The sequence below is a fragment of the Pleuronectes platessa genome, chromosome 17 (assembly GCF_947347685.1).
Source record: "Pleuronectes platessa chromosome 17, fPlePla1.1, whole genome shotgun sequence".
NCBI lineage: Eukaryota > Metazoa > Chordata > Actinopteri > Pleuronectiformes > Pleuronectidae > Pleuronectes > Pleuronectes platessa.
Window position 1 is genome coordinate 18806929 of NC_070642.1, and position 140617 is coordinate 18947545.

General features: G+C 43.4%; 11 protein-coding genes across 13 annotated transcripts; 7 read left to right on the plus strand and 4 right to left on the minus strand.

The window, feature by feature from the left end:
- The first annotated feature begins 17200 nt into the window (after positions 1–17200).
- LOC128460578 (protein eva-1 homolog A) lies at positions 17201–43955 on the plus strand. The gene is made up of 4 exons (XM_053445821.1): positions 17201–17204; positions 37768–37902; positions 40170–40397; positions 41814–43955. Exons 3-4 carry the CDS (start codon positions 40316–40318, stop codon positions 42191–42193), a joined length of 462 nt encoding a protein of 153 aa, XP_053301796.1. The 5' UTR covers positions 17201–17204; positions 37768–37902; positions 40170–40315; the 3' UTR covers positions 42194–43955.
- A 689-nt stretch (positions 43956–44644) lies between these two features.
- On the plus strand, positions 44645–48351 carry LOC128459842 (EF-hand domain-containing protein 1). The gene is made up of 10 exons (XM_053444769.1): positions 44645–44710; positions 45172–45393; positions 45471–45758; positions 45839–45988; positions 46161–46347; positions 46576–46802; positions 46907–47047; positions 47580–47793; positions 48004–48156; positions 48278–48351. Exons 1-10 carry the CDS (start codon positions 44645–44647, stop codon positions 48349–48351), a joined length of 1722 nt encoding a protein of 573 aa, XP_053300744.1.
- A 717-nt stretch (positions 48352–49068) lies between these two features.
- On the plus strand, positions 49069–52197 carry LOC128460383 (EF-hand domain-containing protein 1). Its single transcript, XM_053445557.1, has 9 exons — positions 49069–49134; positions 49601–49822; positions 49900–50187; positions 50274–50423; positions 50592–50778; positions 50875–51101; positions 51189–51329; positions 51666–51879; positions 52064–52197. The coding sequence occupies exons 1-9, from the start codon at positions 49069–49071 to the stop codon at positions 52195–52197; spliced, it is 1629 nt and encodes a 542-aa protein (XP_053301532.1).
- A 449-nt stretch (positions 52198–52646) lies between these two features.
- On the minus strand, positions 52647–59859 carry tram2 (translocation associated membrane protein 2). Of its 2 annotated transcripts, none has more exons than XM_053444962.1 (11): positions 59625–59859; positions 57339–57402; positions 57029–57138; positions 56480–56596; positions 56329–56387; positions 55806–55890; positions 55567–55637; positions 55332–55436; positions 54742–54885; positions 54060–54217; positions 52647–53359 (listed from the first exon to the last, which is right to left on the minus strand). In XM_053444962.1, the coding sequence occupies exons 1-11, from the start codon at positions 59742–59744 to the stop codon at positions 53283–53285; spliced, it is 1110 nt and encodes a 369-aa protein (XP_053300937.1). In that variant the 5' UTR covers positions 59745–59859; the 3' UTR covers positions 52647–53282. The 2 variants fall into 2 exon arrangements, with proteins under 2 accessions (XP_053300937.1, XP_053300938.1); XM_053444963.1 differs by lacking the exon at positions 59625–59859 and adding an exon at positions 59492–59580.
- A 959-nt stretch (positions 59860–60818) lies between these two features.
- rars2 (arginyl-tRNA synthetase 2, mitochondrial) lies at positions 60819–68109 on the plus strand. The gene is made up of 20 exons (XM_053444961.1): positions 60819–60987; positions 61140–61213; positions 61741–61843; positions 62238–62321; positions 62409–62509; positions 62606–62661; positions 63021–63104; positions 63412–63488; positions 63569–63727; positions 63844–63950; positions 64127–64222; positions 64450–64510; positions 65280–65356; positions 66096–66220; positions 66454–66521; positions 66603–66712; positions 66983–67078; positions 67176–67250; positions 67548–67611; positions 67908–68109. Exons 1-20 carry the CDS (start codon positions 60952–60954, stop codon positions 67992–67994), a joined length of 1740 nt encoding a protein of 579 aa, XP_053300936.1. The 5' UTR covers positions 60819–60951; the 3' UTR covers positions 67995–68109.
- Positions 68110–68354: 245 nt separating this feature from the next.
- slc35a1 (solute carrier family 35 member A1) lies at positions 68355–71898 on the minus strand. Its single transcript, XM_053444964.1, has 8 exons — positions 71702–71898; positions 71269–71449; positions 70468–70627; positions 70186–70338; positions 69999–70065; positions 69652–69828; positions 69427–69561; positions 68355–69199 (listed from the first exon to the last, which is right to left on the minus strand). The coding sequence occupies exons 1-8, from the start codon at positions 71709–71711 to the stop codon at positions 69072–69074; spliced, it is 1011 nt and encodes a 336-aa protein (XP_053300939.1). The 5' UTR covers positions 71712–71898; the 3' UTR covers positions 68355–69071.
- A 3265-nt stretch (positions 71899–75163) lies between these two features.
- LOC128460373 (phospholipase B1, membrane-associated) lies at positions 75164–86915 on the plus strand. The gene is made up of 42 exons (XM_053445547.1): positions 75164–75215; positions 75831–75884; positions 76136–76196; positions 76289–76323; positions 76418–76484; positions 76563–76614; positions 76918–76998; positions 77116–77175; positions 77272–77321; positions 77617–77686; positions 77834–77942; positions 78551–78627; positions 78772–78843; positions 78958–79032; positions 79130–79190; positions 79394–79452; positions 80035–80102; positions 80188–80231; positions 80396–80504; positions 80685–80736; positions 80909–80989; positions 81067–81132; positions 81217–81317; positions 81640–81721; positions 81832–81936; positions 82065–82160; positions 82431–82502; positions 82674–82751; positions 83370–83430; positions 83751–83809; positions 84207–84274; positions 84358–84401; positions 84804–84906; positions 85008–85059; positions 85152–85232; positions 85329–85394; positions 85489–85583; positions 85861–85942; positions 86036–86140; positions 86229–86324; positions 86422–86496; positions 86670–86915. Exons 1-42 carry the CDS (start codon positions 75164–75166, stop codon positions 86913–86915), a joined length of 3222 nt encoding a protein of 1073 aa, XP_053301522.1.
- A 9555-nt stretch (positions 86916–96470) lies between these two features.
- LOC128459944 (serine/threonine-protein phosphatase PP1-beta catalytic subunit) lies at positions 96471–102364 on the plus strand. The gene is made up of 8 exons (XM_053444910.1): positions 96471–96543; positions 97781–97912; positions 98039–98269; positions 98424–98528; positions 98696–98767; positions 99136–99287; positions 100387–100521; positions 100625–102364. The coding sequence occupies exons 1-8, from the start codon at positions 96492–96494 to the stop codon at positions 100727–100729; spliced, it is 984 nt and encodes a 327-aa protein (XP_053300885.1). The 5' UTR covers positions 96471–96491; the 3' UTR covers positions 100730–102364.
- Positions 101590–105535, minus strand: bpnt1 (bisphosphate nucleotidase 1). Its single transcript, XM_053444911.1, has 9 exons — positions 105447–105535; positions 104563–104681; positions 104363–104467; positions 104155–104262; positions 103930–103978; positions 103188–103279; positions 102914–103111; positions 102686–102791; positions 101590–102595 (listed from the first exon to the last, which is right to left on the minus strand). Exons 2-9 carry the CDS (start codon positions 104677–104679, stop codon positions 102444–102446), a joined length of 927 nt encoding a protein of 308 aa, XP_053300886.1. The 5' UTR covers positions 104680–104681; positions 105447–105535; the 3' UTR covers positions 101590–102443.
- A 696-nt stretch (positions 105536–106231) lies between these two features.
- saysd1 (SAYSVFN motif domain containing 1) lies at positions 106232–108000 on the minus strand. The gene is made up of 2 exons (XM_053444941.1): positions 107542–108000; positions 106232–106989 (listed from the first exon to the last, which is right to left on the minus strand). The coding sequence occupies exons 1-2, from the start codon at positions 107773–107775 to the stop codon at positions 106666–106668; spliced, it is 558 nt and encodes a 185-aa protein (XP_053300916.1). The 5' UTR covers positions 107776–108000; the 3' UTR covers positions 106232–106665.
- On the plus strand, positions 107997–109597 carry grcc10 (gene rich cluster, C10 gene). Of its 2 annotated transcripts, none has more exons than XM_053445740.1 (4): positions 107997–108090; positions 108654–108707; positions 108820–108996; positions 109090–109597. In XM_053445740.1, exons 2-4 carry the CDS (start codon positions 108656–108658, stop codon positions 109227–109229), a joined length of 369 nt encoding a protein of 122 aa, XP_053301715.1. In that variant the 5' UTR covers positions 107997–108090; positions 108654–108655; the 3' UTR covers positions 109230–109597. The 2 variants fall into 2 exon arrangements, with proteins under 2 accessions (XP_053301715.1, XP_053301716.1); XM_053445741.1 differs by lacking the exon at positions 107997–108090 and adding an exon at positions 108101–108298.
- Positions 109598–140617: the final 31020 nt, after the last annotated feature.

A 140617-nucleotide genomic window follows, 5' to 3' on the forward strand; every position in this document is an offset into this window, starting at 1 on the left:
TGAGCATTCCTGTTCCACTCCCCACATGGTTTGAAGAAGCGGCTGCTGTGTGTGTTTTTATTTGCCGGCCAGTCGAGCTGCTCTGGCTGTCACAGGTCACTGTGGCTGGTTGTGTGTGAGGAATGTGGCTGCGTGGCTCTACATGTCCACTGAGCAGCTCCATCTCTGTTACTACCTGTCTACACTGACTTGAACCAGGCCGCGGTGCTCAGTGCTTATTCAAACCTGCTCTACAGATGTTTGATAGAATACAAATGATTCCTTTATCTAGTAAATACAAATGTTAAAATGTCGATCTTTACTGAATGGTTTTTCAAGCAAGAAAGGGATTCTTTTATCCATAAATAAAAGACTTGTATTATTCTATTTTCTATGTTTTAACGATTCGTGTCCTCTCTGTTCCATCTCCAGACGAGTATAAGAGCAAGGTGGTGTGTGAGGAGGAGAGGATGAGGCTGAGCTGCAAGCGGGGCATGCAGATCGCCATTTACTCCGCCATGTTTGGCCGAACGCAGCAGGGCACCCTGGAGTGTCCCCTTCATCACCGGAGGGCGCCGTCAGTAGGTGAGGCCCGTTCTTACTCCCACGCTGCAGCTCACGAGACGGGTGAGGAGCCGAGGAAGCTGCATTTCTGTCAACAGACCCAGTTTTCTGAAATTTAAAGAGGACATATTATGAAAATTCAACTTTTGTAGTGCTTCTACACGTTCATTTGGGTATCTGGCATGTCTACCGTCCCAAAAACTCTGGAAAAAAACTACTCCCGCGATTTGTTGTGGTTCCTCTATGTCAGAAACGATACGCTAGAGTGCGTCGAATAGGAGTACGACCAAAATAAACGTCATAGTCACACCATGCCCATGTAGGGAGGCTCACTACATGGCCTTGGACGAGTGAGCTAACACTAACCGGGCTCCACCGGCCCGGTTAGCTTGCGAGCTCCATAGGGGCTCCCCCAGGCTAGCGTTAGCTTGCCTGGGGGAGCCTAATAACTTTTTGTCCATGTTCACATATATATATATGAAAGGTTTTATCTAACTCAACAAAAGCCATTGAGCCTGTGACGCTACAATGATTTATTGTTCAAGGCTTAAAAAAATCAATCATTACATTTACTTTATTTCTATTTGATGCTAATTTCCTTCATAGCATTGGCCGTGGGTCAGTCTGAGGTCGGGAGAGGATTGAGATTTCTTTCATGAAGACACAAGCTGGGAATGTAAATCAGCTCTGCTCGGGTTTGCATGATGTTTACTTGAGTGTGCTTGTCCTGCTAATGCTGCTCTACATGTAAATGAATTGACAGAGTGGAACCTGAGGTCAATCCGGGCTTTGATTTGTTCTTGTCTGAGTGAAACACGCCGGGTGTCGTGCAGCCGATGGGGAAAAGATTTTACTGATGAGTTTTTTACAAGTCGGGGCTCGAACACCTTTGAACTCAGATCTGCAAACAGTGCCAGGATCTGAACTCCAGCGGAATCTCTCCTTCATAAATTATCTTTGATTTGATTTGAGAAGCTCTGTGGATTTTTATCATTTCCTCTCCTGCTTCTTTGCTTTCGCAGGCTCTAGAGCAAACACGGGTCTGCCACACCCACACTTCACCTTATAGCTATTCACACACATGCAACACTTCCTACCAGGATAACTGATTAAGAACTTCCACAAAAGAAATGTCTCCATCATGTTTCCGAGACGTATGCAACCAGCACTCAAGCCCAGGTCAAAACTCGCCACACACACACACACACACACACACACACACACACACACACACACACACACACACACACACACACACACACACACACAGATACATTCGTCAGGGGAATTGTGGTGGAATGTAGATCAGATGTCTCTGTCATCCAAAGCGCAGAGTTTGGCCCGTAGAAAAGGGACAGTATTGAGTTCCCTCCAAGTGTGTGTGTGTGTGTGTGTGTGTGTGTGTGTGTGTGTGTGTGTGTGTGTGTGTGTGTGTGTGTGTGTGTGTGTGTGTGTGTGTGTGTGTGTGTGTGTGTGTGTGTGTGTGTGTGTGTGTGTGTGTGTGTGTGAGTGAGATATCCAGACGTATTCTTTCTCTTGTTTAGGAGAATGTTAATCACTCTGAGCTTGGATACATGACAAGACTTATAATAGGTAGCTACTGTAGTGTGTGTGTGTTTGGGGGGGGGGGGGGGGGGGGGCTCGCCTCTTTGCAGGGAAGCTTTGTTTTGTTAATGTGTAGAAGGAACTGTACACTGAGGTTTGTAAATAAGTAGCCAGAGCAGGTGCAAGCTAACTGAGTGTGAGAGTGTAAACCACCAACCTTGTCAGGACCAGCAGGCCTCATTATGACCACAGCCCAGTCCTAATGGGGCAAATTGTCCCCTCTGAGCTCCAGGTTCGAGTTAGGGGTAAGACATGATTTTAGTTAAGGTTGAGGTTGTTTAAGGTAAGGGATAAGAATATCTGTGTGTGTGTGTGTGTGTGTGTGTGTGTGTGTGTGTGTTCTGTACGAGCAGCCTCAGCCAGTCGTGTGCAGGTGGACCAGGAATGTGCGACAGGTTGGTGTAGCTGACCTGATATCTGGTTTCAGACTCCGGATTAAATACAGGAGCTGAGTTCCCTCCTCATTCATGTAAAACTGACTCCACTGTGACGGATGTATAAAGAGCAGATTAGAGCTGAGGAGTCGTGGTGTTTACCTCAACTGCAGACTCAGACATACACAAACGCCTTGTTGTTCCTGTCCAACCCTCCTGCAGCAGGCTTTTCTATCTGTCCATCACACACACACACACACACACGTGCACACACACACACACACATGCACACACACTGCAACCACCCACTAACACCTCCTCGGGCTGTTGGGCTCTAGCGGTGCCCTGGTGGGATTTCCCCTGTCAGCTCCGTCTTTGATGTGGCTCCCATGTCACCGGGAGCAGGAAGTGAGGGTGTCTTGAGTGACAGCTCAGACACACACCATTAATTATTTTTAAATGTTTCCATCACCCCCCCCCCCCCACACGTTTTCTTCTCCTTTACCTCGCACGTGTGTGTGTGTTTTTGATTCTGTGCGTCTGAATAATCGCGTTCCGTTTAGAACCCATTTTGATTTGAGGTCTCTTTAAATGCGTGTTTGAATGGGCCCAGGTTCTAGTGATCTCCTGAGCTGCACCACCCTGAGGTGTGAGATCGACGCCTGGACTCCCACAGCTGCGTGCACCTGTCCAGGTGAACTCTGGGTGCAGAGAGAGATTGCAGTGTGCGGCGGCAGCAGCTGGGATTTGCTGGTACACTGTTTACCCCACAGAGAATCACCTCACATGTTCTGTTTCATCCAAAGACCAAGATTGTAGTGTAACAATGGCCACCTGCCAAACAGTGATTATTTTCTTTAAGTGAACCGTAGAGAGCCACATGGGCGACTTCGGCTTAGGCGGTAAAGCGGGTCGTCCCCTAACCAGAGAGTTTTTGGTTTGATCCTCAGATGCTCCAGTCAAGATACTGAAACCCAAATTGCCCCTGAAGGCATTGTGCTGACAATAAAGGGTAAATGAATGTTCCCCTGTGCATTTGAGCTTGGACAACTTCAGCCACAGAATGTGCAGCAAATGGGAATGCATAATCTTGATCCATTATGAGCAACCAGTAAAACCAGTGGAAGGAATAAACAGCCCAGTGGTTAGCTGACTACCTGGTGAGCAAAAGCCCCAAAGGCAAACAAAATGAAATGTCCCATTACCCTGATTAAAATATGTAATTTCTCTGGTTTTAACAATGTAGGAAACTTTTTCTCTATTTCATCACTGTGACTCTAATGTAAGGGCATAAGTCAACAAAGTATTTAACACAGGTCTTTTCACTTTTAGACATTTAATTGAACAATGGTTCCATATGCTTCTCTTCATCTGGAGGAAGTCTAACTTAAGTAGTCTTGTGAATGAAGATCTCCAGAGAGCAGGTACCTGCTTCCTTGCTGAATCCAGCAGCCCTGGAAAAGTGCAACACACAAAAACAAGTGCACACACACACACACACACACACACAGGCATGTGCGCACTGAAGTCAGGACCTTTGATGTCGTCTGCTCCTTGGTCGTGGGGTGGGGTGGGAGTGGTGGAGTCGGACAGGTCTTGGCGGCGATAGAGAGTCCTCAAAGCAAAGGGGCCTGTTCAGCCCTCCTCTCTCATCTGCCCCATTACCATCACACACACACCTCTTGACATCTAAATAGCCCCCCATGCTTGGCATGCCGGGTCCCAGACTGCTTCTCTTCTTTTTTTTTCTTGAGCTTTCACTTTTGAGCATGTGCTTGGGACGAGGTCCACAGGAAGATGTCTCCTAACTATGAGCTCGACCTGGTCGGATGATCACAGTGGTTTTTAAAAAGCTGGGCATGCACAGCTGCAGGTCCAATTTAACACTTGGCTGTCGGAAGCCCGTTCCAGTTGTTAGGGTTGGAGCTGCTCTACTGTAACTCTATCTGCGCTGCTCCTCGGCTGTGATGCACACGGAGCAGGCAAATAGCAGGATGTCAGCGTGGTCTCTGACTTATGGTCATCGGTGTTCAAAGCTCGTTTGAAGGAGGTTATCTGAATCACTGCACGGTAGATGGTAACTTGTCTGAAACATTTCTGCCAGGTACCATGAACTTCACACTGCATTCCATGATGCAAGTTTAACTCAAGCTCTTGTTGATTGTAAATCAGACGTGTTGCTCTCATATCTAAAGTAAAACATATCAGCTGGTAACACATGAGCAGGGTCGACTGTTTTTGTGCAAAGTGCTTCTGACTCTCGGAATAACCTGCTCTCAACTTACATATGCAGCTGAGGGAAACTCTCGTGCATGCTCATGTGCTTGTGTGCACGCATGTTTCTGTGCAGGGGAGTTCTGCAGAACACTTCAACACTTGATACATACTTGAATTATTGAATCCTCTGTGCTGATCCTGCTGAAAAGACCATTTACAGTAAATGTGAGTATCAAATTCTTTAATGGCTTCCACATAAAAGCCCCTGCCGTGTGCAGGTCCTTGAACCCCCCCTTCACAAGTCACTTTTTTATATCATACAAAGACTTTCAATCCCACAACAATGACTTAAGCCTCCCTATCAAATTATATGTGTGGCAGGTGAGTCAGAGGAGAAGATGAGATGAGGAGATGAGTGCTTGTGAAAAGTTCGTCCGCCCATTGTCCTGGAAATTCCAGGAAAGGTGTGCATGCGTGGGTGGAAAACCAGGAGGATTGTTATGGAGAATTTCCTTGGAAAGGTTGCTGTGGATACACTGTATGTACCTCTCTGTGTGTGTGTGTTTGTGTGGGGGGGACACAAGCACTGCCCTATAAAGTTGTGCAAGGCAGTCTTTAAGTCCATCAACAGCAACCACAACACAAAACTGGGGTTAGATTTGGGGTGGGGGGGTGTTCACTCGTGTTCACTCGTGTTCTCTCGTTCTCTCCTCGGTGTATATTTTTTCTAGTTGTGTTAAGATGATTCTGCAGGGGGGGGGGGGGGGGGGGGGGACCTGCACGTTGACTGTAAAGACACAATCTGAACGGATGATTGATGATGAGTTGTTGAGCCGTGTCGAGGTGCTGCTGGTACGGGCCAGCATATCAACACACTGACAATACCACTAGGGGGTGGGTGATCAAACTATGAGTCATTTAAGGGATATGTACCTGCAAAAAAGTGTTGTGGTTCTCTGTGTTTGACCCCTATGTCGCATGTCTGCCGGAGGAAACTCCTCCCTTCCCTCGCTCGTTGCTTGACTTCACTGTGGACCTCCTCTCATGCCCCACAGGCCTGTCCTTGTTGGGCGTGTGGCGGGTCGGAGGGTTTGGTGCACGGGCTTGGAGCTGGTCGAGGGTAAAGGTTAGAGGTAACGGGGGTTGTTCATGACTATTCCCCTCGCTCTGTGTGTGTCTGTGTGTGTGTGAGAAAGGCTCTATGCTTGCCTGTCTGTGTTAAAGCCGTTAATGAGAGCCAGAGAAGGTCAGATCCTGAGGAATGCTCCTTTAAACTACAAAAATATGCCCTGTGTGCGTGTGGGTGTGTGTGTGGTTAGAAAGCCAGTGGACAAAGAATAAATGTGTAAGTGTGTGTGTGTGTGTGTGTGTGTCTCCATCCTCTTGTCTCTAGACGTCTCTATCTGTCTCCAGACCCACCCGTCCCACTCTGGGGCCCCCTGCTCAAGTAATCACCCACAGCCAGTAATCAAAGCAGCAGCTAATGGGAGCCTGTCTGTCAGTGGGGAGGAACGTTCTCTGTGTGGCACAGCGGCTCGACCGAGCGCTCAGGGAAGGAGAGAGAGAAAGAGGGAGAACAGATTAAAGCAGATCGGGGAGACGAGGAGGCCACTGGGCTGCAGAGACAAATATAGATACAGGATTCTTTATATATCTGCACAAGTTTCACCTGTTACCCTCTCTTAATCAAATTTAATCAAATGTTGCATGTACTTCTACAGCAGCAAGTGATGAATCAATATTGATTTCTATTTATCTAGATTTTAAAGATACACCCACATATTTCTCCTTTGCCTCTGATAAATTAGAATAATTACAAATTAGAGTATTGTCCCCATAGACATAATTATTTATAGACAGTTTAATCCCCAAAAAAAGAAGTTATAATATATTGACAGAATGATGAATTGTCTTTGACCCTTTCCTGAGATCACTGACCTTTTGCTGCAGATGATGTTAGCAGCTCAGTCACTTAACCTCTGAGGTGTCCGTCTCCCCGGTGCCGCCGTCTTCCACCGCACCTCATTGTGGTCAGGAATTCCAGTCTGTCGTCTCCAGCTGGGACACGTCCGGTTGCCCCTTTGAACATCACCCAAATGATTGATTGATTGATTCGAGTTCACATTTTTCTGATAGAGGAACCCACGAGCTGTGACCCGGACCTGCTGTTTCTCTCTCCGAGGCAGGATCACACAGTTCTGGACCATTCAAAGAATTTCCATTGTTGACACCATCCACGACCACTTGATAACCGTCTTTCACTTCCTGGCTGCGACATTTGCCCTTTGACCCCGGCCATAATTTGTTGCGGCCCGTTGACGTGTGAGCTGGGCCTGTTCTCTCTTACCTTTTCTCTCTTGATCTCTCGTTGGGGGGGCCCACCGGGGCAGACGGTGCGAGACCCCAGTGTCCACTTTCAAAGGCTCATGTCCTTGTGTTGTTTTTAGGAGTTAGATGGAACCACACAGGGGCCTGGGAGGAAGTCATGTGGAACCCAGAGCCATTCACTTTCCCACAAAAAACCCAGGGGGAGGTGCGTCCAACTTAGTTAGTGCTTCTCACACCTCCATCTGTAGCGTCACTTAAGTTCATGATGTGTAACAGGCAGTAGAATACTGAGGCCACTGGGATCATCTTTTTGAGGGGAATTCAAAGCTTTCAGATCTAGTTTTCATAATGCTTGATAAAGTATTTAATATTACTGTTCTTTAGTCTTCATTCACATATTGAATTTGCAGTTTATTGGCTGGAACCTGTAATATGTGGCACTGGTGAAGGTTCCGACAACTATATTCAATATAAGTACAACAAGCATGATTATTCTTCATCTCAATTATTAGCCGATGAGTTAAGGTATATTTCAGGTGTAATCATGCAGCCCAGCAATTGCCTGAATAAAGATGTAATGTTTTCTCTTAGCTTGTCTTTTTTTGTCTTTAAGAAAGACCTGAACTGATTGTTAGAAATTCTATAAAAATTTTACAAGCAAAAATGCCACATAATGCTGGAAATTAGTTTTTTTTCGTTCTCTTATCTGGTGGAAAATTCAATATCTTTAGGCTTAATTTGTTTCATAAAACAAGCATTTTTACAAATGTGTAAAACCACACTCTCCTTTAACTCCTCTTAATTTATAATTTCGAGATCATCAATAAATCTTGACACCAAATCTGTAGGCCACTTTAAAGGGGTGTTTTATTTAAGTGTGGACTCATTAAAACCACATTTAAAAGCAGGTTGGCATATGATCCTCTTGTCGGAGTTAGGAAGTCAGAGCGGAAAAGGGAAAGAAAAGAGCCTCATCTTTCCTTCCTCAAAGATCTGGAGGAGCAGTCGGGTGCTTAGTGATGATGTATGAGCCCCATCCATTACTCTGTCTGGTCCCCATACACAAACACTCACACGCACACCCACACACACTTCCACAAACACACACACACACACACACGCTGTATCAGATATCTCTTTAGACAATGTGAGGCCCCGGTGAGGTTCCTCTGTGAGGGTCTGTTGTGGAGGCTCCACCGTGGGAGCTGGGAAAACCTTTGTGTGTGAGAGATGGTCCTTTACTGTATGCAGGTATGTGTGTGTTTGTGTGAGTATGTGTGTGTGTGTGTGTGGGTCCATCTCAGTTGTAGCTGTCAGAGACTCATGTATTGTTATTGTGCCTGAAGTGCTGCTTGTCCATCAAACACTTAACAGGGAGCAAGAGAATCACATGTAATAAGAACGCTCAGAATATCTTGATTAATGTTCACAAATGATTTTAATTAATTGATAAGTTACTGTTAACAGACTAATTGATTTATAAACTAATAAGGTACATTTTCCCTTTAATTGGTACCAATTAACACTTCTCTACAAACTACCCATAGGAAATTAGCTGCAGTGACGTGACCAGAACAGATATTTTAAGAAGAAGCGTGAATATAAAGTGATTTAGTCCGAACTGACCTCGTCCTTCTCCGTCTCCCCGTCAGACTGCCAGTCGTCTGTGGCTCTGCAGGTCCTCACCGCTCGCTGTCAGGGCAAGAAGAGCTGCCTGGTCCGAGCCTCCACCAGAGACTTTGGAGATCCCTGTTACTCCGGCACCAGGAAGTACCTCAGCGTCATCTACACCTGTGGTGAGTCCCCAACGCACCTCTTACTGAGGGCTTCTTTCTCTCTCCCACCAGGGGGCGGTGTTCACTCACTGATCAACTTGATCTCAGTGTTCTGTGTATGATGTTTTTAACTCAGTGTCAAGCTCATTTAAGACTATTTCAACTTTTACTATGAACTCGAATGCAGTCACCTCCAGTGGAAATGGCAAGAGGCAATTTTCATCCAGCGACACGACTTCACCATCATGTTTGAGACTCTGAAAGGTTTCTGAAGGAATGCAGTGTTTGTTTACTGACTCTGGAACAGTTTCTTTCAGGAGGGAGCAAACGGAAGCCAAGTTCAAAGCTTAAAAACTTGTTTTCCAGCCTCAGAACATAGTTAGAAAAAGTCTGGCATTACATCCATCTTCTGTTTTGGCTTTATGTCTGTGCAGATGAGGGAGAATGATTATCTTCCTTTTTATCTGTTTCCCACCCCTGGGATAATCCTGGACTGTCAAGGCTGTAATTCATTAACCTCAAGCTTGGAGACACACACACACACACACACACACACACACACACACACACACACACACACACACACAAGCACACACACACACACCTCCAGCACCAGGAACTGATCTCTCAGCACCGTGGCCTGAAGCGTCTCAAACCCACCAGAATCTGTGGCAAAACAATCCCAGATCCGCACCAGGAGGAATGTTGTGTTTGGCACTTAAGTGTCCAGGTTTCTAGGAAACGGGGTTTTATATATTTGCGAGTTTTCTACACTGGGTCTAAAAATTATTGTTATCTTTCTGGAAGGACTGTGAATTCCTCCTCGGCGGTGTCGGTGTGATTCCCCATTTTCTGCCCACAGCTCCTTTCAGAGCTCGTGGTGGAAACTGGTTCTTATCACAGTCAATTGATTCTACGTCTTTTGCGTGTGATGGTTTGAATCCGTCCATCGTCTATCTCTGACCGTTCGGCTCTGTTTATGGAGTCTCTTTCTGACCTCCACTTATCTGCCGCTGACAACACCACGTACTCTGCTAACAGCTCGGCTGCTGGGGGGGGGGGGGGGCCAAAGGGTTTTGTGAGGAAGGGGCAGCGGCGAGAAAAAGGGAAGGATGTGGAACGGTGTAAACGTTTAACAGATAGAGGCGAGGGGCGTGTGTGTGTCTGTGTGTGCGAGTGTGTGTGCCCTCTCAGGGGGAGTTGGTGGGTTTTCTGTGCTGTGGTCAGAGTTGGGGGGGGGGGGTGGGGGGGTGGATGTGAGTAAATCAGTCTCGTTGCTGTAGACATGAAGTCACTGGTTTGCTCCAGGCTCTAGCAAAGTGGTAATTTTGGGGGATCCTCTTTCATTGGTGGTTGAGTGTGTGTAGAATTGACCCCATTTGTGTCGGAATAGAGAGCCGAGGATGTCTGTCTGCACATGATTGGTAGCGTTGGCGTGCATATCTGTGTGTGTGTGCGTGTGTGTGAGAAAGAGAGTGTGTGTCTGTGTGTGTGTGTGTGTATGTGTGGCGGTGGTCTGAACAATGTTTTGTTTCAGCTATAAATAGTGGCGTCTACTTACTCAAAGTGATTGATGCCACAAAAACCTAAAAACCGGAGCTGACGTTTTGATGGATAGTGAATAAGTAAATGAATAAGTACAAATTAATTCATGAACAAACCCCTGATCCACAAAAAAGGCTCTTTGTTCTGATAATCTGAGGAAGTCTGTGGAGTGTTTAAAGAAATACTGACTTTGTTTCTTTTGAAAAGATCATGAACTGAACTCCCTGCCTCCCTGTGTGTGTGTTTGTGTGTGTGTTTGTGTGTTCAGCTCGTTGCACAGAGGTGTTAACCCACTTAAAATCGTTCTTTTCCTGTGATGACCTAAGTGCTGTTTCAGTGGCTCCTGCAGCCTGCCAAGTAAAGAATAATTAGGAAACTGTTTTATAAGTCTATATATCTGCATGAATAAGGGTCGAGTGGGTGTTTATAAGTTGGCGTTTGGGTGCACACACACACACACACACACACATGCAGGCAGGAGTGCGCACATATCGGCCCCCGGCTTGCCCCGTGATTTATAAAGCCATCAACCCGCAGAGCTCCGGCTTCTTCCTCAAACAGCCTCCGGGGTGGACGCGATTCTCAGCCATAACACAGAAGCAAATGGTCTGAAACCTGCCATCAGTCTCCCAGCAGATCACACACACACACACACACACACACACACACACACACACACACACACACACACACTGCACAGCCACCACTGTCTCGCTTCATTTAAACCCACTCCCCCCCCCCCCCCAGGAGGAAGTCCCCATGGTTTGTTTATTTGTCAGAAAAAGCAGGAGCGACTTCAGGAGTCCCGCTGCAGATTGACCGCAGCTCTAAATATTTGACGTTTCATTATTTGAAGAAGATTAAGGTATAAAATAAACTTGTAGCACTGTCCTCTGTCCTGCAGATGATTCGTAGCCTAAACATGGAAATATCGACGCCCCGGTGCGACGGCTGGACGTTGATGGATGAGCCGCTCGGGGGCACGTTCTTCAGAAAGCAGGGTTCCAATGTGGCGGCTTTGAAGTTTCTTTTCTTGCAATGTTTTGTTTTGTCCGAGTTTGACCTCCTGTCTTCTGAAGCTGGGACGGAAAACTCTGCCTCCATGCAACACGTTTACATCTTTACGTTCTGATGCTGTATGCATATCTCTTTTTATTTTGTGTTTCTATAAAAGTTGCAGGAAGGGTTTTCATTAATTCAGCTACCAGACGTCTGAGGCCTGTCCTGCAGCCTCTTAACATCATTTTTCTATTTGTCAACATCCTTCCTCTGTCCGGTGAGCAAAGAGGAACAGCCCGAGGGCATCCTGCTCCCGCATGTGTGTGTGTCTTTGTACCTGGAAGGACGGAGATAAACATGATTTATGGACATCCATGATGAAAAGATCATATCCAGGAAGAAGAAGGAACTTTCCGTCCCTTTCTCCTTCTCGTATCAGTCCCACATTCAGGCCTCCTTTCCCAGCTCTAACCTCCCCCCCACTCCTGAGAGGTATTGAAGCTCAATGTGGAGACCTCCATCTTCTAAATGTTGCTCCACGTCTTCACTGCTATGTAATGTATCAGCCTGAACGAGCCACACAGCCTCTTTTGAACCTCGCACACCAGACTCTCTCTTGGGGGGATAAAAGGTCATGGAAAACCTAATGAGCAGGTCTAATTGCTGCAGAGGAAATGGATTAATTGTGGCACTTAGGTGGTTAACGTGGGATCCAGGGCAGGTGAGGGAGGGGGCGTGATGGAATTGGCAACTCAAGCATTTCCAACCCTGGGCTTGAAACCTCAAAATGGAAACAAGATCCCCAAAAAAACCTAATGAGACCATTTTTAATATGAGTTTTCATACATGTCTGCAGAACTCTGTTTTGTACCGGAAGCATATAGTGACTGATTTTCCACTAGTTGGACCGTTATTAAAATTAAATGGGGAAACTTGTAGTTTCCTCGTTTCCCAGTATGTCACACAATTAGATTTTGAGTTTCAAATGTTATTCCTGACCTCTGGAGTGAGAATTGAATTAACTTAGAAATGTTTCAAGCAGATTTTACTCTGGTCGGAGTTTCAGCTCATTTTTGTCTAAATTTGATTTTCTTTTTACGTTTTCTCTAATTGCTGTTTCCAACATCTATTTCCTCTCAGTTGGGCAAATAAAATGTGGGGCTGTGCGGGTAGAAGCTGCCGGTCTGGTTCATTTTGGTCAAGGCTTCCCTGCAGGGATTAAACTGTGGGATCTGGCAGAGGTGTGGTCACCGCTCTGTGCTCCTGGTGTTTTTAATGGACACCATCCGAGCAGTGGAGACTGTGGCTGCCTGCTCGCTGCTCAGGGGGGGTGATTTAGATGTAACAGGGGAAAATAGAGGAAGATAAAGATGTAATTCAGAAGCTTGAGGGTTCGAGATGTCCCAATTGGTTCTGCAGACGTACGCAAGGACACACACATGCACAAATGTATTTATGCACTAAAGATGCTTGAGGTGCACATGTGACCGCTGCGAGCCGCGCAGTCCTCCGGCTCCCCAGCGCACAATCATGTCATGTCAGCAGAGGAGACTGTGGGGAAGATGTTTACTTTGGCCTGGTTGTGTGGAGCTGCAGTCCAGCCAGGCCGGCAGGGAGGCGGGCGGGCGGCTGCTGCTGCTGCCGGGCTCCATGATTCTCCCACTGAAGCTCATCCTATAGCTGCAGAAAAAACACACACTCACTCTGCATTTAATGATGCAAACTTGGTCCCAGTGGCTTGTAAACACAGGCAACACATGTCTGTTTCCAGTGCAGTAATTTCCCACTGCCAGACATCATAATGAACACCTAGCTACTCGCGCTAGCTCCCTAAGAACCTTCTCAAGACTAATTAAACTTATGAACCTGAATATGAGCATCTCCTTTAACAAACTTACATATATGAGGCACTGCCAGATCGGGTTTGGGTGTTTTTTTTCACCAGGCCAGTATCAAACATAAGAAAATGACCCAACTTCGAATTCTTCAGCGGTTATGTCGGAGTGTTGGCTCTTGTTGCATCATTATACAGTACGTGGCTGCGACCCCGCCAATTAAGTATTTTTACTGGGGTAAAGCAAACCAAGAACCTGGCAGAAGGTGTGTTTTAGAACCGAGCCTTTGAGTTGTATACGCAGGAGGGAATGAAACGGCCCCTCGGACCGCTCCCTCGCCTCGTAACACAGGCCTGACTCGGCAGAAACCCTGGAATAACAGCCGCAGCTGGCACACTCAGGACCACTGCTGTGAGGAAACACTCTGCACGTGACCTCCACCGGCCCGAGAGTGTCGGGGTGCTGCATTAACAGTGGTTGTGGTTGGTTTCGGTCAATGCCCATAGAAGGTGCTGAGTGTGGTGGGTATAACATCATCTCTGCAACTCATTATTGGACAAACGTGTTCCTGTCCTTTGGGGCTGAAAGTTGGTGAAACCCACTGAGGGCGTGTTCTCTGGAGGACGGGATGGAGTTTTTGGCGGTAACACCAGAGGTTGTGGGTTTGTGCTTTGCCATCATGTTCAGCCGGTTGCAGCTGATATCGGCCCCTGCATCCTCGTGCATTTGCCGACAAGCTTGGTTCACGCAGGCGAATAAGATCCGGTGAAATCACGTCCTCATTGGACTGGTTCATCTCCCTCGGACACGTCCACGCTCAGTTTTACGTGCTGTGGTCACACATCACAAATCCCTGTTTAATACCCAGTCGATGTGATCACTGGCCCTCGGGGGGGGAAAAGTCTGTAAGGCCTTTAATCAGATTAAAATAAATCTTGAACAAAGTGGATTTGGAAAAAAACAAGGTGTTACATTCCCTTTTAAGTTCTCACAGCTCCTCCGACTTTCCCCCTCGGCCTCTCTCCCCTCACATGTTTCACTCACCTTCTCCGTCTGTCCGATCCAATCTCTCTCTCTCTCACGTTGCACATATCTGCTGCTTTTAATTCTGTCTTATACACGGGAGCCACATGTTCACATGGTGTTGGAATAATCATAACAATGAGGTCCTGGACCAGATGTTTTGACTTGTCTGTTTACAGATTAGTGAGTAAACAGGATGGGGAAGCATGATGAGAGGCCTGCACTGATAAACCCAGGTGACTGGATAAAGCCTGATAGGATCAGTGATTAACTCAATTTGAATGAGCATCATCACCGGCTGCCAACAGCTGAAGATAAGCAGAGATAATCTGATGCGTAGAATCCAGAGGGCGATGGAGGAAGTAGCCTTTGCGGTACTCAGCTGAGTGTGTTATTCTCAACAATACCTTATCTCCGTTGTGTTGACAGTCTCATGATATCGTGGAAAATCCATCGACCTTTCCTCCTGTCTGACTTGATACTGACCCCCCAGTCCTATAAGTGGCCTGTGTGTCATGTTATCAAGGCCATAGGTCTCAGCACTTATTATTTACACTGGTGTGTGTCTGTGGGGGGGGGCTGCCTGCCAGTCTGATGATCATTTTGGGCTCTGCCACTCCACTGCCGCTGCTCAAAGCCACTTGCGTCCCCGTGTCCAGTCCAGCCCCCCCCCGACATAGGAAGCACTTTCCAGAGCGGAGGAATGTTCTGCGTTTGGCTTTGGGCTGTTTGTCTGCTTCACAAACGTCGGATAATGGGAGCATGAAGTGAGGCCAACACAAACGCACATGTAAACACGACTAACAAACCTCCTTTAAAACAAGCACAAATGCACAAATGCACAAACACACAAACATCTCCCCTCTTTTTCTGCTTGGCCCGTTCCCCCCCAAATGAGCGACTGCGTCATTGTTGGGCTGGAAACTGCAAAATAAGCAAAACTCTGGACGAGAAGTCGCTTTGCCAACTTCGCCGGCTACACACTCGTAAACTGCGTACACTACTGTGTGTTTGTGTGTCGCGCTGTGTGCACGGCGGAAAGACAAGCTCTCCACTCTTAATTTTTGCGATCCATCGTTTTCATCATTTGTGTGCCGAGCGTGTTGAATGAATCATGATGGGGGGGGGGGGGGGGGCGGAGGGGTTGGTTGGTACTAATGCTTTCCAGTCTGTGGCTGGTTTCATTTTTCCCTCCTGCGGTGGACTCGGAAGGAGAGAGAGAGGGAGAGGGAAAAGGAGAGCGCAGAATTAGTGTGTGGGTGTGTGTGTGGGTGTGTGTGGGTGTGTATGTGTGGGACAGTTGAGGGGGGGGGGGAGTCAAAGGGAGAAATTCCCAAGGCGTCTTAAACTGGAATTTGTACTTCTGCAAAGACGAATTTCAATGTCTCCTCAGATCCATAGCTCTACGCTGAGAGGAGACTTGTGGGTAATTGTTGGTCCAGTAACACACAAGGACACAGTTTCTTTCTTCAGGACTTTATTTACAAACGCACAAACCAAAAAGCATCTTCCACAGACACAACATCAAATCAGAGACTTTGTTTTACGAGGCATGAACGTCTGTCCATGAAATTCCTGACGTGAGGACAAAGTTGGGATGAATACAAACATTTACCGATCTTACTTCAAAACGGACAGAGATAAAAATTGAACAGAAAAGTTATGTGCTAGGATTGACTCAGTGTGGGGGGGGAGTCTGCCTCGGCCAGTTGGGGTGAGAGAGAGGAGAGAAATGAGGGAGAGGGGTGAGGAGAAGAGGAGTGAGAAGAGCGACAAAGATTTAAGCCGTTTGTTTTCACTCATGGTGACAATCAATTCATATTTTTTCTATGACCTAATCACAACTGGAACTTAATTGTGACCTTGACGCTCGACTTGGGTGAGGGAAAACTACGGGGGTGGGGGGGGAGACCTCCCAGAGAGTCAGATGTGAGGGACTCCTCTCCTAGTGTGAAGCAGAGCACATCAACACAACAACAATATTTACAACATCTCATAGACTTGGTTCATACGCAGGCTGGAGCAGCACATTAACTTCTCTCTCTCTCTGTGTGTGTTAGTGTGTGTGTGTGTGTGTGTGTGTGTGTGTTTGTGTGTGTGTGTGTGTGAGTCTTACTCACTCATGCACAGCCTCCTCCTCCTCCTCCTCCTCCTGCCTGCTCCTTCCCTCCCTCTCCACCTCTCTGACTGCTCACTCACACAGCACTGAGCTGTGGAGGTGGACACTACATGTACCACTTCTCTCTCTCTCTCTCTCTACACACACACTCCCTCCCTCCCTCCCTTACCCTCTCTCTCTCTCTCTCTCCCTCTCTCTCTCTGTGTGTGTGTGTTCTCTCTCTCTCCTGCTGTCACATTCCAGTTGTCTAAAGCCAGGTTTAACTTTCTCTCTCTCCCCGAGCGCAGGAAGGAAGGAAGGGAAAAACTAAAAAAGAGAAGGAGGCATTAGACGAGCCCTCAGTCGTTGTAGTCTCTCCGGATGAGAAGAAGAAAAGAGGAGGAAACTCTCTCTCTCTTCATACTCCATCTGGCTTTTAAACAAAAAGTGGGAGTTACCATAACGGAGCATACCTTCTTAAAGGGGGTATCTGTTTTGTTTTTCTTGCTCTCTCCCTCCTCGCTTTTTCCTTTTTTGGGCCGTGCTCTCTCTCTCTCTCTCTCTCTCTCTCTCTCTCTCTCTCTCTCTCTCTCTCTCTCTCTCTCTCTCTCTCTCTCTCTCTCTCTCTCTCACTGCGGACTATTCACGTGAGCGCTTGTTTTTACGGCAAAGCTGGTCCTAACTCTCCTGGCGGGACGGAGAAGAGGAGGAGGCGGTGGTGGTGGTGGTGGTGGTGGTGGGAGTGTTTGACAAGGCAGACAGCCTCACACACACACACACACACAAACACACTACAGACACGCTCTCCAGAGAAAGTTACTACCCCGGACCCTGGAGGATTTTTCCATTCGGCAATGTGTGTGTAAGTGTCACCTTGTTTTTTTTTTGCCTGCGCTTTTAATTGTGTGGATATTTGAGTTTGTGCTGCGGCTGTGAGAGTTTCTGTGTCATCTGAGGACCCCCCCCCCCCCCCCCTACCAGTTTCAATCCCTCACCTTCTGCGTTGCCCATCGGAATGTTCTTGCTATCTTTGCATTGAGGATGTTAGAGAACATGTGAGCGTTAGAAAACTGTTTGAGTTTGAGTCTGTGCGCGGTGGAATTCCTGTGAAACGCAAGGAAACAAGTGTTCAGGAGCTGGGACGGGGGGTGGGGGGGGTGGGGGGGGTTTGCCAGGTTGACTGACTGGATTAGACTCCTGACGGGGAACTGACGGCTTCACGTGTGGACAGATGAGATCACTCGGACGCAGCCGGCGGTGAAGTGCACGACTGAAGCGATGCCTGTCAACGCTGGCGCCTTTAAAAACCAACAGTTATAGACTCTTCTTGTGTGTGTGTGGGATGGAGGTTGTGTTTTCAACTCTGTCACTTAGTTTACTGGTTTGTTTATTGGTTGTTGAGCAAGATTACACAAAAACAACTGGACGGATTTCCCTCCAGACTTTGTGGAAGGATGGGTCAGGGGAGGAATCTTCTAAAATTTTAGATCCAGGTATTTTATATCTCAGATTTCCCAAAGAATCATGGCTCTAGATGAAATTTGATTGCATTTAAAGGGAATGCCGGGCCTGGGCAGAGGAATGTGTTCTACTACCAGTCGAACAGCTCATTCACACACACACCAAACACTGCACGTGTGTACTAGTGTTTATTAAAGAAACTTGGCTTTGAACACACACTCACTTCCAGCGTCACACCCAAACACACGTCACCCCTCGTAAAGCAGGACCTAAAGACCCAGTGAGCCGCTCAGACCAGACAATGGCGCAGTCAGTTCCCCCGGCTCCGAGAAATGACAGAATGCTTTTCGATGGCTTCCAAATGCTGTGTGTGTGTGTGTCGTTGTGTGTGTGTGTTTTCCTGTCTGTGGCGAACGTGTGTTTATGCACGCCTGTTTGTGAGACTGTAAATGTGGGAGCTTGTTTTTGAGCATCCACACCTCTCTCTCTCTCTCTCTTCTCTCTCTCTCTCTCTCTCTCTCTCTCTCTCTCTCTCTCTCTCTCTCTCTCTCTCTAATTGACGCGTGTAGCCGCTCCCCCCAATGCAGCGCCAGTTTGCAGCGCCGGGCCCGGTCCCTCCCAAACCACAAGGGACTCTTTGTTTGTAATTTATGAATTAGTGTGTGGTTTTGGTTACGAGAAGAGAGGACGGGCCCGGGTCTGACAGCGGCGCAGGAATGAGCCCGGACGCTAACTCGCTCTCGCTTGTGTTATTCCAGAGCAGCAATGTGGATGTGGAGGTGGACGCAGGGATGGAGTAGAAGTGATTAGTGTGTGAGTTGAATGAACGTTACACAAACGCACACACAGATGTGACATCATGTTTGACAATGCTGTGATAATCTGTGTAAATCTGTGTCCGGCCGTCAGATAAGAGTCGACTGCTCAGTTGTAAAAACAGTTGTCGTGCTCTTTTATCTTCACATCTTCCCCATAGCTCTACACACAGACACACACACACACACACACACACACACACACACACACACACACACACATTAAATGCTTGTATTTACTTTGTCTAGTCAGAGTGGAACCTGGCACAGTGCAGAGCTTTGGCCTGGTTCTCTCACAGACAAGCAAAAAGACCTCTTTCCTTTCCAAGCCCCTCTTCTTTTCTCCTCTTCTCTTGATTTGATTTGTATCCTTCTCTCTCTCTCTCTTCTCTCAGCATGCATTCCTAAAAGTTTCAGCTCTCGTAGAGTAGAAGAGACTTCCTTCCTTTGTACATGTCTCTTACCTTCTTCCTTCCTTCCTTCCTTCCTTACCTACTTACTTTCTTAGTTTCTTATTTCCTTCCTTCCTTGTATACTTCCTTTCTTCCTTACTTAATCCCGACTCAATTCTTACTTCCTTGCTTCTTTCCTTTCTTGCCCACTTGCTTTCTTCATTACTTTCCTACTTCCTTATCGTGCGGTCACACCAAACGCGAAGCAAATTTTTCACGTTGAATTACTTGTGTGATTCTTTCCTCTCAGGCCACTTCTGTGAAATGGACTGAAGTTTGCAGGAGCAGTGTTTTATTGCTCCTCTGATGCCGGTGTTATTGTCCGGGCCGGTCCTGGATGGAGGGGATTGGAGGAAGGCTCAATCTGTGGGGAGTTATTTATCTCCCTGTGAGAGTGTGGGGATAAGTCCCCTGGATCCTGGTAGATCTGAAAAGGTCATCGAGGTGGGAGAGGGTGAAAAGAGGGGTGACGGTTCACAGGCAATGGAGGGGTGGGGGGGGGGGGTTCAAAGAAGTTAACACCTGAGGAAGCAAAACACCCAAATACATTATATATTATGTTGCATTAACCAGTTAAACATTTGTCCTAAAACATCTCAGTCAGTCTTGTTTGAAAAGGAAACCAGTGAAGCTCGGTGATACCACCCCTAGATTGGTATTTGCGGTGTGTAATCCAGAAAAGTTGTGTGTCCAGTTCCTGCTCATGTCCGGGAGTTGCGTCTCGAATGGCTTTATTCAGCCAGGGTTCCTGCCCTTTAACAAACCATGCTCACCCAGGAAAATACATTTTCTCTCGGGTCAAGGTGAAGGACGCTGACATCTGAGAGAGATCCAGTGTGTGAGTGTGTGTGCGTGTGTGTGTGTGTGTGTGTGTCCCCCTGGATGTGTTGCCCTCAGAAGAACCTGCACATATAGTCCAGTTAATTAAAGCAGAACATTGCACCATGCAGGAAAAGACCATGCAGTGTTGAGGTGCATTCCAACTGTGTGTGTTCATGTCAGTGTTTTTTGCCAAAGGTGTGTATGTTTGCTCACTGGCGTGTCAACTGGGTTAACTGGTATCTGCCAGTGAATGTGATCTTAACCTGCTCGTGGAAAAACGATGCTGCTTCACATTTGTTTCTGTAAGAAAATGAGTCACTGTCGGGTGAAAAGTTTCTTTAACAACTGGGTCAGACATGTTTACAACTACTTGACATTTTCTGGAAAATTGTCATCCCTCATCTCTAGACTCTTGAATCTTGTTGTCTTTCTACGTTCACATCTTCGTCTTCTACATGTATGGCTCCTTTTTTTTCATCCTGAGAAAAGTTCTGGAAAAAGCCCAGAGCAACTGACTGTGTTCTCACATACAGCCCCTTTCAGGAAAAGGACCAGAGTTCAGTGCGTGTCCGAAAGCAGCTCTAGAGAGATACAACTCAACATAATGATTTTTCCCTTCGTTAAACATCTTATTATTTACTTTCCTGTGTTTCTGTTCAACCCAGTGCATGTAACCGTGGCACTGGGGGCTAAGAAGTAATGTCACGGCGTGGAAGCTGTAACGCTGTGGTTCTCCTCACTGGGACTTGCACGGGGAAGCATGTGCGGTGTTTTTACAGGCCTCTCTTTACCTTCCCCTCGGCTCACCCTGCCTCACCCCCATTAAACTCAATTTGTTCTGAGAGGCGAGGATCGCGACGAGCCCGGGAACATGTGCCGCGTGGCCAGAGAGGGCAGAGAGACTGGATTTAGTGGCATGGCGGGAAAAAAATAGAACTGTTGACTGAGAGAGAAAGAGACATTTATATCCTTGTGTGACGTTAATCATGAAAATATGGTTTGATTTTGAATATATGAAGTGTTTCTGTAAGGCTCTGCCAAACGTTTTACGGTCGAACTGAAATGAGAAAGGAAAAAGAGAGAGAGAAACACACACAGGCTCTTTTTAGTGAGACAAAGTTTTTGTGTTTTGGCTCCATCGCCTCCCCATTAGAAGTCTGGAGACTTTTAAAAAGCCCAAACACTCCTCAACAATCCACCGAGACTTCCAATAAAGGTCGGAGTGTTTTGCTGCAGGATTACAGGGTGAGAATTTAATGAAGACTCAGGGTCAGATGAGGAGACTGTGTGAGGAGGTTCCCATCTAAACATTGAACCCACTTCAACCAGGTTCCAGTAAACATGTGTTTCTGGTTGCGTTGCCTCAGTAGTTTTTATATCGCTGCTTTATTTCAAGTTTTTATAAATTAGCAGACGTGCTTAATGATGTCTGTGTGTTTTACAGCCCGGGGTTTTTGAGTGAAGCATTAAATGAGGTTTTCAGATGTCGGCCAGTTGAAGGGAGAACATCTGCTGTGAAGTGATGTACGTTAATATGTAATAAGGTGCTAAGCTTTTATAGGACTGGTTTGTATCCCACCGCTCATTTGAATATTTATATACAACAAACAGCTACTGATGTTGGAAACAGAGGTTTGCTGATACAGGAGGTTGGCTTATATACTATATTTGGTGTAGATTAGGTAAAAATAAACTAGTAGAGGAATTTGACGCCGGCCTAAATAATCGATTACACTTGGAGTCTATTAGAGGAAACTTTCAGTCACTGTCTGGACATCACATCATCGGACGCGGTCTCTGTGTTCGAGCTTCACCACGATAAAGATCTAAGATTCAGGAAAAAATACTGCACACAGAGCTCAAGTGAACACGTGATGGATCGCAGCCCTCGAGCAGCCGGGGTCGGTCCACTCATCAATGTGTCCTCTGTGGAGCGCGGCCTTACTCAAGACAATATTGATCCCTGATTGCTGTTCCCGGGGTCAAAGGTTATCTGGCCCCTCAGCAGCTGATGGGGCAGTGCTGCGTGCAAAGCAGAGGTCAGGGGATCGTTTCGTGGAGGAAGTAAACTTCACAGGTCACCTGTTGAACGGGCCTCACGGACTCCAGTGTCCTTTTAATGAGGAATGAGGGAAGTCACGAAGAAATAGGTTTTATGAGATTGGAACCTGTTACTGCATCTGTTCAGGAAGGTTTTCTCGCACATAAATCCCCATGACACATTCTAGCTAATACCTATACTGCCTACATTAAGTCAAACTAACCAGCTGACAAATTTAAAAGTTGATAGCCAATGCATTTCAGTAAATGTCATCTAACACTGAGAGACAGCAAGTATGTGTATTCTCCAAAACGTTGAACTGTTCCTTTAATTTGCTTTATCATGACCCAGGTTACATATTCAATTGCACACACACTCTGTACTGTAAATGCACCTCTTACATTTGTTGTGTGAATGTTAAACACAGCACTTGATAACATTATTATGCCCTGAAGGCTTAAAATACCTTCAGGTCCTCTGGGACGTGTGTGTGTCCTGAGCAGCCTGCAGGCTCCCAGCCCAGTGCAGCAGAGCCACGCTGGGCTGTTATTTAAAACTCCATCACTCTGATGTCGAGCCAGAGCCCGCTGATCTGCCCCTCCGAGCACCGCCACGGCCTGGCTCGTCCTTTTCCTTCCAACGGAGGATGAAGAGATGATGGAAGGAGGGATGTAGGGAGAGAGAAAAAGAGGGAGGGAGGCATTTTCTCTGGCCTTCTTTGGCATGCCTTTTTCTGCCTCTTTTCCCAGCAGGCCATCTGTTTCCTGTCTGAAACTTGACACCAGTGCCCGATTGGGTTGAGGTGTGTGTGGGTATGCTCGTGTGTGTGTGTGCTCACTCTTGTAGGGTTCTTGATTAGCTGCCATACTAATAAATGTAGTCATTTATATTGGTACAAATTGGCCCACATGCTCTCATGTGATACGAGTGGGATATAGAAGACACGCTTCACACGGAGTGCGTGGGAGCCGATGTGGGTGTCATTGATTCACACTGAGCCCTCTTAGTGGCTGATGTGTTGCGATATAGCTTAATTTATATTTTCCTTTGTCTCAAAAACACTGTTACACACTTTTTCTCTTTGTTTTGTGCTTAAATGAAAAAATACTGAAGAAATTTGCACTTAATGCGGAGAAGCGAGTACATATTTGAAATCTTGAATTTGTAGACCAGATTTACAGAATGGTTACAGTGGCCATTTTCATTTAATTCCCGTGCAGGCTTGAGGGGGCAGGCTCTGTTTTGATCTTGGCTTTTCTCCACTAATAAAAGCACACTGCGGAGCTGGCTGGATGAACCTGGATAATCCCCATTCTCTTCTTTCATTTGCTTTTTATGGCAATTAAAGAAGCAGAGATCAACATTCAGCTTTAGGGTCAATTCAGGAACAGCTTAACGGGTAAATTGGCATCTTGGACGGCTCAGATTAAACACATTAAAAAGGCATCAAGAAATGTCCCTCACCCAGAAGTAGCCACTGTCCTCCGCCTCCAACACTTCTTCACTCTCTTCTTTACCCCCCTCTCAAACCCTTGCGTCGATGGGGATTTTCCAGCCCCAGGCCCACACCGAAAATCTGGACGTTTCTCTCTGCCAGCATGTTTGTTTTTAATCGACGTGCATTATGACGTCCGTCAGCGAAAGCAAAGCCAGACCTCCGAGTTGTGTTTGTTTAGCGAGGCCACAGTGGATCCAGGCCTCCGTGGGTCTGCTCATAGCCGCGGCCAAACCAGACATATTTTGGGATGCTGTCTTTATGCAATCCAAGACTTTGGAAGCTTTGCTGACGGAAGCAAACATTCATGGGGGACTCTGTTGTCATCGGAGCCAGATTCACATTAGTTGGCCACTTTGAATCACAGTGAAGAACCTCCGACGTGCAGTGAGGTAATGTTTTAATAACACATCACAAGTAAGTTGCCGTTTTGCTCTGTAAAAACACATAAAGGAGTTTGCCATGGCCAATAAAAATCTGTCAGTGTATAAAAGTCACTCTCTTGAGTATAGAAGAATAGAGTCTACATAACTTATACCAATTGTCCTGTCAGAACAAAGGTTGCAGCAACGACATATGATATGTGACTTTCTGCACAATGAAAGACTATTTAATGAGTTTTTAAAGACCCGCAGCCACATGCTCTTTGTTCTTTATCACGAGATTTCTTCTCTTTCATTTGCCAAATAAAATTCCTGCCAGTGTTGATATGATAGTTGCCCTATAAAGGGCAGAAATGATGAATTCATGGGTGGTCCCCTACCTCCTACAACCACATTCATTCTGGCATCTCTTATCTTTGGCATGTCCTTGACCCTGCCTGAGCCACATCACAGGGAACACTGGTGTGTATAAAGTTTTACTGCAGCATCGTAACAGAATCATGGACCTAAATAAAGCACGATTTCTCTTAGAGTTAATTCTAACAGCCGATATTAAAAGGAATGGTTTGACACTTTTGGGAAAATGTACTTTCTCTCTTTCTCGCCTTGAGTCGGTTGAGGGTTCCCTAACCTCAGAAAGTCTCTTCTAGTCTGTCATGTGTAGGACCAAATCCATGGACTGCATCTTTTGAAGGGCTTGATCTATGAAAACCACAACTTTGTCTACCACGAACTGAAATGAGAGTCTGGGGAGGATTACCATTGCATTGCTACCGACTTCCAGCGGCTGCATTTACTGCAGCTTAGCCACCTGCATAGCTAGCTTGTTAGCTTCATCACTGGCGTGCAGTGCATCATGGCCCAAGACGGATCCACCCATTGGATCCTTTGTTGGTCGGCCACATTTGAAGGAGCATTTGAAATTGGTTGGCCTCCTCATATGGACGCCATCGGTCTCAGAATGCAGCTTACAAGGATGCAGGCCCTGTTGGTGGTTGACTGTAGCAATACCAAGCTAATCCTAACATTCTGCAAAAATAGCAAAGCTTAGGTGTTTAAATTGTCAGACTGCTATTTCCTTATCTTTCTCCTATCCAGCGTTTATTTGTATTTGTTATGTTATATACGACTGTCGACATAAGGAATATGAATTATTTGGGCTGTTTGGTTTCAACTGATTTTTTTCTGCGCCCCCCCCCCCCCCCCCTCCCTCACAGAAAACACATAATTTACTCCACTCGCCCTCTTTTCTACATCTTTTCATCCCCCCCTCATATACTTCCTGTCTTCTTCTGTCTCAGGCCAGAATATATGTGCTAGAAAGGTGTTCTGCGTAATGTGTGTGACTCTAAATATCAACTGTTGATCTATGCGCCAGTGTGCGCTTCTGTGAGTCTGTCTTTTGTCAGACCTGCACAAAACCCCCTGTAGCAACGGAGACTGAGAAAAGACACAAGCCCCTGCAGATCACATTGCATTTTCTAACTCTATAAGCCTCAGTCAGCCTCACGTCAGAGGATTTATTCAGTTGATACCAAGAAGATTTACGGCACAGCCGGAAAGAGAGTACTGCCGGCTGGGCTGGGGACTGAGAAGACAAAGATCTTCTCCACTGTGACAAGAAGTTGATTCCTGTTGTGTAGAAGTGGCTGATTGGTGAAGTCTTTACAACTTCTTCTCCATTTAGGAGAAAGTCAAGTTCACATCTTTTCAAAATAAAAGCTCTGTAATTTGAGCCAGACATTTTGCCCCTCAGTTTGACCTAGTTGTCGACTGCTGCTGCTGTTTATCCAAGGACATGGAAGAAGACATGTTCAACTTGATCCAAAGACTGAAGACACACTTTTGAAAGTATTGCGTGTCCAAATCACAACAAATCTGACACTGCACTTCCCTGGGCCATTAACAAGTTTATAATATGAACGGCTTGGGAGATATCCGTTCCCCATACAGACGGACAGAAATTCAGATATCCATCCTCTGAACGCACATCAATCTGTCACACAGAAGTTACTAAGGTTTCAGGGGCCTTTCAAAACTTCCGTTTCCTTTTCCTCTTGAACCAAATAGCTCTCCTGAACTTGACAGCCAGACGTCTCTCCACCCGGGGAGAGGAGTGAACACTCTCTTGTTGGTTTTAGTCACGCTTTTTTCACTTAGCTTGAATTTTCATTTGCGTGAAAAGAAAGCAAACCAAGGGGAAAAGGCATAAAGTTTATATAATCATCGACTGTTTGAGAACAAAGGAGGTAATGTGTATTAAAGCACTATTCCCCCCCCCACGAGTGTTAACAGGATGCAAAGGCCTCGGTAGTCACACAAAAAACAGGGCTCCCACAAACCAAGGAACCCTAGAATTTGCTAAAGAAACTACATCAATCAGGTGTAAACTATACGTAAATCCTCAATGGAGCTATTTCAGTATTTGAGACGGGGTTTTATTTTATCCCTGCTCAGCTACAGGACGTGTAACTGTGGCTCAGGGACTTGCGAGGTGGTTTACGAAGTTGTAACTCTGTTAGCTCGGTTTCATTATCTAATCGCAGCCGTAATGTTAGACGGCAGGATCCCTCGTGTCCCCCGGGCACTTCAGCCGCTGCAGCAGGTGTTTGTTTTAAAGAGCGTTGTAACAGTGTCTCTGGCCGAGTCTGCGTCTATCACTCGTCTCGCTGCCGGTCTCTCGCGCTCTTCACCCCCGAGGACGTGCATCTGCCTCCGCTGTAGCTCAAGCTGTTTTAAGACCGCAGCTGAGAGTTGACGGGCAGAAGAAGAAGACGACAGGACGCAGCCTGGATGTAACAGGAAATACAGACAAACCAGACGGCCAGCTGTGCCCAGAGAACCCCAGTAAAGAACAATGTATGTATTCAGTGCTTCTTGTTTGAGGAGAAACCCAAGAAGAGAAATGAAAGGAAATGTTTAAAGTTCTCCTCTCATCTGTCCTCCCTTCCTCTTCTCTCTTGATGACAAACAGCTGCTCAGTGGAGCTGTGATAGCAGCCGCCACAAGTCTATTCTCGGAGCTGGCTCTAATAATAGCCCTGTAGTAGAGTCTTATCAAACGTCGGCTCAGGTGGGACAGGTTCAGCTCAACGTGGAGCTGGGTATCACACTTTTTTTGGTACCAACCAAATTGTGTCCATAGCAGCAATATCAGAATTCCTGCACAGATTCATGCTCCTCTGCACTTATTTGATGATATGATAGTTAACCCCCGCCAAGAAGGTTATGTTTTCACCCCTGTCTGCTTGTTTGTAAGCAAGCTTACGCAAATACTACTTGACGGATTACTACAAAACATAGTGGAAGGATGTGGTAGAGGTTCGGGAAGAAACAGTTTAATTTAGCCGATGGAGAATTTTTTTACTTTCTTTAACATTTCAACATTTCACTGGTCGGGACATTTTCAATGAATCCTCAGGAAATAATTCACGGTTCTTGATTTTTTTACAATCTGACATATTCAAGGGATTGATATCTGGGAGTGTATTTTAATGGGTGCAGTTTGACATCATTAATTTGGACTATAGGTCATTGGCCGGAGGAATGCCTGCTTTTTTTCATCAATGGACTTTACCAAAGAGAGAATAACCCTGGTGATTCAAAAACTAAATTAGGTACCGGCACTGTCAGCCGTACCAAAACATTTCAACCAATAATCCGGCCTAAGTGTCACGTTGTTGAAGCAGACTAAACAAAAGGCGGACGGTAATATGCATGTGTGTATACCTGTGGTGATAAGACTCTGAATCAGGTTTGACCCCAGACCTCACCATCATTATCTCTGTCCAGGTCTGACCACTAATGTGACCCAGCAGCCGGTCAACACAGAAACAAATACCCCTCCCTCTCTTGTACTGTTATGAACACGCCGACTCCCTTGGTTTGTTGATGCCTGAGTTATCACGGGGGCTCTATCTGTGAAGGTATTACTTAGTCGGAATACTACCACTTGTGACCCACTATCACTTAGGGCTCGTCTAATTGCCTGACAATGACAGGGTGGGGGAAGCATCCATGACATATGATATATGATGCAGGGCAGGTGACAACGTTTCACCAAAATTAAAAAGAAGGAACCTTGGAGTTTGATGGCCTGCATCAAATCATAGAGCACGTAATGACACATGGTGCGTTGTTTTGTTATGGTTTTGTCCTCCGTCATATAGAACAATGGCTTGTACTCAAATCTGGCTATTTCTGGTGTTTACTGAAAAGCCGGTGCGATACGGAGGGAGTCCCACCGCACTGCACGTGACTCTGAAATCAAACACTAGCAGCATCTGTCCCTGTGACAATGTGGTCACACTCTCAGCCTCTGCTCACAATAGTGTTTACTGTTTACTTTGTGTAGTTGGATAAAGCATAAAGAAACACTGTAGATTTAAGTTACACTGAAAAAAAGAAAATTGTTGGACTAACTTAATAAAGAAGATACTAAGTTTGTTTTAATTAAGATAACAAGTTATATTCACACAATTGATAACTTTTATTGTAGTTTTTTAGTAAATGACAGTTTTAAATTGGTCAGACACTGAACTCAATGAACCCAGCCCCCGTGGGTCGCTCTCTGTATCTGTCCAGACTGTGTAGGCGTAACAAGTCCTTGTATAGACGTCAGTTGTACAGCGTGCAATCTTCACATCCACCTGGACGTAATGGAGAAGTACAGGGACTTATTAAATCCATCAGGGGAAGTGCCTGTGTGCTATAATGCCAAAGCCATACTATCTTTGTCCCGGCTCCTTTCAATTAGCTTCTTTAATGCAGTTTGCCGTATGAAAGAGACCCATTCAGCGAGTTAGCTGCCGACCCCGATGATCGTCCAAGGTAATATCTGTCGTAGGACGGAGCAAAGCCTCTTGTAGTCTTTTCTGTATCATCGTCCAAAGCTATTGAATTATTGTTTTAATGCCCTGAGAACACTGCACTGCTCTAAATCCTTCCTGCGCCCATGACTTCATGTGGAGTCTGCCGGCCATCAGGGGGCGATCAAGGCGTTTTGGCTTCATTTTTGTGGAGCCGTCAAGTTCTCCAATCTTGCAGTCTGGTTTCTATTAAATACTTAATCGCATGCTTCATAAAAGTCAGGAGCATTTAGATTTTTACAGAACTGTTTATTGAGTGTATTATCTGAACTAATGAGGCCTTGTACATGTAGAAAACAGCTGCACAGACACAAACTGTTGTGTGAACATGACGTAACTCGACAAATACACTGTTGTGGCATCAGTCTTATGGATGTTATGCAAGTTAATGTATGAAGACTTGGTGGTGGTGCTATGGACCCATCAGGCCTAATGACATTGTCTGTACAGTTCTCTTTGTAGAGAGACTTTCACCTTCATTTCTCAGGTCCCAGTAGATTTAAATGTTACCCCGTGTTCATTTTATTAACAGTCTGTGTGTGACCAGTTGTTGACTTTAGCTAAAGATAGCACCATTGTTTAGATCAGCCCCGACACACGCTGGAACATCCTTGTTGAATGCCGCTGTCGCTTTAATCCTGTCCTGATTGTGTCTAGACCAGTTCTGCCACCATCTGCTCTCTCTCTCTCTCTCTCTCTCTCTCTCTCTCTCTCTGTTCCACATCAGTGGCAGCGAATGACAAATCTCAATCTTGACTGTTTTCATAAGATACTGTCATTCGACGACCTCAGCAGCAGCTCTGACCCAATCAAAACTCCACATCCCGTTACCTCATAACTCTGATATGAAGGAGTGAGCTTAGGGCGGGCGGCGCCTTTTGATGATTCAGCGCCGGTCACATCCTTGTTGACCCAGCAGAGCATCAGATAATGATGAGGCTGTGCTGACTGCGACAGACGACCCGCCTCTCCCACGTTCCGCCAATAAAGACGTGGAAATACAAACAGTGGAGGTTTCAGAGGGCAGCGTGCAGCCAGGCAGAAGAGGAACAGAGGTCCGACTAGATAACAAAGATCCAGTACAGTTAGGACGGCTTGTACTGTGTAGGTTGTAGAAGGGATTTATCACTTGGCTGATTTTTGGACAATACTGACATAAGGGGACATATTGATTAATTGTATAGTTCCTCATGAGAGTGGGTCTTCCAGGAACCAGAGGGCCGATGGTTTGATTCCAGTCTCCCCCGTTGCATTTGCTGAAGTGCACTTTACAAATGTGTGTGTGAGTGGCTAGAAGGCAAAACTGTCCTGTAAAGTGCTGTTCAGTGGTTATCAAGAATAGAAAGTAGATATATAAACACAGACCATTTACCAACGAGCTGCTGGTTATGGATCAGTGTACCAACTATAAACTACTATATGCCTTTTGTAAATTGCATTTGACATCTTTTGTGTGCTTTTTTTTGTCATTTCTAAATCCAGTTTTGTGTTTTCTTTATTGAAATAAACTCGGAAACATTCCTCTTAAATTATGAGCCCGGATGACATTTGGCCAGTTGTGAGTAAATGCTGACAAATAAATCAAAACCCAGAAGAATCTGACAAATTAGATTGTAGATTGAACTTGTAGATAAACTCAAAGGGGCTTGTTACTCATTACTTTGAACTTATTCTGTGCAACGGACAACTGCAGACTTCAGCCGCCGCCCGACTTCAGTGTCACAAACGAGTAAATAAATCACTCATCGTGTCTGAGTGGAGTCCACGAGCCGGTGTGAGGATTTTCTCCACATCAATGAAAAGTCATTTTAATCTTTGAGCACCTGGTAAATGTCTGAGAAACAGTTGATGTTTCATTTTCCCGCTGCCAGAACACTGTCACTGACTAAGGGTTCGATTCCAAGGCCTGTTCCGGCTCCAGTTAGTGAAAACATGTCGCTCGTGTTTTATTGCTCCAATGCTTGTTTCATGGAAGCAGTAATAATAGATACAACTTTACAGTCGTCCAGAAAACTGAAGCAGACTTTTAAGAGTACCCCAAAGGTTGCTGTACCTAGTAACTAATTACTTTTAAAGGTAGTAATTGGCAAAATGACTGTGAGCCTAAAGTTGCCCACTTGTAAAATGGAAAATGTGGCCCAAATAGCCCAAATAGCCCAAAACACTTAATGCTGCCCTTTTAGACAGTTTCACCAATTTCCCAGGGAATAATTCATGGTTCTTGATGAAAATATTTAGGCGACAGATGTCTTGAATTAATTTAAGGGGACCACTGGCCCACAGCACCTCCTCTTTGCGCATATTTACAAACTGGGAGGTGGATATTACCAGAAACTGAAGACATTATTTCCTGTACGTGTGTCTTTGCAGGGTCTGAGAGTCGGGACTGACTGACTGATCTCCTCACCGATTGTTATGACCCCACACTGTCAACAGTGCATCTATTTCTGCCTCCATGTTAATGACACCAACTGGTTGTCCGTGCACATGTGGTGGCGCATGAGGAGTGTTTAAATAGCCAAAACAGCTGGGATTTTGGAGTATAACTGATGGCTGTGGTGAAGTGAGAGTGATTACGTTCAGAGCCCATGCTGTGGCATCTGTGTGTGTATGTATGTGTGTGTGTGTGTGTTTCAGACTGCAGAGGGATGTGTGCTGCTATCCATTAAAGTAAATGGGGAAAATAATTCTGTGTTTTGCAGCAGAATGTAGGGCAGGGGGCTCAGTGAGGCAGGATGGGGGGGGGGGTTGAGCTTTTCCACTCTCTCCATCCTGGAATGCTCCCCCAACCATCAGTACCCCGAGTCTGGGTGCTTTTAGACGCCGTCACCATCGAGCTATGCTATAGTTTGCACGGACATCAAACGGCAAACTCGTATTTAAAATATCACAGCGTGTGTGGAGAACAATGAGCAAACAGACGTCATAACAAGAAGCTGCTGCCAACGACAGAATCAACGCTGACTGGATAGAAAACGAGACCAGTGAGCGACTGGGCCAACAGACAGAGCCTGGATCTCCAGGATTTGAGGCTTTGGTTCTAATAACGGTTTCCTGGGCAGTGGGCTGCTTCTCATTTGCACGGTTACAAGCAGTCGCTGCAGAGAGAATTCCAGTTTGGCCCCAGTTTTTCCACCCAGTGGCCTTAGATCAGCTCCAGTGGAGTTTTCAGAGGGGGGGGGGGGATTAGAAGCATTTGCTGAGGGACGATTTGATGGCAGTTGTTCAGGAGGGGAGCACGCCGGCCAACTAGGAACGTTCCCAGCTGAGATTCATTGTTGGTAGAAAAAGGAAACTTAGTTTTCATGTTCTCTATTATTTGATTTCTTCAGTTTCCTTTTGAATTTCCTCCGTGACAATGCATTCCATATGCTTTCTGCTCTCACTGAACAGAATAGGCAAACCCAAGACGCCATATTTACACAGCTTCACGGTGGAATCCTTGCCTTCTCTCTGTCTTGTGCTTTACTGAATGTAAATTAAACATCTGTCTCGAAGGTCGGAATTAAGTTTAAATCTGGTGGCATGCTGTGGGAGATTGTCGACAATCATGTAAATTAGATGTAGTTCATAGTTAATGGGCTAAAACTTTTAAAACCACCAATGTGATGCTTTCAGGTCACCACATTCCCAGTGCATGTTGTAATTCTTGTAGTAGACACACACACACACACACACACACAGACACACACACACACACACACACACACTCATAACGTAATGGGGGGAACTGGATTGCCCACGCTGACACAGAAATGCAGCAGGAGCCCAGAGAAGTCCTCGGCTCTGACCAGCGGTCCCCTGATAGAGTTACCAGACCCGGACCTGGAGTGTACACAGAACAAGAAGGAGTGTGTTAACCATGTCCTCTGACACACATGCTCTACATCATTCAAGGACACACACATTCAGCTCTCGCATACACACAATGGTGGAGGAAGGACTGAAACATTTTACTCAAGTAAAAGTACAATAAATAGCTAAAATATACTTGAGTATAAGTACCACATTAACTTTTCTACTCAAGTGAAAGGGAGTAAATGCTAGCTTTAAAAATACTTTAAATTATTAAAAGAAAAAGTACTTCTGTCTGTCCATATGTTGTTTAATACAATTATAACACTCACTGTCCTATATCTCATTTCAATATGACACATATTCACATCATTAGATTGTCGTTCTCATGGCACAAAATGTGTTGTCTGCATGTTGAAGAAATGCATTCCCTTGCATGTAAAGCTGTCCAACTTGCACAAACACAGACACACAAACACACACACACAAACACACTCAAGCCCAATCAGCTGCTGTCAGCTGGATACTGTCAGAGGGTTCAGATGGGGGCTGGACAATAGGAATACAGGAGGAGGAGGAGGAGGAGGAGGAGGAGGAATGCAATCTCAACACCTTCATCTCGCAAGTTGTTCTGCAGGAATGTCATTAGCTTGTTGAAAAATGACTGTGTGTACGTGTATCTGAGTGTGGGTCTGTGAGTGTGCGTCTGTGTGTGTGTGGGTGGATGTGCTGATGTCTGCATGCCTGTGTGTGTGTGTGTGTGTGGGAGAAAAAAAGCTTAAAGACGAGGAAATAAAAACGCATCTATAAGCGTGTCCCTGAACACTGAGTCACTACCTCTTGTGTGTGTGTGTGGTTGTCGGGTGAATGTTTGGCTCCAGAGAGAAATTTAATGTTGTAGATTAAGTAGAAACTGTGAGTTGATTGAAACCAGACACTGAGACTTTTGCTCTGACATTTCACACACATGCACACATCTACCAGCTCTTTGTTTCAATGCCCCTTTTTGTTTTTATATATTCTTTTCAGGATTTCAGGGTGTTTTCCTTTACATAACTTTTTTAAAGGTTCTTGCTAGTTTTCTGATTTGGAACCAATATCTCCATATCTTCATGTAGCTGCACATTAATTCCTGCTCCTGTCAGAAGTATCTGTTGTGCATATTTAACAGTTTAAAGTGCTCACAATTTGTCATTTTGCTGCACCCCCATGGCGTATAATTTAGAGTCACCACATTAAAGCTGCTTTCAGACATTCACTGAACATTTCCCCCAAACTTTCTGGATTGGCAAATGGTCGAGTCGGTTGTTCCGGAAATTTTACCAGAACTTTTCCTGCCACCCTCCTGGTTAAATATCTGGAAAATGTCCAGATATTGTGAGAATGCAGCAGAAAACTATCTGCAAAATGCAGAGTATGCGGGTGGGTGTCTCAGTGTCGTTTATAGAAAAATATCAAAGGAATTCAAATATCTCGGGATGAAGAAGAGGAGCCGAGGACACGAAGAAGATGCAGACGAGATTCAAGGACTTTTCACGATCTGGAGTTCGTGTCTGGAAGCGGCTCAAGACCGAGCTGCTCAGAAAGATCCCACTGTAGATGAAACCTCAGAGCGAGCGAGCATTACAAGAGTTCCCCAAAACAATACCCAGAACATTTAGTTCCCAGCAGCGCCCCGTGTACACACATAAATGCTAAAATATGTTCAAATTATTGGCCCTGGGTCTGATCTCATCTCAGATTTAGCGTGGTTTAATATTTCATTATATCCCCTCTGGCTTACGGGGCTTTGTCACAACAGTGTTCTTGCCTGGCTCAGCACATGTACACACACACAGGCATGCACACACACCCGGGCCCACGGAGCCCAGTGAAAACAAAGCCGGGCTCTGCCAGTGTCAACACGGGGCACATTGTTATGGGCACTAGTTTTCCCGCCTCAAAATCGACGCCCCCCCCCCCCCGGTGAACGCAAGCCGCCGAGCGGGACCACGCTCGTTCGATTCCCGCGCAGTGGAGTTAAATTAGGAATCGCCGGGACTCGTTTGCTCCACATTTATGTGACCGTGTCATTATAATGCAGACGGTGGAGTGTGATTTATGTGCTGGGTTTCTCTCCCTCGCACTCCTCTGTCTCCCTTTTACTGGTTCTCGTTTTATTGCCTGGCTCCTCATGTGTGGTTTGTGGCCATTTGCTTCAACTTTGTGACAATTATTTTTAGACGGGGGGGGGGGGGGGCAGCAGTGGATCTACTGTTCTGCACAGACTCGTGCTAGCAAAGTAGGAAAACACCAGAAATGGCTGTTTTTGTTGGAGCAGGCAATGCATCCACTTTTGTGTCTCGATCTGTAGCTGGGTAGAAATGTCTATATGTGAGTGTGTTAGTGTGTGTGTTAGTGTGTGTGTGTGTGTCGCATCACGGTGCCTCTCAGCTGTGACCTTGGGCCACATGTGTAGTCAATTAGGGCCAATCAGAAGGCTGTAATCAGGGCGTGGCATGGGGATAGTGGCAGCGTGGCAGTGTGGGGGGGGGGTTTTAAGACCTAAGATCAGTGCGTCAGACTGAAGAGGAAGCCCGGGGGGGGGGGGGGGGGGAGCTGGCCGAATCAAATTACTCCATTCCGCTGCCTGGTTCACCTTCACTCACATGAGTTTATTTAGTTTGTGCCAACCAGACGTGGATCAAATTAAGTCTCAATTTTCTTTTAACCCTGGTTGTGCGACAGATTGGTGCGGTTGGCCACATGAGATGATGTAATTACACAGCGGTGTTTTAAGTGTACCTCTCTCTCTCAATGCAGAAAGGTGGAGACGTCAAAGCAGATTGAAATAAAGACCAGAAATCATTCACTTCTGCTATTAGGTTACATCCACTGTGTTTTCAAACTAAAAAACGATCTCTGTCCACGGGGGAGTTTTGGCAAGTCTCCTCTTCCATGTGTGTTGCATGTTCTGTATCCCATAATAAGTACCAGAGTTTGTTCGCCTGCCTCTGCCCGGCTCGTTCCTGCAAGTTAATCAACCCCCCCAGTCCAGAGTGGCACTGGAGGCAGCTGCAGTTGTTCTTCTAAATCCCGACATCAGATAGCGAAGAATTTAAATCTCTTCCATACAACCCTAGTTGGCAAAATCACAATAAAATCCAACATGTTGTACTTTAGGGCCAAATCCTTCTCTAATCGTCTGGTGTGCACTTGTCAAATCTTCAAAACCCCAACGGGAAGTTTCAGCGGTGAAGCGTCTCGCTGAGATTTGAGTTTTCAAAGTTTTTATCGGCTGGAGAAATATGTATTGAGTTGTGAGTGTGTGTTTAAGTGAATATATAAAACTTTCCTGCACCTGCTGCTGTCTAATCTAATATTCAAAGTTTAACCAGTCACTTAACATTCAGCTCTCAGTTGAATAGGTAGCGGAAATCATTTCTGCATGAGCTCCAAGTTTACTTCTGTGTCAGAATATCACAAGAAAAGTATATTGCAAAGTTTAACGGAGCGTGTGGGTGTGTAATAAACATAATTTCTTCATCTTCAAGTACGTGCGTCCAATAGGAAGCTGCCACATCACGTTCCCTCATGCAACCCCAGCCGGTGACGAGGTGCACGTCATGAAAGTGCGATATCCTAGGAATATGTTTCCTGTCAATCTCTGAGTCTTCTCGTTATTGCTCATAATTGGAAAACCCTTGTAATGTGTCCCAGGACAAAAGTATTATCCAGTGAACGGGAGCTTTGTCAGCTCTGCTCTGCCTCTTCCTGCACTTTGATTGGTTCCTGGAGCTCTGCCAAAGTCCGTCTCTGGAAATTTGATCCGCGTGTTTAAACAAATGGTCCTTTTTTCCTTTTCTTCTCTTTTTTTTTTTTTCTAAACCTCAAATCACAAGTCACAATCTGACTATTAGTGCGTGTGATGTCACCAGAAACCGACAGCAGATATTTGTTTGTCTGGAGCAAATGAAAACACCGGAGCAGGCAGACAGACAGCTGGACAGAGAGTCATCTGCTGGGCTGTAAATCACCTCCGATCCAACAGGGCAGACAAACACGGTGACCGGAGCGTGGCCCGGCCTCCCAAACCACATGTGAGCGGGCAGGAATGTAATAGCCCACTGCATTGTGGGTTTCGTGTCTGGGGGGAAAGAGCGCCGACTCCCTGACTCACAGGACACCGTGAGGTTGGGGGATGAGGTGGGTGGGTGGGGGGCTGGCTGGTGGGGGGGCAGCTTAGCTTTCGGGAATCAAGAGTGCAAGGTCAGGGGGAGTGTGTGAATCACAGCCGCGATGCTGATCCGCAACCGTTTCCTTCATAGCTCCTTACTCCTCTGTCATCATGTCCTCTAAGTAGTTTGACTTTCATCTTTACAGCCCTCCAGGGAGGAGGAGAAGCTGCTGAGCATCAATTACAATAGAGAGACTTATTAAAAAATATTGAAATTGTATTAAAAATTCAATTTATTTGACGTAATGCATGTGAGATGTTGACTGTCACATTACTTTAAATGAAAGTTAGCAGACTGATTGTGTTTGGCTCCATCAACCGACATTTAATCTTCAAAAATAATGATTATCAGCCAAACGTTTGGGTAATTTTTTCCAGGGGGAAATCCACGGGTTCCGAAATGTGAACATGTGCTTGTGTCTGTTTGTGTTCAGATTAAAAAAGCATTTTGAATCATTTTAATCACGTCAACTTAAGTTATTTTTCATTTTCTTCAAACGCTGAGAAAGTAAACGGCAGATTAAACAATAATGACATTTGTTTATAGTTGCTGCCGTTTTCAATAATTCAGCCCGGGACGGTTTATTTTGCACACAGACACATTTTTGGCTGAGTTGCATATACATGAGATATACGACCAATAGTGTTTTAGTTATTTAAAGAAGTTACACTCGTCATATTAACTGTGTTGTTTTCAGATGTTGCTGTTTTGAGTGGCTCTGATAAATCTGCTGTTCACTACCTGCTGGGGACAGATTTATAGACTCGTGGGTGAAGTTAAAGAGCCGTTTAATTGCTCTTTGAGTTGGCGGAGACCAAAACCAGAGCAAAAAGACAGTGAATATTGGACTTATGTGTTTTTAGGTGGCCACTAACACAGCTTCAAACAGATACTAACATAGAACTGTGTGTGTGGTAAATGCATCAATAAGCAACTGCTGGCAAATGTGGTTTCACTTCAGAAGAGTTTTGATGTGTCAAACTGTCTCATTTATATATTTATAATTCTCTTTTCTGTTCTTTGATTCCATCTTTCCCAACCTCCCCTCCCTCGTTCCATCTATTTCTCTCTTTTTAGTCCCAAAGAAGTTGCTCCAGGAGCAGAGCCCCAGACCACCGGTGTTCTCCCCTCCCCCAGGTGCCCATGACCCCAACATAGTGGGAGACGGTCCTCCGGAGGAGAACTCGGTCAAAAGCCCTGACGCTGTCCCAGGTGAGCAAAACGACAAACACACAAGCTTTCTTTCACTCTCTCTCTCTCTCTCTCTCACACACACACACACACACACACACACACGCTCAATGCCTCCCATGGAGAGCAGTTAACACTAAACAGTCACGAGGCCTCCCAGGCATCAAGAGGAACAGTGGGGTCAGGTCTCAAGCTCGGGCATAAATGTACGTGTATTTAATGTCACACGAGTTTAACTGTTTCCATGTGTATCCGAGCAGAGCCGCCGCTCTGTGCTATTTATGATCGTAGATCTTAAAAATATACGTCTCTCTCTCCGAGACCCAGTGATTGCACTTACATGCGACCACAGTCTAAATCAGCCTGTTATAATGTCAAGCTCCCAGAGAGAGAACGAGGGAGAAGACAGAGCGAGAACAATGGAATGAAAGAATGAAAAGTGGGGAGATGCCAGCAAGGGAGGAAAAGTTAAACAAAGCTTCATTCATGAGGGATGGTGGCCGGCGTCCAGCACACTAATTACTCTGCTCAGCTACCGGCGCTGCACTGATTAGGAGGATAGACGGATGAATGAGGAGTTACGACAGGAGATGACACATGAGTGAATGATCCCTGCGCTGGTTTCGAACACTTCACTTCAGCTCATCTGGAAAAACCTGTTTCCACGTCCGATGGGACGATGGGGGATGAATCATATGAAGGTGAAACCCAACGCACGTCTCTATCCTCTCATTTGATTTGTCTCATTCTTTGTTTATTTTCAAACAAGAGACACAGAGACACAGATTCATTCTTTACCAAATATAAAACTTTATAAATCTGAACAACGCTCAGCAGGACAAGATCGTTTCGTAGAATCTGACCCGCCTGTTAGAAAGGTTATAGAGATTCTGACTTTTTATTGACTCCATCTTTGGAGCTCACTGCTTATTACTGCTGTGTTTCTGCAGCCGTGTTTCCCAGAGATCCTTTGGCTGCAGGTTTTCTTTCAGTCAAGTCCTGTTTTTGGAGCCATGATGCCAACTAGTATACCCAGCTCCTCTAACGTCTATAAAGCACCTCTTTATAGTATTTTTTATTGTTACCATGAGGCTTAATTACTGCAATTTTATATTTAAGTGAGTATTTTTGGTCGTTAAAAATGATTTCACCTCGTGTCAAAGGTATTTAACAGGACGATCAGCTGCTGTATTTCCATTGTTTTGTGTTTTCTAGCCCTGTGAGAGTTTTCTGCTGACCGATTGATTGGCCGCCTCTACGCGTGTTACAAAGAGGGATTGTGGTTGAATGTTGCTCGATGTGCGCGGCACAGCAGTGGGTCCAGGTGGAAACATTTACAGTGAGCCAGTCCAAACTGCATTTATCAGATAGAGAGGGCCTGACACACCTCGGAGACTCTGCAATTAGAGCTCATCGGTGTGTGTGTGACGGTTCACTGAAGCATGCTCACCTACACGGTCAAAAGAAAGATCAAGTATGGAAATATGACTATATACACACACACACCGATCCTGAATATTACTCTTTATTTTGGCATCTTAGCTTCAGGGTTGTTTTTTTGCTCATTCAGGGAGCTTGAGTTACTCTGTCCAAACCTAAACAACCCTGTCAGGTTAACTAGGAGCGATTATACTCAGAAATATGGCCATTTTTTTTAGATTTAATTAAATCATTCTGTTCCTTTTGGCCTCCTCTCTCATCTCAGCTCCTCAAGTCTTTAATAAACAACACAGCCCGGCACGTAAACACTGACAGAAGTCATGCTGCGGTGCAAATCCGGCAGAGGAAGCAGTTGTTCCCGTCTATAAATAGATCGTTTTCTGAGATTTATTTTGAAATGTTGCCCGAGTGCATGTTTTTCCCATGTGGTTCTGTGTTCCTTAATGACCTGAGTCAGAATGAGTTTAACAGAAGCGGATGTTGTGTTATCTTCTGAATCACACAACCCTCAGTGGACGTGTGTGTGTGTGTGTGTGGGTCGCTATGTGTGATCCATCTTTCTACAGAAGCCTTAAATTAAAAAACCCACAGTGGATGAGTCACTGGTGCGCACGTTGAAGTCACAATACCTCGGAGGCAACGCACACTCACTTTACCATAAATGAGCAAAGCAGCACCGTCACAATCTGACTGTGTGTAGTTGAAAACACACTTGTTGGTGTGTCATTGCACATGGGACCAGACTATGATCTCAGAGTGTATCCGCAAATAAAACCTTTCAAAAACATCTTCTATTGCAAACATTTACAAAATCTAACTTCAGTTTCCTGCTCCGTTGGCTTTTACAGATAAGAAGAAGGTCAGGGAGACGGACCCCAACGAGGAGAAGGCTCAAGACGCAGAGAGAGGAGGAGGAGGAGGAGGAAGAGGAAGAGGAAGAGGAGGAGGAGGAGGAGGAGGAGGAGGAGAGGAAAGTGTGCTGAGGCCCAGAGACATGAATCCCATCATCAACTCCACCTCCAGTGCCAACATGGCCCTCATCAGCAACGCACTGGCAGCCTACAACTATGTATCAGGTGAGGAAATCAAAATCAAAGTGTTGTGTGTCACACGTGACGTGGACAGGGACGGGTATCGAACCTCTGACCCTCGGAGGAACTTCTGCTGCAAGGATCTAATGTAACAACATCATTATTGTCATCATTGATACCTTCTCGGCCAATGAAATCAGAGAGGTTCTTGTGTGTGGTGCGTTTTTATGTGTTGGGTGAATGTGGGTCAGAGGAACGCAGATGTTGAGAGACGATAACAACCACGGCCACACACACACACACACACACACGTACACACACACACACACACACCATCAACACACACCATCACTCACCTGCTTCAGCCAGCTGGTAAAGCAAGGCTGAGCATTTTGGAACATTTTGGGGTGTTTGGATATTTTCCTGATTTATTACCTCCCACTCAAATTAAAAGTTTATAAGTACTGAGCTCCATAGTACTTTCAGCTGAATGATTGCATGTATATTCACTGTAATGTATTCCACTGTAGCTGGAAAGGATTTTTTTTACATTTGCAAGCTGCCATAACATTTTATGATCTACTTTTATTTGCAGCCTATGTTAGGGTGAGGAATATTCGACCAGTGTAAATCTTTTACAGAATGAACTTAGACTTTTTAAGAAGATCACAGTATATGGGGGGGGATACCAGTGTGAAGTAGAGCACAGGGGAAACTACCAGAAGTCAAAACTCAGGGATCCTGCAGGAAGGACAGAAGTGCAATAGACGAATATAAATGCAGAGGTTTTCTCACTGTTTAAAGTATTTATACACAAGTAGTATGACAGAGATGAAGGGAGAAGTATTGACACTTCTAATGATAGTGGTATTGCCAGTAGACGTAGTATATGTGCGTATAGGTTTATTGTATATCTAAGTAGTCTAGTTGCTGCCACCACGGTCCATGATCACGATCAATGTGACCTGGAGCAGGAAGCTGCTTGAGGTCATTCATGAGAAATACCCTAAGATGAGTGATGCTCTGGAGGGAGAGTCAGCAGCAGCTTCACAGTATCTCACCTAAATCTGTGATTGATGCAATGTGGGTCATTTTGCTTCTCAACCGCAATGAAAGACAGATTTGTGTTGTGGAGAAGAGGAGAAGCAGCTCAGTCTTACTCACTATGTGTTTTTGAGGAGGAGTACAGAATGTACCACGCTTAACGGGATCTGTGAGACATAACCAAACCAGAACACCGAGCCAGGGAAGTGAGTCACAGGAGCTCCGAGCCTGCAGCCAGCGCTCATCACAGCGAGTGAGACATCAAGTGAAGTATTTCAGCTGAACGGGTCAGAGGAAAATAAGAAGGAGACCCTAAATCGTTCAGAGAGATCCAATAACATGTTTGATGTTCTCTGTGAGAGCTCCACTACTTGTTGAATTTCCTTCGCTCATGTCCCTGCTCTCTTTCCCCTTCAGACCACCCAGAGAGGGCAGCGCTCTTCTTCGTCTGCGGCGTGTGTCTGGGCCTCTTCCTCACGCTCTTCGCGCTGGTGGTCCAGATCTCCTGTCGCACCGACTGCAAGCCCCGCAAGCAGCCCGCCGCCAAGAAGCGGCCCCGTCCCGCCGACACCTCGTCCGACTCCAGCGACTCGGACTCGGACTGGGAGACCACCTCGGACCTGTCGGCGCGGAGACACCGGCGGTTCGAGCGCACGCTCAACATGAACGTGTTCACGTCGGCGGAGGAGCTGGAGAGGGCGCAGCGGCTCGAGGAGAGGGAGCGCATCATCCGGGAGATCTGGATGAACGGGCAGCCGGACATCCCCGGGACACGGAGCCTCAACCGGTATTACTGAGGCTCTTCATAGGAAGATCACATGACTTGAACGCACTTGGCTCGGAGGCGAGGCCCCCGGACGAGGGCCACACAACTGTGGACTCGCTCGTAAGAAACAGTGGAAGTTACTGCAGACCTGGAAAGAAAGTCCTCCCTCTCCACCGGTTGGCATATTCCTCTGGGTGTCATAAGCTATACCCCATTTAGAAAGAGAATAAGCTCTCTGCATGGTCAGCTCAGCTCTCGGCCTCTTCTCTCCGATGAAAGAGAGGGTGAAAGGCTACGCTGCCTCGCCCGTGACCTCCGCAGGCCTTTTTGAAGTGTGGGGGGGGGGATTTATGGGGTCGGATGCCTTCACACTGGCCCACAGAGACTACATGCTGACTGAAGGACCGGGGCCTCAGATGGGTCTGTTCTATACGGACCGTGGAGCAGCTGCAGGAGACACTTGGGGCTTCACGCTCAGAAGAACCCTCCAGTATTTAAGTGTGGACTTTAACGGAGGAGGCGGGGCTAAGCTGAACGCAGCTTGTAAGACAATCTCTCCACAGTGGGAAACAAACAAAAACCATGCTGCCTTTTGAACTTCAAAAAACCAAAAGATTAATTTTTTTGGGAGGGTGGGGTAGGGGACTTCATCTCAACCCTTATGAAATATATTTTATGATATTTAATAGTTTATTGATGTTGTGTATTGTTTTGTCCTCAAGTATGGTTTGTTACGAGCTATTTTTTTATACCTGGCGAAGGTTGTCCGGCACCTCAGGGATGCAATCCTCGTGTTTCTGTGTTTCTTTGAGTGACGTCTGCGCTTCCTAAGAAGTGGATCGGCCCGTTTCAGCAGCTGTGTCAGCATTTAAACACAAAAAAATTAAAATTAAAGATGTCATATAAAGAGCCTCCAAGAGGATGATTCAGCGATTTTAACCTTATTTTTGATACCCGATGTTTAAATATACACTGCAGTGCCTTCGCTATACTTTTCAAGAGTGCAGCTCCTGTTATCACTCGGAAACTGGTCAAATGATTTTTATAGATTGGAAAGAAAAACACCAAATTTTATCTGGTCGTACATGTATTCCCGTCTAACTGCCGCTGGAGTGGAGCACGTGTAAAAAGCTGAATGTCTCAAATGTCAAAAGTTGCACTTGTCGTCTCATCAGATGTAAAAAATGTCGTAAATATGCCAATTGTTGTTCAAGTGGATTTGTTTGGAAACTGTCTTTTCTCACAGATTATAGTGAATGTCAGATGTTGGCCTTCTTCTTCTTCTTCTTCTTCTTCTTCTTCTTCTTCTTCTTCTTCTTCTTCTTCTTCTTCTTCTTCCTCTTCTTCTTCCTCTTCTTCTTCCTCTTCTCAAAGCTACCTGTGCTGCACAGATGCTCGTGGTGATCGCCTGCTCACGGCCGTCTGAAGAAGGAACGAGCGCTGCAGCATCTGCTCCTCGTAAATCACGTCGCCAGTTATATCGTCACAATATAAGCTATTGTCAATCCAGCTCTGTGTTGTTTTGTGCTGCCCTGGATTCAAGCATAGGAAAAGTAAAAAAATATATAGTTTTCAGTTAAGAAAAAGGAAGCTTGGTTGGAGTTTTAACTGAGAGCACACGGGGACATATTGGGGTCATCCATGTTAAAGACTGCCACTCATCGTAGGTTATCTTTTAATAAAGACAGCTCTTGTGTTGTGACTTTGAATGGGATTCAAATTTGCCAATAGCTGGTGAAGTGAGACCAAAATATGACTCCTGTGCTTGGAATAAACTGCTCAAAAAATAACTCCTCCACTCTTTGTCACATTTCTTTTGTTTATCTATATTTTGCATCTTATAATAACGATTTTATTCACGCAACTATAGAGAGTTATACAAACAGTGCAAAGAGCTGATCATGAGCTTTGATACTTGCATTATGACCTGTGTGCTATGATTCATTGGCGTTGCTCGCCCCCTGGTGGGACTTTCAAGGCATTACGGGTTGTGTAAATTGTACAGCTTAAAAATCACCAAACTATTTATTTACACGACCTCTAAAGAACAGTTTAAATTAATTTCAGTGATTCTAGCAGTTACAGCCGAAACTGAATATATAACATATACAAATTTAAATCATGTATAGGTGAAGAGGATGTGTAGACCGTAATAAATTTGTATAAATTCATCAGGGTTAATTTATTTACTCTTTACTTCTTTGTTGTATCCTTTCTTCAATTGATTTTGTCTCATTACATCTCAATTGTGTTTTTGAGCTTTTAAATTTTTTATTATTTTTGGTTTAATGTTGTTTTTTTTTTTACTGTTGTCCCGTATCCACGGAGACCATACACGTAGCACGGTGGAGCTGTCGTGCACCAGCTGCAGCGGTGGTTGTTGAGTTGTTGTGTTGTTGTTATAGCTACACATTCTATAGTGTATCCTCTTCTACAGCTGAAGAACTAGTTCTATAACGCGGGTAAGGTTTTGTTTGGAGCGATGTCTTGGAACTGGAACAGCCACGGATTACCGTTCTTACCTGGAAACACTTTCCGGGATGTAACGGTACGTGCGGTTGTTACGCGAATGACTTTAAAGGGGAACGAGTTAGCTTTATTTATAGCGTATATAATTTAACTTAACGCAAAGGTTGAAGGTTCAGTTAACGTTATATAATTTAGCTTATGTTCGTCCTGCATTCCTCCACTTTGAGATCATTTTGTATTTTAGACGTCTAATAACAGAGGGAAATTAATGACGTGGATTAAAATCTTCTAAATCAAATCTCAGTTGAGGTGTCGTCAAGTAGAGATGATTCAGAAATAATTCATCCCAATTATTTATCTTGTATTTTTCTGTCCACTCCCTGGTTGTGTGTCACACAGGTATTCAAGTATTTGTACGTATTTTAACAATAGGATCACATACAATGTTAATCTGACTTCAATTTAATGGGATTCCTGACTTTATACTGATCAGATTGAAAAGATCTAAAGCATGTTCTTGTCAACGATCTTTCCGTGCAGAAGTCGGCCTTCCATCGATCCCAGACTCTCAACTACAAGAACGGCTTCCCTCTGCCCCGTCGCCCCACTGTGGGCATCGGACAGGATCCTCTTCTGTCCGAGCAGCTGATGCAGCAGGAGGTCAACCAGCTGACCTTTGAGATACCGGACGTGAGGTTCGAATCCCTTTACAAGATCCCACCAAAAGACTTTGTACCAGCTCACGTGGCCTTAGACAAGAAGGTGAGGTACAGGTTTGAAGACTAAGAATAGTGTTGGATGGTTTTAGTTTGTCTGTTCACCAACCTTTGGTCTTGTAGGTTCTGCGCTTCTCTGCATACTTTCAGGAGGACGTCCTGTTTTCTCCTAACGAGGTGTACCGCGTGCGCCCTGTGATGATCTACTACTACCTCGAGGATGACAGCATGCTCATCTATGAGCCCACAGTGGAGAACTCTGGGTTAGCGCAGGGCAAACGGCTGAAACGACAGCATGTGCCCAAGAATGAACGTGGAGACCATTACCAGTATAAAGACCTCAACCTTGGCATAGACCTGGATGTGTACGGGGTCAATTACCACATCACCGACTGTGATGAGTTTACAACGGTACAACCTGTTAATGTTTCTGTATATTTAATATGTACCTGTCAGTTTTTGATAATAATAATCTTGGGCACTGCAAACAGGAGTTCATGGAAAGTGAGGGCATTGTGTTGAACGACCCTCAGCCGATGCCAGTTGACCCTTACAGCAAAAGTCGTGAAATCCCTGAGCCTGCCCACACCACACCCACCGAGACCGACCCCTACCACCAGTTTCTCACTTTGGACGGCAAGGTAAAGTAAATTCCCTCTGCTCCGAACTCCCTGAGTGACTATTACAAACTGAAACCTCGGCCAGCTAACAACACAGAAGCTCTAGTACAGCAACGTCTATTCAAACGCCTCAGAAAACCTGAGCTGCAATGAACCAGGTCTAGTTTCAGTCTCTTAACTTCTCTCTGCTCAGGTGCTGTGTTTCTTCGCCCTGTGGGATGACGCTGACTCACTGTATAAAGAAACCAGGACCGTTACCATCCACTACTTCCTCGCGGACGACACAGTGGAGATCAGAGAGGTCCACGAACCCAACAGCGGTCGTGATCCCTTCCCGGTCGTGATGCGCCGACAGAGGCTGCCCAAAAATCTCAAACCACGTAAGATGTAAATTCATGAGACAGGAAAATGCCATTTCTGCTCAAGTTGAGGCTAAACTGAACTGCTGGCTTGAATTTGTATGATCAATCAGTGGCATTGGAATGAAGTTGTAACAATAAAGTCATTTTAAAAGAAAACAAATAGTGTAATAACGACAAATAATGATGATCTGCTGTCATTTTCATTATTTAGTCACTGCATAATTGTTCTTGTCTTATTTCCTTCAGGGCCCTTCCCCAGCTGTGTGCTGGAGGTCTCAAAGCATGAGGTGGACGAGTACTTCTCACCCACAGACTTCCAGCTGGGTCACACAGTGAAGCTGCGGGGCCGTCCCTTCATGCTGTACGACTGCGATGACTTCACCAAAGAGTATTTCCAGACCAACCACCCTGACATGGAGATGAAACCCATAGAAGTACCAAAGAAGGTTGATGTGCATCACAACAGGAAGAGGGTGAGAAATGAACAAATCTGTCTTCATCTTTTCTTTCACAAAACTGAAGACCATGTAATCTGACTTGTGTTGTGGTAACTATTTGCTCTCGTCCACATCTACAGGAGGTTCCTCCCTACAATGGCTTTGGTTCCCTTGAAGATTCTCTCCAGAATTGTTTGTCCCTGATTCCAGAGCCTCCGAGGAAGAATGTGATGAAGATGCTGGAGAACAACCTCAAAGTGTTGCGTTACGGGGCCACAATGGTGAGTCGACAACAGGAAATATGTTTTGTGCCACTTGGTCTAATCCAGGAATCAAAAAATGACACAAGGAGTGTAACTCAGGAAACTTATTTTACCCAGACAAGAGTCAAAGCCATTGCCAGTAAGGAGGGAGCCAATACCATATTACGTAAATCCTAGCAAACACTACACCAGCTGCCTGTTAGCTGTAACTTTACAACACTGATTTTATTGTACCCCATGAGCCTGAACGCTACCTGCGATCCTTCTTACTGTTCCCATGGAGCGCCTTGTTAATAATGTCCTTTGTTAGAGCTGGACCTGCCTACCTGAGGAACTAAGATCTGTCCTCTCTCAAATAATTTCTCAAACAAAACTGTTATTACTTGTTTTCATTGCTCACTCTGGTCTATCAGGTCCGATTTTCTGTTTTTATAAATTTCTCTGTTGAGTTATTCTTTTTAAAAGTGAAATACAAATGATTAGTTATTATTATTAAAACAGATAATTTCTCTGTTTGGTGAAGCTGTCCCCTATATCTTTAACATTCCAGATCTCACAGAACCCTTCAGACGACGGCCGACATTTTGTTATGACCTACTACCTGTCCAACGACATGATCAGTATTTTTGAGAAGCCCTCTCGCAACTCGGGGATCATCAGTGGCAAGTTCCTGGAGAAGACGCGCATCCCCAAGCCGGGCTCCACTGTGGATGATCCTGAGTTCTACTCACCTGCAGACTTTGCTATTGGAGCCACTGTGGACGGTGAGGATCACAGCGGCCTACATTTATTAGCCTTGTTGCAAATGGTGTTTACAAAAAGATTGCCTACTCAGATACTACAGCATCAACAGGGGATGTGTAGCTCATTATCACAACCAGTATGATGGTCCCAAGCTTGATGGGGATCAATACCAAAGAGTGAAAGCTCAGCTAATGTCACCTTTCTCTTTTCTGTCATGTCTGTAACTTTAGTTTTCGGACACCACTTTGTGCTGACTGATGCCGACCAATACGTCCTTTCATACCTGGAGTCCATTTCCAGCCAGATCCCTTCTCAGACACTGGACTCTGTGCGTCAGAAGCTGGGTGAAGGGGAAGTGAATAACCAGCCAGGTGAACGACACGGTAAAACAGTCAGCTAATCATCTCTATTAAATTGTTTGTCAGTGATATTCAGTGTCACCTTCTTTAAATGCACTAATTTAATATTCAGCTAATTAAGCCCTAACATCTTTTTTCCAATCAGGTGATGAAGTAGAGGAGCTGCCTCGTGATGCCAGTGAAGGCCAGATGCCCTCTTTGTTGTTCCCTGCTCAATAAATCTGTCCACAAGAATATGAATCAAAACCTTTGAAGAGTACTTCATTACACAATAAATAAATAAAACTGGATGCAAAACATTAAGAGGTATTTGTCTAATGACTGTCAGAGATCAAAGGCATCATGCAGTGGCTACAATGTGAAGGTTCAAATGGAAAGAAAGGCAATTATTAAAGTGTAAAATAACGGTCCACTCCTTTATAACTGTCAAATACAGGTGAGCTTTGGTGGAAAAGCTAAGAAACCTCAAAGAAGAAGAAGTCACTTTGAAGCACAAAACCATATTTGGGTAAAAACCAGGAGCTGCATTCAGTTTTTGGTCAGAGGGAAAAGGTATTTTAAAAACAAATGTATTTCAAACATCCATACGCTGCTCCTACAGGCAGGGTCCGCGATCGACTGGGGCAATATGGATGATGGGGGAACAAAAGATAATTTCTTTCTTTATTTTTTGGAAACCTTGTTAGTTACAGTCTCATTTCCAGATATTGCCTAAACATAAATAATATACAAAGCAAATAAATATACAAATTGGAGACAATACTATGGTATTGCCTACCATCACCATACTGTCATGTCTTACTATGCAATTAACTTCTATGGCCTCAATTGTGATCATTTGGTTCAAATAAACATTGAGTATAAATTATATTGTTTATCGGGTTGTAGAGCTGAAGAAACAAGAATACGCACAAAGGGAAAAGTTTATTTGGAGCGATGTCTTGGTTCTGGAACAGCCACGGATTACCCTTCTTACCCGGAAACACTTTTCGAGATGTCACGGTACGTACGTTTTTCTAATGCTATTTACTTAATATGTTACTAGCCATCTTGATTTGAAATGTATTAAAGTTTACATAACAGGAGGGTTTAATGTTTCACAAAGGTTAGCCAAAATGAAGTTATATAATATTCACAGTTTACTTGCTGTGATACTAATGTACTTTTTGCATTTCTCCAGTTTAAGCAGATTTTTATATTAAAATGTTAACTTTCTATTCACTGCACAGTTGACAGAGGGATTTGAAACACATTTTCTATCCAAATTACCAAGATAAAAATCTCTGTTGAGGTCTCCTCAAGTAGTGACCTTTACTATTAAACATAAACAATAATATATTCCAATTATTTATCTTTTACTAGTATTTATCTGTCCCCTCCTAGGTTTTTATGCATTGAATTGATTTATGTATACTTCTCAGATTGAAAATATCTAAAGCATGTTCTTGTCTATGATCTTTCCCTGCAGAAGTCGGCCTTCCATCGATCCCAGACTCTCCACTACAAGTACGGCTTCCCTCTGCCCCATCGGCCCGGGGACGACATCGGACAGGATGCTCATCTGTCAGAGCAGCTGCTCCAGCAGAAGATCAACAAGCTGACCTTGATAACACCAGACGTGAGGTCGGAATCCCTTTACAAGATCCCACCTGAAGAGTTCGTACCAGCTCACATGGCCCTAGACAAGAAGGTGAGGTACAACTTTGAAGACTAAGAATAGTGTTGGATGGTTTTAGTTTGTCTGTTCACCAACCTTTGGTCCTGTAGGTGCTGCGCTTCTATGCATACTTTCAGGAGGACGTCCTGTTTTCTCCTAACGAGGTGTACCGCGTGCGCCCTGTGATGATCTACTACTACCTCGAGGATGACAGCATGCTCATCTATGAGCCCAGAGTGAAAAACACTGGGTTACTGCAGGGGAAACGGCTGAAACGACAGCGTGTGCCCAATACAGAACGTGGAGACCATTACCATTATAAAGACCTCAATCTTGGCATAGACCTAGATCTGTACGGGGTCAATTACCACATCACAGACTGCGATGAGTTTACAAAGGTACAACATGTTCGAATGCTCATTATTTTCGGTAAATCAATATGTACCTGTCAGTTTTTGAAAATAATCTCTGTCCCTGCAAACAGGAGTTCATGGCAAGTGAGGGAATCCCTTTGAACGACCCTCAGCCGATGCCAGTTGACCCTTACACCAGAGGACGAAAAATCCCTCAGTCTTGCCACATCACACCCACAGAATTCGACCCCTACCACCAGTTTCTCACTATGGACGGCAAGGTAAAGTAAATTCCCTCTGCTCCGAACTCCCTGAGTAACTATTACAAACTCTGATCCAGACAGCTAACAACACAGAAGCTCTACAGTAACATCTATTCAAACACCTCTGAAAACAGGAGCTCTAAGGATCCAGTTCTAGTTTCAGTATGTCGACTTCTCTCTGTTCAGGTGCTGCGTTTCTTCGCCCTGTGGGATGACGCTCACCGGCTGTACAGGGAAACCAGGACCGTCACCATCCACTACTTCCTCGCGGACGACACAGTGGAGATCAGAGAGGTCCACGAACCCAACAGCGGTCGTGATCCCTTCCCGGTCGTGATGCGCCGACAGAGGCTGCCCAAGCACCTCAAACCGAGTAAGATGCAAAGTTATGGAACATGCAAAAATGATTGCATGGTGGCATTTTCATTATTTAGTTACTACATCATTGTTCCTGTGTGATTTCCTTCAGGGCCCTTCCCCAGTTGTGTGCTGGAGGTCTCAAAGCATGAGGTGGACGAGTACTTCTCACCCACAGACTTCCAGCTGGGTCACACAGTGAAGCTGCTGTCCCGTCCCTTCATGCTGTACGAGTGCGATGACTTCACTAAAGAGTATTTCCAGACCAACCACCCTGACATGGAGATGAAACCCATTGAAGTTCCAAAGAAGGTTGACATATATCACAACAGGAAGAGGGTGAGTCGGTTGTCTTTCACAAAACTGAAGACCATGTCATCTGACTTGTGTTGTGGTAGCTAATGTCCATGTTGTTCACATCTACAGGAGGTTCCTCCCTACAATGGCTTTGGTTCCCTTGAAGATTCTCTCCAGAATTGTTTGTCTCTGGTTCCCAAGCCTCCGAGGAAGGATGTGATGAAGATGCTGGAGAACAACCTCAAAGAGCTGCGCTACGGTGCCACACTGGTGAGTCGACATCAGGAAATAGGTTTGTGCCACTTGGTCTAATCCAGGAATCAAAAAATGACCCAGGAAAATGTGACCCTGGAAACACATTTCACTTTCATTTCATTGACTTAGACCATATTTAGCCCACGCTAGCAACTCTACATTACCTTCCTGTTGGTTGTAATTTTCCCAATCGCATTTAAAAACCTGCCTTGGCTTTCTCTTTCTCACAAGGTGGGACTGCCTACCTAATTTGACTTGTTTACATTACACACTCTATTACTCTACTACACTGTATTGTGTGTACAGGTTCTGTGAAACACTGAAGCTTCCCCTGTGTTACTGACATTCCAGAACTCAAAGTATCCCGTGGACAAATCCCGGCGTTTCATTCTGACCTACTTCCTGTCCAACGACATGATCAGCATTTATGAGAAGCCCGGTCGCAACTCGGGAATGATCAGTGGCAAGTTCCTGGAGAAGACGCGCATCCCCAAGCCGGGCTCCACTCTGGAGAACCTTGAGTTCTACTCACCTGCAGACTTTGCTATTGGAGCCTCTGTGGAAGGTGAGGATCACAGCGGCCTACTTTTATTAAAGTTGTTGCAAATGGGTTTACAAAAAGAATGCTTACTCAGGGATGTGTAACTCATTATATAAACCAGCACATTGGTCCCAAGTTTGATCAATACCAAGGAGCGAAAACTCAGCTAATGTCACTTTTCTCTTCTCTGTCATGTCTGTTACTTTAGTTTTCGGACACCGCTTTGTGCTGACTGATGCCGACCAATACGTCCTCACATACCTGGAGTCCATGTCAAGCCAGATCCCTTCTGAGACGCTGGACTCTGTGCGTCAGAAGCTGAGTGAAGGGGAAGAGAAATAAAGCCAGGTGACCAAGATGGTTTAACAGTCAGCTAATCATCTCATTATTATTGTCTGATAATGACTCATCGGTTTTAATCTGCCTGTCCCTCTTTGTGAATGTAACAGTTTTACTTGAATCAATGATTTAATAAAATCTCTACAGATCTATGGATACACTATATGATTATGAATATCCTTGGCCTGGTTTATGTGCTGTATTCTCATTTGTGTGTGTGTGTGGGTGTTATATGTAACCACTGTGTTTGGAAGCATGAGAACTTGTAGGTATGGTGTGTCTGTACATGCGTGTGAACTTGTGTGTATATGTAGGCATGTGCTCATACGTCCATTCCCATGAAGGCGATATCTCAAGATACGTGGGTACACAATGAAATAGAAACACAGACAAGTCTTTATCTTATTTGAGAAAATTGCATTATTTAATAAAGTAATTAACAAAAAAAAAAAAACATGGAATGGCATGCGGTAATATCCAACATACATACTCGATACATATCTATTAAGTGACCAGTGACAGATGTAAATCATTGGGAGGAGCCTATAGGTGATCCCCACTGTTTGGTCAGAATCCCTTCTCTTGGCTTGGTTAAGGGATAACGCTACAGCCGGCATACAGTAAGCTCATATCATAGCATATCATCAGTAACAATCATTCTGCTCCAATGGATCAGACCAGAAAACAAGCAAAGCCGGCTCAATGGGAAGAGCTGCAAACACTACAACCAATACAGTACTTATGTATGAGGAAATGCACTGACACATGCATCGCTGACATGCACAGTAACTTGTGTGCCATTCACTGCTTTCACTTTATGCATACAGTGGTGTTCCTGGGGTACGGAGAGCAGGCTGCGAGGTGGTATGAAAATACTGATATGATGAGAAGAGTAAATGTCTTTTTGGGCTCAAAGAGATTTCCTTGGTTTTCATTTTTCCAGCATTCAAGTGACTGAGTCCCTTTAACATCTCAGGACGAAGTCAACCAGGAGCCCCGTGGCCACCGGCCACCAGTTCCCCTGTTCTGCTGTGGAGAAAACCTTAGCCTGGGCTAAGGCTGCTGTTCAGGCCAGTTTGTGCGTTTTCTTAGGTGGATTTGAGTTTTTTGGTCCGAGGAGAAGCTCCGTTCTCTGCTTTAAGAACTCCGTTTTCATGGTGACCAACTAGCAGAGAGAGAGAAGTGAGGCGAGAGGGTGTTAATGCAGAACATATACTGTGATCTGGACAAAGCAACGTTAAGCAACTTTTTTCCCTTTAAAACAGCAGCTTCAAAATTAGTTTGATGGTTCACTAACTTGGAACAGAGAGAATGGTGACGCTTTCACTCCCACTCATCACCCTGAATGCCTGTTCTTGCTCTATGTACCTTTTGAGCAGTGTACGGTGTCCTGTGTAAAGTGTGTAACTGACTGATAGTCGCAGCGTTAATTGTCAGAATCAGGCCCAACAAGGGGAAGAGTAAAGCTGAACTGTAGATCCGTTAAAAAGACTTTGAAATCATTCAAAACCAGAGTTTATATCCAATATTCAGCAGGAAACTCTTTAAAATATGAAGCATTCTTAACAGAGTTTGGTGGATTTGTTACAGCAGCAGTTCAGGAAGCCGTGGATTATGGGTAATATCCACCGTTCAGTTGTGCTTCAGTTCAGTGAGTGGGACTAGGCAGTCAGAGCTCCGCTGGCTGCAGGGGGCGCTGTTGCTCAGAAAGTTACACAGTGTTGCTTTAAGAAGGAATCATGACACGTCACATTCCTGAAAACGAATGTTGTGAAACGGTTGTCCCGTTGCCTCCACTTCAGCTATTTATCATGCGAGTCCATCCGTGTGTGATGAAACATGTTTGACCAGGTGCCTGTACTCACGCGAGTCTCTCTTCAGTGTCCGTAGCGGTTGTTTTGGGCCGGCCTTCTTGCGGATGGCCTGTTCGTGTCTGAACTCCCTCCAGCGCCTCAGCTGGAAGCGGATAAACTTCCAGAGTAGCCAGGATTGGATCAAACACACCAGCAGTAGAACAGTCATCCTGTCAGGGCCCCAAGGCAAGAAGATTAGTGCAATTGTGTGTGGGGGTTTGGGGGGGGGGGGGAAACGGGCCTGACATTGCACATTAATGAAATTACTCTCTTGCCTTGACATGTGTTATTGGATCAAGGTCTGAATTCCTTAATTTCTCAGGGTTTTACAGAAGCTGACTCCTGGTAACACAGTTAGATCTAGACCACTGTTTGAACCTTTTAAGAGTTACAGTTTAAGAGATTTCCATAATACATTTTCTGAAGATCACATCATAATAATGACTTATTAAATCTAATTTAATGGTTCATGGTGATCATATATTTTTTCTGTCACTAAGCTTCAAATTGTGTTGTTTTTATGTTTTAAAACGATAAAATAACACAAAAACGTCAACACTTTCTTTTATGGGTGTTTTTTGCTCTTTAGTTGTTATGACAGCTGTAAAAAAATAACGGCTGTGCCACAAAATGAATCATTGTCCAACAAATGTAGGACACAAGTGTTTTTCTGCCGGCCCACGTGTGGCTTTACCTAATCAGCACGGTGTTGAAGTTTCCCGTCTCCCAGTCCAGCCCCTGGTTCTCAGCACGAGCCAAACCGAAGCCAACAGCCAGGAACATCAGGGTCATAGTGGTCATCCGTGTAAACACAAAGCCGACCGCCCACAGGTCAAACCTGAAACCACCACACACAGAGACACAATCAATAAAAAGAGTCAAGCAGCTGACATAATCAACTCTGACGACCATCAAACCAAACAAGGCAACAATAAAATGCACTGTTAAAAGGTGGAAAACACTGAAAACATGTGATACAGCAGCTGGGGGAGGACAACTTCTTTAAGAGTTTTAAGAGTTCAGTGTTTGTGATAAGGAAATACCAACAGTCTGTAGTTCAGGTATTTTATTCTGAGGGTTGAGTTACAGTGGAAAAATAAAACCAGCAGTAAGGATTGTGTGTTTGCTTTTGACACAAGTGAGGAAGAAGAGGAGGCACCAGAGCCAAGCAGAGCAACCTCAAGTATTCAACCTCTTCTCACTTGTGCCCGGGGGCTGTATTCGTCATGTCAAATTTATTTGACCTAGATTTTTGGAAACAGTGACCGTGTTGAGGTTACTTACATTTTGTGATGGTTCTCATCGGTGAAATAGAAGAGTCTGGCGATGTGGAAGCCCACTTCTGACACGTACTGCAGGAAGAGCAGGACCACACCCACACGACTCAAACTACACGGGAAACAAGAGACAGGCAGTCAGGGCCGAGGAGCGAGGAGGAAAAACAAGTGGAGAAGTATTTCTTTGCCAGACTCTGAGGTTAAAGGATTTTAAAAGAAAGTCCCTTCCGTCGGACGCTTACTTTAACAGATAGGCTGCAGCGATGTGCAGCAGATACAGGCAGATGTACTGCAGCTGGCGGGAAATCTCCTCCTGAAAAACAAAAAACTGTGTTTATTTACAAAGTACAAGCCTTTTGTTGTTTCTCATTCTCCATCCAAATCACACACATGCCAGACACACAAAGACAGACACACACACACTCATGTTGTCTGGTCACACTCCCTTAACTCCTCCAGTTCCCAGGATCCCCTCACTGACCTTCCGTACTTTCTGGAAGTAGAGCTCCGGCAGGGCATGGAGCCAGTAGGCCAGCTGAGTGAGGTAGAAAAACTTCACCTGAAACCTGCACCACAGATACAGGAGAGAGAGGGAGAGAGAGAGAGAGAGGGAGAGACAGAGAGAGAGAGAGGGAGAGACAGAGAGAGAGAGAGAAAGCAGCAGCAGTTAAAGGCAGTTAACAAGAATATAAACCTTTGTAAAACCTGGTTAAATGCCAAATAATCCAGCATAATAAATTGCTGCCTTTAGTTTAATCTGCTACAGTGTTCCACATTAAACTTTTGACTCTGAGGAAATGATGATAAGACACAAAGTTACTGAGGCCTTGTGGTCCCAAAATGCACAATGTGTGGGTTAACTTTGTATTGATTCATTATTGAAACATCTAAAAAGTATGTTACTGTACGTTTTATGTATACAAAATCATTATAATCTACAAACTATGTATATTTGTTTTGCCAAAATGACATCGTTAGTGGTAGGGGGAACTCATCGGTCATACCTGAGGTGAACATGGGGATAGTTCTCCCAAAGGCTGCTGGGATGGAGGACATATCCTTCCTGCGTGGAGACATTCGAGACACGTCATCCCTGTGTCTGCTCAGAGTTCAAACGACACACATCCTTAACAGTACGAGTGAAATCTCACTTACTGTTACGAGAACGTAGAGGCTCCATACGCTGGACACCAGGTGAAACACACACAGTTGACCCGACTCGTTGAACTTGGTGTTCTTGCTCTTGGAGAGGTGGAGACGCCGGTTCACCTTCTGCAGCGTGGACAACACGAAACGACAGATCAGGTAAATGCAGCTGGAACTGGCTATTTGTGGGAGTTCCTTTCAACACTCTCTGGAAACCATAGTGATGGAGCTAAGATAAAACCTACTGGCCTATTTCTACACAATGCCCACGTCTGGTTTAGTGGGATTGATCCAAATGCTACCGTCTCTCCCTCATCCTGCTCCTGGTGCGATGCCCGATAAGGTTCAAGACTTTTCTTCGGTTTTAAATCAAGTCTCGACTTATCTTAATTGCATTTGTATGAAAACTTTTCACAGATTTCCCGGGGAACTCATTTATGGATCTTGAATAAAACAAAAACAGGCATATTTGGGGGACTAATATTCATGTGTGTGTGCAATCTGTACGACTCCTCCGATTCCTCGATGCAATGTGGTCCACACTGTCAATGTACTTACATCCAGAAGATACTCCTGTACTACGGCATGGAGTATGATGGTGATGAAGAAATAGAAAAGGATGGTGGCAGAGTCCTTCCATCCGTAGTGGTACAGCGTCACCTCTCCCTCTAAACACACACACACAAACACACAGAACATGTTTGCAGTCAGAGGCGTGTGAAACCTCCTTGTGCAACTTGAGGCGTGCTTGTAATCGCCCTTTGACAGCAGTAACACAATAATGGCAACATGCAGAAGTGAAACTGAGGCTAAATGGATCATCTGCTGTGAATGAACTGAATAATAAGTGTTACATTGCAGAGCGTACCTGGTGATAGTGTGGTGACATTGTACTGGGGCTGAATGAAGAGTATGGCCGTCTTCGCTGTGGCCTGCAAATGAGACGAGATGGTAATCAGCAGCGTCCGAGTGAGACATAGACAAATCCCATGCATGTGTGTGTGTGTGTGTGTGTAGGGGGACAGAGAGTAAGAATCCAGGCTTATCAGAATATATCATGTTATTGGTAATACTGTCAGTCAATCCTCCTCCTCCTCCTCCCTTGGTGTTGTAATTAGCTCCCTGAGGGGCGCCGTTAAAAAAAATCTGTCAGCATGATGCAGCTTGTGTGGACCTGGGATGTGGAGGCTGTGACACAGCTTCCAAAAATATTTCATGTCAAGGATCCCCCTCGAAGACACGAGAAGTTAGAGCGTGTTTCCTCAAACTCTCGAGGTAAAGCGACGTCGCCCTGCGGCTTCTTCTCAAAGGGTCGAATGTGTCAGTGAACCGTGAGAAGCTCAGTCAAGTTTCACTTCTCAGATCCTCTCTGGAACTGTTGAAGGTCTGATGAGGTTTTGAAAAGGGAATTTGCAAAGACTTTTTAAAGATTTGATTACTTCTTCATTTGAAACAGTCTTTCAAATCGTCAGATCTCACTTTAAATAGGCTGGAGTCAGAACATGATCTGCATATTTATTATTTCAGCTTTTCATTATATTTACAACTTCTGTGTCTCTTACTTTTCCAAATGTTGATTTTTTGTTTTTATTTACAGCTCTTTGCCTTGGATAGCGGTCTGTAATATAAGGTATATATGTACACACCAGTGCATCAGAACCACATGGGACCCTGTTGGTGGCCTGGTCCCAGTTTGAGCACCACAGTCACCATTCATCCCTTGAGCACCGCGGCCACACGCTTGAACTGTCAACACCGAAACCTCAGACTGAAAACCAGCTGCAGCTCCTTGTCCCCCAAACCAAGAAAAATGAAGGAAATCCCCTCCTTCTTATTTGTTTCAGCCGAGCAGCTGTGTGACCACAACCAGGCTCTGAACTGAGACTGTGGAGCCTGAAGCTTTGTTTCTGTTCACACGTATGAGAAACTGTCAATGTGTGTGTGTGTGTGTGTGTGTGTACATATATATATGTATGTGTGCAAGCGTGTGTCTATGTACAGGCGCAGGTGCATGTATGTACATAAGTGCGTATTTGGAAATGTATATCTATGTACGTATGCGTGTCGATATGTTTATATATATATATATATATATGTGTATGTGTATATACAAGTGTGTGTATAAGTGTGTTAATGTATATAAAATGTGTTTGTGTCTGTGTGTGTGTGTGTAGGTATACGTTTGTGAGTGTGTTTATATATAAAATGTATGTGTAGATACAATGTGTATATATTTGTGTATATTTGTGTAAAAAGTATGTTTGTGTATATTAAATGTGTATATATGTTTATCTGTATATATGTATGTGTGTGTGTGTGTATTTACACAATGTGTATATATGTATATGGATTTAAAGGTGAGTGTCAGCTGAGCCTCCAGCAGCAGCTCAGAGATTGAGACGTGGCAGTTAACTACCAGCGTCGAGCTAGCGGCATTAACCACGCCCTTTCCGATTTGTCCTTTCAAAATAAAACCCTAAATCACGGTCGTGTGGGAACAATTCAAGCTTGCCAAAAGCGAGGCTTTTAATTTGAAATCCCCCCCTTACCTGAACCCGGCGGTACGTGGTTTCTGACACGATTTGGATGCAAAAAAAAAGAAGTGCTGCAGCGGATTGACTTTACTGAAAAGTGGAAGAAGACTGAGGGTAAAACAGGTGATTGTTAGAGAGAAGGAAGTTACACCATGAAAAGCGTTAGAGGATGTTTGTGCTGAGGAAAGAGTTTTTAACAACTATGCATGGATTCAAACAATCGTCCATTGAGGTTAAACCATAAACAAGCAGCACAGGAGAGTAGAAAAGTAAAGTTCCAGGTTGAACCCTGAAGTTTTCTGCAGCCTCTCTCTCTCTCTCTCCCCCTCTCTCTCTCTCAGCCCCAATCCTCCCATTCTCCACTTTACTGGGTGGATAAAAAGTGAGGAAGCAGCAAACATGTCCGACAGCACTGATGCACATTTTCTTCCAAGAAGTGAACTTTTCCACAAACCAAACCCCAAAACCCCTCTGGTTCCTCACTGACCTGGTTTCGCGTGTGAAGGAGCAGGAGGAGTTGGAAAACATCTGAAAACATCTGAGTGACCCCATGGAGGAGAAGAAGGAGAAGAAGAGGAAGAAGAAGAGGAGGAGGAAGAAGAAGAAGAAGTTGGGCTCACCTCGAACATCAGCCCAATGAGAATGAAAATGACCAGCGTGAACACGATGTCCGCGTGGTTCTGGATGAGGAACTCCTGGCTGAAGAAGGGGTAGCTCTTGCTCCTCCTGCGGAAAGCCATGTCCGCGGCCGCAGCGTCTTTTCCTGCTGCTTCTTTATTAATCTCACTCAGAAAAATCTCGAGCTGCGAAGTTCAGGAGTTAACTTTCCCTGCGCGGTGCGCACGCGCGTCCTCTTAAAGGGCCAGTGGCTTAAATACCTTCTGTGTGAGATGTGTTCCTGTGCAGTGCACGAACGATACAGGTGAAAAGAAATACATGAAACAATACATACAAATTGTAACGAAAATATATATGTGTTTTAGACATGTATTCATTCATTACTCCATTAATTTATTTGTCCTTAGTTTCTTATATTGGTATTTCTACATTTATTGTTGTAATGGTCATATTTTTCGTGTACATTCCACATTTTCTTCTTGTTTGTTTCCCAGGAAGTTGATTTATTGTTATGCTCAGTTAGAGTCTTTCAGAAAATGCTTCTTACTTTGACCTCTTTAGTTGAAACGATGAATCTGTATCACCTCCATCCTTCAGGGGAACGCGTCAACTTCCACCACTAGAGGTCAGCAGAAACACGAACTGCTTGCACTGCTTTGATTTTATATGGTGAACAATCATCTCTGACATTTCTACATTTCTACGAATTAGTGTGTTGTGTTCACAGCATTGGAATTAACATTTAAAAAGTTAAACATAGAAATAATAAATAAAATATATTTGATAAGGATACGTTTTATCTATTCTCATTGTTTTGGGAATAAGACAAAAACGAATGTGGGGATTGTGCGGATTAGATAAAACAACTCATCTCTGTTTATTTTATTCTGGTTTCTCTGATTTCTTAATATAACACTTTGAAATATGAGGCGCTGCTGTCAGTCAAACCAGGTCTGTGATTGGCCATATGCAGTAAACCCCGCCCTATTCCTGTGCACGTGCTCAGATCTTGAACCTGAGTAATCTCAAGTTGTTGTCAATCAGCGTCATGTGACCACTGAGCCAGACTGTGATTGGTGGGTAAAGTTATCCGGATCTCGGAAACATATCCGGGATATGTTGAACAAACGCCGGGAAATCCAACTTTTTTCTGAGTCGGTGACGTTACTGGCAACAAAGCTTGTGATTGGACGAGCCGACCGGAAGCGCTGCTGCCGGGCGGAAGTACACTGACACACATCGCTGCAGCCTGCGAGCACAACATGAGAGGATTTTACTTAATGTTTCTCAACGAGGATTAACACTTCGTGTTCGCAGTTTGGAGGAAACATGGCGAACTTCTTCAGGAGAAGAATCGCAGCGAAGGTAACGAGGCCGAACGTCCACAATGACAATGCTAACGTGCTAAAGCTAACATGCCTGTGACCCTGGAGACAAATCAAAACAAGAATAGTGTTGAACCTCGTTCTGTCATTGACTGTGTGTCTGTGTCTTTGTGTGTGTTTGTGCGCGTGCAGCTGAGCAGGACCCTGCAGCAGCACGAGGACGTGTTCACTCCAGCCCTGTCAGCTGTTCCTGTCTTTAAGAAACAGTTAAGTGTCTTTATTTATCAGTTCTTTATCAACAAGCAGAGAAACACATCATGTGCAGGGAAAGTTCACACACAAGATCCCGGAGTTTGTGTTATGATTCAAAGAAATACACAAGCATAAAGTGGGTTTTAATAGCATTATTTAAATTATACTTTTTGATAAATGCATGTCCTCTTATGATTGGTTTTGAAACACTGTCAGGATTTCAATATTTGAACTATAGTCTGTGTCTAACTGAACTCTAAATAAATAAAGATAGAAGCATATCAAATTATTGCTGCACTCTTAACAAAAAAGATAGAATTAGTTTGAGCCAGATAAGGGCTTCACACAAATGATTTATAAATAACCCTTGCTGCGTAGTATTAATAATGGATCTTTTAATTGTTCTAAATTCTAACTTCTGTTATTAAAGCATAATTCCCTTCACTGCACTCAACATCAGACAACACCCTGATGAAAAAGGCAGTCTTTTATTTTGTCCTCTCACCAGTTTATTAAAGCTTGTTGATCTTGTTCTCCTCAGGAAGACGGCTGACTTCAAACTGTCCATCAACGCTCTACGAGCCAGTGGAGTGTTACCGTCCAGTGGAGACGTTCAGCTGCAGGCGGAAGACTTGGCCGCTCAGGTAAGATAGATCTCACGGGAATTATGGAAACGGGAGAAAGCAGCATTACTACGTCTCTACATTGTAAACATACTTAAAGGAAACACACGTATTTCATCCAATATTCCCCGTCTTTTCTTTAATTAATTGATATTTCTACGTTTTGTCAAATTCTGCCCACAAAGTACATTAAATGTAAATTGATGTTAAGCAGAGGAAAGTGTATTTGCATGCATTCATACATTATTGCACATTAATATCCTGTTGATCAACAAATGTATTATTATAATTTCAGCCTTTGTATCTATATACCTCTGCAACATAGTGTTCACACAAGGCTTCACACACTTGGCTCTTTAAAGGTCACACATTACACAAAGTGTTTTTAAGTTACTGTTCTTGTTGTGTTTCTCAGCTGAAGCAGGACAGCGTGGTGGAAAACATCTCTGCTGATCGAGGCATGATAAACTTCACAGTCAATCGCAGGCTCTTTGTGGAGGTGTGTGAGTCGACATTTACACAGTGCTGGGAAATAGTCTTTCTTGTTTTTGGTGTTTCTGAATTCTTTCTGCTTTATTTGTTTTAGAAAATGTTGGAGCCGTTAGAAAATCAGGACGATACCAAGTTTGGGTTAAATAGTGAACTTTTTAATAATCTCAAGAGAGGAACAACATTAGTGGAATACAGGTATGTTTGTTTGTCTTTGTGTATTTTCTTTTGTATATCCTCACTTCATACGTCTTCAAGATTTTAACAGACACAGGTTGTGTTTGTATGTGGCAGCTCTCCTAATATCGCCAAAAAATTCCATGCTGGACACTTGCGGTCGACAATTATTGGTGAGTTAATTTATTCTGATCTAAAGCCAAATTATCTGATATTGATCCATATGTATGTGATGTGAGTTACACTGTGAACTAGAGCTTCATGATAAATCCGCCAGTATTAGGTCATTGCACAAACATCACTATATGTCAGCCGATCTATTGTTTGACCATCAGGGGGCAGCAAAGCTCATTTTTTCAACAGTGAAAAGTCTGCTACTTGTTTATTAATTGGTCATAAGTGTAAAAAAACAAATGACTTGAAACCTTAAATGAAAGAATATTAATACAAATGATCTTGTGTTCTACTGTGAACTTCCCGTTTTGATCTGACGACTTTGAATAATTAACAAAGAAAGGAACTCCCTCTCCAGGTAACTTCATCGCCAACCTGAAGCAGACCCTCGGAAACAACGTCATTCGAATGAACTACCTTGGGGACTGGGGAATGCAGTTTGGTGAGTAGCTCAGGGGCAAACTAGAACGTCATTGGACCCCGGCCCAAAAATCCCTTAGATTCAATCAGCTCACATATGCAAAGCTCATAAATATCAGCTCCCTCAATGTGTCAGTTTTTTATTAATTCATGACCCATTTGTTATTCCCCTGGAGAAGGGTGAACATTTCAATAACAGAAAAAACTTCTCAAGGATAAAGGAAGTTTAAAAATAAATCAGACTTCCCCCTTTTTCTAAATCCAGCATATTAAAACATTGAACCAGTATCATAACGTCCCAGATGTTAGTGTGTCCTCTTTGATTTCAGGTTTGCTCGGAGCTGGGTTTGCACAGTTTGGATCTCAGGAGAAATTAAAACAGAATCCACTGCAGCATTTGTTCGAGGTGAGTTTGCATGTGAGCAAGATCCTGTAATGTGATCTATAGAACAGTGCATACTTCACAAGTGACTTGTCTTCTTTCAGGTGTATGTCCAAGTGAACAAAGAAGCAGAGCATAGTGAGGAAGTGAAGCAGAACGCCAGAGACTTCTTTAGACAGCTGGAGCAGCATGACGTCCACGCCGTGTCCTTGTGGCAACAGTTCAGAGACATCACAGTGAGCGAGTATCAACACATTTACAAGGTACAACCAGCCGCACGGCACCTTAAAGAGTTAAATCTCCAAAGTACACACTTGATGGGAGAAAGGAGACAAAACATAATTCCAACCTTTCACCAACTGAAATCTGGTCTTTGCAGCGGTTAGGCGTCCACTTTGATATTTACTCCGGGGAGTCAGAGCACCAAGGCCAGGCCCAGGAAGTGGTGCAGCAGCTGCGGAGTGGAGGCCTGTTGAAAACCTCAGAGTATGTGACAGTATGTGATGGATTCTGATCAGGAAATGGGGCCAGAAGTGTGTGTTTGTTTGTTAGCAAGAAGATAGAGTCTAATGTAAACCTTATTTTTCTTTTAGTACTGTTTATAAGAATATGCACCCAGCACCGATGGGAGTTGTATTATCACACTGTATTTATTATTACAGGAAGGGAACTGGTGTAGTGGATCTTTCCCCTGATGGAGACGGGAGCAGCGTCTGCACGGTGCTCCGCAGCGACGGCACAACGCTCTACATCACCAGGTCAGTGAAACAGAAGCAACCACAAAATGGAGAATTTTACAGAATAGTTTTTCAGGCCTGGAGAAGGTTATATCATAAATATATATCATAAAAACCGAAATTCTACTATTGGTTTATATCTTTACTATCAATTATCCAATAAAGGTGAAAATGCCCCAAAAAGATCTCTTGTCTTAAACACAGTCAACCGTGCAGCTTTCACCTCTTTTGCATTTTCCCCATTCCAGAGATTTGGCTGCAGCTGTTGACCGAAAACAGAAGTACCACTTTGATGAGATGATTTATGTGGTGAGGACTCTGACTCATTCACCGTTTCACTTGTTCACCTCTGTCCTCTAATTTAAAGACAACTTCATACAAAAGCCTCAAACACATTCATCTACTACAAAAAATACTACTTTTCACTACAGATGGAAGTGATGAGTAATTCTAACAATCAAGGAATAAGTGTCATGTAAGGGAAAATTCCACTGACCAGGTGTCTCACTGCTGTGGCCTTGGCAAACAGGGAGTTTGCTACAGCGGACGGACACAGCAGATAGACACAGAGGAGGATTTCATATCTTTTTCATATTAAGTTTTATGAAGCACCTCTTTGTATTAATTCTGGCATGTCTTCTTTTTCTCATGCTGTCTTGTGAATCGCCTCTTTGTATAAGTCCTGGCTTTTTTGAATTTGCAGCCAGTTGTTCCATCCTGAGCAGCCGTGCTTGTTGTGTAACTCTGCATAGATTACTATTATAAAGACTCAGTGGCAACTCCAGTCTGAGAATTTCATTATTTCAAATCCTAAGATGAATTTCCATCACGGTCACAAACTGTGATATTTATATTTTAACCACGATATGATGAGGTCAGTCTCCCACCCTGGTTTAACTTCTCTAGATTCTTGTCTTTGTTTGTGTGTGAACGTAGAAAACACATCATCCAAGGGAAGATGGGTTCAACTCCCTTTCCTCTTGAAATTATTATTATTATCACTAGAGTTTCTTGCTTGTTTGCTTAAACACCTGAATCACTGCTGTGTCTGTATTTCTTTGTCTTTTTCTTTTGTAAGACGGATAAAAGTCAAGCGACTCACTTCCAGCAGTTGTTCCAGATTCTTCTCGCCATGGGTCATCCTTGGGCGGAGAGGTAGCAGGAGAGACACCACACATCACACACACATTGCATAATTTACTTATCACACTGATGGAAATACAAAGAAACTTAACACTCAAATATGGAAATACTGGGAAAACTTTTCTTACTAACAAAACCATCTGCACCGTCTGTAAAACTGCTAGAGCAGAAATTAAGAATGGAACGAAAAGGGAATTCCTTTATGGCTTCATAATAATTGAATCCGGACTCCACCCACCACAGACCAAAGATTTAATGAGAAACACTCGACTTTTGTCTGCTCTAGAAGAGTCGGAGCTGTGAAGGTTTCATCACATCCTGGACGGTGAAACATATTCACTCAGTAAATACACTTTGTGCTTTGCAAGACTATTTTATATACAAGTTATAGATAGCTTGTTTATAATATAAGAGACTCTACATGCTCTACACTCTACTACACAACATTTCAGAGGGAAAATCTACAAGTTTTTTACTAAACTACTTTTATCTGACAGCTGTGAATAATTTGAGATTAACAGAAAAATCACATTAAATTCACAATGTATATGATTAACTTATAAAACATTCTATGTTGGTATAGATCAAAGTACCCAGCAGTGTATGAATGACATAAAATCAATCCTCAGTCATTTTCAACTTAAAGTTTCCTTATAGATCAATAATAATAACAATTCTACTTTTAATTAAGTATCGTAACAGTGTTGTATTGTGTGTGTCCTGAGTCATGTGTGTACTTCCTGCTCTGCAGCTGTCAGCACGTTTCCTTCGGCCTGGTGCGGGGGATGAAGACCAGGACCGGTGAGGTGGTGTTTCTGGAGGACGTGCTGGACGAAGCCCGGACCAGGATGTTACACAACATGAGCCAATCAAAAAGTAAAGTCTGTCAAATACATTAAGGGATTTATTTCTATACGTGATTCACGAGTTGCAAAAATCTGTTTGCATTTGTCACAGGAAGCATTTTAACATTAATATATTATAGCAGTAACTCAAACACATTATTTTGTGCAGATCTTTCATTGACATTTAATTGCAACACCTCAAATTTAAAGATGGATTTATATATTTGTGAATGATGTAAATAAAGTGACAACAACTCTCCACAGCAACGAAGGAACTGGACGACCCAGAGGACACGGCAGAGAAAGTGGGAATCAGTGCCCTGATCATTCAGGTGAATGAAGCTTCACATCCACTAACTCTGTGATCTAATGACAAACAGACGCTTTATGGATTTTTCATTTCTGTGTTTCAGGACTTTAAAGGTCCCCTGTACTCCGACTACAACTTCGACTGGGACAGGATGCTGCAGGCACAGGGAGACACAGGCGTCTTCCTCCAATACACACATGCTCGACTCTGCAGGTCTGTATGTGTTCGCCGCTGAAAATAATACAACACGACAACGGGAATATTTGCATTCTGTTGTGCAGCAAATTACTCCACTGGCTGATTTCAGTCGCTAGTTCTCCTTCTGAGTTTTTTTTTTTACGGTTTGTTTGCAGTTTTGAAAAACACAATATCACTCTTGCAAGAAATCCATATTAAAAATTCCAAACCCACTGAAACCAGAAACATTAGCATGATGACTTCAACCTGTCCGATGCCAACAAGACTTGTTTTGTGTTACTGCAGTTTAATACGGAGGAATATAGAAATGAATGCTGCGACGTTCGACCCGTCTCTTCTCCTCGAGCAGTCGAGTGTGACCGTCCTGCAGCACCTCCTTCGGTAAGCAAACCACTCCTCAATCACCATCATCCCCTAATTCCTCTGCACCCTTCACAAATATTTGCACCAGTTAAAACCACCCTTTGTTTTAATGCAGTTATGACGAGGTGTTGTATCAGTCCGCCCAGGATCTCCAACCCAAACATCTTGTCAACTTCCTATTGAAGCTGTGGTAAGGAGCAGGATTTGTTTACCAGATATGGAAGAATATTTGAAGGGTAAAGCTTTCACTTAGGAAATCAATGTTTTACTCTGTTCTCCTGAAAATATTTTATTATATTTTTAATTTGGTAAACCAGATTCTATTTTCAAAGAAAGTTTTCTCTGAATTCGAGATAAATTGTTTTTATTCTAAACAAAGGATAAGTTTCTCTCAAGTAAATGCATTTTGCTTCCATATTAACATGCAGACGTGTTAATTCAACTGTGTACTCATACTTATTCATGTTTTTACTTCTCTCTCTTCCAGTCACCTGATCGCCACGGCACACAGGGAGCTGCCGGTGAAGGGAAGCCCTCAGGAAGTTGCACAGGTAGACAGAGACATTTTTATTCCTTTAAATGCACCATCATGTAATGTTATACAACTAGACTGGTCCTCATACCTAATACCAGTAAGTTGAGTAGTTTTTCGAGATTCTGCAAACAACCAAACGCAGACGAAAACACAACCTTCTCTGGAGAGACAGGCTTCAAGATTTGGAAAATATTTTTCTGATAAATGTTGTGATTCAAATCATTCATACAGTGTTTATGATGGAATTTTGCTGAAGTTTATATTTAAGATATTTTAAATCATGGTTTCTTTTCATTTGTTCAATTTTAATAGGCGAGATTACGTCTGTTCAGCAGATCCTGCTCAGTCCTGGCCAACGGGATGAGGATCCTCGGCATCACGCCGGTTGATAAAATGTGAAATTCAAAGTATGTCAAACCATAACCAATGTTATTTCACTGCTGCAAGTGGCTGTAGATAAACTGTACTGTAAATAAGAGCCTCATCTATTAAAATAATCTTTTTAAAAATTGAATTCAGGTTCCTTTTTCTCTCACTGGGATTGTGATCAAGTAACTGAGTTTTTATATTGATCAGTGTCCACATCTGTAAAAACAAGAGCTGAGTGATGTAATTCACAGTTGATGTAGATGACAGAGCTCAGACTGGTACAAGTACTTCAGTTTTTATACAGAACCAGTTCACTAAACTCTAAATGGAGTAACAGTTTGTTTTTTTATCAATAGGAACACAATGTAAATGAATATCCTTGATAAACTGTTTAAGGGAGATAAGAGAAGAGTTTTTATTGACCATCCACTCTAAGGAAACCCTGTCAGCTCATTTGTAAACAGTCAAAAAGTTCAGAGGCACTATTTGTTTGTAACATATTTCCATTGAAATTTAATCATAGCTTTAAAACAAAGTAGAATCTGACACGAGACAGTGAAGATATTAAACATCACACATGCAACCTTCTCTTCCTCCTTTCCATGTTTGTTCTCCTGTGGCTTGGGCCTGTTAATAATTAGCATTATGTGGTTATGAGTATAAGACTAACACAGACTAATTCAAATATTAACTCTGTTAGAAGGAGTTGTGTTATTCAAACGCCTCTGATAAAATACATAGGAGGCCCGAAAGTAAACGTGTATATAGTTGAATCATTTCACTCCAGCGTGGTTGAAAATGAAAACAAGATTTCACTGATTGCTTCCCATTATTAAAAAACTTTACAAAATAAACTAATATGAATTTGATTTCAAATATAATACAATTTAAAAAAAAAACAAAAAAAACTATGATTTCTGGTGAGCTGGATTGAAACATGGAAGTGGAACGAAAGCTGTCGTCTTCGTGATGAACTGAAAACGGAGCGAGACCAACCGAGTGTTCATTTGACAAACAGCTGGATCGGCTCCCTGGTCCCTGGAGGGCGGGAGCCTCTTGACCTCCACACGCCGTCCAGCACACCTGGTCCTGCTGCAGCTCGGGGACTCACACAGTGATCAGCTTCTGTTTGGACTCTGCGTCCTTCTGGCTCAGCTTGGACGTGTCCAGCTTTGGAAGTCCATACAGGTAGATGGAGACGCACACGAGTAAGGCACCAGAGGCAAATGTGATTGCTGCAAAAGAGCGGGAGAAAAAGAAAAGAGTAAGACGGTTGTAGAATGGTATCATCTGGAATTCCACAGATGTCCAGGACACATGGCGGCGCAGACTGTGAACCGGTTCAGGATAGATTCATTGTCAAATAATATGCACTAAACACACACATGCCCTCATCTCAGAACAAGCTGGACCAGAAAATAGTTTCTCAGCCGTCCATCTGTCAACGTTGGGGTTAACTTACTTATCTGTAGGCCAAACAAGATGACGGATGCAACAGTGGAGATGACGATGGCGGCCGCGGCGGAGAAGCCTTTCATGATGTTGTCCGTGTACTTCACCACCACCGACGTGTACAGACCCCCCACACTGGCCAGCACTGACAGCACAGACGGAAAAGTGTCAACCGAACAATTGCGAAAAACATGTAAATAAATAGAATATCATTCTCTGCTTTTATCGTACTTACACACTACAAAGCACACCCAGGGTGTGTAACCGAAAAAGAAGCCTTTTTCCAGAACGTTTTCACCGTCCTTCATGAAAACTCCCATCAGTGTGACCACGATGCCCGACAGGTACATCTGTATGTTCCTCACCCACAAGGACGTGTCGGAGCTCTTCAGCACCTTCTCAAAGTAAACACCTTAAATCAGAGCGGGAGCACAAGTTAGAGCCAAGAAGACAAACAAGTCTGAAACCAGACGGCAGGTCAATAACCTCCCATGCAAATAAAAACACTTCACTCAGCCACTTCAGTTTCACATTTGAATGCACATCACACAGTGCCTTGTGAAAACTCGGGGTCACATTTACCTGCAAATCCAGAGCAGATGACAGCAACGGCGATGGCCATGAAGCCAACTAAAGGATTTTGCTCGATCTGGGGGGGGGGGGGGGGGGGGGGGGTGGGAGAGACGTAAACATGAGCCACCCGGTAATCCAAAGCAGCATCCATGACGGCGGTGGTCACATGACATAGACATTGATGTGTCACCCGTACCTGGACTTTGGTGGCTTCAACAGGCCGCCACTGTACGAGTGTGACGCCTCCGCAGAGCATGAAGACAGAGAACCACTGCAGCCGGCTCAGAGAGCGGTTCAGCATGAGGACCGTGCACAGGGCCGTGCACGGGATCTTCAGCTGATAGGTCACCTAAACAGAAAAACACAGCTGGGGTCAAACTACTGTGTGTTTTTCCTATTTATAACAAGGGAAGGAGGGCCGAACGTTTCCATTGTGGTGAACACTGTACTTTTATCTGAACATCATTCAAATTGCTACCTGATAAACTGCAGCATCGAGGTTGCTCAGGGCCAGAAAGGCCATGTTGTTCTGAACTCCGTACACGACCGAGGGCACGCTCAGCTTCAGCAGCTCCTTGGGGCTGTAGAGCACGTGCTCCACGAGGGCGTTCTTCAGCCGGCTGAGGCTTCCGGTCTCTCTGGGGGAGAAGACGTGAAAACAGACCAATAAGAGGAGGAGGAGAGGAAATATGGACAAATTTAAATTAAATCTAAACATATTTTTATAAGTATTTTAAACTGTTTAGATTCCCTTTTTGTACGTGTTCCAAAGTTGATGAAAAAAACATCTAGCATTGTTTTGGAATTGTTCTACTCAATTTCCCAGAGAATAATTCATGGATCAAATCAAATTTTGATCTATGTTAAGTGTCTGTTCTTACCTCCAGCTGTTTCTATATTAATTGATTTAAATTAAAATTGTGTTATCTGTATTTATTCCTCAGGCATTTACTTTTTTGCCCTTGACTTTCCTATTTGACTTAATTTTTTCTTTCACTTCTTTAGTCGGATATATTGTAAACGAGGTCTCAACAACCAGTGTGTCCCAGAGTTTAAATAACAGTAACATGAATATTGGTATTGAACATGTATTAGTCCCTAACTACAGTATCTACCCCCAAACCCCTAATGGACCAGGCTCCCCTCTATACCCCAGATGATTAATCGATTAACCAACAGCTGGCAGATTCATCAGTAATAACAATAACAACAATAGATTCCACGTTGTGTACATTGTGTTCGGTTCCCCACGTTTAGAGGGAAGCTGGCGGACTCTTACTTTGTCAACATGCCCAGGCTCAGCACGAGTTTAATGACCTCGGTGATGCACACGGCGGTGGTGGAGAAGTACAGGTCCCCGGACGAGATGGTCCTCGTGTACCGCAGGACAACCGTGTACGTGGCCGCCACCAGGGTCATCACCGTCAGGCAGTAGAGCTTGAACACCACGCTCACGTTCTCTGGAGGAAACACGGGAGAGTCACTGGCGAGCAGCTAACGGGACTCATCCTCCATGTTCGGAGCGGGACCGACGACAGGCTCCATCTTTTCTCGTTAAACAACAGTCACACATCACCGACGTGTGTCAGTGACGTATAACCGACAGATTGGAGACATTGTTATTTCATTTAAAGTCGTTTTTGTCGCCACCGTGTTTTTTCTCCCCTCTAAGCTAGCTCCAATGCTAGCATGTAGCCGCAGGTAAAACTCACCGACGGCCATTGTGTCTGTTGTGTGTCCGTCCTGTAGGGAGAAGGGGTCGGTTGTCCTGCTCGTTACATGGCGTTAGAGCCTCCACATGCACGCGGGGCTGGTCCGAGGTGAGTTCGCCGCCGAGGAGACCGGAGGAGGAGACCGGAGCTGGACCACGATCACAGCCCGGCGAGCCACTGAGGAGGTTCCTGCCTACTTCTACCAGCATGCACCGCGGGTCAACAATGTCGGGCGACGCACAGCCCCTCCCCTTTCAGTGGCGTAGCAGAAAAATCTGGGGCCCGTTTGATAAATATAAATAATAATGATTTATTTTAATTACATTTTTCAAATTGACAAGGTGTTGAGAATATTTTTTAAACAAATAATATCAAATCATTATAGGTAACTCGACAAAGACAAGAATACAATTTGTTATAGATAAAAAAAAAGGGTAAACATTTAAATAAAACATTATGATGTTGTTTAATATTGTTGGTAAGATCAGAACTAGATCAAAAGTAAAATGAACACGAATAAAACGTTTTCTCGGTTGTTCCTGTTGTCAACTCCCCAACTCCCTTGTTGCAGTCTCCCCAGTGTGGTCCACTTGATGCAGCTCTCAGTTATGACCACAGGGGGCAGCAAAGTTCTCCAGAAGAGATGAAGTGTAATAAAAAACGATGGCAGAGAGGGGCTGAGGGGGCTGCCCCCTACTGGTACAACTGCAGGGCATTCAAAGAAAAAACTGAAATCAATAAAAGAAACTTTCACTTAATTTTCCAAAGTTGTTAAAGATATAGAAATATTACAGTTAATATGCAATGTAAATTATCCGTTGTAGAGTATTTCTTTAGAGTTTTCAGCTAATTTATAAACAGATGGATATTCTTATCTATGATAAGACGTAATACTGGTAACTCCCATAAAAGCTGTTATAAAATCTGATCAGGAACTATAGCTGCAATTAAGTGCACATAGTGAATTTATAGGTGCAATATTTAATTGCTTTATCAGCTGCAGATTTAATTCATGTTTTGTTCCTGGTTAAGCTACAGAAAGGTGAATGTGTTACCTGTACAGTCTGCAGACATACATAATAAAATAATTCACCGTCAATCAAAGCCACCGCACGATACATTTGATGGTGTGTTGCCCCAAAATCAAGATACAGTAAAGCTGCTCTTGGCTCCTTAACATCGCACAATTAAAAAAACTATTTAAAAATCAAGTAACAGATGAAGGTAAATTCTGAAAACTTTTTTTGGAACTTGGGATTTGAGATTCGAAATCTTTTGGGGCTGATGTCAGTGCTGATAGGTTAAAAAAGAAAGATTACTATGGAATCGACTTCTGTCTCAGGTTTATATAAAAATATCAATCTGTTCTAAGACTGGTAATATAACTCTGTGACACCAGGTTTGAATTATTCCTACAGATCATGATTATCAAGTTTCTGCAGATGTGTTACAACAGGACAAACTGTTCAGCTCATCTAAGCCCGTTCAAAGATTAGCATTGATGAGGGTGATTCGGCCTCAGCAGGAGGTTCAAGCAGAGTTAATGTCCTTGAGGGACGATAACAGACTATAAAGGCAGCACGGCCTCATATCAGGATTAACCTAATCACGATTGCAGCGGACTCTGTGGTAGTAGAGGTGTTCTTAGTTCTGCAGCAACAAGGAAGCAATGGAGAGGTCATGACTGTACTTCTGTTTTTCAGTAAGCCACAGACTAAACCTCAGGTGAATGTGGGGGGGGGGGGTGCTAGAAGGACGAGAGCTGGTGTTAATGTCTATAGCTCATGAGAACCGGAACAGTAGCCGTCAGCGTCTGGTTGGTTGTTTTCCTGACATCTTTAAAGCCCCTCACATCTAATCAGCAGGAAGATAAGAGATACTCGGGTTCATAACGTCAAAGCATCAGCGTTACGTAAAAAATAACATTTCTTCAGCTTCTGTCGTAGAGATGATTTAAAAAAAAAGATTATCTTTATGGACACAGAGATTTAGAAGGAACATCACATATTTCTATCAACACACTAAATGGTCATTAAGGCACATTCTTGATTGAGGAGAATCAGCAGAGAACTAGTTATCTAGTTAAGAATCGTGATAAATGACCTGTTTTCTAATCAAAGTCCAAGTTTTTTTATTCCACGTTAACGAAACTCATACGATCGGCTGACTTGATGTGAAGCCAACAAAAAGATATACTGTTGATGGGAATAGTTTTTCTTGCATCATGTGACTGTGCTAATAACCAGGATGATCACCTTTGACGCTTTGCCCTGTTACAGTAATAACCTTTCACTTGGTTCCACAGGAAGACAACAGAGTGGCGTGATTCCTTAGGTTGAGTGAGGTCAAGGACTGATTCATCAGATACTGTATCAGGAGAAACATTCGTCTGGCTCTGTTCAAACTAAAGAGATCAAACCTACCAGACAACAGGAAATCCAACTCCACATGAACATGCTGGTTATTTACATAAAAGTTTGGAGGCAGGCAGATATTGTTGTGTTTTATTTCTAGACTTTGTGCTAAGCTAAGCTAATAAACTGCCGCTGGAGGTGGATATTTGTGATGAGGAGCCAAATCTTTCTCATGTACAGAGAAAAAAAAATATTTGTTTCATGGCAAAGTTAATAAGTAAAGATTATCTCATGAAGAAAAGCTTCAGTGCTTTCACTGCTTTCTGTAAATCTATGTAAAGTTTCTTTGAGCATCTGTTAAAAGCGCTATGTACAAATTAAATGTATGATGATAATAATAATAGCTTTATATTATTGTTATTACCTTCTTAAGGTTTAATGCTTTGAATTTCTTTTACAATCATCAGTTCTACGAGGAGATAAAGTTTGTACTTTTTATTAAAAAAAATTATTTCAGTCAATTTCTTGTGGTTTGAGATAGACTTGTTCTACAGGATTTGTCACAGGTTTAAAAATTAAAGTTGAATATTTTGTTAAAGGCTGAATTGTTAAACAATACTTTATTTTTTCAAAAACAAAATGACATTGAACACTGCCGCTGTAGCTTTTGATGTCTCTGTGTGCATGACCAGGAAATGAATATTCTGATTATTCAGGGATGTTATATAGAATCATGTTTGAGTCCTTATCATCATATTTTAGATTGTGACATTTATGGTTGTTCTTATTTATTGCAACCAAATAGGTGAAAGTGAATTTTCCCGACAGTCTATAAATAGCAGCACATTAACCGCTGGTGCTCACTGTCTCTCATTAATAAATGATAAATGTTCATATGGGATCTTATCAAGATCAATGTTACAAAACCTTTGAACAATCAGCCTGGTCCCTCCCCTCGGAGCATGGTTATGATACAACTGCCGACCAGGTGGAAGGGATATTGACAAAGATAAAGAGGAGCAGACAGAGAGGAGAGAAGAAGAAGAAGAAGAAGAAGAAGAAGAACGGCTGCACAGACGACCCACGTGGACCAAATCTGACCGAGAAGATGCTTCCACGGCTGGTTTGCATCGCTCTGCTGAGCCTCACATGGAAAACAGGTTTCTGCGACATACAACTTCTCACTGCTGGATTCCTTTCTTTGGGGTTTGGTTGCTGCAAATATGTAGCTGATGAAAAATCAGACGAGGACGAAGCTGATTGTGTTTTATAGTAAAAACTGACAATAAATATATATGTTTTGAGTTTATCTGAGGCTTTTTGACTTTAATCTCTTCAGGAAACTTAAAATCTTGTGGTTTTCTTTTTCTTTATTTGATATTTGATGAGTTTGGATGTGAGGTATTTTTTTCCATCTGTTTAATGCCTTTAACAACAACCAAGGAATAAAATGAGTGTCCACGCTATTCAGTTACAACGATACTCTATGAATATGGTAATATGTTTATCATATATATGAGTTAACAAATAAGAATACGATGCAGGAAAGTCCTTTTATATGCATTAATTATAGTATTAATCTATATAGTATATGAATATCTAATATTATATTTATGATAGTTGTTTGTCTCTAAGCATCTTAACTGATGTCCTGTTTTTTTTGTCTGAAATGTTTGGTGTGGACCTCAGGAAGAGTAACTGATACTCGACATCAGTTAATGAAGATCCTGATAAAAGTCATTTTTAACTCAAACATCATCTTCTCATGCTTTCAGTGAGTGGACTGCCCTGCACTCAGATGTTTGCCTCTCAGCCGCCTCCCTCCACTGGTGAGTCTGGTGTGGTCCAGATTTTATTTAATGGTTTTGAACGACGTCCTTAAATAAACACAAAAGTTTGATCAAAGCTCGTAAGATCAAAACTGGTTTAATACCTCAGTTTATGTCTAAAATCTGTTAACTTCTAACATATCTTAATTTTAAGCAGGTAATTGAATCCAGAGTCCAAAGAAACTCATTTATTCAATCACTATAGTTTGTTTCTAGATTCTATGTAAATGTTGTTTTTCTTTCCTGTGAAGTTAACGGCGTCCGGCCCTCAGACGTGGCTGTGATCTCCTCCATCGGACTCCACATGCACAGGTGAGCACAACTCAACAGTGAACATCAACAGGTCTTTGATATCAGCTTCACAAGACCTGTCATCAGACACACTGTGTTCTCTTTCCCTGCAGCACTGAGCTGTCCACAGTGGTTTCAAGACTCACAGGTAGATCTCAGACTTTTATTCTATTCTTTTTAGAGGAAATACAAGTTTTGGATTTTGAGGCTAATTTAAACCTGGGTTTGTTTCCGTCTGTCAGAGCTGATGTTGATGTTCAATCCTGTGCTGATCAGAGAGGAAACAAACCTTTATGCCTCTCAACAAAGGTATGGACAGAACATTAGGATGAATACAGTGAGGTACCAGGGACCGATATTGAATTGTATTACTCTGTGTTCTGTCAGGACTCTGGTGGAGCAGGCAGAGGACGTGTCCCTCGATCTCCAGAACAACCAGGTAGGAGCTTTAACTTCTGCTCTCACATCTAAAGGGATGTTTCAGCTTTACCTCTTTTCTTTTTTGTATTTAAATCAAAACTTATATCAAATGGCTCCTTTATTTTATTGATGATGCATAACACGAGGATATACAGTCTTCAACCAATCAAATATCATATCAGTCTTCTTTCTTGTTTCAGTGACAAGTTCTGACACATTTGGTTTCTGATTTTAAAACTTATTACAAATATATAAATGAAAACCCCTCTGATATTATCTGATGGCGGTGATATAAACAGCTGTTTTATGTTTCCACCTGCAGGTGACGGATGTGGACCGAGACTGGAAGCTGGTGCTTCTCTTCCTTCAGGTGGATCGTCTCTGCGCCGTCAAGCAGCCGCAGGTAAACTGGGAAATATTATTATGATGTTATTTTCAATACAGATATTAAATGAAACTTGTTGTTTCAGATGAATAAAAGATAAAAGTTTCCCTCTGTTGTGTTTGTGTGCAGGTTCAGTCTGTTCTCCAGACGCTGGTTGAAGAGCTGGATGATGCTCTGCAGCTTCTGAGCTCTCAGGTATATTTCACTTCATAAAGTATATTTTTATTCATTTTTTCTCTGTCACCGTGTTTGCAGAACTTTTTACATTTCTGTCACATCACTGTGTTGTAGTTAAAGCGCACCATCGTCAGCGTTGCATTGTGGGACGGAGAACAGCACAAGTAAGTTCATACTCCAGTGCTCATCTTTCCCTATGATCCTGACATTTAGTTCTCACTGGTTTTACTGCAGCTTTCATTTTGATTTTGAACAACTTCCACTCTTTTCCTCTTCTCTGGAACATAGTGTGTTACATTTAACAAATGATGTGTTAACAGAGAGTTCACATTACATATTATGAGGCTGTAAAATGTCTGTGTTGATCTGTAGTTGACTCAATCTAATCTGCTTTATCAGTTTCTTCTGTTTATCGTAAAGAAAATGGAGATAGTGAGAGACAATGTGTTTCCCTGACAGGACGTGCATGGACGCAAACAGCGAAGGAGAAGTCAGACTTCTGAGGACCATGCTGACTCAGTCTCTGCAGGTTTGTGTGTAATTCATCCTCAACAGTTCAGTCCTGCGGATATTTTACCTGTTGTGAATTTCTGATCTGTGGTGGTGGGAGTATGAACCAGTAAATATCTTATTACTCATTAAAGTTGAACCTTTTTTCTCCAACTGCTCCGAGCAGGAGTCCGTGGGCGAGCTCTTGGTGAAGAGACGCTGGTACAATGACAGAGATGACTTCAGCGTCTCTCTGCAGGACAAACCTCTCATCACCGGCCCCGTGAGTTCAGCTCATATATTATAGTTCCTCTGACGTGAACTTTCCCATCAGTCTGACACTGGAAACTTTCCTACACCGTAAATATTCCTTAATAAGTCAAGGTTTAAGAGATGAATTGTTTTACCTTAGATTTTTTGTGAAAGATCTCTAACATTTGATACTATTAACATTTAAACTCATTTACTGTCGCACATTGATTGTACAGAAATATAATTGTAGGAGAAAGTGTTTCTGTCTCTTAAAATACTCTTAAAAGAAATGTTCAAAACACAGGATAAACTAGGACACAATTGGGAAAGTAACTGGTGCAGACTTCAGCAATAATTAGAAAGAACTAGAGCAAATTTAAGTCCCTATTCACTCAGGGTTACAACTTGCTCACAGATCAAAATGAAAAGCAGAACTGTTTCTGTCTGACTGCTTTAATCTTACCTGTTTAAATCAATAACAAAAGAGAAAACCAGGAATTCTACACATTTAAAGAACGCTGCTCGGTCTCTGAGCCGCTGAACCAGCTCCTGACCAGTGACACACACACAGAGTCCTGATTATCTCACAGCACAAACTAAAGATATATACGTTTTAAATCTAAAATACACTGTGTTCTTTTCCCCCTAAAACAGAGTGGGAGACATGTGTCGGAGGCCGAAGCTACACAACAAACTGATAACCTGATGTTGCAGATGTGGACAAACCTGGTAAAGCCTGACGCACAAACTGCTGTTGTCTCTCACATACTATATACACACACACATACTATATACACACAAACACACACACACATGTAGATTCATTGTTCTCTGTGTGGCAAACATGAAGACAAGGAGTTTTCTGTCTTGCAGCTGCAGCCCACAGTCGGCCAACAAAACAGAGACGACAGTGGACAAATCATGACACTGCCATGTCCCACTGAGGTGAGGAACTGTGCCACACACACACACACACACACAGACAAACACAGGTTCTGTACATCAGCTGGACAAAATGTACAGTGTGTGTAAATAATACTAATTGTGCGTCTCCCCAAGGACCGACCCTTCCTGAGGACGGAGGGAAACTCTCCTTCAAATAGCCCCAGTGATGTGTCTCCTCTACTTCTCCCTGTGAGTAGTGATGTCGAGCCAAATGGAGGCAGTGGCGGCCTTGTTGTTTACTTCCTGTTTAGTTCTGACCGTGGATGTGTTCTGTGCGTCCGCTCAGTTCACAGGAACAGAGATGCCCTGCGAGGACTTCAGCCCCTCGGCCTCCACACCCTCCTCAGGTAAGATGCTTTACACTTTATCTGAATTTCAACTCTCTATTGTCTGCAGAGGTTTTTTGTCATTTTTCAAAATGCTACTTTGCAGTACTTTAATCCCATTGTACAGTATTTCTAGAAATGAACATTGCTCTATTATTGCTGCTCTGAATGTCACGTGCTGTCTAATTAATGGAGTCTGACTGACTTTTACTGTATTTTCCCAGTTCATGAGCTCAGGCCTGCAGACATCAACGTGGTGGCTGCTGTGGGAGACTCTCTGACAGTGAGTTGTTTCCTCATTCTCTATGTTCTACATATTGAGATAGAAACATATCATCTACATTAAGCAAATAGAAAAATAGAAATTGATCTTTAACTCCAAAATCTACTAAATATGCAATAATAGCCCCCAGTGAGGTGAAGGATTGTTCTTGGGCATTTTAGAATATTTCACAGCTTTTTAACGATGTAGATTCTTATTCTGCTTGTAGTTATATACAGAGATTGATTTAGCACAGTTTCTGAACCCACCCTGATTCCTAGTCCCCACAGTTTATAAGATTCATAAAGACAGAACTTTATTTGAGAGATAAATGAGAATTGTTGAGATAATTAAAGATTAATCAGTGATTAAAAAAAGCTTGATTAGATTGTTATTTGGCTCAGTCTGACAGACTAAAGATCTAAAGGTCTCAGCGGACCAGATCATATTACATAATAATGCAGAACAGTGGCCCAACAATATGATGGAACCTTATTTTAACATCTATGGATAAAGTAGAATGTGATACTGTACGATCTTGTAAATCTGGAAAGGTACGGTTCTGTGTCATCACGTCACTAAAACATTTTCTTCCCCCATCAGGCAGGAAACGGTATTGCAGCCAGCAACATCCTGGACGTCCTGCGTCAGTTCAGGGGTTTGTCCTGGAGGTAAGTTTTTCCTGGATATAAAAAACTACAGCTTTCAAATCATTCACTGACAAAATTAACTTAAAGATGTTATTTTCCTCCTTAGCATCGGTGGAGATGACAACCTCACAACTGTCACCACTCTGCCCAGTGAGTCTCTCTCTCTCCATAACTTTATGTTCCTCTAATCAATTAAAAACAGGACGTTCAGACGTCTGCTTTTGTCAGTGTGATGTTCAAGTAGACTCTTAAAAACACACACACACACACACACTATGTTTTATTACCTAACTGTGTCTTTTCTCTTTTAACAGACATCTTGAAGTATTATAACGGCAACCTGACGGGCTTCTCTGTTGGTATGGGCAAAGAGCAGACTCCTCAGGCTTTTCTCAACCAGGCTGTGGCAGGAGCCAAAAGCGGGTGAGTCCTCCTTTAGGCACCAGCTTCCTGGTTTTGTTATTATCGTAAAGATAATCTAAAAGATCATGGGATTTGCATCAAAACGACGGTTAAACACATCTTTAGCTAAATTTGCTTTTAACTGCCCGAGTAAAGTCTTTGACAATTCATTGCAATATTTTGTTCTGTTTGCTTTTTAAGGGACATACCATCACAGGTTCGAACCCTGGTGGCGAGGATGAAGAACGACTCTGTGAGTTCAGAGACATGTATTCATTTATTTTTACTCTGCACTCAAAAATCATGTTGTACTTCAAAACAAAACTGAAACAAGGAACATCCACCTGTAGCTTTGACAGTTCAGACATGAAGAAACACAGAGAAGCTGCGTCACATGACCATGTTTCATCTTCTTTCTTGTCCAGAGAATCAATTTTGAAACCGATTGGAAAGTGATCACGTTGTTCATCGGAGGAAACGACGTCTGTGACCACTGCATTAACTCTGTGAGTAACCTACTAAGATCAGGTCGCTGTCAGAGGCGTCAACAACACAACATTAAAACGTCCTCTTCTCTTCACAGCTGCTCTACTCTGCAGAGAATTATGTTCAGAATGTCCGTGAGAGTCTGGATTATCTGCACAAACAGGTAGACAAACCAGACTTTGCTCTGGACATGTGGTTTTTCTGTAGATGTTTGTTTGTTTGCATTAACCGGGCTCGTCCCTGTCAGGTCCCTCGAGCTCTGGTGAACCTGGTAGAACCTCTCTACATCCTCGTGCTCAGAGAAATGCACATGGACCCTTCACTTAAATGTCCAACTTACCTTGTGAAGTAAGTATCACTTCTCTCTGACTTTTGAATGACTTGTTAATTCATTCAAGTTAAGAAAGATTAAGAAAATCCACTTTAACTTCTATCACTATCATTATTCCTTTTAATATATTTCATTTTTTTAAGGACAAATACACATTATATTATCTAAATGTACTATTCTTGAATTCTCTTATTTTACTTAATATATAAAGGTAAGCTGGCTCTAGAATCCCATGTTGTTATTAAGTATACGACAATAAACATAACTCCTACTTGTGTAATTTAATAAATAATAAAATTCTTACAGTGATTTAGAACTGTGTTATCTCTCCTTTACCAGAATTCTGTGCCCCTGCGTTGTTTTGCCAAAGTCCAACTCTAAAGCTCTTCAGATGTTGGAGAACATCAACAGAATGTATCAGGTAAGTAAACACCTTGAACGGTCAAATTACTTTCCTCTGCATCCTCCGACTCCGACTCTCTCTCTCTCTGACTCTGACTCTCTCTCTCACTCTCTCTCTCGTCCTTTAAGCGCTCTCTCCATGAGCTCGTGGAGTCCGGCCGCTACGACACTCGCTCAGACTTCACTGTGGTCATCCAGCCTTTCCTCAGGGATATCCTTCTGCCCAGACTGCCGGTAACAATGACAACTCAAAACAAAGCTCTCTTGAGAACCATCAGTCACCTCCTCCGTCGTCTATAATGCTCTGATAAAATAAAACACAAAATAAAACAATAACACATTTACTTACACCTTCTCCACAGGATGGCCGTCCCGATCGCTCCTATTTCAGTGCCGACTGCTTCCACCTCAGCCAGAAGGCCCAGACGCTGTTCGCTCGCTCCCTGTGGAACAACATGGTAACTCTCAGACAGACAATCACACACTTTCACAGTATTTTATACCAATGTCATTTATTTTATGGATGAATTTAATTTCATGTTTTGTCAGTAAGTTAGTAACGAGATCAACGACTTTTCCAAATAATAGATAAAACACATTTCTCTCTTGCAACCAGCTACATTAAAGTTGTTCTTGCACATGATAACGATAATAACACTTATTATTTATATTAATGTACCAGTATATTAAATCTAATCTCTCTGTCGTCCTGACTCCTGTTTTCCTAGCTGGAACCTCTGGGCAACAAAACAGCCGTACAAGATTTTACTACAGAGATTAACCTGAAATGTCCAACCAAGGTAAAAACATCGTGATTAAACTGAGAATTGAATATTGATTCATGTCTCCTAGTTTCTCTAATGTCCCGTCTGTGAGGAATGTAATCATAGGTATTGATGGGATGTAGCACATTTCTACATTTTGAAGATTCTGTGATTTAATCTAGTTTCTTCTCTGTTTTCTTCCTCCAGACTTCACCGTATATTCGCACCTTTATCAACAGCGATTACAGATACACTGGTCCCCCCCCAACACCTGGACCCATAACAGTAAGCAACCCCCGTTACAAAGTCTGACCACAACAAAGTTAAATAGAGCTAAATTTTCTCTGAATGTGAAACGACAAAGAAAGAGTGATTGATTGATATGTTTATTGATGGGAAATAAATCAACTAATTTATCATTTTAAAGTAATTTATCAAGGAAAAATTGCAATAATTTCTTGTTCCGGGTTTTTATAAAATGGTCATTCTATGGACACGCCAATTTGTCTGTCCCTTGTCTTTACAGTTTGTATTAAAGCGTTTTCATTTTTGGGTCACATCATATCAAATGTGTCACTTTTGACATGTTAATATTTTTATCTTTGATATTTTGCAACAATAGAGGCTACAAATATAATGAATTGCATCAGCGCTTGTTTAAAACTGCCTGCAAATGAATAGAGATTCAACTCAAAACTTTTTTTTATTTTTGTATTAAAACATACTAAAAATAAAATTAAAATATTTCATAAAAGTTCTTTAAAATAACTCATTCAGGTTTTTGTCCCTTTGATAGAAATATGCACAGAACTAAATGATTTATTTAGAGACCTAATTTATCATTTGAGGAAGATTCATCTCACACGCTGCCACTTTCTATCATTTGCCTTTTGTCCTCTCCAGAACTGGGGGAGTGACTTCTCCTGTGTGGACCTCGTTCCATCTGACACTGTTCCAACTTCAGGTGAGACGATAGTCATCAGTTCATTTATTTCAGGCAACAAGTTGAAATGAAGTCATGGCGGCGTACGAACACAAACTGTCAGTGAAAGTGATGGAATGAGCAGCAACATTCATCAACTGCATTTACTCAATATCCTCAGAACTGAAATGAAATGACACCAAGATGATTTAACAGATAATCACATGCACATAACATACATGGTGGCTTTAAACTCATTTCCCCCAAATACTGAAGGAGCTGGTATAAATGTGACATGACACAGGAAGGATGATTGTGGTTTTATTTTGATGATGAATCTCTTCTATGTGTTTTATCTGTAGTTAACCAGCTGAGACCAGCAGACATCATGGTGGTGGCAGCGCTGGGAGACTCTTTAACGGTGAGAATCTTTTTATTATCATCAAAATGACAAAGTGCCTCATATGACGATAAAACAACATTAAAAAAAATTTAAATTCACCACAAGACGAAAGCTTTTGAAATAGGTTACATCTGTGTGTGTGTGTGTGTGTGTGTGTGTGTGTGTGTGTGTGTGTGTGTGTGTGTGTTAAATGGAAACATTACACATTATCACCGTCAGTGAAACCGTCGGTTATTTGATGTCATTGAACTATGAACTCTCCAATCAATTTATTATCAGCCAGAAACTTCCCATCAGTGATAAACTTCTCTTTTATGTTCTGGTTGTTTTTTCAAATCTCCGTCTCTGTCTGCTGTTTTCTCGATGTCATGCTGTTTTTCTGTGTTTTCACTTCTGTGGCTTGTTCTGTTTACAGCTCGGCACTGGAGCGAAAGCAAAGAACATCTTTAACGTCAATAAAGAATATAAAGGAGTATCGTGGAGGTAGCAGGAGTCTTTGTGGTGTAAATTAAAGCAACTGTAATTGTTACATTTCACAAATCACACCAACGTTTGTTTTCTTGCAGCATCGGGGGGGATGAGGATCTCGAGAGTGTCACAACTCTTCCAAGTGAGTTTATACTTTTTAACCACATTACTGAATGCTTTGGCAATATGATTTAGATTCCTGACACGACAACTGAACTTGTAATTGTAGTTTGGTGTAGTTTGTTCCTGTGGTTACACTTAGCTGACATGTTTATCATACAAATGCTTTTCACGTGAAAATTGAAAGTAGTAACAAGAGAGTTTATGTTGAATCTTTGCTACTTGCAGTAGATGGTAAAACAATTGTGGATGTTTTAACGGAACACCAACATGGGCAGGATTTCTCCCAGTAGCAGAATGCACAAGCAGGGTACGGCCCCTCGAGAGGCAATGGTTTCCAGAATGATAACTTCATAAAGCCACGCATGTTCAGTTAGCTTTAGACAAGTTGTTTCATGGTAGGATATTGGATCTTTCCCCTCAGACATCCTGAGGAAGTTCAACCCCTCCCTGAAGGGCTTTTCTACGGATTCGGTTCTTTCCAAACAGAAGGGCTTCAACATGGCTACCCCTGGAGCTAAGACCTCGTAAGTGCACACGTGTTTTTGGTTCCTCCACATGAGTAAAACCTCTGAAACCCACCCGTTGTTATTTCTCACCTCCTCCTGCTTGGATTTGTTCTGCACAGAGAGATTCCAGCACAAGTGCAGGATCTCATCAAGGCCATGAGAGAGGATAAGGTGAGACATCCTCAAATACAACTTAACTCTCTCCCTGTCTCATTCACACAGTGTGAAACTTAACTCTGATGTTGCTCATAAATCCTACACAGAAGGTGGATTTTGAAAATGACTGGAAACTAGTGACAATATTTGTCGGGGGAAACGATCTTTGCCATTATTGCATAGACCAAGTAGGTGCTCCTCAACGTTTTCTTACTTTACACAAATATAGTCATTTCTGCAAGTTCTGAGATGGCAATAAAAAAGTCCTTTACATATTTCTACAGAATACTCTGTCACCTAAGAATTACAGCCACAATCTTATGGTTGGCTTGGACATGCTCCACAAAGAGGTGAGTCACATTAACAATATAGCATTAATCTAATCTCTAAAGTGGAGTGTATTTTACTGTCTGTACTTCACCTTTATCTCTCGGAAATCTTCAGGTACCGAGACTGTTGGTCAACGTTGTGGAAATTTTGGAGATACTTCCTTTGAAAGCAGTTCATGGGAAGTCCCTGCCCTGTTCTCTAGTGCCCAGGTTTGTTTTGTTTTAATCTGAGTGGATCTTTCTGGCTTGTTTTCCCTTATCTTACATATCATGTACAATAACAGTACATACAAAGTCTACAAGATCCTTTCTTTGGTGATAGAGCAGTACGTTTATACACGTTATAAAGAACAAGCAGAAAAGTACTTTAGAAAGATGTTATAATCAGGAGGAAAAGGTTTGATAGCGTTTAACACTATATCCTCGCCTTATTTATTCATTTCAAACTTTAGCTCACTCTTTACAATAACATGTGTTTCTTTTGCAGGACCAGTTGTCCCTGTGTCATTAACCCAGTTGAAAACTCCCCGGAGCTTGAAGAGATAAAACGAATCAATCATGAATACCAGGTATAAGCTTTTCCAATAAAAATGAACCAAAAATACATGATAAGCAAATTAATCTGAGCTCTAATTTATTCTTTTTATTAATCTCATTCCTAGATTGAGATCCAGCATCTTCTTTCTGGATATCGCTATGAGGGGAAAGAGGATTTTGCCGTCGTCCTTCAACCGTTTCTACACAATTCCTTTATCCCTCAAATTGGAGTGAGTTGCAGAGGCAGACGTATCAACACAATTATCCACACACAAATAATTAAATGTGCTCACTCTGAAAATCTGATCTTTTCACCAGAAGGGAGAGGCCGACCCCAGTTTCTTCTCTATGGACTGTTTCCACATCAGTGAGCGAGCCCACGCTGAGATGGCCATCGGCCTTTGGAACAACATGGTGAGTGCTGGTGGTGACGGACCAAAGTGAAACTGAGAGACCATGTGTTTTCAAGTGTATTTTGATTTGAGAGAATTCCTCTTTCTGTCTTTAACAGCTGGAGCCTGTCGGGAGGAAGCAGTCGTACAACAACTTCACCTACGATCGCTCCAAGATTCACTGTCCCTCTCAGGTATGAGTGGAGATTTCAGACAACAATCCACCACATCAGTCAATAAATGACACATATTCATTTACTGCCTTTCCATATGCTTATTTATTTTGTAAATTATTTTATTTATCAAAACAGCTTGGGCATGTTTTTCAAGGGTTTCAAAATGTATAAATGTTTTACCTTCCCTACAGGCCAGTCCCTTCGTCTTCACCAAGATAAACAGCCTTCCACCTCCACCAGTAACTCTCCCACCTACTTCCAGTCCTACTTCAGTCGTCCCAGCGCCGAAGTGCCCCTCCTCTCTGCCCGTGTGGGTGCCAGTGGTCGCGGGAGTCGTCGGTTTACTGGCTGGCAGCATCGTCGCCTTCATGCTGCTCTCCTGCAGACGGAAAGACAAAGTGCAGAGAGGAGTGGAAATGAAGGCCACCAACTTTTAATGCCAACTTTCCTATTGTCAAAAGAAGCTCAGGCCTTAAAGCTGCAATAAGCCATTTTTATAAGAGGATTTTTGAGGAGGACAGAAAGTAGGACAGTTTTTATTCTCGCTACTTGTTCAATGCACATTATTTGGTTCATCACTTCTTACCAGAACCATCTGTGAGTTTTTGTTCTGCCAGATGTTTGAGTCTCTGCTGCTTGTTTGCTGAATGTGTTTTATTCAAACATAGACAGTAAGTGAACATTCAGAAAGTTTTATTTAAGGGTGTGAAGCGCTGTGGTTCAACACATAGGAAATAATATGTAGGAAAAACAGTAAAGGAATAAAACCTGCAAAGAGCTGTAGACAGGTTTGTAATTCCTCTGTTGAACTGGCAGTACTGTTTCAGGTACTCAAATAATGAAACGCTAGTTTGAAAAATAATCTCTTAATTGCACAGTTATGTAAAATATGTCGTTTTTTTTTTGTACTGCATAGAAATTGTGAAATATTCCAAATTGTAATTGATTTTACTTTTGTACATTTGCCGTTATCATTTCTATTTATTGACAAAATAAAAATTCTAGAATAACCAAGTGAATCGTAATGTGTATACTCGTCAATGGTGATGGAACTTCACAAAGCACTGAACTACAGCTAGTTTGTCACTTTTTTGCAGCGCATGTTTCGTCAAATTGATGAAGTTGTGTAGAATTCACAGTGTAGAATTTACTGACATCTTGTGGTGAGGTTGCATGTTGCAGCTGAATACCCCTCACCTCACCCTCCCCTATCAAACATGACAGAGAACCTGTGGTCGCCTCCAGTTGGCATAAAAACTGATGTTTAAATCAATAACAAAAGAGCAAACCAGGAATTCTACACATTTCAAGAACGCTTCTCGGTCTCTGAGCCGCTGAACCAGCTCCTGACCAGAGACACGCAAAGAGTCCTGATTATACAGGTGGCTGAGGGGTAGAGTGGTCGTCCTCCAACCTGAAAGTCGGTGGTTCGATCCCCAGTCTGATCCATCTGCATGCTGAAGTGTCCTTGGGCAAGATGCTGAACCCTGAATGGCCCCCCATAGAATAACAAAGTGATGCGATTAGATGCACTGTATGAATGTGTGTGTGAATGGGTGAATGTAAAACTGTACTGTAAAGCGCTTTGAGTGGTCATCAAGACTAGAAAAGCTCTATATAAATACAAAACCATTTACCATTATCTCACAACACAAACTACAGATATATACATTTTATATCTAACATGCATCGTGTTCTTTGTCCCCCTAAAACAAAGAACAGCAGGAGACATGTGTCTGAGGCCGAAGCTACACAACAAACTGATAACCTGATGATGCAGATGTGGACAAACCTGATAAAGCCAAACGACACACAAACGGCTGTTCTCTTTCACATACTATAGACACACACACATATATGCAGTACACACATATAGAGTCATTGTTCTCTCTGTGGCAAACATGAAGCTGCAGCCCACAGTCGGCAGAGACGACAGTGGACACATCATGACACTGCCATGTCCCACTGAGGAGAGGAACTGTGCCACACACATACACACACACATTCTGTATAAGCTGGACAAAGTGTACAGTGTGTGTAAATAATACTAATTGTGCGTCTCCTCCTCCTCAATCTGTGTCCCGCCCCAAGGACCGACCCTTCCTGAGGACGGAGGGAAACTCTCCTTCAAATAGCCCCAGTGATGTGTCTCCTCTACTTCTCCGCGTGAGTAATGATGTCGAGCAGAATGGAGGCAGTGGCGGCCTTGTTGTTTACTTCCTGTTTAGTTCTGACCGTGGATGTGCTCTGTGCGTCTGCTCAGTTCACAGGAACAGAGATGCCCTGCGAGGACTTCAGCCCCTCGGCCTCCACACCCTCCTCAGGTAAGATGCTTTACACTTTATCTGAATTTCAACTCTCTATTGTCTGCAGAGGCTTTTTGTCATATTTCAAAATGCTACTTTGCAGTACTTTATCCCATTGTACAGTATTTGTAGAAAGTTAAATTGCTCTTTTATTATGGTAGAAGAGTAAGATTGATTTACAGTTGCTCTGAATGGCACTTGCTGTCTAATTAATGGAGTCTGATGTTATTCTGACTGACTTTTTCTGTATTTTCCCAGTTCATGAGCTCAGGCCTGCAGACATCAACGTGGTGGCTGCTGTGGGAGACTCTCTGACAGTGAGTTGTTTTCTCATTCTTTATGTTCTACATATTGAGATGGAAACATTCATCTAAAACAGTTGTTCCCAAACTTAAGAAGGCCGCGGTCCAATTTGAAAACTGAAAAATTTGTGCAGCCCACCCACACCTTTGATCACAACTATATGATCCACACACAGGACTAGAATCATGCAAATTATTAATCTTATAGCACAAATAATTCTATATGAACGCAGGCATATGCAGTGCAAATCCAATAACATCCACATTTAAGCGTAACAATTTGCAAAGCAGCCATTGTAAAAAAAACATTAAGTGCAAATAGGGTATTGTTAAAAATATATTCTTACAGTTTGTATAACAGAGCACAACAAGGATATCCGGGAGAAGACAAACACGTTTGAGGCATAACCAAATATACAGGTGTTTCAGCCCCCCCCAGCCCCGAGGTTGTCCTCTGGGCCTGCGACAGGTCCTCACTTTCTGCGAGTCCTCTTTTTAGTTTTGAATGATCCAGTTTGACTCTGATTCCCCCGTCGTCATTTGCAGCTTTACGTTTCTCCATCCTGCTCGACACAGCAGATAACAAAGTTCTCCCTCACCTGTGATTCCCCACTAATGATGGGTCCAAGTGTTAATGTGACGGTCAGCAAATACGACGACACCTGCTATATAGGTCAAATAAAATAAGAACAATGTGGAATTTAAATCTCATGCCTTTGTTTCATTAGCTGTGATGATAACTGTTTTTGAATCACTCATAAATGTTTGGTGGTATTAAACGCTGACTTACAAATCTGAATCTTTTTTATCTATTTATTTTCTGATGACCTTTCAGGGCCCACCTGCAGTGGCTTCACGGCCCACCAGGGGGCTGCGGCCCACACTTTGGGAATGACTGATCTAAAATAAGCAAATAGAAAAAATAGAGATTACATCCTAAAAGACGGATTATGATCTTTCACTCTAAAATGTGAAATAGATTAGATAGTTATTTGGCTCAGTCTGACAGTCAGATCTAAAGGTCTCAGCGGACATGTTGACCAAGAGTTCATATTACATAATAATGCAGAACAGTGGCCCAACAATATGATGGAATCTTATTGTAACATCTTCAAATAAAGTAGATAATCTAGACAAATCTTGGAAAAAATCTGGAAAGGTACGGTTCTGTGTCATCACGTCACTTAAACATTTTCGGTTTCTTCCTCCATCAGGCAGGAACTGGTAATGCAGCCAACAACATCTTGGACGTCCTGCGTCAGTTCAGGGGTTTGTCCTGGAGGTGAGTTTTTCCTGGATATAAAAAACTAAAGCTTTCAAATCATTCACTGAGAAAATAAACTTAAAGATGTTATTTTCCTCCTTAGCATCGGTGGAGACGACAACCTCACCACTCTGCCCAGTGAGTCTCTCTCTCTCCATAACTTTGTGACCCTCTAATCCAGGGGTGTCCAAACTTTTTGTCCCGAGGGCCACCTACAGAAAAAAATACGAAGGACTGGGCCACTCACACCGCCACGCCCCCCTGCCCTGGAGCAACTTTTCACGCGATTGTGTCGATGGACTCGTTTTAATTTATGGTTCTCCAAGTAGTGCGTGCGTTGCAAAGCAATTCACCGCCAGAACACTAGGTGGAGTAACTTTTTTGTTGAAGACGACCTTTTAGACGCCTTCTTTGTGTGTGGCAGTCGTCGTCAACTGTTTATTACTTTATTACTTTTTCTGGAGGACAAATTTGCCAAGATGTCCTTCAAGGAATTGCAGGCCATCTGCGTGTCCTTGTATTCTGTCAATGACGGGTTATACAAGTGGTCATACTTTCGGACCTCTTCTTCCAAACGCTCTTCTATTTGGTCCATATTCGTTCTTCTAAATCTTCCATGGTTTCTGCCGGTATTATGAGGCATGAAACCGGAAGTGTAACTTCGGAAAGGATGTAGTTAGCAGACCAATCACCGCCTTGCGGCCTGCTTGAGGCTTGCGTAGCTTTGTCGTATAGTTACAAAACGCACGTAGGTGAGTGGCCAACCTTCATATTCTTTTCTGTATGTGGCCCTTGGGATAAAAAGTTTGGACACCCCTTATGTAGACTCTTAAAAACACACACACACCTTGTTTTATTACCTAACTGTGTCTTTTCTCTTTTAACAGACATCTTGAAGTATTATAACGGCAACCTGACAGGCTTCTCTGTTGGTATGGGCAAAGAGCAGACTCCTCAGGCTTTTCTCAACCAGGCTGTGGCAGGAGCCACAAGCAAGTGAGTTCTCCTGGAGGCAGCAGCTTCCTGGTTTTGTTATTATCGTCACAAAATACGAGACTAAAACAGGGGAGGAAACTACTTTACCATAAAATATAAAAGAAAAATGGGATTTGCATATAAACTACAGTAAAAATCATCTTTAGCTAAATGTGCTTTTAACTGCCAGAGTAAAGTCTGAAAATTCATTGCAATATTTTGTTCTGTTTGCTTTTTAAGGGACATACTATCACAGGTTCGAACCCTGGTGGCGAGGATGAAGAACGACTCTGTGAGTTCAGAGACATGTATTCATTTATTTTTACTCTACACTCTAAAATCATGTTGTACTTGTTTGTGTTATATCTGATTAAAGAATGAAAACACCTGTAACATGTCTGCATGACTAATTATTTGAAACAAGGAACATCCACCTGTAGCTTTGACAGTTCAGACATGAAGAAACACAGAAAAGTACAAACTGTGTCACGTGACCATGTTTCATCTTCTTTCTTGTCCAGAGAATCAATTTTGAATCCGATTGGAAAGTGATCACGTTGTTCATCGGAGGAAACGACGTCTGTGACCACTGCATTAACTCTGTGAGTAACCTACTAAGATCAGGTCGCTGTCAGAGGCGTCAACAACACAACATTAAAACGTCCTCTTCTCTTCACAGCTTCCCTACTCTGCAGAGAGTTATGTTCAGAATGTCTGTAAGGGTCTGGATTATCTGCACAAACAGGTAAACAAACCAGACTTTGCACTGGACTAGTGCTGTCAGTTAAATGCGTTATTAAAGGCGTTAACGCAAACCCATTTTAACGACGTGAATTTTTTTCCTCGCGAGATTAACACAGAGCAGCCAACTCTCACGCTTTTGGTTGTTGGTTGACTAAGTCACAATAATTTTTAAAACATCATCGTATCAGGCCGTCATGAAGGACCAAGAGCGGTCGAGTCTGTGTGTGTGTGTGTGTGTGTGTGTGCTCCAAGATCCACCCCCCGCTGCGCTCACTCACTCAGAGACACAGTGAGATCAGAGCTCGTTCACGTGGAGCAGCCGCTCAGTGACTGACTGCTTCTTATCTATGGAAACAGTGAAAACACTGAGTTTCTCTGGTCTCAGCTGCTCAGAGATCAGCGCCTCAGCTTCTTGATCAGAGCAGAAGCTGCAGCTGGTTTCTATCGAGCTTCAGTATCTGTGTTCACCTCCAGTCTGACCTGCTCTCGCTTTTTGTTTTAATATTTCACCAACTAAAAAATATATTTTAACCTATTAGGCTGCAGCTATATGTTCTTATTTATTTCAAAATAGGGTACTTCTTATTTCATACATTTTCCACAAATATTGGGAGTCAAATAGCCCTACAAAGTTCTGTGTTTAATTTATTTCAAAGTAGGCCGACACTTGCCTGTGTATTTTGTTTGTTTGTTATTTTGTTGCCTGTCTGTTTGATTGGCTGGCTGAAAGGACAGAAGTAGTAGGCTTACCTTTTACTGGTAACCTAACTGTTATGGTTCATGGTTTCTGAAATAAGAGGCCTGACTGCTATGTTCACAGCAAACTTGAAAAAAAGAAAATATTAAGCCATGGTTTAACAGCACTATAGGCCGTGTCCTGTTTGGCAATGTTGTTTTTCAATAAAATAAAACATTTGCATAAAGCAAGCCAATCCACTTTTCCATGTTGATACGAGCATTAAAACGAAAAAAAGGGACATTTAGAATAGATACAAATTTGAGATTAATTGCTATTAATTTTGATTTAACTATGACATAAATGCGATTAATCGAGATAAAAATTTGTATCGTTTGACAGCACTAGTTTTTCTGTTGAGGTTCATTGGTTGAATGTTTGTTTGCATTAACCGGGCTCGTCCCTGTCAGGTCCCTCGAGCTCTGGTGAACCTGATAGAGCCTCTCTACATCCTCGTCCTCAGAGAAGTGCACATGGACCCTTCACTTAAATGTCCAACTTACCTCATGGAGTGAGTATCACTTCTCTCTGACTTTTGAATGATTAAGAAAATCCACTTTAACTTCTATGTGAACTTCACTATCATTATTCTTTTTTATTATATTTAATTTTCTTAAGGATAATTACATATTATATTAACTCAGTGTACTATTCTTGAATGCTCTTATTTTACTTAATATATAAAGGTAAGCTGGCTCTGACACCAAGAATTCCATGTTGTTATTAAGTATACGACAATAAACACAACTCCTACTTGTGTAATTTAATAAATAATAAAATTCTTACAGTGATTTAGAACTGTGTTGTCTTTCCTTTACCAGAATTCTGTGCCCCTGCGTTGTTTTGCCAGAATCCAACTCTACAGCTCTTCAGATGTTGGAGGACAACAACAGAATGTATCAGGTGAGTAAACACCTTGAACGTCAAATTACTTTCCTCTGTCTCTCTCTCTCTCTCTCTCTCTCGCGCTCGCTCGCTCGCTCGCTCTCGTCCTTTAAGGGTTCGCTCCATGAGCTCGTGGAGTCCGGCCGCTACGACACTCGCTCAGACATCACTGTGGTCATCCAGCCTTTCCTCAGGGATATCCTTCTGCCCAGACGGCCGGTAACAATGACAACTCAAAACAAAGCTCTCTTGAGAACCATCAGTCACCTCCTCCGTCGTCTATAAATCAGAATCATCACAGCGCCGTGGCTACATAGTGCTGATATTAAAGAGTCCTTCTCAAATCATCACTAATCCATTTTAAAGTCACTTAATTTGAAGAACTAGTACGTTTGATTTAGGTGTTTGGAAACCATTCGTTCGGCAGCTCTGTTTTTTTAATTTTCATTGAATGCTCTGGCAGTTAGGTTTTTCTACGTCTTGCACCATCCTGTGTCACACCGGTCAAAATACTCCTACATCTCACTGCTCTGATCGATGAAGTACATACATATTGTACCTTGCACCTTCTCCACAGGATGGCCGTCCCGATCGCTCCTATTTCAGTGCCGACTGATTCCACCTCAGCCAGAAGGCCCATACGATGATCGCTCGCTCCCTGTGGAACAACATGGTAACTCTCAGACAGACAATCACACACTTTCACAGTATTTTATACCAATGTCTTTTTTTAGTAAATTAGTAGTGTCGTATATTCGCTAGAGTAAATCTTTTTAACATAGGTATAAACCAGAATGACATGTTTACATCCATGGCACCTTAGTCTCAGACTTTTTAAATACTATTTGATATGTTTATCTTTAGTTCTCTCCCTTTTTGGAATGATCTTTGACCTAGGGAATAATCTCTGACCTGCTAATGGATGGGTAAAGAAGGAATGTTCGTTAGCAGGCATCTTCAGCTTTAGGTACCAAACATGTCCATATTTAGTCAGAGACCCAATGTGTGATGTCATTTTATCTCTAGTTTTGGGGTAAGCATCTCCCCTATAAGAATCCTTGTCTTAAAGTGGCAAGGCAGACTTCACTACTGGCGTGTGATTTCTCCGGGTATACCATGGTGCCCGTCTGACCTGTGAAACTTCAGTTTAACAAACGTTTTTATACAAACAAGAACAAAGTCCGCTGAGATTCCTTCAAAATCAACTTCAACGACAACATCGACATCTCGGCTGTATAGAATATACCATAGTAGCGAGATCAACAACTTTTCCAAATAATACATAAAAAACATTTCTCTCTTGTAAAGTTGTTCTTGCACATGATAACGATAATACAACTTATTTTATATTAATGTACCAGTATATTAAATCTATTCCCACTGTCACCCTGACTCCTGTTTTCCTAGCTGGAACCTCTGGGCAACAAAACTGCCAAATTGGATTTAACTGCAGAGATTAACCTGAAATGTCCAACCAAGGTAAAAACATTGTGATTAAACTGAGAATTGAATATTGATTCATGTCTCCTAGTTTCTCTAATGTCCCGACTGTTTCTACATTTTGAAGATTCTGTGATTTAATCTAGTTTCTTCTCTGTTTTCTTCCTCCAGACTTCACCGTATATTCGCACCTTTATCAACAGCGATTACAGATACATTGGTCCCCCCCAACACCTGGAGCCATAACAGTAAGCACCCCCCTTCGGAGGAGAGGACGACTATGGAGGATTTGAGAAACGATTTGTTACTAAGTTTAACTATTAATTGGAATTAAGCTAAATTTTCTCCGAATGTGAAACGACAATGAAAGAATGATTGATTGATATGTTTATTGATTGAAAATAATCATCTAATTTATCACTTTAAAGCCATTTATCAAGGAAAAATTGCAATAATTTCACTTAATTCCCAGTATTAATGAAGCAAAGTTCACCACTAGTGGACTAGTAGATTTGAGAAAGGAATAAAACCTGTGAAAATCTGTAGACAGGTTTATAAACTCTCTGTTGAACTGGCAGTACTGTTTCAGTTATGTGTCATTTTTTCTGTACTGCATATAAATTGTGAAATATTCCAAATGTAATTGGACATTAGCCGTTATCACTTCACCAAATACAAATTCTACAATAACCAAGTTAATCCTTAAGAGTATACTCGTCAATGGTGATGGAACTTCACAAAGCACTGAACTACAGTTAGTTTGTCACTTTTTTGCAGCGCATGTTTCGTCAAATTGATGAAGTTGTGTAGAATTCACAGTGTAGAATTTACTGACATCTAGTGGTAAAGTTGCACGTTGCAGCTGAATACCCCTCGCCTCACGGCAGCCTTCAGTTGACATAAAAACTCACAAATGTCTAAGTTTGTCCAGTTTGGGCTACTGTAAAAAAAAAAAAACATTGCGGCCTCTATGGAGGGAGGACCTGCTCCTGATGTAAATATAAAGTATTTAAACATAAAGGGCCCATTCTAGAAAAAATTAAAGAACAACTAATACATTTTAGGTTAAACACACTTGAGAAACATCAGTAGGGTTATTTTATATTCAATTTCTGCCAATGGATCCTCTTCACCTAAATCTTACACACTGAACCTTTAATGTGTTTTCTTAATTAGCACATGTTTGTTCAATTTGCATGTATTTTCTTAATCTGCATTGCGCTGAGCTCTATAACTCGGTAAATTCAGTAAAAAAACACAAATACCCTGAAATTGTACCTGTACCTTGTCTCCTGCGCCTTGAGCCTGCGAGTCACTGCTCAGGGCTGATTTCACCCAGCGCCTGCCTGCGTAAGAGAAACATGGCGGAAGGCGAGTTGAACGTAGACAGCCTCATCTCCCGGTTACTAGAAGGTAAGAGAGCGTAGTTACGCATTTCAGCTCGAATAAGAAAAACCCCGCGGGCGTGTAACTTGTAACTCTACTCCACGTTAAACGCAACAATTCGTCTTTCGCTCTTTCGTCGAATCGAGCCGCTGCGTTCACAGCGCAGTGATTAACGTGACTGTGATGTCACAGGTTGTCGGAGCTATTCACGAACGTTCCCATGTTCGCTATCAGTCGCGACTCTGCGCAGGAAATTGTGTCACAAATACAAGAAAATCGCCATCGTGGCTGCGCGTGACAGAGAGTTACGGTAAACAGAGACACAACGTGGTTTTATCACAACGCGACGATTCGAGTTTGCGTGTTTTTTTCTCGTTTGTTAAGAAGATTGAAACGTCACAGGAATGCTGCGGTTGCTTAGTAACGTTAAGGGTTGACATGGCCAGACGACCCGAGCGACACGCCCCCTTTAAAGCCTCCGTGACGTCAGCAGCCTCCAAACGCACCCATTGAAAATCTGAAATCATTTAATTTCTATTTAATTAGAGAAATCTTTAGGTAAAATGGCTTATTTATAAATGTACATAAAGGATTTTTAGTTTGTATAATTTGTTTAACTCGTCAAATGTCGATTTAAGGACAGAAATGGATTCGAAGCTGGATTCATTAACCTATTCAAGGTTTTTCTTAAGAAGCTCAATCTATGGTCATCAATGTTAGCATCTATGTTTACGTTATTTAATAGATATTATAATTTGCATTTTCAGTTGTTATAGTAATTGTTATTAATATTATAACGTTCTCAATTTAATTATTTTAATATTTGTCTTTTTGTTTTTGCTAACATACCCGTCCTCCAGACTTGTGTCCTTCCTGTACCCCCCCCCCAGCCTCGTTCACACACACGCCTCCAGCTGGTCCAACAAGCTGTTCATTCCTCTGCTTGCCAGTTTATAACGACCAGTGTTGACTGGAGTACGTGGAATTTCTTACCAGTGGCGAAGGAAACACGATAGTCAGGTCTCTCTCTCTAAAGGCACCATGATGCACTGATGTAAAGTAAAGAGTAGCTGACCTGAACTCTGAAAGACAGAACACGACAGGAACATTGTCTCGTAATAATTGGTTGGCATGTTACCCTACGATCTGATAAACGTACCTGGACACCTGTCGTTACTGTACGTGGAGTTTGATGCAGCGATCTGTTGTCAAATACTTACTCGTCCCTGTTTAACGATCACGTCTTTGTGCGTTTGACTCTCAGTCCGAGGATGTCGTCCAGGGAAGATCGTCCAGATGACGGAGGCTGAGGTGCGGGGGCTCTGCATCAAGTCCAGAGAGATCTTCCTCAGTCAGCCCATCCTGCTAGAACTCGAGGCTCCGCTCAAAATCTGTGGTGAGAACTTTTATACATCTGTATTTGTTTCCTTATCATTTCCCTTCAATCCCATTGATTAAAAAACACTCATCACTGAGATCATGAGGTAAATTAAACATGTTACATCTGAACACATGATTCCAGGTGACATCCATGGACAGTACACCGACTTGCTGAGGCTATTCGAGTACGGCGGTTTCCCTCCGGAGGCCAACTATCTGTTCCTGGGCGACTACGTGGACCGAGGGAAACAGTCGCTGGAGACCATCTGCCTGCTGCTGGCCTACAAGATCAAATACCCAGAGAACTTCTTCTTGCTCAGGGGGAACCACGAGTGTGCTTCCATCAATCGCATCTACGGCTTTTACGACGAGTGTGAGTGGACACATGTTTGTTTGTCGTGCACTGGCTATATCCCAAAGTCCTGTGTTTTTCCATTTGGCCAAGGAGAGTCCTACTAGTATTTGAAAACATTAAAAAATAATTTCTAATGGTTCTTTGTCTGATTTGTTTATGTTTTTCTCCTCAGGCAAACGCAGGTTCAACATAAAGCTCTGGAAGACATTCACAGACTGTTTTAATTGCCTGCCCATAGCTGCCATTATCGATGAGAAGATCTTCTGCTGCCATGGAGGTTTGTCAAGTATTCATGTATCTGAAGGCGTTGGCATTAATGAGTCATGTTTTCTGCTACATCCTATCTCCAGGTCTCTACTTTGTCATGTTCCTTTCTTTATGTAAATTGAACATTTGATTTGCTGCAGTGTGAGTCACATTAACAGAATCCCTTGTTCTCCTCAGGTCTCTCTCCTGATCTGCAGTCCATGGAACAGATTCGACGCATTATGAGACCGACTGACGTCCCTGACACAGGTCTGTGGTTTAACGCTCTCGTGACAATAGTCTTAATCAGCCTGATTATAAGTGTAGAAGCACATTTGTATTCATTGATTGTAAGAGACTGAGCAGTTTCATGTTAGAGTTGAGCAAGGACTTAATTGAACTAGCTATGCTCTTCATTTTCAAAGAGATAAATTGCTATTTCTGGAACTGAGGTGACAGCTGGTAGCACAGAACAGTTTGTAGTTGTCCATAATGTGTTCTCAGGGTTTAACACCACTGTATATAAAGATGAAATGAAAATTAAACCTTTAAGTTAAAGAAAAACAAACGCTTGTTTCTATCAGTTTCTGACTTCTGGGAGTGTTATTGGTCTGACTGGTGCTTCTGACTGGTACCAGGCTTGCTGTGCGACCTGCTGTGGTCGGACCCAGACAAGGACGTGCAGGGATGGGGGGAGAACGATCGGGGAGTTTCCTTCACCTTCGGGGCCGACGTGGTCAGCAAGTTCCTCAACCGCCACGACCTGGATCTCATCTGCCGAGCACATCAGGTAGCACTCCTACAGATACACACATTGCTACAGATACACACACTGCTACAGATACACACACTCCTACTGATACACACACTCCTGCAGATACACACACTCCTACTGATACACACACTCCTGCAGATACACAGACTCCTACTAATACACTCATTCCTACAGATACACACACTGCTACAGATACACACACTGCTACAGATAACCACACTCCTACTGATACACACACTCCTGCAGATACACACACTCCTACTGATACACACACTCCTGCAGATACACAGACTCATACTAATACACTCATTCCTACTAATACACACACTCCTACAGATACACACACTCCTACTGATACACACACTCCTACAGATGCACAGACTCCTGCAGATACACACACTCCTACAGATACACACTCCTGCTGTATCTCCGTGGGAAATTCAACTTTCATTTTGTAGAGGCAAATCAAATGAAAAATTTCAGAGAACATTTTTAGTTCATTCAGAAACAAGGACAGAGAAATATTGTTCTTAATAATTGAGTTCAGTTTAATGTGTTTTACAAATAACTCATTTATTTCATGATTTTCTACATTCAATACAGGTTTTCAATTACAATATTAAATTGCAAAATACACTAAATGTTTCCACTAGATAGATGAATAATGGTGATAATCAGGTTTCAGGTTTTGACTACTTCAGTATTCAGATCAATTGACTTTATCAACAGTGTTTCCATGAATCAGACAACACATTGCAATACAACCAGTAGTTCTGCAGATGTATTGTAGCAAAAACTCCTGTATTACAACCGTAATATGTTGTAATTTAAGCGATAATATTGCAGCTGTTTTCTTGATACATTTTTGCTTTGAAATCATTTAGTATCGTATGTTTGATCCTATAAAATGTCAGTATATTGTGAAAAATGTGAGGAATCAAAAGATAATGCCCGAGTTAACATGTTTATTCAGTAAGAAATCATAACAAGCCGGAAAAATAAGATTATTGGCGCTTCTACTTAAAAATACCATCAGTTGGTCCCAAAAGGTTTTTGTCAAACACCTTCCCCCTTGATTGACAGGTACTTTCTGCTCTAATTCTTCTAACCACAGGTCGTTGAAGATGGCTACGAGTTCTTTGCCAAGCGGCAGCTGGTGACGCTGTTCTCTGCCCCCAACTACTGCGGGGAGTTTGACAACGCGGGCGGCATGATGAGTGTGGACGAGTCTCTGATGTGCTCCTTTCAGGTACCGAGCTCCGTTTGATGTTGTCCCGGAACTTTAATCCTGATTTGAACCCGACTGTATTTGCTGTCAATGTATTAATCGCTCCCATCTCACCGTCTTTCAGATTCTGAAGCCGTCAGAAAAAAAGGCCAAGTACCAGTATGGAGGGGTGAATGCAGGACGCCCTGTCACCCCCCCTCGCACCGTTCAGGCACCTAAGAAGAGGTGAACGTCTTGCCCCCCCCTCCCCTCCCCCCTGACTCTCCTGCTCCTCCCCTGGCTGGTCTCTGGCCCGAGTCCCTGCAGGCTGCCTCAAACCCTCCAGCCTCCTCTCAGTAAGCTCGTTCGTGTGTAAACAGAAACTCCAGGAGTGTTTGCTGTTGCTCGTTCTGTGGGTAGTTTTATGAACACGAGTGGTATTTCCTTTACTCAAGTTTTTCTCAACGCCATGGTGTGTATTCACTCAGCCTTCGTTTCCACTGCTCAGTCCATTCAGCAACATTTAAAACTAACCCTTTGTGGAAAAGACGCTTCTCCGCCTCCATGCACAACTTCCATTGTGATTTTGTGAACGCATGCACACCTGTGACACTGAGACTGGTTCTTTGCCCTGGTTGATAACTTTCTGTTCCACCTCGACTTGCCTAATGTGCATGTAATTCACCTGATTACTGCCATTGCCCCTGTTTGAATGGAGCTGAAAACAGAGAGGGAATCGTTTGACATAGTAGAATAAGTTTATATCTTTACGACTGAAGAATGTAAGGCATCTCTAAAATCCGGAGATTTTCCCCAGAAATTTAGCCAAATGCAAGAAGAAACATTTGTGAGCCTGTTTGAACTGTACTTTTATGAGGGCATTCATAAACAATAGATACGCTGCATTAGTTTAGTGTTTCCAGCTTCAGCTCTGAACACTTGCATCCTTCACATCACTAAACCAGCATTTGTGGTTGTTGAAAAGGAGAATTTCCATTGTTGATGTAAAGTAAAGAAAAAGGCAGATGCAATAGCATTAAATGTTCCTTTTTTTGTTCTGATGTAAATTCGGTGTGTGTGGAAATGTGAGAACAAAACATAGCTGAGCACTTTGAGTTGATGTCCTTTAATCTTGCTTAGATCATTAGGTATGTAGAAACCATAGACTGTAGATTAAGATGGACGATGGTGATCAGGGAGCTGTGGTATCGAGGGCCCCCCCCCCCCCGATTCACCAGCTGGACGAATCACACGTCTCAGCCGTCAAATCGGGACGTTGAACATAGATCAGTGTGATAAAATGACAGAAACCAGCTTTTGGGAAGAAAATATTGAATTTTTTACTTTTTAATTTGGTCCACATCCCATATGCTAACATAGAAAAAGCCGGGTTAATGTCCTGTACGCCAGTCAGCCACCAGGGGGCAGTCCAGATTATTTGGCTTCACTTTTGTAGAGCTGTCATGTCGTCCATCTTTATATACAGTCTATGGTAGAAACTTAGCCATGGATACGTGAATGCAAGAGACGAACGTGTACAAAGAAAAGTGAAGAACTAATAAAAACAATACAAGACAAACCATCTTACATTGAACACTTCATCGCATGACATTACACAACGTTGTAAAGGGGTCAACACAATATTTTTTGTTGTCGGCATTATGCTAGTGATGTTACACTGTTTCCACCTAGTGGTTATTGAATGAAGTACAGTGAATCATTTCCAACTCACTGATAAACATTGGACTTGTGTATTTTAATTTAATATGGTATAATCTTGCCTTGTACAGCGATTGGTCCTCGAGTTGAAAACAGTTACGTTACGATGTTTTGAGATTTGTACGACTTTGTTTCAAATGAGTGAAATAAATGGAAGTGCTGTGGAGTCGCCTCGTTTCTGATTGAAGTACGATTGGTGTGTTGCTGAATTACTTTTTGAGTTAGCCAAAGTGTTTCATGTTTCCTCAGTCGAGCTTCAGGGCTTCCCTCACCGACGGTGGTACTCTGCTGGCGTAGTACTCGTGGTTACGCAGCGTCGCGAGGACACCGGCGGAGTTCATGTGCTTCACATCTGCATCGTAGCAGTACGCGTTGCCGTGCATGTCGGTCAGTTTACCTGCACAAGGACAGAAGGAGCTGGTGAAATATTTAGCACTTTAGCACGTGTACTGTTTTAAAAGCTGTCCTGTAGTCGTCGAGATTTTACCTCCGACTGCGTGCAGGATGGCCTCCGGAGCACAGGTGTCCCACTTCTTACATCCTGGACTCGCGAAGACATAAGCTGATGCTCTTCCCTCAACAAGCTGAATTATCTGCAGAGATAAATGAGTGACCAGGTGTTATTCACACAGAAGCAGGCTTTTTGTCTCTTTTTGCTGTCTCTAAGGAGTTAAAAGTCTTAAGTTAAAACTCTAAAAAGTCAAAAAAATCTCACCTTATTCCCAGCACCACCCACTCTTACAACTTCATGCGGCTCCATGGCGTCTACACAGTCTATTACAACCTTGTTGCTGTGGGACCGGGTTGTGGTGACTATTCTCCTGTCACCTGGAACTTCCTGCAGCTGAAATCCAAAGGCTCCCACTCCCAGCATTCCCCACATGGTTCTCCCCAAAACGGCTCCTGCTCCAAGCTGACATAGTCTGAATTAACCAGAGTGTTTGGTTTTAAGACGCAGCTGCAGAACAATACTTAGTCTTCACTGTTACCTGATAGTTGTAGAAAGGCTGGTTGATGACACCTGCTATGGCTCGGCCTCCGTATGCAATTCCAATCAGCACCGTCACGTTATCCAGGAGCCCTGGAGACAGCAGGACGTTAGCTGGAGGCCACTTAACCAACGTTGAATTGACTCAGAGTAAACATGAGAAACAGCTCTGGCAGTTAAAGAGTCAATACAGCAAGTTCATGCAGAGGTTTTTCCATCGCTGCTTTTCCTACGTGTCACCATTACAGAGAGCGGTGCTGTGAGAGGTCACCGACCCGCCATGTGGTGTCTGGACCTCGGTGAGCTGACGGGGACACCTCAATGCTGGGGTCGGCGGAGGGCGAGTTAGATACAGAAAGACAGAGACAGAGAAATGCACGGAGAAAGGAGAGGAAAAAGGTGAAAGTGACAGTGAACCCGAGAGCCAGAGAATAACACACGGAAGAAATAAATGGACTCAAACAAGAGATTCGGTTAAAGACTTGAGTCGGTGGTTGTGTTCATTTCCAGGAAGCAGAAAGTAGAAGGGCTGAAGTAATTAGTCAATGATTTAACTTGACGACAATGTGTGTGTGTTGAATGTCTTTAAGATAAGAAGCTGGTGGAATCACTTCAGAGCTCCACCTATTGTTCAGTCAATTCCTGGATTGCTCATAATGAAGCCTCAGCACACTGTGCACACACACGAACACACACACACACACAAACACACGCACTTTAAAAAGCATATGTGAAGAGCCTACCCTCAGTATACTCCTTTGTGCCATCGAGTGGATCGACCCACACAACAAGCTGAGACACACAAACACACCAACACGTTCACAAAGTTAGATTCACAATATCATTATGCACCAATTTCTAACCATTGTGAGTCACAGAAAAATAACACAACTTAAAATTCTTCAGCTTTACCCAACTACCGTTACTGAAAATATATATAACACTCCTGGATCTACTGGTTGTTTTACCTCCTCCTCCTTCAGCCCCATGTATTCTGCTGGGCAGCTCTTCTGGAGGATCTCCTCTGCCTGGCCCTTCTCAATTGCGTCCTCCTTCACCTCCTCAAATGGAAGATCCTGGATGAGCAGGAGATACAAGTCATTGTCTGTCTTTGTCCTCACTGCCCCCCCCCCCCCCCCCCATAGAGAGCCTTAAACCAGAGATATTTTGACGGACCTCTTCTCCAATGATGGTGAGTTTTGGGAAGCGTCTGGACAGTGAAGCACAGATGCTCTGCTGTGCCAGTCTGTCTGCCAGCGTCTGCAGATCGTTAGCTCCCGTCTGTGGAGAGAAACATGGAGGAATCAGAGAAGGTCCAAACGACACTGATGACGAGGCTGGCAGCTTTTATAACTTTACAAACAAATGAGTCCCACCTTCTCCACAATGCCAAGGTCTCCACTGTGAAGGACCTTCCTCACGATGGCTCCGGCCTTCTCAGCCACAGAGTGCGCCGACGCCATCAGACGCATGATCACAGGAGTTCCAGACATGGCTGAGGGACAGAGACAGGGACAGGGACCTTTAACTGACACATTCAAACACATCACTGATATATTTAGTTCTACAGCTGTAAAAGTAGTTCATGGTTAAGTCGATTATTGATCAATTGATTTTGATGTGGAAGATTAAATGTGACCTATTTAATATTCAAGTTATCTTAAAGGTTGAATTGTACTACACTTTCTCAAGTTAGTAATATGCATAACTACAAAGTTGATGTACTTATACTTACTGGTTATTTACATTGTATATTTTGCTACATTTCAGTGGTTCTGTGCTTTTATTCTGTCGTTCATAGTTATTTAAAATATCGAGGTCCAAAACTACTTATTAAACTACTGTAAATGTAATTTGATTATCCAAGTTTTCCTCTCTCTCTCTCTCTCTCTCTCTCTCTCTCTCTCTCTCTCTCTCTCTCTCTCTCTCTCTCTCTCTGTAAGGTTTGATAATGTTTTTGTTTTCCTTCCTTTCATTTGTTGAATTTCCATTTCTCTCACTTTTTGTTGTGGAAATCCTTAATAATCTCTTTAGACTTGCTCTTTTTATCAAAAGCAGACACCTTATTAAACCTTATTAAACATTTCAGCTGAAGTGAAGAAGCATTGAACTGAGAGAAGTGTTAGCATCGTGAAACTTGCACACAAGCTAACCTGCTCACACGCTACTGTAGTTAACAAACTGAAACACAGATGTGTTAATGATGAACAAGATGAATCAAAGATCAAATATAAAGTTATATAATGAAGAGGAGACTTACTGAATAAGGCACAGACACACACTCACACAGAGACACACACCAACAGCCTGAAGCTGAGTGAACCCGGAAATACAGACCGTTTCACCTCCAAAGAGCCAATACAAGGGTCAAGATGGTTCACTTCCAAAGTACAAGTTCCACCTGGAAAACTCGGTTGTCAATTTCTCCTTACAGATGTTCGTGTTTATATATTTAAACATATTGAAGAGTCCACTATCATCTGCAAGAATCTAGTGATAATCTTAAAAAAAGCAACTGGGATATTATTTAAGGTTTTAGCTAAACGCAAAAGCGATCAAACGGATTTTGGACTAGAATGAACCATCTCGCTTTGTCTCAGAACATGTACTCTCTGCACAAAAACAGACTCTGCGGGTCCTAAAGCCCGTCGAGTTTGATTTGAAGAATTAAGAGACGTGGCATTAAAAATAAAGTCAGCTTGTCTTTATAGTTTTATAATAAAATGTGTATTTCTAACTTTCTTTCATAACAACTTACATCGTTTAAATCACTAATCAAAACCCCTTATCTAAAATGAATTTTAAAAAAGTCTTGTTGCTAAGCTCATTATTTGTTTTAATTACTTAACATTAATCTCATTCCACTTTACAAATTATTTTCAGTTCAGTTGCTTGATTTTATTTTGTTTATTTCTTTTTGTTCCCTAATATTCATATAATAAGTTGCTTTAATCAAACATATTTTACTGTCTTGGCCGGTTCCATTGAAAATACTGCTACACAACAACATGTTAACCTGTATCACTCTAGAGACGAGACACTGGAGTCATCAAAATAATTTATTAGAATTTGAAAGACTTCAATTACAAGTAAACACCATTTACCACATATATATTAATAGCAACTTGCCCTTTGTTTTCTCTTCTCATTCCCATTTCTCAACACCTGCACCATATTTTGAATTAACCCCACATTGGCTTGTAAAGGAAGTCGTAAGTCGAGGTGAAAAGATGAATCCCAGGAGAGAAAAATGTTCCCTAATATAACGTGTACTAACTTGTGAGTTAGGGTGATGATTATTGGCAGCTTTAGAATTAACACTGACACAAAGATGTTTTAAGTTAAGACATCTCAATTTTCTGTCGTGCCATACAGTCAAAGTACAGTAAAAACACATTTATGTCACTGTAAAGTCTTTAAAAGTTAGATCTGAAAAGGAAAACACCCTGATTATTTGATATAAATGTGAAGTGCGCTCTTCAGCTGCTGGCCAGATGTATGTAGCCCATCTCGCCCTCCAGCTGCTCTGCAGTGAGCGAGCCCAGCAGAGGTTGACAGTCCGGGTTGAAGACGGAGTAAGCGCTCATTTCCCCCGGCTCTCGGGGCGCTGGGCTTCGGAGTCCTTCATAGAGCCAGTAGAAGAGAGAGAGGATGAAGAAGGCCAGGCCGAACTCCAGCTCCACGAACAGGCCGAGCAACACCAGCCACAGCAGCACTTTCAGAAGAGTGAGGTTGGAGATGATCCCATGTCTGGAGGTGAGCCATCTTCCCAGAGCGCTGTCCAGCAGCCAGTCACTTCGGATCTGCGGGGAAGACACAGTAAAGTTAATTTGGCTCTGTGGTTCCACACGTCAGGGTCAGGAACATTTGTTAAGCTGCTTACAGCTATTAATATTATTAATATGTAAAAATATTATTTTAGAAGTTTTCTGCCAAATGTGTGAATGTTTGAAGTGTTTTTCCAAATCAGATCAAATCGAACACTTAATTGTCAGCTGCAGAACACTGTGCAACAAACAACAAAAAACACACAAGCACATGTTGTGTAATATCCAGAATGATAATGCTGAATCAAAGTTAGTTGTATGTTGCAACTGCACTAAAAAAACTTAAAAATCGAAAACACTAAAAGGATTAAAGATGGAAAAACAACGACAGGCATCAAACCCTAAAAGCCAGAGTTTAAAAATGTGCCAGACAAGGAGCAAAAGGTAATTGAGATACAGGAAGAACATGTTTCCTGGAGCTTGAGACGGTTCCTCTCACTTCATAATATGCTGTTGATATATAAGTACCTCTGGAAATGTTAAAAATCCCAAATACTACTCAATACAACTGGTTGTTGGTGATCTTACCTGGATGGGAGAGCTGTCAGCTGCTCCTTTGCTGCTTTGTGTCTTTTTCTGCTCCATAGTAGCAGTAGTAGTAGTGGTACTTGTAGTAGTAGCAGCAGCAGTAGGAGGAGTACTACTAGTAGTAGTACTAGTAGTTTCAGTCTGTCCCATGACTTGAGAATCAGCAACCTGTGTTTTCTCTACAGATTTGACAGCCTGACGTCGAGCCCTGAAATCAGCGAGCTTCTTCTCCATCGACTCTAAAGATTCAATCAAATCCGCGAGATTCGAACCAAACAGCCGCTTTCCACAACTCGATCCAAACTTCTGCGACTTCAGATTCACTTCAGTTCAAGTTTAAAAAGCCCAGAACGCGAGCACGTGGACAGAATCTGACACTTTGAAGAGCTTTCATCGCTGCGAGCAAAGAGGTTTGTTTACCTTCTGCGTCAGCAGTTACCGGAAACTAGGAGCCCGTGTCGTAAAGCTGCTTCGTGTGTCGCAAAAGGCGTCGTTTTCTGGCAGATGTCCGCCGCCCTGCTAGCTGCTGGTTTGTTATTTTCATCTCTGGTGAGTTAACACTACATTAAACCTCCTTTAGCCAACGAGCAGGGACCCGGATGTTCATGTTTGTGTGTTTAACGTGTTGTAGTGTCCTCCTGCTGCGTTTTATCCTGACGTCACACAGCGTTAGTTCGATTCTCCATGAATGAACATCAACAGATCCAGCTCAACACAACACGGAGACTAGTTCAGGTTTGATGGAGGACTAGTCAAGGTTTGGTTAACTAACCTGAGACTGACTCAAAGCACTGGTCAGATCCTTCACTAGTCAGATCCTTTGATCTAGAATCATAGTATTATCAGCATAATGTAAATCACGAATCACAAGTAAATATTCATGATGCAGAAATAATCATTTCAGAGGTTGAACGTTAGAATTGTATCATACCTCGTCAATGTTTACCCAACTTTATAGTTACATGTTCTTTTAGCTGGAAGTGTGTCTTCATATATACTACACGTTTTGAATACTGTCACGTCGGTTCTGTGGAGTACTTGCTCTCTGCAGTACTTCATTCTGTTCATGTTACTCGGAGTAAAGATCTGCTTGCTCCCTCTCTCCTCTGCAGTCATGGCCTCAGCTCCAGCACAGCAGCCGACCCTGACTGTTGAGCAGACCAGAGGTGAGACGAGCTGGAGCTTCAACAGTTCCTGAATACATTTTGACCATACACATTAAATCACCTTGCAGTTATACTCTATATAGAGCCTACTGATGCTGTTGTTGTGTCTCAGTGGTGCTGAGTGAGGTGATCCAGGCCTTCTCGGTGCCAGACAACGTTGCTCGGATGGAGGAGGCTCGGGAGAGCGCCTGCAACGACATGGGCAAGATGCTGCAGCTGGTTCTCCCCGTGGCCACTCAGATCCAACAGGAGGTTCTCAAAGCCTACGGCTTCAACAACGAAGGAGAAGGTGAGGCAGCGTTTAACGGCCACACGCACGCAGGCTCTCATCCGTTCAGCGTAGAGGTCAGGATCCATCACCTTTTCTCTGCTTCGCTTTCAGGCGTCCTCAAATTTGCCCGACTGGTGAAGATGTACGAAACCCAGGACCCGGAAATAGCAGCCATGTCGGCTAAACTGAAGTCTCTGCTGCTGCCACCTCTGTCGACACCACCTATAGGTGGCGCCATCCCAGCTTCATAGGAACTCTTTACATTCAATTGGTCTTTTTTTTCTGTGACTTTCATTTAATGCTTTGGGTCTGTGTGACCATGCCGCAATTTCAAAATCACGTCTAGAGAATTAGTGTGTTCAAGCATAAAAATAAACCCATGATTTACATGTACATTATGATTTCATTTGAAGCATCTTGTTAAATTATTGCTTTTGAAATGTTTCAGTATTTATTTGTTACTCGATGACCACTTTCTTATGTCGCTGAACCTTAAACATTTCCTTTAGTTCCATATTTGACATTCTTTTATACCATTTTTATATTCTATCAAATGTATGTCTTTTGTTATACAGTCTGGTCCAAACTGTATATTGATATTAAAAAGGCTTTCTGTGAATCTGTGTGTGGTGTTAACAGAGAAAACAATATCTTACATTATACATAACTTTATTATTGCATAAGGTTTAGCAGCGACATCTTCATGTGTTTAATATATTTCTAAAAATACTGAAGCGGTTACACACATATACTTATTTACATTTCCTCAAAGACAACTCTCCTTAGATTTTAAACATCACTTCTACAGCAAATAAAATCTACTCCCACCCTCTGTCTTGTGGGTTTAGTTTTTGGGAGCATGCGAACATGACATCACTGTCATGGCAGAAGAGGTTTAAGATTAAAAATAAATAAAACTTAAATGCCAGAGAGTGTGGAATCATTAAAAACAATAACATTACATTAATTATAAAGTGCTTTTGGCAAACCGTGCAAAACCAGTGGATCCAACACCAAATGTGAAAGTAACTGTTGAGCAAGTGAAACGTCTGAAATTCAAATATGTTCGTGTCCTGTGCATATTCACCAAACTGGTGCCACCACTAAGTCCAGTGTGTAGAAAAATAAAAGTATTCAAAGGTTAAAACACTGTTTGGAGTTTCTCATGTTTCCACACGAGGGAGGACGTGTGTTGATGCATAAAATCTTACGATAAAGTCCAATATTGCTGATGCATTTAAAATCCTGGTTGGCAGAGCGCCCTCTTGTGGAGAGCAGTGTTTCAGTCCAAACAGGACGAGAGGAGACGACCTCACATCTCAAACTGACGGAAGATGCTTTCGACGTAGCCCAGGACCCTCTGCCAGTCCGGCCCGTCAGCCCTCAGCATCTCCTCCACCGTCTGCCACACAGAGCAAGGTTGCAAAAACACAGACCATGATGCTGTGAGATCTATGAACACATCTCAAAACAAACCTTACAGAACTCAAATGACAAACACATTGTGTAAAAGACCGTGGAAGCGTCTCTCACCAGTGTGGCTGTGACTCCCACATTCTCTCCCGTCCTAAAAGCGAGGTCCAGATTTACCTTCTGCAAAAACAAAGATCGAGTCAAAAGTTTCTGTTTCATTTTTTACACACTTGAATTTCAGATGTGAACTCTTGTAAAACATGAGTGGTACATGTTCATGTTTAAACCTATGTGCCAGGTTTTATGCCTGAAGGGACTCTCAATGCTTGGGCCTGGATAGATGATATCTGTTTTTCAAAGACTCAAACCTGTGGTAATGTTCTTTGCAAGTGAAGTAAACTGATATAAATCTGCATGTCACACAAGTCATGAGCAGTTTTACCTTGTCCTCGGGGTTCAGGCTCTCATATGGGATGTGACTCGGTAAATAAGTGTGATAAACGGCACAGAACGCCAAACCATCCTCCCAGCTGGTGCTGAAGTTGGTGATATCAATATTCTGTTGATAGAAGAGCCTTGATTTGTTCCCTGTGCGGAATGCCACTTGATTTTACAGAATGGGATTGTTAAAAAAAAAAAAAATTGAGAATAAATAAATACTTCTCTCTGACCTTGTAACCTTGTGTACGACCTTGGCACCAGCGCAGCAGGGAGTTCCTCCTGGAGCCGCCGTGACGCCGCAGCAGAGCACTGAAACCATCCTGAGGTCTGAAGAGAGAGAAGATCTCAAGCACGGATCAGCTGAGAGTTAATCCTAAAACTCTGTGGGTGTGTAGAGGATCGTTTTTAATTTGTACAGCAATTTTCTAAACATGGTTATAAAGCACTTAACGAAGAACAGTGATACAATTACAGTGAAAAGTTTGTTTAAAACTATATCTACATTTAGAAGAAAAGCTTTTTTCATCATACGATTCAAGTTCAACCTGAGATTGTGACTTGGTTTCAAAATGCTTCTGACTCATTAATGCTAAACGTTCATCAGTCTCCAGGTCAGATTCAGAATCAACTTCTCACAGAAACTTACTTCACGTAATCTGAGCTCTGATCCTCGTCCAGTTTTCCTGCAAGATGCGAAAAAAACAGCCTCAGTTACACAAATGAACAAAAACACACAGACTGTGTGTAAAGATGGACGACGTGACTGCTACCCAAAGTGAAGCCAAAACATCTGGGGGCTGTCTGCAGTAAAGGTGATAAAGCCCGACTCCTCCATGTTAGTGGATGGGACATGGACCAAACTAAAAAGTATGAATTCTGCAGTCTGGCTCCAAAGGCGAAATGGGCGCGTTCGTAGCTGGTTATATTTTGGCTTCATTTCTGGTTAGTGGGAAGAAGTGGAGACACGTCATCCATCTTTATGTGATGAATAAGCATCATGCTGGTTTTGTAGATATAATCTCACCCGAATAAAAACTGGACCAACTGTCCTGTCGCTGTAAGATACGATCCATCCTTCTCCCCTTAGTTGGCTGCTCTTTCTGGAAGAGACAATAAATGATTCTACACAGGCCACAACCCTCCCCGCCTCAAAGTCATTCAGACATTACATGTAATAGATATACTGTTCATATTAAAGACAATATCTAATACCTTGCATAGTGGTAAAGTTGTGCTTGTATTCGAAGCCTCATTCTGACCGGAGGAGTCAACTGGGAGTGGAAGACGAGATAAACTCCTGAAAGACAAAATGTTCAGTGAGAAGTTGTCGTTGTGTGAGGGATGTGAACTTTCACGCAGACTCACCAAGATCGTTCAGACAGCATCACGATCCTCCTCGGATCTCTGGGCCCACGTCCCGCTTCTCTCTTCTTCTCCATTGCAGCTAAACTCTGCAGGTATCCCTCCGCTACCCCCTTCCCCTTCGACCGCATGTCCCCGGACCCGTTTGCCTCCACGCCTCCATTTGCTTCCTTCTCCTCCTTCTCCTCCTCCTCCTGCTGCTCAGCTTCAGTCTCTGCTGCAGCTTCTTGTATGTCCTCTCCCTCCACAGAGTCTTGTCTCTCTATCGCCACAGGTGTGATTCTCAGAGCATCCAGCTCGGCTTGCTGCTGCTTTTGCCCGAGTTCGTTGAGTTTGCTGCAGACGTCTCTGTGCTCGACTCTCAGACTCTCCAGCTCTCTGTCCTTCTCCTGCTGCCCGCTGAGGGCAAGGGCCAGCTGCTCCTCCACGGCCCTGTGGCGCCCCTGGAGCAGACCCAGAGCCTGCTCCGACTCGCTCCGCAGCCGGTCGGCCACGGACACGGCGACCTGCAGGTCACACTGGAACTGACGCCACTCCAGACGCTCCGCCTGTGGAGGAGAAAAGAGCGAGCGACACATGGAAGATAAACACTTGTTTGCTCAGTTAGTGACCATCGGCTGTACGCTACTTTTCATGATGCATTGTGGGGAATAAAGGAGTTCACTATAAAGGGTATAACAAAATCTCACTGAAGAATTTTATATATACAGTCTATGGATTCAACAAATCCTCAAGAGCTCAGAGTGAAATGCAACGCGTGGCTGAAACTCACCCTCAGTGTCTCCCTCAGTGTGTCCACCTCCTCCAGCAGCTCGTCTCGCTCTGTTATCAAGCGCCTGAGCAGCTCTAACACACACACACACACACACACACGGTTATAATAGAGTGAAGGTGAATCAATCATTTCTCAGGAGAGCAGCATAACATTGTAAAATAATAATTCATACATGAATCTGTAGCTTAAAATTAGGGTGAACAGAGAATCTTTCCCTCGTTCAGCAGAGAAACTCCACCTTGACTGCCAGCAAGTGTAGAACATGTGTGTGTGTGGGGGGGGTGGTGGTCTTCTCCTCTCTAACAGAAGTCAACAACAGTTTGCATAGAAGCGGGTGTAAAGAAGCAGAAGAAGAAGACAGAGGCGTACCTACTGCTCCTGTGGTGACATCGGTTTTGGGGCTGAGGCCCAGCGAGGCCCTCTGATGCTCCATCAGACTGAGCAGGACCAGGGTCATCTCCTCCTCGGCCCTCTCTGCTGCATCCTGCGGCTCCAGTCCGCTGTCTCTCTCCTGCCAGCTCTGCTCCGCGGGGGAGTCTCCGGACGGGGGCAGAGGCGCCGGGGGGGCCTCGCTGACCACTGCCTTCCCGTGTCTGGCTGCTGCGTCGCTCACGCTCGTCTCTGAGGAGGCGACGCTTTCTACGCTTATCACGGCCCAGTCTGTGGACCCCGACAGTTTCTGTGTCCACTCTGCAGTAGGAGAAGCGGCAGCGGCGGTGGCGGAGGGGGGGGTCGCTGCCGGCCGGCGATGGAGTCTGTGCTTTGTTGGAGGAGGAGGAGGCTGGCAAGGATAAGGCCATGGCTGTCAGCTCGTCCTCTGAGGGCGTGGTAGGAGGCGTGTGGAAGAAATCGAGAGGAGAACCTGAGAGGGAGGAACGAGCTGTAAAACAGAGGAGAAAAAGAATGGGAGGTAAAGAAGGAGAATAACATCTGACCTGAGCTTCAAAATCATCTAAGTTGAAAAATGTGCAGAGCATTAAAGCCTCTTTGTTCTTCTCCTGGTTGCAGATGTAAGTGGTCAGTGTCCGCTCCCTTATTTACTGTCCTGTGCCGACTGATGCAGCAAAAAAATCCTCTCCTGCCAAAGTCTTGGCTGGTGCACACACTCATGCACTCACACATACACACACAGACTCACACTCCCTGGGAGAGATGCAGTCTGACCCTGATCTACCATCTTACAGCTGCTCTCACTGCTTCCACGAGGCGATTACATCGATCAGTGCTGCCATATTTAGATTCAAGTCATTGCATTGGTTTTGTGATATTATGGTTAGAGCTATGTGGTTTCTGTACGATGCAGATAATATGTCTTTTACGGCGTGCACAGACTGCTCGTGCACACTTGAGCAGGCCACAGCCATCTCCACCTGCTTCCCCTCCTTGCCCTTGCGTCGTACTGCAGGAATTCTGCAGACTCATCATTTCCCCGGCAGCTGCATGATGTGGTGTGTAACAGCTACGGCAGTGGAGCTATTCTCATCCTCCAGCGTGAGCTCCAGAGGTGGAGGAGCAGCATGTTAAACAGCTGTTAAGTGAGAAGTAACTGAAGCGAGCGGACGACTGAACGTAAATAGACACAAAACATATCGGAGAAAGATTTTGTTGAATGAAGCATTTAGAAGCTGCACATTTAAAGCAACACAACGTAAGAATTCCTTTGCCCTATGTAAGTGTATTTTGGGTGAATACAGTTTAATGTATTCGTCTGTGAATTTTGGTGGAATTACTTCTGCTGTTCACCTTTAAGTCAACAAATTATATTTTCTGTAGTTTTCATTCTGTGTTGTATCTCTATAGCTTTTGGATATTAGTTAACAAGCACAAATCCTTCAGCTGAGGCCCTCCCCAGTGTTCAGGATCTGTTCTGCATCCCACAACTTCCGAGGACTTATCTTTTGATCTCAGCAGTGGGATAATGAGAAAGTGAAACTTAAAAACATGCGGCACCTTCCGTCTGGTAACCAGGGAAGACAGCGTCTAAAAATAGTCTGCCCATTAAAAAAAAGGACATAATTAAAGAGGGAGAGAGAACTGGGGATGTGCAGAGCAGAGACCGAACCGTAACCATCTGTTACTCCAACTAAAATCTATCATTAAAAAATAAAAAACAAAAGCATTGTTTGTGCATGCGTGTTGCTGTGATACCTTTAGGACTGTGGCTGTCTTTGCCAGTGTGGTTACCCATGATCCAGGACAGGCGGGTACCTGGAGCGTCCTTCTTGTGCCCTCTGTGCTCCGCGAGGCCCACTGCTGTCCGGACATGGAAGGGGGGGGGGGGGGGGGGGGGGTAAATATGAATATTTATTGACTCACTGTTGAACTTTTTATCTGCAGAGGAAGGAGAGGGCAACATGTCAAGGAAAGAGAAAACCCTTGAGACATTCTGCTGTGATCAATAAACCAAACTCCATTACATAATATAGTGATTTAGGGTTTCCATGTTTATCAATAAAAGAGACATGCATTAAACAGTATGGATGATCTTACTGAGACATGGGCAGTATAACTCAGTCTAACTCGGCCTCCACACAACTTGTCATGCTGTTCTTCACATCACGGTTTCCCAGAGTCAGAGCTGATCACTTTGAGAGAGAATTACATGAATGGACTAACCCTGCAGTGAAGTTAGCTTCAGGTTGGATATTCCACAGACAGAATTTCCCTTAGGGACCATCAGCGAGGTTGAATAGGAAATATCTGCATTGCTTTTTGTAGCTTCCATCTCATGTGATCTCTATAAACAGATTCTCTATGTGAATATACTGAATCTATAGGAGAGGGACACGATCTTAGGCATCTGGAAGCAAAATGTTCTCCATCTCTAGTTTGACCAAATTAAGCTTGGAGCAGATTTTAGATGCCTGCAGCTAAACAATCCGAGTGGAGAGCAAACACACTGACCTAAATACATCGTTAATACAGATAGTTGTTGATAGAAATCAACTGAAATGTCATCTGGACCTAACACACAGACATAAAGTATCACCGTTTGAGATTCTTGGTCCAAATATCTGCCGTCTACAACAGACGCCCCCTAAATATTGGCAGTTTGAGACGATGGGTCACATGACATGGACATAGAAAGAGGTGTGTCCTGTTTGTCCAGGGTAAGGGTCACATGATATGCATGGAAACTATTTAAAAACATAGATATTCATATAAAATATCTAAAGCACTAAAATCAAGTAGAAATGAGAGCGTCCTGTTGATCTGGGGTAAAAAACACAATTCAGCTGTTATTTCCTATTCAACCTTCCTGATGGTCCCTTAGAGAAACTCTGTCTGTGGGACATCCAACCTGAAGCTAACTTCACTGCAGTGTCAGTCCATTCATGTAATTCCCTTGAGACAACAAATATGATTTTTTTTAACATTAATATTCGGATAAAATATATGACACACAAAAAACCCACAAGACGTGTGTCCTGTGATTTGAAGTCAATGGGGTCACATGACATGGAAAAAAAAAAAAAACTCAAATGGGAATTTATTGATGGTCCCTAAACGAAAGCCCTGTGATCCAGAGATAACATAAACCTAACTTCAACCTGTTAGTGAATTAATGCGCAACTGGGTGAAAGCTATGAGCCGATTTAAAGAGGAGAACCAATTCATCTGTAAAACGCTTTTAAAATTAACAACTACAGAGAATATATGTTGTTAACCAGCCGGTCCGCTTTAAAATGTCAGTTTTGTGAATGAAGTTCGGAGTCACTCTTATATTATTGTCAGGGCGGAGGGATATATTTATTTATGATTTTGGCTTTGACATATGTTGCATGTAACTGTGCACGCACACACACACACTGATCACAGACACACACACACAGTCATCCATCCTACCTTCTTCCACCAGCTGCTGGATGTCCTCCGGGTTTCTCGACCTCCTCTCCGGGCTGCTGGCTCCTCTGTCTGCGTCCCTTCGCCCAAATTCACCGGAGGACTCGCTTCAAATGCCTGAAAATCATTTCACTCCGACGTCCCATGTTGAACACACAGCTGCAGAGAGGCAGCGAGTCGCGGGGGGAAAAACCCCCAACTCTGCTCCTCCTTTAAATCCAATGCGACAAAAGGCGCAGGAGGCAGAAACCAAGTGTTGGCGCAGCAGCTGCAGGTTGGATCCTCATGAATCTCGTCTTTAAACTGAGGAGCATCTGGACACGTCCGCACAGTTCAACGTGTTAAACAGTTTGTGGTCTGTGGAGACATGGTGATTGTCCCCTGATACCTGCAGGTGTGTTTGGCAGGTAACAGTCACGTGGTCTGAACATGTGTTCGAGTCAAACCTCCTCCTCTGTTCTTCAGCTTTGTTTCACTGACAGAACAACATCCAGGTTCAAATACAGGCTCCTCGGTTTTATTACATCACAGGAGAAGGATTATAAATATTCAATTTGAAGGTAAATACATAAATAAAGTGGAAATCAAACAAAGAAAATCACCTTAGAAAAGTGCAGTAGTCTGTGTTTGGTGCTCAGTTTGTGTTATGGCATGAAGAGGTGAGAAATTACTGACGACACTGACAGGACAGAGGTCTGTAGTTGTGCAAAATACAGGAAATTAATTTACTTGCCATTGGTAAAAGTGGAAATACTGCAATATAAAAATACTCAGGCAATAACTTGTATGAGGTAGATGACACTAATTTTGAATTTTTTTGTGTTGCTGCTTTCATCCAAGGCCTCCTATTTTATAGAAACAATATTTTGGGCGTTTAACATTTTTATATGAAAAGATAATCAGATTGTAGTGGAGTAAAAAGTAAAATACTTCCCTCTGATATGTAGTGGAGTGGAAATATGAAGTAAGAAATACTAGTAAAGTACCAGTATAACTGTATTTAAGTAGAGTAACAATCTCGGAGCGGTGTATCCTCTGATATGGTACTATATACTGTATTGACCCCTTAGAGAAATGTATCTTGGAGTCAGTGCTACACAGACAAAAAAAATTAGTATTCTAAAATATAACAATATACATTTACTCCAAACATCAAACAAACAAGCTCAACCAGTGTCTTCATATCTGATCAAATTCATTTAATATCTTAAATATCAAAAAAAATACATAGACCTGAATCTTACTTACATAACATGTTTCACTACTGACCACCCAGTGTCATAGTCTGACTAATATATTAAAATACAACCATAAGAAAGATGCTGAAGAATGAAAATAAAGCTCTGTATCTGTATTGTATTGGGTCATGTGCTTCAGGACCATGGACAGAGAACAGTGAAAAAGATATCTAGTGCCCCCAGATGTCCGAATTCAATACTGCTGGATGAAATTAGAAAATAACATTCACAGAAGTTTCATGAGGATGATTAATGCCTCACTCCCCCACTTCAAGTGAAGACTTCAACATCAGTCAGTGAGGTCAGGACAGAGTTAATCATTCTCATCTCCTAAATAGGAAGTTTTTCCAGGGAGATTTTCTCAAGTACATTTACAACTTTTTTAAGTAAAATCATTCACTAACTAAAATCAGTATCTTCTTTTAGGACAGATTTTCAAGTAAGTTTTTAGCTTAACTGATACTTAATTGTTTGAATGACATTTATATTGATATTCTTTGTATATCGATCTATTTATCTATCTATCTATCTATCTATCTATCTATCTATCTATCTATTTATTTATCTATCTATCTATCTATCGATCTATCTATATATCTGTCTGTCTGTCTGTTGTTTACTGAAAAGCAGGTTGTAACTTTATTTTGAAGTTATATATATAATTTTTTTTAATTTACATCATATCTTTATTTTGATAGACTCAAAATAAAAACATTATCATTCTGATATCATAATGATTTGCATGTGGTGGATTCTAATTCTAACAGATTACACGCGATCCATACAAATCCACTCGACGACCTTTCCCGGTGAAAGTTTGCATCCAGAAGTTACGTGTTTGTTACGTAGTTTCATTCTGTAGGTGCAGACTTGGTGAAAATGGCGTCTGGTGTGGGGCTGCCTTCACAGGCGGAGCTGAGCCGCAGCAGCAGATACGTCCTGTCCGGAGGATGAAGTCCGCAGCCGCGTCAGGACGAGCACACGCACACATGTCGCCTGCATCATGGGAAACTGCTGCGCTGCTGCTGCAGATGTTTCCAGCGGTGCAGACAAGCAGCGTCTCCACCGGACCTCAGGGGACATGATGATGATGATGAAGATGATGATGATGATGATGGTCGGCTTTCGCGTTGTTTATCGCCCGTGCGAGTGACCTTCTGCGAGGAGGAAGATGTCAGCGCTGAAAAAGGTAAGAGACAGCACGCACGGTGTTTGTGCACGAACCCCCCGAGCACTGTTGTTGTTGTTATTGATTATCGTGCACCCGCATGTGATGTGAAGTGTGATGAAGGAGGATCTGACCCGATTCTGACCCGAGCATCACGTGTGACCGTGAAGTAGAGCTCATTAGACAAAGTGCCATAAGTTGTGCTCGGTCACTGTTTTTCACCTGCGTGTCTGCAGAGATCAGTCAATGCCACTGAATGAGGGGGGAGGTGGGCGTGCGTCTTTTGGAGGGTGAAAGGTGTGTGTGTGTGTGTGTGTGTGTGTGTGTGTGTGTGTGTGTGTGTGCGTACGTGCTTGCGCGTGCGTCTTTTGTGGAGGTGGAAGGTCTGTCTGTGCGTGTGCATGTGTCTTAAGGGGGGTGGAAGGTATGATTTGTGTGTGTGTCATTTGGAGGGTGAAAGCAGTGTGTGTGTGTCTTTTGGAGGAGGTGGAAGGTGTGTATATGTGTGTGAGTGTGTGTGTGTGTATTTTGCCCTTGTGAATGGAGGGGACCCACAATTGATGTCATTAAACTTTCCTCTGTCTGTGTAAATGCCCACACACTCCCATTGTGCAGCCCCCCCACCCCCTCCAGTCAGTGTGTGTGTGTGTGTGTAGAGTGACTCAGCTGTATTGTACTATATCTGTCATCCATCTTTTCATCTGTCACAGGTGTTACCATGGCTACTACAGACTCACTGCTGTCTTTTCTTTGAGAAGGACTCAGGTAAGAGGTGGTGGTGTGGGGGGGGGGGGGGGGGGGAGATTAAGTCATCACATGGTTTTATAGAGATCTGACAGTAGTGACACTGTAGTCGTGGGTGAGTTTTAATACAACAAGAGCCCTATGAAGCATAAACCTGGTTATATTCTGTAGCCTTTATGAATCGTGATCAAACTGATGATTCTAAGTTTTGTCTGTGAAGCTGCTTGATATATGTGTTGTAAGAAAACCACAGTGTTTCCCTTTGTGACATGTTCCCTCAACACTATGAACACAGCTTCAATATAGTTTATATTCCACTATACTCCAGGTACTTTACACTGGAAATCACAGTCAACAATTCAGACACACAACCGTACAAGGTGTCCACCACACAACATTCACACTTTGACAGAACATCCGCGAGGGACAACTACGTGCTCACTGTTTTGCCTCAGAATGTGTCCTGGAGGAGCCGGGGATTGAACCATCAACCTTCTGGTTGGTGGACGACCTCGAGCTCGACCTCTCCACCCACTGTCCGCTGCTGAGGTTGAGATGAGGAATAGTGATGGCCGACATTTTGCTTATTTTCACATTCAGCAGAGACATTAGCAGCATTAGCATTCATTTGGAGCCGTGTCTCTGGACACCTGATTAATTAAGTCCAACTCCTCAGCTTTGCTAAGTTCTTATGAGTTCAGCGGCTGCGTCACTCGGTGCAGACGGTGCAGGATTGATGAATAGCTTGAATAAACCTTAGAGTACATGTAGGGGCTGTAAAACCAAAACAAGGAGCTGAAAGACCCTAGAACTTACCACGGTATATTGAGGTTACAAGTTCTGCTACCATCTGTCATGTGCCTCATGCTTCCGATCGTGTGCTGGAGGTGCGAGAAGGAAATTGTTGCAAATTAGTCAAACTCTGCGTGACTCTTCTTCTCGGCAGAAGACAGAAAAACATCCGAGGAAGAAGAGCAGCAGGGGGCCGCTGCCTTTCTCTTGGCATTTCTTTTGGACATCGGAGAATAGAAGATCAAAAAGTGGCTCACATCAGCACAAACCTCAAATGCCATCACTATCAATGTGAGGCTTTTGAAGAGGAAGTCATGAAAGAGTAATTGGGAATTTGAATGTACTTGTTTATTTATAACACAGAGACAAAGACAAAAAATGAGCCGTCTAATGATTTTCCATCACATGAGAATAGACTTTATTTGTATTGGTTTATAAATCACAAATGAACAAACATATTGAGGTCAGGTTTGACTAATTTTACTGCGACGCTTTCCCCCTTGTGTTTTGCTCATTAATATTTCAGATAGTTTTAACCCGACACTAATTACTCGCCTGTGTGAAGTGTTGCTATGTTAAAAAATCTGAGATAAAATCCTCGTATGTGTGTTAATCACATTCTCAAAGGTTCTTTTTAAACATCACAGACGAGCTGACGGTGGATTTTCAACTGCAGCACGCGTCAGATTATCAGGGAGTTAATCATGTGAAGGGTCTTACTGTGATTTTACAGGCTTTGTCAGCACAAAGGTTCCTGAAGATGAAGGTGAAGACGAGAACTTGTTTGAAGTGCGTAACCTAAAGAGTTTAGTTTTTTTTTTTCTTCATCAGCCATCTGCAGAAGCTGCTCTTGATCGTATCTTACTCATCGTTTCTCAAGGTTGAAGCACAACATTAACAACTGCAGGGAACAAATCATTTAAAGGAATATGACGCATGTTGGATAAATAGCGGAGGCTGTGATGATGCTCATGTTCTTCACACAAAAGTTCAGATTTAAAAAAAAAAATGAGCACAAGAAGCTTTTTAAATGTGTCTTGACGGTTTTTAACCTGGATGAAAGAGTTTAGCACAAACGTGGGAATGTGTGATATTTCCATCTAAGAGTTTCACCACCAGGTGGTGCTGTTTACTTTGATTAAACATAGTGTAGCTATTAATAATTCCATCTTGGTTGTATTTGAGACTGGGCAGATCAGAGAATGGTTTGTAACAAAACCAGCAGATTATTCCCAAACTTTAAAATGTATCTAGAAACCAGTTAGAATCTTATTAAATACACTATCAATTTAAACTGTTCCACAGAATTTGATTTGCTGTCAGTCGATGTACAGTGTGTGTTAGTTCAATGACAGATATCCACCAGCTTTCAAGCAAACATCTGCTAGTTTGACAAACTAAGGAAAAACTTTGGCTTGACGAAATAATACAGTCATAAAAAACAATGTCTTTTCCAGGGTTTGCTTTTCACAAATGTAAGACGTAGAAGGAGAGTGTGTGGTGTCAATCATTATCACCAAAAGAACTCAAATCTCTTCTACTTTAGAAGTTGACATCTTGAATGGCACCTCTTCTTCCTCCTAAAATATTAGTATTTTTTATAAATTTTTGCATCGGTCAAATGTTAGAAACTTCATCAAGCCGCCCACTCGCTCTCTGTGAACTCTCAGGACTTGGACATTATACCAGGGGGCTCGCAGGAAAAGTTTCAGAGCTACTGACTTGGACTTCTCTGGTCTCATATACGACCCTCTCTGGATTTGTCTGGAGTTCATTGCATCTCTGAATACAGCACTACTGACTCCCACTCAGGAACTACAGCTCCATCATGGCTGTTTAACTGTTGAAGGACTGTGGATTGATTCACTTTCACAATCACCCGATCAGAAGAAGTGCACAGACAGGAGAAATAGAAGACTCATTACTTTGACCGCTTATCAAGGCATCTAGGTTTGAGCTCTTACTTCCAAAATCTCTTTCCCTCTGTGCCCTTCTTTAAGCGGTCCCTCCTTTTCCATCTGCATCAACTACTGCTGAAATGTCCTTTTCATCAAGCGAAGCAGCGCTGATATTCTTCTTGCGTAGCACCTTTACCCCTTCAGAATATCAATAAGTCTTACATCTGGCCTCGAATCAATATCACCCTTTCCACATCTGTGTTTATGCCTCTCTCAGCTTGTCTTTCAGCCTCAGACGCTCGGCTGCTGTAGGACAGGAGAGGCTGGTGAAGGAGGCAGGACGTGAGCTGAATGTGAGGAGATCAAGTGTTCTTGTTAGCTGGTGGAGTTCTTGGTTTCTGGTTTGGATGAGAGTGGGTTGTGTGATGACTTCATAAAGTGAGTTGTCTCGTGGATCTGGTGCAGTGCGTTTGGGCTGAAGTGGAACTCTCTGGCGTGCTCCTGTTGTTGAGGAGCTCTGTGTAACTTTCTCCACGGATGCATGTTTGCCGTCTAACCGCCCGCACATGGTCCGAGGAACGTGTCTGATGTCCCGATAAGACCACGAGAACGACTCCCCTCCCTTCCAGTCGGAGGAGTGATGTCATCGCAGGGAGAGTGTGAGGTTGGCTGGGGGTTTATTGAGCTTGACGTCTCATCACCGAGAGCGCCAGACGCATGACCACATGTGCCGGTCAGTGCGAGGACACCAGAGCAGGGAGACGGAGCCAAAATAACATGGCAACACATTTGTGACTTGTTATGAACCCCCTGAGAGGGAGGGAAGGAGGGGAGGAGGAGGAGGAGGAGCAGCGTGAGCGTGCATGCTGATGGGGAGAGGAGCGTGTGGAGCCACAGAGCTGCAGAATCCTGAATCCAGCAGATGGAGACTCCGCGTCCTGGTTTTGCGGTGATCCGTGGGAGCAACATGCAGCTCGCGCCGCTGCCTCGCACTGCTGCAGTGGAGGAGTAAATGCGGAGCCCAGCACTGCTCCAGGTGATCCACAGCAGCCCAGCCCGGCAGACTGCTCCCTCCTCAGCCTTCCCTCTCCTCCTCCTCCTTATCCTTCTCCTCCTCCTCCTCCTCCTCCTCCTCCACCTCCTCTTCCTCCTCCTCCTCCTCCTCCTCCTCTGTCATCGCTCCATCCCTCTGAGGGCTCTGAGGAAAAACACACAAGAAAGGAAAAGAAAAACAACAGAGGAGAAATCCTGCTTCTCCCCCTCCTCCATCCTCAGATGTGAAACACCTCTGCATGACTGTCCACCGCTTCCCCGTCATCCTGCGAAGACGCATATCTGCTCCAATGTCTCCGGAACATACAATCGCTGCAAGGTAAGAATCGTTGCTCTGGTTTTTCCCCGAAAGGCAAATTTCTGTGTAAGTGTTCTGTGTAACTGTGGCAGAGACTTCTGTGTGTGTGTGTATTTAACAGGTAGATGGGAAGTTGCCACAGCTGATTAGGTAATCGGAATTTCTTGCAATGGTTTGAGATCGAAAGAATCTCTCGGAGATAAAGAGTCTTTATCAGATGTGCCAAATATATCTGTGTTCAGCTGTGGAGGGAAAGCAGCTCTTCTCCCCCTCATTCACAGCAAGCCGTGCAGGTGTGTGTGTTCATATGTACGTGTGTATGTGTGTGTGTGTGTGTGTTTGTGTGTGACAGAATGGAGCAGGGGAGGGAGGGATTGCTCCTCATCCAAGCTCCTCGATGGGCAACAAGGGGATTTTCATCTTGACAGTCTGGTCAAACAGCTTCCCATCAATCTTCTCATGGACATAGCCGTGGGCAGATCTCCCAGACTTTAAACGTAACCGACACTGTCTTCTTCCATCGCATCAATATGTGATCATCTTCATCAAATGCAGCTTGGAGGAAAATTGGTCTTGTCCCCAGAAAATCGTCATGCTTTTATTTTGCAGAGATCAAATAGGAATAGGGGAATAAAAGGGGTGGATGTGTGCGACGGCAGGGAATAGATGGGGACAGGGGGATGGAGGGGTGAGGAAAAGGGAGGTGGAGGGGTGCGGGAGAACTTACTCCATCACTCTCTGGTTTGGGAAAGCTGCCGGCCATCAGCTGCACATTCTCAAATCTCTCAGTCATACGTTGGCATCTGACGCCACAAAGCCTTAACCTGTAAGTGGCCTCATGAAGGTTCATTACTCTCAGCTTCTACACACACACACACACACACACACATAGTCATGGACACACAAACACACACAGTCACGGACACACGAACACACACCCACACACCCTTGCTAATGCCATAATAAGAACTGGAGTCGAGCTGGTGCTGCAGTGATATCCAAATCCTGCATTCTGCCGTTTGACAGGGCTGCAGGGCTTTCTGTGTGTGTGTGTGTGTGTGTGTGTGTGTGTGTGTGTGTGTGTGTGTGGGTGTGTGTGTGGGTGTGTGTGAGTGTGCGTATGTGTGTGTTTAAACCATTGACAGGGTCCTGCGCTCTGTTTAGCTGTTGTGTTTGCACAGAAAAATCAAATGCTCTGCCTGTGCCTGTGAATAAAAATACCACCACCACCATTAAGCTCAAAAATCTGTACACGTTCACATTCATTCACGTTTGCGCACAGATCAGAAGCGTGTCAGGCTCTTTCTGAAGCTGCTCTGTAATATGCAGCAGAGGACTGATGGATACTCTTTATTACTGGCAGCATTAATCCTCGGGTCTTGACACATGCAGGCTCACACACGTACAAGCAGCGTTTGCCCTTGCAACATGCAACATGCTCCATCTCCTGCCACACACAGTGAGGTATGGCTGTACGTACACACCCCCCCCACTCAGCTGGCTGTGTGGACTGATTCAGACGTGTAGCAGGGTGTCTGGATGAGGTGGTTCTCTGGGTTGCAGAGGAGGAGGATCTCAGAGCGACCGAGGCTCAGATCCTCACAAGCTCCTGGTCGGATTTTAACCGCTCTGGTTTTTTCAAGCAGATCGTTTTCATACTGAAACGCCTCGTTTGGCCGTTTCCCTGTAAAAAGGCTCAAAGTGAGCATCACACCTAGAGGCTGCAGGGTTTACGACACAACAATACAGAACTGTTGGTCAGAAGTGTCATCCATACTGATGGACCGAGAGGCTGAAGGCCTGGGTAGATGGCCTTGGCCAAATGGCAACACGTGAAGACAATGGGGGAAGATGGTTGTCACAGAGAGTTGAGAGAAACAACATTGTTTTAAATATGGAGATAACGGATCACATTCACAGGGCTTCACCTGGCTGCCAACATGAAAAGTGACAGAAACACCTGTGCCACACATTTGACCAATCACAGCGGGAGGTCAGTGTGAACGTCGGATCATTCTGGTTTCAGAGAGAAAATCCTGCAGACCCCCCCCCCCCCCCCCACACACACACACATCAGAAAGTTGTGGTGAGGTAAGTTTCTGAAGCAGGTTGACTCCTTCCTCAGCAGTATTGATGCTGCGCTGGTTGAAGGATCAGTTTGACCTTTCATTCACTTTCCTGCTGAGAGTCCGATGGACGCTGCAGCCGAGCAAACTAACTGGACCTGAGGTGTAGAAATGAGAAGGTGCTATTTAATGTGGGGTTACGTGCTAGACTAGTTCTTGGCCGGGACCCTGGCACCTGGCAACAACGTGTGTTAAATAGTGAAGTGTGAAGTGGATTTTTGTTTCTTTTGGACAGAGCTAAGCTAGCTGCCCCCCCCCCCCCTTGTTTCTAGTCCTTATGCTAAGCTAGCCAGCTGCTGCCTCCAGCGACACTTTTACCAAACAGTCAGAACTCAGAAGAGATACGACTGGTATCAATGGGCTCATCCAAATTCTGCCATGAAAGCGAAGTAGCTTCCCGAAACGTTGAGCTATTCCTTTAAAAAAAAAAGAAGAGTGCACTCAAGGAAACAGCATTCATCTACTCTAAAAGGTTTTCACCCTTCGGAAGCATGAGTGTGTTCATTACATTTCCTTGACTGTTGCATTAAAGGTCAAAAGGGGCTAAGACATGAGGATGTGTCACTTCTCTTTCTCTGACGACCACGAATATCAAAACTGCCAGATATCAAATATTTTGAAATCTGGCAAGAAGTCGTTGAAAACTGGGCGGTAGCGTTGGAACCGGCAGATTCACGGTTTGACCAACATACTAACTCATCATCACATGGTGTCACCACTGGGTCTCAGAAGGTCTCTAGAGATTCTGGTTTGGTTTTAGAGTTGTCTAAAGTTGTCATACTTCGGTAAACACATTTGGCAAAGTGTAAAGAGAGATTCATTTGTTTACACTGTTTGTTTTTCTCACTGCGAGTGTGAGTTTGGTTTTAGGATTAAAGCTGCAGTACCTGTGGATGTTAATGGCGTGTTTCTCTTTGTGCTGGGAGGTTTAGTGGTCAGGGTGGAATGATTAACCAGCCATTAACTCACAAGCTGATTCACTGCCGGGTGCAGAGCAGGACAATAGAGGCACCGGTGGATTTATTAAGTTATCTGTTATGTTGCCTTGTTCGTGGTGTTACTCAGTCGTGGCTCCAGTGTTTCTAATTTCTGATCGTTGGTCTTTTCTCTGCATGTGACGTTAATCCCCAAAGGAGAGTGAATCAAATTGTTGATTTGTTACTTTAAGGAGGATTTCTGCTCAATCTGTAAAGGGACAGAGCTACTGTATATGGATGAAACACACGAAATAGAGCAGTACCACTGGAAAACAAGGGAGGGAACTGCTCGAGGAAGTCCAAATGGAAGAATGTGGACTGGTTACATGTTTAGAAAAAGGACGTATCTCTTCTCATTCAGGCAGAGTGAATGAGCCTTTAGTCTGATGAACTTTCCCCACCAGACATTTAATTGATATAAGCTGTGTGAATAAATCATCTTTTTTTTTTTCTCTGACAGTGTGAAGTCATTGTGTTGTTGGTGAAAACCTCCACAGGGTGATAATGTGACATTTATCCAGGATCCGGCAATTAACTTAAATTTTAATGAGGAGTGGGTTTGTTTTGGCAGCTCAGCTATTTAGAGCTCACACTGTTACAACCTCACTTCCTTTCTCTGTATTGTTACCACAGTGCATCTTATTAGTGGCACCTTGGTATTTTCTCCGGCTTTCACATCATTGTCTACACACCACTGTAAAAAATTGACATTTAGTTTATTCAGCACTTTTGCTAAATACTGTAGATCGTCACTTTCTTTTCGAGCAAATATCAGTCAAAGCGTAAACATGGAATATAAGCATAAGGAGATTTGAAAATAAAAAGCACATATACAATGTTAACAGAATATTTATGGTGTAAAAAGGATTTATTGCACAAAGTGTTGTGTTGGACTGAATATGATTTAGATTAATGTTCCTAATAAACTGCCAAAAAAGGAAGGAAATGCTCTGTTGTAGTTCCAGTTAAAAGTACATTGATTTATCACTTCTGCACAGACACACTATGTAGATGCTAAATTTTGCACACTTGTGTGTTTGCATATCACATAACCGGTTATTGTTCACCTGCAGATCTGGTGTTATACACACGTATCCTCCTCTTCACTGTAAATCTGCAAATCTGGAAACTGCTCTATGTAGTTAAGAGCTCGGGCTGCAACTAAAGATCATTCTCATTCATGTTCACCCGTCATTTAATTACCACACTATTTCATTTCATTCATAACTAGATTCAATTTATCTGGTCGATAAAATCATATTAACACAAGAGCTCAAGGTATCAAGCTTTTTTTTTTGTCATTGACGATTCTACACCAAAAAAGTGACATTTAAGAAAAATATCTAATTGGATGAAGTCGGAAATTCTCTGATCTGAGGAGCTGTAATCACATATTAGATTAGTTTTATATTTACTCAGCATTATGTTTCATCTCCTCTACAGCACATCCTTCTTTTTCTTCTACTGCCGTGTGGAAGTTTCAGCTCAGCTGTGTAACCTCAGTGTTTCCTGACCGCCTGATATTCATTCCTGTGGCGGAACGCAGTGAAGATGGATTTAAATAACCAGGATCCTACTCGCCGGTTTTAATCCCTCCGAGTGCTGCTGAGCACAACACCATGTTAGGTAGCGAGAGAAGTCGTGTGGGTGTACGAGCGAGTAGAGAAGCGAATATGAGTTTGAATATCCAGAGCGTTCAGTCGAGTGAGCTGGATATTTGAAGCAGAGAGGATGATTGATACCTGGTTATTGTTTTGTGCGGGGGAACACGTGGAAACCCTCTCGGCCACCTCTGACCCGAGTAGTTCTGAAGGATGTAGGAATTGCATAAACGTAGAACTGCGTGTAAAATTGAAAGCAAATTACAGCTTCATGGTTAAATGCCTCAAGCTGCAGGAAAGGTCACAGACGTCTGTTTTTTAGGTTAGGCTACAGTAAAGTTTGTCTTTGACATTATGTAAAATGTAATTATGTCACTGTAAGCTGTTTCCGAATTGGGAGGCTCAACTGGGATGTCTCATTTCAAAGGCTTCCTCAAACATGGCCGACAGATCCGTCCGTCCATTCCAGAGCAATGAGGGATCCAACAGGTGGATCCTTCTCAAGCCAACATATCTCGATCGTCCTTGAGTCCAGATGGAACCATTGTAACACATTTAATGAAACTCCCTCCAGCCCTTCCTGATACATGGTGTTTACGAGAATGGAAGGTCATAGTGCCCTCGACCTTTGACCAACAAATAAGTCCCGGTCAATGTTTGTGCCAAATTTGAAGATGATACCTCCAGTTGATCCTGAGTTGTTGAGAACAGGAACAATGTTGAAATCACAGCTACTCTCTCCTGGTCACTAAATATGAGTTTGAAACCATCTCACCTAACGGCTCCTGCAGAGCATCGTGCAGCACACGGGCCACAGTGAGAGCCTCTTCAACTCTCAAGCTTTTACATCCTCGAGCAGCATCAAGAGAAAACGTCTCAACGCTTCAGTTTGCTCTTCCTCGAATTGGATCGCCTGCTCTGGAGGATTTTTCCCCTTTTTATTCTTATCAGTGCGTCAGCAGCACTTTGGACCCGACTCAAGCAACGTGTGCCCGCCTCCCCTGTCAGCTGGCAGTCACTGCACAGAGTACAGGAGGGGGAAACTGTAAATATGAGGTTCCCACTGGGGGGGAAATCGACTCGAGCTCAGGATGAGACGACACGAGGCCGAGTGAGAATCATACGATTTGCATTGATCAGCCGGGAGAGAGGAGCTCGTGTCCCACATCCAATACACTAGCTGGAGTTGTATTGACTACTCTGAGCATGAGGAAACCCCTCATCCAGGTGTGTGTGTGTGTGTGTGTGTGTGTGTGTTTTCTCTGTTGTGTTTAATAATGGAATCAACGGCCTGGTGTGTGGTGTGTCTTCCCTAATGAGGACTGGATTCATCCTCCGTCTCTGACAGTACGCTGAGTGGGATATGCTGCTCTCCATCCTGTTTCCATGGAGATACTCAGGAGCTGTTGCCCCCACCCAACTCCTCCCACCCCCCCCCCCCCCCCCCCCCCCCCCTTCTGCTGTACATTCCTCCAAACGGTGCTGCTTCATATGAGAGATCTGGGCCACGGTGTGTGTGTGTGCTTTTATCGTAACATGACGTTTGCAGGCACACAATCATGGTGTGGTGCCACTGACGGGTATGCTAATGCTATTGTGGTACTGTAAAGCTCTACAGCTACAGTGTGTGTTTGTGTGCAGCTCCCCATGTGTGATTTTACAGTGTGTTTTGCGTGTGTGTGTGCGTGTGTGTGTGTACTCGCTCTCTCCCGGTGTTTCATACTAGTAGTAGCTAATCTTGAAGCTCACAAGTGTGTATGTGTTTGTGTACGTCACAGTGTGTGCGATGGATGCCGAATTGTCAGCCGTGTGTGATACTGTGAGTGGTCATTGACAGTGTGTCAGTGTGTGTGTGTGTGTGTGTGTTTGTGCGTGATCATGGTGTGGATGTGAGAGTATGAGTCAGAGTGACAGAAAGAGTGAGAGAGAAGATCGAGGGCAGTCGAGGTTCAGAAGAGAGAGAAACAGAAACAGAGGCGAAAAGGACACAAGCAATCTAATGCATGCATGAGACAATTAACTGTAAACGGTGAACAATACAGATGACCTAACCCTGCTGCATTATGTAAGTTGTGTCTCTGTGTGTGTGTGTGTGTTTGTGTTTGTGTCACCTGGGCTTGCAGAGCCACAAACAGACTCCTGAGGTTGTTGCTTACAAGGTGACAAAAGGTGACAAGTGATTTGTGGCCGGACAAAGAGGCCACCGTGGAGAAGGAGCGAGTCGGAAATAGCTGTGAAAAGGATCTTTCTCTCGAGGCAGATGTGATGCAGTGCAGACCTGAAGAGAGAGAGAGAGTCCCTGCTGAACGGAGACCGGGGCAATCCCTGGGTTTGGTCGAATCCCGACTCTCCGTCCTGTCAATGCCCGTCCTGCCTCCGTTTGAGGGAGTTGATCCGCCCTTTGGTTGTTTCTCCCGGGTGTTTTGTAATCAAGCTCAGCCCGATGTGAACCATTTTCTCCTTTTTGGCAGCTTCTACAAAACTGCATTTATTGATTTTATTTTGGCCACTTGGGGTCAAAAGAACAAGTAGAGACAAAAGAAATACACCCACATCATGCATTATCTCATGAAACTGCAAAACATATTAATATGACTGAAAGTAATGATTATTTTAATTACTGATTAATCTAATAATTACTTTCTAAGAGCGCTCTGAGGGAGTTACAGATTTAGATGATAATTGTGTCAGAGTCTTTTCCCTGTTCATATTTAATACAGCGTTATTCTAAAAATATAGATTATAGCTGTTTCAAAAGAATAACTTAAAGGTCAATTTGACAGATGACAGAAAGGTGACATTTCCTAATTCCTCCAAAACAAGAGCATCCCTAAACAAATTAAAAAAGCAAGGACACACAACTGATACACAAAGCAAAGGGGTCCTCATTTTGGTCCTTGATTTTACATTTGAAGTCACGCCCCAGAAGGAAAGAGATCAGAATCCGCTTCATCGACCTATGTAGTTCAAATCGCTGCTGTCATGCGTGAAATTGGTTTAAGTCTCTCTGTGTGTGTTTCCTCCCTTAACAGCATCTATACTGAGCATCTCCATCCCTGATAATAGGATATGCTGCGTGCGGGCTTGGCCTGCGGAGAAGCAGGGTGGTAGCAGTCATCTCAGTGCATCGCCCTCTGGGGAGCGCTTATAGGATCAGTACAAGTCGGGAGGGCGGGAGGGAGGGTGAGGTTAACATCGCCACATGGGCTCCATCCCTCGCCGGTGCCACGGTACCTGCCGTGCGATAATGGCCGGTGTTGTGACTCACGCAGGGAGGTGACGCCTGCCAGGTGGTACGTGTCCACACGGGGAAATCAAAGTTGTAATGCTAATGTGCTAAACCAAGCAGGGGGGGGGTGGAGGGGACAGGAAGCTCAGGAAGAAACTCTCACACTTTGTTTCTGTAGAGCGGCTTTCAGACATTGTAGTGAACTCCGGATATTGTCCTGAAATTATCCAGGAAGCTGCTCCGGACATTTTATGGTTTTGCTTGATGGTGTTTCTAACATGTAATGGACGCAAAACTGGAATAAACAATCAAGATGAAAAAGAGGAGGCCTACATGAAGAAGACGGCGACGAAGATGTCAACTTCTAAGGACAACAAGATTTAGAGCTTAAAGCGATGAGGAACAAGGTGTTGATGTGCTGTGGATTTTTTTCGGGCCCACTTGTTGAGACATTTTCTGGAGTTCGTGTCTGAAAATGGCGACGTGAGCACACCCACGGCTACAGTGACTTGTTTCCGAGAAAGAATATGCAATTCACAATGTAGACTGTATTATCTCAAGGCTCTTTTCAATGTAAGGTTGATACTATTCCCATTTTAAATGAAGAAACCTCCAACAGAACCAGGCGTCTGCCCTGACAGCTTGGGCTGAGAGGAAAAGAGAGAGGGATGGAAAAGGAGACAGCGAAGAGGAAGAGAGAAGAGGAAGATGCAGGTGATTGTAAAAACAGTGGCCTTCATTTAAACAGCTTCATTTTGTCGCCCGAACTTCACTACTCCAGAGACAAAGTGAAGTTTTTCCATCCTCCACATTTGTTGACACCGAATCCACCTTCCCTTTATATCCGATTCCAAACTAAAGCGGACCACTCTTGAACCGTTCTTTCAACTTTCACTTGACTTTGGCGAATCCCTTACTAGCCTCTAATCAGAAGCCGCTGCCCACTTGGAAACAGCCAACGTAAGAGGTTTGCTACTCGCCTCTCGCAGGCTGCTGGCGCCCAGCATCCTCAGTCTGGCCTGCACAGCAAACCCTTGGCTCATCAGCACAACATGAGCAGGGAAGTGGAATATTAATAATGCTGGATATTGCCACTCAGTAGGGATCCATCCAGCCTCTCGTGGAGCCCATCAAAGGAGATCGGTTCATTTTCACATCTTGGTGGGGAAATTTTTGGGATATCCACAGGACTGAGCTCTGTCTCTGCTGCAGCTCTGTGGAGTTTTAAGTGACGCAACCACAGTGACAAGCAGAGCCTTCACCAATGTGTGTCGGCACATGACTGAAACCTAACTGTGTAGTTTGAGGCCTTTTAGCGGTGTCGGGATTCACTAATCGCTTCAATGCACTGGGATTAGACATCTCAGTGTGAGACCACAGACACACAAGAGGCTTAAAGATCCTGGCCTGTGCTCTGATGTGTCATGGCACTGGGAAGGTGAAGCACTGACTGGTAAATACTCTGGAGCTGGTCTCGGTGTCTTCAGGGGAGTTCTTGCCTTCGGGAGGTTTCTGGATCAGGCTGCAGAGGAATCTTGATCCCAATCTGGATTCAGATCATCAGTGAGATCTCAGATTGTAAACTGTATGCTGTGTTGAACCTCCTGCCTCTAAGGGGACGAAGCTACCACCAGAGGGCAACTCACCCACTTCAGTCAGAGAGAGTGCTTGTCTGACTACAGGTCTTTCAGATTGACTTCTTATGAGAGTGAGCATGTGTCATGCTGTGCGCAGAGAGGGAGGATGGACGAGAGGAGGCACGGACCTCCTCTCCGGAGCCATTACTCTCTCAGCCCATTAAGACCATGAATCAAAGCTCCCTGCTCTCCAAATGAAGACACTGGAGGTGATTTGGTGCAGAATACTGACATATTGGTGTTCGACACCATTCTGGTCCCATTCAGGATTCTCAGGTGTAACGTGCGGAGGTGGAAAGAAAGAGTCTCTCGAAGTCAGCCACTTTGAAAGCATCCATTTTATTACCTCCGAGAACGAGGCGATGTTTTCTGTCCCCCTCTGTCTCTCTGCTAGTTAGAAGGATATTTCTAAAACTGCTCAGTTTGACTGAACAGCCACGGAAAGAGTAATAGAGATCGGATTTATACAGAACTGTGAATAAAATGGCTTCTGGTAAAGTTTACAGTTTTAACCCATTATTCCTGAACAGTAAAACACAAAAGCAACTGAGCTTTTCTGCAATATAAGAGTTTTTTAAAAGACCTTTATCACAAACCTTCCAACCGAAATCAACCAATCTGGACAAAACTTGGCACGAAATGTGTTAGCACGATTTTCTTTTCATTTTTTAAGCCAAAATTAAACATGGTCAGTTTGAGATACACTTCCAAAACCAAATGTGCAACTGCAGATACATTTAAGCAAGAGCACGTATGTACAGACTCCACAAACCAGATGACAGTAAAGCCAAGGGGGAGGTGTTTTAGGGATTTTAACGTTAATACAAATCTGTAATATGAAATACGAAGAATGTGTTTTGATCTGTCTTATGAGCTGCAGCTGAATTTAGGGTGCGTGACTAAAAGCAACCAGCTCAGTAAAATCATTAACAACAGTTTGTCTTGTACTTGTTAAAAAATCATTTGGAGGAACGTCTTGAAGCCCTGTTGGTTTTTTCCGATTTGCTTGTGTCGGTGTTACCCTTCCAGGCTGTTGTCCCTACACCCCCCCCCCCCCCCCCCCCCCCACACACACACACAACAGCCGACAAGAGCTGGCTGTTGTGCCTGAATACGGACATAAGAAGAAATATTTGCTGTGTGAAATGCCCAGTTGGAGCTGGTGTAATCTCCCTCAGCAGCATCTTTATTAAAATATCCTGTCGCTGCAGTGGGCTCTCTGTGTTTTAAAGAAGAGACGGCTTCTATTGAACGTCACACTGCTTTGACAAATCACACTCGAGAGCCTCACTGCTCACTGGTGCGCAGCAAAACACAGCTGATGGAACCAGAACCGAACCAGCAGGACATCGGCTGCCATCAGAGAAAGTGAAAGAAAAAAGGTCAGACAAACTTTGAACTAAAAATAAAACCAGGAAAAATCTGTGACTCTAAGTATGTAAGGCTTTTTTTTTTTTTCCCCAGATGAATGACTCACAGCAGCTCAGAAACATGCTGTTATACCTAATGATTATCATTAGTGATAATGATAACTAGAAGTGCCGAATAACAACTGAATGGTCAGAACTCAGTGTGTGCTTAAACAACACACACACACACACACAGTTACAGACACACACAGTCACAGACGAACATCCACGTGTGTGTATAAGTAACACACCGGTTCCATCGAGAGGACAAAGGGTGGCTGAGGAGGACATCTTGTGTAATGAGATGCTTATTTTTCGGAAAGTGATTAAAAGGGGAGTAAATAAAATCTAATAGTTATTTTGGGGGCATGGCAAACTGTATAAGTGATCGGGCCGTTCGATGCAGGACATGTTTTATTCATACAGTGTGTCGCTGCAAGTAAAGAGGAGGAGAGCGGGTGGCATCCTGTTCTGCCCCCGGTATCTAAACGCTCTGTGTTGCTTTATTTTGATGATGTTTTTCCGAGATGAATTTTTTACGCTGATGTTGAACCTTTTGGGTTTTTTGCACAAACCTAATTTATCTTAGTAATTTAAATGTGATAATGCCAAACACTCTGATAGATCGATAATGTGGTTTAGGCCGTTGAAACCGCACCAACCTGATGCCTGTTTTATTAATATCTTAAATAACTAAGGCATGCAAAACCACCAAATTGACCGTAGTTGTACAATTTTAATTAAGGTGGATCTAAGGTAATATCAATGATGCGTTAATTGTTGACAACACGCCGCAAATAGCCGGGTCGGAATTGAACCTGGGGCCGCTACAGGAGGACTCAAACCTTCATGCACCTTCGTACATGGGGCGCCCGCTCAACCTTGGTGTTTCAGTACAATACCACTCATCAGAAACCATTGAGCATCAGTAATCTGAAACAACATGTCGTCTATGATATAAAATCTCCTGTGCACCAGAAGCGTCAGAAACCCACACACACACAACAAACACACACGCACACACACACACACGCACACACACACCTGCCCCTCTTCCCCTGTCCTCCATCCTTCCCTCTCTACGTTTGAAGCACACTTTGCTCCCGCTCACCGCTCACTAAGCTCGGCTAAGTGTTACTTTGAGATGAATGCACGGGAGGCGTGCTCTTCCGGATGATGTAATAATCGCGGCGGGTTGCTGTTGCCTGGATACAGGGCGACACTCAGCCGGGTCCCCCCCCCCCCCCCCCCATCACCGAGACCTGCAGGTATGTTAGCTTCAATTAGAGGACAGCTGTTTAAGGATTACTGCTGCTCACCTCTGGAGTCATGTACATCAACAGATATTAAACGATTCAAGCTTCTCTGTCTGAATTCAATCTGCCCGTGTGTGGAAACTCATTTAGTGTCTTCTTTGCTCAAAAATTAGATTTTCTCATTACATCATTTTCTTGAGTGCACCCCGGGTGATGCTGCCTCATCTCTGCACATGACGTTAGTGGTTTGAGGAAACACTTCTCCGAGCAGCCGACTCACTAAAGCTTCCTAAACTAATTCCTCTCGTCCCGAAGTGAAGAGCCGAGACGGAGACCTCGTAGGAAACTCTGAGATGCAGGTCACTACGTTTGAATCAGTGTGTGTGTGTGTGTGTGTGTGTGTGTGTGTGTGTGTGTTTGTGTGTGTGTGTTGAGCCTGTTATCCTGTAACTGTATTGCAAACATGTTCCATTCTGTTTTTAGCACAACCAAACTCAGTGTGCCAGGTTGCCATAGCAGTTATGACCAACATTGATACTTCATTTGCCTTTTTGGTGAAGATGCTTGAAGATGATCCGGTGAGCGTTGTTTATTAAGCAGGAAGATGGAGTCTTGAATTCCTGGTGACAACAGAGAAGTGTCTTCCAGGATTTTCCCTGATCTGGGATCTGCATTTAGCCAAGTATGGTCTTGCTCCTCAAATACCATCAAGGGTTCTTTAAACAGGCTGCCCTGTGTGGGTTTGGTGTGGACAGGAATCCCATTTGAATTCTGCTCGCTACTGTTTTGTCTCTCTTTCCGTTTACATCACTGCAAACCACCAGTTTCCACAATTTTCTAATACTTTAGTAGATTAATTGAGAAAATACTGGGCCAACAGTGAAAGCCATTAAGTTGAGGTGCTAGTTTTTTTTACATTTTCCCTGATTTCCCAGGTAATAATCCTCGGATCTCGATGGGACTTGTTGGGCCTTGGCTTTATGTGCTCTCCTGAGTTCCATTCTGCTTCTGCCAATGTAAATCTTTCTTTTAAACTAGAATAAAGCAGCAGACTCCCCACAAGCTCTTTTTGTGAGAAAGAGCAATGAGCATCGATCTCCTGGATGAGTAATGATGAGCCGTCATTTGACCACCATCTGCTGCTCTGGTGCCAGTTGCTTTTTCGAGAGACTGGCCGTGACCTTGGGGAGAGGCCGGCCTGGCTGGGCTGGTCTGCAGGACATGGTCTCTTGTTGCCAGCTGTCCATTAGTTCTGAGTCAGTTATCGCCTGAGCTGATCGTCCATGACACATTTACTGTAGATTTGGCTGCTAGATTGCCTATCAGCATGGATTTCTGGTGCTAAAAAAGGCTTTTCAAGTGGATCCTGCCTCATTGTGCAGAGGGTGGCAGAGAACAGGAGATGGAGGAGACAAGCCATGATGTAGAAAAAGACATGTGGCTCAGTCCATTTTTAAAAGGACACTCCTAGAAAATGTAGCCATTTCCAAAATGACAGCAGTAAAAATTGGACATTTTTGACAGTGTCGTGTACAGACGAGCTGGTTCCCAGACCCCAAAGTAGAACCTGTCACACTCACACTCACCTGCCCACGTTTCACTTTCCTCACAGACTAAAGCCAAAATCTGTCATTGCAAAATGCTGCCATACTTTAACAGCTGCAAATGGGAAGTGTGAGGAGCTCCATGTGTCAGTGCTACGTTTTAAAACGGCTAAAATCAGGAAGCTACTGCTCCACTTCAAGTGCATGTGCACTTTTTACATCATCTGGAGTCAAAGTCTGCACAGCAGTGATCGCGGTGTGGAGCTGTGGTATCGAAAATTAAGAAATACATTTATTTATGTACTTTGACTCTATAATTTGGTTCAAGTCCCATCTGCTAACACGGAGGAGGGATGGTTTATGACACCAGGAGGCCAACAAGATGATTTGGCTTCCCTTTTATTGAGCTGTCATCTCATCTATCTTTATATAACGTCTATGGTTTTGCATATGTGAAGCAGATTAAACCGAGGCTTGCTTTCTGCCCGGAGACACTAGAGGTGCAATCAAATCTTGATTGTTTTTCAAAGACGGACACATTGGGACATTAACTAATCAAGCCTCCTCCATTAGGCCAGGGGCAGAACATCACTCTTTGGTCCTGTTTCTCTCTCTCTCTCTCCATTCCTGTGCCCGTTCTCCTCCACTGGACAGAAGCATAAAGTCCAGATACACCAGAAATGAAAGAGACAAGAAAAAGACTGGAAAGGTCATTTATCACCGACCCTGAATACAGGAATAGTAAAGTGGATTAAGTGACGGCCATTGAAGCAGCGTATCGACGGTTGTCACTCAGACACGTTTGAGCCTTAGAGAAGACAGAATAATAAGGGATCTGGCGACGAAGGTCACTACGTTTCTTTTTAGCTCGACTCTCAAATGTCGGATAACGCACAATGAGATGTGTGAATGTTTGCTTACAATCATTTAGAGATTTATTTTCGTGTAACTATTGCCGCGTTTCCCACAGAATTCATTCCATTTATGAATATAATAAATGCCACTGGCTCATCAGGCACAACTGCAGCTGAACCTGTGGGGTCTGACCATGTGGATGGTAAAAACATTATGGACCATAGTACAAGTGGGCACTTGCGAAGATAGCGCCTCACACAGCTAACCAACGGAGAAACGGAGCAAGTTAGAAATCTCTTATGTTATGATGAGCGTTGTAAAATTCATTTTTGGTTCAATTTGGCAAAGATTATGGGATACGGGACAATTTTGAACATGGTTGTATGTTCATTCTATAGACTGTATGTATGTCTTTGATGTGTTTACTGCCTGGAGTAAAAGTCATTCACGACCCCCTCGACAGCAACATGTCATCATCACACTTCTCCCCCCCCCCCCCCCCCCCCCTCTTCCCTCTCCTCACTGTACTGTGCAGTGAAGCGGGAACACTTTAAAAACCAATATATGTCACCTCAGCAAACAGCTAAATTACATCTATGGTCTTTTGATGGTGGCGTGTGTAATCCCAGTGTCCATTGCCGGCGTCTCTGCGGCTGCACAGTGACCATTTCTCCTCTCTCAGGGGCGGGGGGGGATCGCTCGGCTGACAAGCGAGGTCAGCGCTCTTGTTTTTTATCCGGAGCCGTCGCTGTGACACGTACGTGGAGTGAGAGCAAAAGACAATACACACACACACACACACACACATGGCTGCCTTGTCTTTTTCCAGGAAGAGGCAATCATATCTGACAGGTTGAATTCCATCCTTTTTTTTTATGTTGGAGAAAAAAGATTAATGGCAAAAACCCGATACCGGGATGGAGGGGTCGGCAGAAGTTAAGAGCAGATGTAAGAACCAGGTGAGGTGTAAACAGGTGTCTGTGTCAGCCTGTAAGCCTGGTTCCCAGTAGGAAGGGAATCAGCAGGGACCTCCCAATACGATACAATCACGATACTTAGGTGGCGATATGATATGTATTGTGATTCTGTAAGTATTGCGATTCGATATTGCGATTTCTTGTGATTTTTTTTTTTTTTTAAATAGTGGACCATGGAATACAGTTGAATCATACCTTCAAATACAACACAGTGAAATTCACTTAGAGCTTTACAAGTTTGATTTCAAATATTAACATTAACTTAATGACTAGCGAGCAGCCAATAGAGAAAAATAAATAAAAATGTGCCCTATTATTGTATAGTCCCTGTCAACTGCACACAAACTGACAGATTAATAAATGTATGCCACTCAGGCTACTTTTAAACAATAAATAAAAGGTAAATTAAATAGAGTGAATAAAAGTTTACTTAAAATATAAACTTTGGAATAAACAAAAAGTAGGCTATGCAGAGCAAGTGCTTGGATATGTTTAGATTCTTGTGCAAAAACAAGAGCTGGTCAACATGCTCTGGGGTGAGGTTGGTCCTCCCCCCCATATATCGCCCCCATGTATAAAACCAATAAATCTATGTTTAAAAAAAAACAAAAAAAACAGTACGGGCTTGTCTAGCCACAGTAGAGCAGGAGATTCACGTGGATTCACCGTCTCTCTCACATGATTCTGAGATTTAATGCATTTTTTGCGACTGCCAATCAAACTGCACAGAGATCCAATGACTGTCACAGTCCTGCAGTGTGAGCTCTATGGAGCATTAATCATTTTCTAACACTGCAGCAGCGTGAGGTTCAAATATCAGATGGAACAAGACGACTGATTTGGTTAATGTTGCCTCATAGTCGATCTTTATTTGGCCTCTTGATGCTTATTATGCTTATACAGTGTATTGCTGTGAAATTTGTTCTATTCATATCTTTATCCCCCCCCCCCCCCGTCAGGACCAGTGCAGAGTTGTAAATGAGCCGAACCTCGTAAACCATCT

Excerpts from the sequence above, each read along its gene's own strand:
- LOC128460578 (XM_053445821.1), top strand. The coding sequence starts at position 40,316 with ATGAATCCCATCATCAACTCCACCTCCAGTGCCAACATGGCCCTCATC. Across the intron at positions 40,398-41,813 it reads AGCCTACAACTATGTATCAG|ACCACCCAGAGAGGGCAGCG; the intron begins GTGAGGAAATCA and ends TTTCCCCTTCAG.
- LOC128459842 (XM_053444769.1), top strand. The coding sequence starts at position 44,645 with ATGTCTTGGAACTGGAACAGCCACGGATTACCGTTCTTACCTGGAAAC. Across the intron at positions 45,394-45,470 it reads ACGTGGCCTTAGACAAGAAG|GTTCTGCGCTTCTCTGCATA; the intron begins GTGAGGTACAGG and ends TTGGTCTTGTAG. Across the intron at positions 45,759-45,838 it reads ACTGTGATGAGTTTACAACG|GAGTTCATGGAAAGTGAGGG; the intron begins GTACAACCTGTT and ends CACTGCAAACAG.
- LOC128460383 (XM_053445557.1), top strand. The coding sequence starts at position 49,069 with ATGTCTTGGTTCTGGAACAGCCACGGATTACCCTTCTTACCCGGAAAC. Across the intron at positions 50,188-50,273 it reads ACTGCGATGAGTTTACAAAG|GAGTTCATGGCAAGTGAGGG; the intron begins GTACAACATGTT and ends CCCTGCAAACAG. Across the intron at positions 51,330-51,665 it reads TGCGCTACGGTGCCACACTG|AACTCAAAGTATCCCGTGGA; the intron begins GTGAGTCGACAT and ends CTGACATTCCAG.
- tram2 (XM_053444962.1), bottom strand. The coding sequence starts at position 59,744 with ATGGCTTTCCGCAGGAGGAGCAAGAGCTACCCCTTCTTCAGCCAGGAG. Across the intron at positions 56,597-57,028 it reads TACAGGAGTATCTTCTGGAT|AAGGTGAACCGGCGTCTCCA; the intron begins GTAAGTACATTG and ends TCCACGCTGCAG. Across the intron at positions 55,891-56,328 it reads TATCCCCATGTTCACCTCAG|GTTTCAGGTGAAGTTTTTCT; the intron begins GTATGACCGATG and ends TCTGTGGTGCAG.
- rars2 (XM_053444961.1), top strand. The coding sequence starts at position 60,952 with ATGGCGAACTTCTTCAGGAGAAGAATCGCAGCGAAG. Across the intron at positions 63,728-63,843 it reads AGTATCAACACATTTACAAG|CGGTTAGGCGTCCACTTTGA; the intron begins GTACAACCAGCC and ends TGGTCTTTGCAG. Across the intron at positions 64,223-64,449 it reads ACAACGCTCTACATCACCAG|AGATTTGGCTGCAGCTGTTG; the intron begins GTCAGTGAAACA and ends TCCCCATTCCAG.
- slc35a1 (XM_053444964.1), bottom strand. Across the intron at positions 70,339-70,467 it reads TCGATGCTGCAGTTTATCAG|GTGACCTATCAGCTGAAGAT; the intron begins GTAGCAATTTGA and ends TTTTCTGTTTAG. Across the intron at positions 69,562-69,651 it reads CTGGGTGTGCTTTGTAGTGT|TGCTGGCCAGTGTGGGGGGT; the intron begins GTAAGTACGATA and ends CTGTGCTGTCAG.
- LOC128460373 (XM_053445547.1), top strand. The coding sequence starts at position 75,164 with ATGCTTCCACGGCTGGTTTGCATCGCTCTGCTGAGCCTCACATGGAAA. Across the intron at positions 85,233-85,328 it reads GCCATTATTGCATAGACCAA|AATACTCTGTCACCTAAGAA; the intron begins GTAGGTGCTCCT and ends ATATTTCTACAG. Across the intron at positions 86,497-86,669 it reads AGATTCACTGTCCCTCTCAG|GCCAGTCCCTTCGTCTTCAC; the intron begins GTATGAGTGGAG and ends CCTTCCCTACAG.
- LOC128459944 (XM_053444910.1), top strand. The coding sequence starts at position 96,492 with ATGGCGGAAGGCGAGTTGAACGTAGACAGCCTCATCTCCCGGTTACTA. Across the intron at positions 97,913-98,038 it reads GGCTCCGCTCAAAATCTGTG|GTGACATCCATGGACAGTAC; the intron begins GTGAGAACTTTT and ends ACATGATTCCAG. Across the intron at positions 98,270-98,423 it reads CTACGGCTTTTACGACGAGT|GCAAACGCAGGTTCAACATA; the intron begins GTGAGTGGACAC and ends TTTTCTCCTCAG.
- bpnt1 (XM_053444911.1), bottom strand. The coding sequence starts at position 104,679 with ATGTCTGGAACTCCTGTGATCATGCGTCTGATGGCGTCGGCGCACTCT. Across the intron at positions 104,263-104,362 it reads TCACCATCATTGGAGAAGAG|GATCTTCCATTTGAGGAGGT; the intron begins GTCCGTCAAAAT and ends CTGCTCATCCAG. Across the intron at positions 102,792-102,913 it reads TGGGTGGTGCTGGGAATAAG|ATAATTCAGCTTGTTGAGGG; the intron begins GTGAGATTTTTT and ends TTATCTCTGCAG.
- saysd1 (XM_053444941.1), bottom strand. The coding sequence starts at position 107,775 with ATGGAGAAGAAGCTCGCTGATTTCAGGGCTCGACGTCAGGCTGTCAAA. Across the intron at positions 106,990-107,541 it reads CTGACAGCTCTCCCATCCAG|ATCCGAAGTGACTGGCTGCT; the intron begins GTAAGATCACCA and ends TCTTCCCCGCAG.
- grcc10 (XM_053445740.1), top strand. The coding sequence starts at position 108,656 with ATGGCCTCAGCTCCAGCACAGCAGCCGACCCTGACTGTTGAGCAGACC. Across the intron at positions 108,708-108,819 it reads GACTGTTGAGCAGACCAGAG|TGGTGCTGAGTGAGGTGATC; the intron begins GTGAGACGAGCT and ends GTTGTGTCTCAG. Across the intron at positions 108,997-109,089 it reads CTTCAACAACGAAGGAGAAG|GCGTCCTCAAATTTGCCCGA; the intron begins GTGAGGCAGCGT and ends CTTCGCTTTCAG.